We start from the raw sequence: 143,098 nt of genomic DNA, 5'->3' as shown, positions 1-143,098 counted from the left end.
ACCATCACGATTCGCAGGGAGGAGCGGCAGAAAGGCAGAATATCACCCTCCGCAGCCAGGGGTCGGCAGGCACAACAACAATAACAAAGGCATAACCATCATGATTTACAGGACGGGGCGGCAGGCACAACAACAACAGCAGTAACAACAAAGACGGAACGTCACCCTCTGCAGGCAGGGGTCGGCAGGCACAACAACAACAACAACAACAACCAAGGCAGAACCTTCATGATTCGCAGGAAGGGGCAGGAGGCACAACAGCAACAACAACCAAGGCAGAACCTTCATGATTCGCAGGAAGGGGCAGGAGGCACAACAACAACAACAACAACCAATGCCCAACCATAATGCTTCACAGGCAGCGGCGGCAGGCAGAACCACAACAGCAATCAAGGTGGAACATCACCCTGCACAGCCAGAGGCGGCAGGCACAACAACAACAAGAACGAAGGCAGAACCATCATGATTTGCAGGCAGGGGCGGCAGGCACAACAACAACAACATCAGCAACCAAGGCGGAACCATAATGTTTCACAGGCAGCGGTGGCAGGCAGAAAAACAATAACAACAAAGTCAGAACCAACACAATTCGCAGGCAGGGGCGGCAGGCACAACAACAACTACTACAATGGTGGAACATCACCCTACGCAGGCAGGGGTTGGTAGGCACAACAACAACAACAACAACAACCAAGTCAGAACAATCACAATTCGCAAGCAGGGATCGGCAGGCACAACAACAACAACAACAAAGGCGGAATATCACCCTGCGCAAGCAGGGGTTGGCAGTCACAACAACAACCACCAAGGCGGAACCACCACGATTCACAGGCAGGGGCCGGCAGGCACAACAACAACAACAACAACAACCATTGCAGAACCATCACGATTCGCAGGGAGGAGCGGCAGAAAGGCAGAATATCACCCTCCGCAGCCAGGGGTCGGCAGGCACAACAACAATAACAAAGGCATAACCATCATGATTTACAGGACGGGGCGGCAGGCACAACAACAACAGCAGTAACAACAAAGACGGAACGTCACCCTCTGCAGGCAGGGGTCGGCAGGCACAACAACAACAACAACAAGAACGAAGGCAGAACCATCATGATTCGCAGGAAGGGGCAGGAGGCACAACAGCAACAACAATGAAGGCAGAACCATCACGATTCGCAGGCAGGGGTCGGCAGGCAGAACAACAATAACAACCAAGGCAGAACCTTCACGATTCTCAGGCAGTGGCGGCAGGCACAACAACAACAACAACAACAATAACAACTGAGGCAGAACCATTTCGATTCGCAGGCAGGGATGGGAGGCACAACAACAACAAAGGCAGAACATCATCCTGCGTAGGCAGGGTTCAGCAGACACAACAACAGCAGCAACAACAACAACCAAGGCACAACATCCCGCTGCGCAGGCAGGGGCGGCAAGCAAAACAACAACTCTGGCAGGACAGGGTGCAGGCAGGAACTGGATACCAACAATGTTGCTCCCACAACTTGGGACTGGGGCTGGCTGGCTTTTATCTGCCCCGAGGCATAGGGTGGCCATGATCCTCAGGTGACTCGCCTCTCCTGGCCTGAAGGCCAGCACTCCTCCTGCGGGAACTTAGTTCCCTCCACCTCTCTGCCCTGAGCCTCTGCAGCCTCAGGAGAGGCTGGAGGGTTACCGGACCCAGAGGCAACTTCAGCTTCCCCTGACGGGGCTGAGAGTGGAGCACCTGCAGGCAATGGGTTCTCCATCACCTCAGGATCCAGAGCAGACTCAGCTGATGCCTGCACCTGAGGATCCAGCACAGGTGAGGACCCTTCAGGCTCATGGCCCAGCCCCGGCTCAGCTGGTTCTGGAGGCGGGGAATCCTGAGCAGGCTGGGATCCCTCAGGTTCAGCCTCCGAGTCCGAATCCCAGGCCATCACACGCACAAAAGAAGCACATTAAACTGGCTCCCAGGAAGAAGGCTACCAATGACAACTTGTCACGATGGCTATGTTCTGCTTCTGTATGTTTTGTTTCCCCACAAGATGGGAAAGTGCTCATGTGCTTGGTGGCTGCTGTGAGCACAAGAGACTATTTGTTAAGTTTTCTGTTTTACAATTAAAACACTTATTTTACATCCTTAAGATATCAATGACTTCCCTTCTTTTTCCGTGGTTCATTTTACATATAATAAATCCCTGCATCTTTTACAAAAACTATACCATTCAGTTGAAAAGAACCAAAAATGCCCACTGGCTGGTCTCCGTGATTAGGGGATTCCGTGAGCCCACTAGGTGAAAGAATTCCCTGCGGTCGGAGGGTTTTAAGAAAACAGGCAAGACCAAGGCAAATGAAGAAGTTGGACTTTTTGGAGCTGGCCGACCTGACTGGAAGAGTCCGCGACCAGAAGGAGGAGGAATATCAAGAAGATTGGAAGAAATTGAAAGAATATTTAGCCAAATATTGTAACATAAGATAATTAGAAATCACTTGGAAGTATCAAATAGGTTTAGGATTAGATTAAGAATGAATTGTAAAGAATTAAGGATAAGAATACCAATAAAAGGGAAGAGGATAGTAAATTGAAGGAGTTAATTTAATAAGAAATATGATTTTGGAGAACTGTTACAAGGTGATACAATGAAATTCAGTTAGGGGGGATTTGAGGAAGTCAGTTAACAATGAAAGTTAAATTAGGTTAGAAGTAATAGGTGTTTTTATTTGTTGTTGTTTTCCTCTTTAGCATTGTAATGTGTTTTCTTTTGTATGTTCTTTCTGTTATAAATTTGGAAAATTAATCATTTCTTTTGAAAGAAACACACAAAACTCCTATAGCAGGGTATGCACTCCTCTTGCAAAGAAACGAGTCGATCCCCTCCCAGAAGGTGCTGCCAACTTTTATTAGTTCCCCCATTTCCAGTTCCCCCTCCCACCTTTCATCATCACTACATCATTTCTACATCATCAGAAGGGGAGGTACATGGGCAGAGCCTGGGTGTCAGGTAGCTACCCTTCCCGCCTTTTACCCATCACCTGAAACCCGATAAAAACAAGACAATAAATCTATTTACACTTCCTGACCCAATTGGTCAAATTGCTCGCTATCTTCTTTGTTCTCCAGAGTCAGAATCCATTCTTGGGCTGTTCCAGCTCTTTGTGATCTTGATGGCTACCTGTCTGTCACTTGGGTTAGGTGTGATAAGAATTTTAAGGTCTTAGATATGTAATAAATGTTCATAAGTGTACCAAGCAAACACATACATAAATATATAAAGCACATGTCTGAAAGCCCCACAGAAAAAAAAGTCCTGAACAAATGGACCTCAATTATTTCACGGCAAGGTCGAAGTGGGAAACCTCCCCATTGTATTTTTTCTTCACAAATCCTGTGTTAAGGGCACATGTAAGATATGAATAGGGTGTGAGCCTGTGACCTGGCCCAGGAACTAAGTATTTATCATTACTGTTACGGTAAAATCTGGTTGCGAGTCCGCGGGTCCCTGCGGAGGAAAATGAGCTCAGCCGGAGACAGGAGCAAGCTGCAGAAGATCCAAGTTTATTGCGCAACAGGTTCAAGGTGAGATTGAACAGCGAGAAAGGGGTGACATAAACTTTTGAAACTTCCCTCAGAATAAAGTGCAAAACACATCCCAGTTACATCATTAATACATTAAGAAGAGGTTGGGTTACACAGATTACATCATGAATACATTAAGAAGAGGTTGGGTTACACAGGATTAACATATGGAGGAGGGAGGGGGGAATATGCAGAGCTGGAGATATGCGCAGATAAACACATCCTGATGAGAAGACAATGGTCCATGTACTGGCATTGCCTGGAGGAAAGGCTTGGCAGAGTGATTTGACAGGATTAGGGTCTTGACACCTTGCTTGAGGGATTATAGAGTACAGGGGAGCTGTGATGGAGTCCTAGAGAAATTGAGCAAATTGGCACGTTGATTTTCCATGAATTTTATAGATTTTAGTCCCTTTTGACATTGACAATTGGAAATAAATGGATATATTGTAGCGAAGAAGGTGGTGAAGAAGACATGCCCCCCCCCCTCCATATCAATTACAAAAGACTGGCCAGGCTTCCCAGGCAATCCAATCAAGTGATCATTAAACAGGTAACCAGTCAGACAAGATAAAACAAGTCACTCAGATTTCTGCTGTGGACCCACCTTTTCAGTGATGTAGGTATGATGTGTCTGGGGGTGGTCTTGGACTCCAAGGCGGGCACTTTAAAGTGTCTATATAAGGGCAGACACACTTTTCTTCTGGGTCCTCCTTCTTCTCCTGTGTGTGAAGGGGGCACCCTGTTGCAACAGATCAATACAGATCAGGCTTACTAGCTGCTTTGCTTCTCAATATTCTCTGGTTGGCCTCTGTTATTTTCTCCTACCAATAGGCAACCTACGTAAGGACTTTATATGGGCTCTTGGATACCCCATAAGGGAAAAAAGGGCAGATTTTTGTTTACAACATAGGTATCACCCCTGGGGTGAGGCCATTTTGCCTACGTGACTCTACGCCTTTTGGTAAATGGCTGTCTAGAGTCTCCTTTTCCTTGTGCCAAACAGGACTTATGCAGATGGAAAAAACAGCTGTTTTTAGTGAATTCCTGAGGCTCTGCACAGTGTATTTTATACAGTGATTTAGGCAGGATACAATCACTTCTAGGCTAGATACATAGTAACATTTTAACTGGCTGGGATGACATATCATTCCTAAAAGCTGTCAATGAAGACGATGCATTTCATTTGGCTGCAGTAACAGTGTTACATACTCTAGGTGGTGCTGTTTGATAGCATTCATTGGCTGGAGCTGGACAAGTCATTAAAATACAGGAGTAAGGTAAAGGTAAAGGGATCCCTGACCATTAGGTCCAGTCGTGGCCGACTCTGGGGTTGCGGCGCTCATCTCACTTTATTGGCTGAGGGAGCCGGCATACAGCTTCCGGGTCATGTGGCCAGCATGAGTAAGACGCTTCTGGCAAGCCAGAGCAACACACAGAAACACCGTTTACCTTCCCGCCAGAGTGGTACCTATTTATCTACTTGCACTTTGAGGTGCTTTCGAACTGCTAGGTTGGCAGGAGCAGGGACCGAGCAATGGGAGCTCACCCCGTTGTGGGGATTCGAACCGGCGACCTTCTGATCGTCAAGTCCTAGGCTCTGTGGTTTAACCCTTTCACTGTGTTTAGTGCAGTGTAATTCCATTATTTGGGATTTTTATTTATTTATTAGTAAATATTTTTCTTTTGCTTCACGGGGGAGGGGGGAAGTGATGACAATGTACAACACACACAAAAACGCATTAATTAATAGCAACATTTTTATTGTCATTCTGCAGCTGTGTCAGTGGCGTAGCGTGGGGGGCGGGGGGGGGCGGCCGCACCGGGCGCAACATCTGGGGGTTAGGGTTAGGGGGCGCAAATCCATGGGTTAGGGGGCGCAAATCCACGGGTTAGGGGGTGCAAATTACTTGCCTTGCCCCGGGTGCTGACAACCCACGCCACGCCACTGAGCTGTGTTACATAATCAAAGTCATTAAAAGCAAAGAAGTACATCTCCCAACTTTGGAGATATCTTCACCCTTGTAATAAGCACCATTCCCACATAATAATGGCAGGCATTTATATAAATGAGGGGCAGTTATTATGAAACTATTATTGTTAGTTATTAGCGCACACCCCGCTTTGGGATTTATTGGAATAAAAAGCAGCAGAGAAAGAGAATCAATCAATCAATCAATCAATCACTCAGGGTGAGGTGTGTGCCCTGGGGAGCTTTTAGAGGGCTGGACTTGGAGGGCCACATTCGATCCCCATTGGACCCCAAGTGGCGCCAATGGAAGAGATACCACGCCAACCCTGCAATGCAGACCAGCTGAACCAAACCGAGCCGCACCTCGGCTTCCAAAGAGACCCGGAAGCTGCAGCTGTTTGGCAACATCAACAGCTTACACCTCTATGGCGACGGATGGAGCGAGGCGTGGTTTCCTGACCAGGCAATTCCCCCCTCACAGACACTACAAATCCCGAAGGCCTTTGCGGTTCCCCACGACCTTTTCCGTGGGAGGGGGGAAAGGGGTGGGATCTAGCCGCGCCGCTTCCGGGCGTCGGTGTCGCTGTTGCCGGAAGCGAGGGTGCGTCGCCCCGTCCGGGCCTTTGCGTGCGGCCGAAGGACCCCCGGGCGCGTTGCTAAGGCGACCGAAGTGCCGTTGCTGGGATTTTCGGGGCCTGGCGGGAGAGATGAGCGACACGGGCCCCGCCGCCGCCGCCGCCGCCTCGGCCAGAGCGCTGGTGCCAGTCCCGGCCGAGGCGGGCGCCGTGGCTGTGGTGAAGGAGGCGGCCCAGGAGGCCCCCAAGAGCAGCAAGAGGGTCCTGGACGAGGAGAGCTACATCCAGGCGAGCGAGGGGAATGGGAGCGGGGGGTCTGGCGGGGTAGGGGTCCGGTGGGAGGGAGGGGGTCTGGTGGGGTGATCGGGGGTCCGGTGACAGCGGGGGGGGGTGCAGTGGGAGTGGGGAGGGGTGTCTGGCGGGGTGAGGGGTCCGGTGGGAGGGGGGGTTGGCGGTGGGGTGGGGGTTTGGTGGGAGGGAGGGGGTCTGGTGGGGTGGGGGGTCCAGTGGGAGTGGGGAGGGGTGTCTGGCGGAGTGAGGGGTCTGGTGGGAGGGGGGTTGGCGGTGGGTGTCTGGTGGGAGGGAGGGGGTCTGGTGGGGTGGGGGGTCCAGTGGGAGTGGGGAGGGGTGTCTGGCGGGGTGAGGGGTCTGGTGGGAGGGGGGTTGGCGGTGGGTGTCTGGTGGGAGGGAGGGGGTCTGGTGGGGTGGGGGGTCCAGTGGGAGGGGGGAGGGGTGTCTGGCGGGGTGAGGGGTCTGGTGGGAGGGGGGTTGGCGGTGGGTGTCTGGTGGGGTGATCGGGGGTCCGGTGACAGCGGGGGTCTGGCGGGGGGTGCAGTGGGAGTGGGGGGGTGTCTGGTGGGGTGGGGGATCCAGTGGGAGTGGGGAGGGGTGTCTGGCGGGGTGAGGGGTCCGGTGGGAGGGGGGGTCTGGCGGGGGGTGCAGTGGGAGTGGGGGGGTGTCTGGTGGGGTGGGGGATCCAGTGGGAGTGGGGAGGGGTGTCTGGCGGGGTGAGGGGTCCGGTGGGAGGGGGGGTTGTGGTGGGTGTCTGGTGGGAGGGAGGGGGTCTGGTGGGGTGGGGGGTCCAGTGGGAGTGGGGAGGGGTGTCTGGCGGGGTGAGGGGTCTGGTGGGAGGGGGGTTGTGGTGGGTGTCTGGTGGGAGGGAGGGGGTCTGGTGGGGTGGGGGGTCCAGTGGGAGTGGGGAGGGGTGTCTGGCGGGGTGAGGGGTCTGGTGGGAGGGGGGTTGGCGGTGGGTGTCTGGTGGGGTGATCGGGCGTCCGGTGACAGCGGGGGTCTGGCGGGGTGGAGGGTTCAGTGGGAGTGGAGGGGTCTGGCAGGGCATTTCCTTGTCTTGGGTGTTTGGAGAGACAGTGTGGTGCTGTGCGGGGTATTATTGTTTGTTTGCTTATAGTAGGGTGGACTATTGGGTTGTTGTTATATTTATTATGTATTTTGTGGTTTTATATCTTGATTTTATTCTGTGATCTTCCCTGAGACCCCTGGGTGTAGGGCAGTATATAAATTCAATAAATAACTATAATAATAATTATTAAACTTCTAATGTGTTTATTAGTATACAGTGGTACCTCGGGTTACATACGCTTCAGGTTACATACGCTTCAGGTTACAGACTCCGCTAACCCAGAAATAGTACCTCAGGTTAAGAACTTTGCTTCAGGATGAGAACAGAAATCGTGCTCCGGCGATGGCGGCAGCAGCAGGAGGCCCCATTAGCTAAAGTGGTGCTTCAGGTTAAGAACAGTTTTAGGTTAAGAACGGACCTCCGGAACGAATTAAGTACTTAACCCGAGGTACCACTGTATGCAGTTTTAACCATTGGAGAGATGCCCGGCACGTAACTGCAGGCCTTTTCTCTCTCTCTCTCTCTCTCTGTGTATGCATTATATTTTCCCCCCTTCAAGTCTACATCAAAGGGTTCTTGTTATTATGTTTACTGTATTTATATCCCACCCGTTAACTGAAGATCCCTGTGGGTTTTTTGTTTTTGCAACAACACAATGGCGTGGGAAAGCAGTTTGGACACGGGTGGGTTGGGCAGGTCCTTGGCAGTATGTATAATGTATTGAAAATCAATAAAATAAAATAAATGCATACACTAGAAGGGCGGTAAGGAAGACAGCATTGCAGAACAACTGACAGACATTGGATTTGGACATTCAGGTGTTGGCTTGCTTGAGAAGCAATATCCTGCACATATTTCTTTAGAAGAAAAATAAGTATATGTGGGTGATGCCAACAGGCAGATCTTATAAAGTCGTAAGTCTGCTCGTCATGATGGCTGTTTTCTATCTCCACTGGTGACAGTGGTTATATTAATTTAGGCCAGCTGAGTTTTGGATCAAAACCTTTGTTTCTTGGGGTGCAAAACAAGGCATTTATTTATTTTATTGAATTTATATGATGCCCTATACTTGCAGGTCTCGGGGTGGTTTCTCAGGTACATTGTAAGATGGAATACATTGCTAAGGTGTCACGGCACATGGGTCGAACTTTTGACAGGCCTGGGCCAGCAAGCCGCTTTACTTAAGCTAAATTTCTGAGGATCTTGCCGTGCAGACCACAAAATTATACTATGCGTTCCTTTCATTTTTTTATTTTCCTCCTACCCTGAAACATTGTTAATTTGGCATTTTGCAGAGCCTGGAGAAAATCATCCAAAGGGATTTTTTCCCTGACGTTGAGAAATTGCGTGCTCAGAAGGACTATCTAGATGCTGAAGAAAGTGGTGATTTGGAGAAAATGAGGCAGATAGCCATCAAATTTGGCTCTTCCTTGGGGAGAACTTCCAAAGACACCCCTGCACCATGTAAGAATTTATTTGGATCCTTGGATTATTGGTGTTGATGTTTATCATAGAGTTTTGAACATGTTCCTTTGTCATTTGGGGGTGTCTTTATGATTTGCAAAGAACACTCAGTAGAGCAATTTTAGATGCATCACCGAAACCTGCATATAATGCTGCTGACGGGGCCAGAATACTCTTTGGGGTTTTTTTGTTTTGTTTTGTTTTTTTTTTTGCTTTTCATTTCAGTCTTTTCTGTTTCTCAAAAGAGTTAGAGGCAGCATTTATGGAACCTTTGGCCCTACAAGTGTTGCTGATCTACAGCTCCCATCAGCAAGTATGTGGCCAGGGGTGATGGGATTTGTAGTTCAGCATCATCTGGTGGGCCAAAGGTTCCCTACATGTGATATGTGATACCCCCTTTTATCCTGTGAGGTACTTAGGTGGATGGGGGTTGTGTTAATCAAGTACACACACTGTACTTTGTGGCTCAGTGGATATTTGAACCGGAGTCTTGTCTATGCTGGCTCTTGGAACAATACATTCCTAAAGCATTGCTTTTTCAAAAACACTTTTGAACAGATGTTACTCCAGCCACGTTTGAAACACCCGAGGTTCATCCCGGTGACCCCTCCACATTGAATAAACCCAAACTCCCAGTGAAAACTACAGAGGAAGGTAAGAAATTCTCATTTTGCTTGTTTGCGTTGTTCTATATGTTGCTGTTTGGTTTCAGGGCTGAGAAGGATGTGAAACAATTCCTCCTGGTATCCCTAGTATTAAAAATGGGGGGGGGGGCAGGGCTGCAGTTTGGTGATATAAGAGCGCATGGTTTACACGCAAAAAGATCTCAGGTTCATTCCCTGTCAACTCTAGTTGTATTGTGTCGTAGCTTCTGGTATCCTCATTGGTGCCTTGTTTAAAGGCATTGGGAAATCCATCTGTCAGGGAACTGCCATCGGAGAGACAGGTGGTGGACAGGCTCCAGGAGAATAGGAGAGAATCTGCAGCAGAAGAGGGAACCAGCAGGGGGAGTGCAGGAGTCACAGCGGAGGGGAGGCTCTGGGATGCTTCCAGTGAGAGTAGTGGAGAGGTAACGGGACCCCCGTTGGGAACGCCCACCCTTCGCCGGAAACTGTCACGCAGAGAGTCTCGAAAGCGCATGTCCGTCAAACAGCTTTTATGTTGGCGTAAATTCCGTAGACGCCCACTGTCAGATTCTACCAGCGACTGACGGAGTCATGCTTTGGGGGCTCCGTTAGTGCATCGGTTTGGATGACCAGCCAAACCCCAGAGGGATCAAGCTTTTACGCACAAGCAGCTCATTATCCCATCACACCATCCTTTGAAGGAGTGAGGCAGGACTTCAAAGTCTTACCTGTGTTTGCTTCCTCCCCACTTTCCTAAAGGTGAAACGGAGGAAGAAGAGAGCAAAGATGCTCTGCCCAGCCTGGACAGCTTCTTGGCAAAACACACCAGCGAGGATAACGCTTCCTTTGAGCAGATCATGGACGTGGCAGAAGAGAAGGAGAGAGCCAGGCATTCATGGCTCTACGATGCAGAAGAGGAATTTGCCCAGGTGCGGGAAAGAGCTTTGTGTATCTCCATTATTTAAATAGTTCTATGTAGGAGACTGATGTTCCCTTGTAAGACAGTACCACTAACACAGCCCTCCCTTAAGACTTTTAGATTGCGTTCTCTTCTGAAATGATCACCTATGGTCCTGAAGCATACCATATTTTTTGTTCCATAGGGCGCACATAGTTTTGGGAGGAGGAAAACAAGATTTTTATTTTTTTTCTGAATCTCAGAAGCCAGAACAGCAAGAGGGATCTGGCTTCTGGGATACCGTGTGGCTGTTCTGGCTTCTGGGATAACTGCGCCAAGCCTCTTCAGGGCAGTGGGATGAAGGCTCCCCCTGCCCGAAGAGGCTGCGCAGGGCTAAGGCAGAAGCCAGGATAGGTGCGTCACTGAAGGGGAGAACTGCGCAGCACCCCTTCAGCAAAGCTGGAGAAGGAACAGAAGGAGACCCTTCTGTTCCTCTTCCGGCTTCGCATGACAGGCGCATCGCTGATAGCCACCTGAAGCTTTTGGAGCGCAGTGGAAACTCGCGCTGCCCGCCAAAGGCTTCGGGTTCCTTTCGCTGAAGCCAGGAGAGTCTTGCTCTCCTGGCTTCAGCAAAAGGAACCTGAAGCCTTCGGAGTGCAGCGCAAGTTCCTGCTGCGCTCCAAAGGCTTCAGGCAGCTATCCCTGAAGCCTGGAGAAGGAGAGGGGTCGGTGCGCACCGACCCCTCTCGCTCTCCAGTCTTCAGCGAAAGCAACGCGAAGCCTCCGGAGCGTGGAGGGAGCACTCCCTCTGCACTTTGGAGGCTTCGCGTTGCTATCGCTGAAGCCAAGAAGCCTGCATTCGCTCCATAGGACGCGCACACATTTCCCCTTCATTTTTGGAGGGGGAAAAGTGCGTCCTACAGAGCGAAAAATACGGTATGCAGCAAACTCACTCTAGCCAAACAATCTGGTCATGGTCAAGTGCTTGGGGCCTGTAGATGAACCAGTATGTGCCATACACACAGTCTTGACTTCTAGTGGGAAAAAATGGGGTTGAGCCCTGTTTCGACACAAAGCGTTACACAAAGTAATAAAGTAAGGCATGCATATCTTATAATTATTATAAGATAATAATTATATACTCCCCAAGTAAATTGCAGGCCCACTTAATTTGCACCTTTTCACTCTTATGTACTACCGTTTGTGCCCATCACTGAAGATCTTTGCCAAATCTGTTTCAGCGGCACCAGGAGCAGCTGGCACTTCCGTCAGCAGAAGAGCAGCAGGCCCTGGCGAATGGAAAAGCTGGGGTGGAGACATGGGAGTACAAGGCTAAGAATTCCCTCATGTATTACCCACCAGGTGAGCTCAGTGATGTCGCAAGAGTCTCCAGCAAATGGAGACAGCCAAATGGACCGATAGCTGTAAGTGTGTGTTTGTATGTGCACGCACACACACGCCGGACAGGATTCTCTGCATCTTCTTCCCTGTGTGTCTTCTCATCTTTCTGTACCTTTTCAGAATAAATAATTTTGTTGGGCCTAATTGGTCATTGCTGCCTTTGAGGTGCTCCTTCTGAGTTCTAATATTATGGGGTAGAGAGGGGGGGAATACTGATTCATTCCCTGCACCATTGAGAGATGAGCATGGAAGTGTAATTGTGAGAAAACTCATCCTCTATTCTTCTATTTGAGTTTTCATTCTTAGCTTATGGGAGTACATTTTTCTTTTAAAATTGCAAATGGCAAGACTTTTGTTTGCTGCTTTGATATCAGGCCTCCGGTCTGATGCTAATGTTCTGCCTTTTCCAGGTGTTCCCGAAGAGGAGAATGTGTTTAAAAAGCCACGGGAAGTTGTCCACAGGAACACCCGTTTCCTGAAGGATCCGTTCAGCCAAGCCTTGAGCAAATCCCAGCTCCAACAGGCAGCAGCCCTCAATGCTCAGGTTAGAGAGCTGATTTAACTTTCCCACATCCTTACAGATGGATACACTTAAAATTATATATTCCACCCACCCCCCATACATGCAGCTGAGGGAAAATTCTACCCTTACTAGCTTTAAGCAGAGCATCTTTAAAGTCCTTCAACTGATTAAATGCAATTTTAAATAGGAAAGAGAAGGCTGGTGAGTTCCAGTGGAGAGAGCCTCTTGCAGAAGACTTTGCATTACTGTATTTTAATATTTGGCTGGAAGCCTCCCAGAGTGGCTGGGGAAGCCCAGCCAGATGGGCGGGGTATAAATAATACATCATCATCATCATCATTATTATTATTATTTGCTCTCCTCTGTTTATATTGACCGTCAGTGGTTGTATTTGCATTTTGCACAAAACCGTGGTGAATGAACAGGAGGGAACCACAGCAAGCCGTGGATGCGAACATTTTTGCTCCTTGTTCAGCTGGGAGGATGACTTTGGAAGCTTTTACTCCTCCCCTATTAATCACAGCTTGCCATAACACCCAGACAGGGGATCATGATCAGTTGCAAAATAAGCCAGCTTCAGATGTGGGTGTTGAAGGTGACTTGATTACAACTATGTGTTGTATTTAGTGCATTTCTATACTGCTCAATTGTTGGCCTTTGTCAGCGATGTACATAAAAATTAACCATGCGGAGAGTAAATCAATAAAAATCGTAAAACCAGACAGAAACACAAACACTACCTTTTAATGCCTGCTTGAATAAGAAAGCCTTTGTCGTGCCTCTTAAGTTCAGCAAGGAGGGCACCTGTCTAATTCAGTTTGGAGGGAGTTGCAAGGCTTATGAGCCGAGCAGTTCAGCCACAGGGGACCTCCAGCTGAGACTCCCCCAAGGATTTTAGTGATTAGACAGGGATAAAAAGGATCAGTCTGTTCTTAACATATCCTGGACTAAGTTGCTAAAGGGCCTTGTAAATGAATACAAGCACCTCAAATCTGGCTCAGAAACATTAAACCACAATTCCTTGTCTGGATGACAGAAAAAGCTAGGTTTAAGTAAAACCTATGAGTAAAAGCCTTTGAAGTCCTTCTGCCAGCCATTGAGAGGGGATGTGTGTGATCCGAAGGATTGTTGTGGATCTTCCTTGCTTATGAGCATCGTGTTAAATCTTGGTTTAGCATCAGGTGCAAATATGACCAGTGAAGTATATGGCCAAACATTATAAAATAATCAAATGATGAAGAATCAGTTTAAGACAAAAAAGCAGATTTTTTTTGTTGAAGTTGGGGAGGGGGGAGCTTGATGCAAGATCTGCCTTAGAGGAGTTAAAGAGTCAGAGCCTATATACTATACTGTACTGTACTATACTAGTATACTAGTATATACTATACTATACTAGATGGTTCAGGATTAAGTGGTATAAATATTTGAAATAATTTTTAAAAATACATAAAATGTTAAGCAAGCTTTTTGAATCTATGTAAGCAATTGTTACCAAACTTTTCTTTTTTTTCCTTTGCGAAATCTAGTACAAGCAGGGTAAAGTAGGTCCTGATGGGAAGGAGCTCATTCCCCAGGAATCGCCAAAGGTCAATGGATATGGATTTGTGGCCACACCCTCCCCAGCTCCCGGTAAGAAGAGGCGGGCGGGGAATACCGAGAATTGTGTTGTAGAAAAATAAATTAGCTTGCACTTAGACAAGGCAAAACTGATATTTTATTAGCAAATGTGACTGAATGCTTAGCCCCCCCAGTCCACAAAACCTTGTTCATTGGGAAAGGGCAGTTTCAGCCACAGGAGATAATTCTGCAGGGTTATGGGGAAGAAAGCATAGCTTTCTAACAGGTTCAAGCAAGGGGATGGCTCATGGAGTAAACAATTACATTGTGATTCCTGGCATTGGCTAGTAATAGGGAGCACATAATGGAGAGAGTGTTTGTGGGCAGTCAGCTAAGGTATGGAGAGGAGAGGGTGCCTGTCCCTTTAACTCTTTATTAAAAGGTAAAGGTACCCCTGACCGTTAGGTCCAGTCGCGGACGACTCGGGGGTTGCGGCGCTCATCTCGCTCTATAGGCCAAGGGAGCCGGCGTTTGTCTGCAGACAGCTTCCAGGTCATGTGGCCAGCATGACTAAGCCGCTTCTGGCGAACCAGAGCAGTGCACAGAAATGCCGTTTACCTTCCCACCGCAGCAGTACCTATTTATCTACTTGCACTTTGACGTGCTTTCGAACTGCTAGGTGGGCAGGAGCAGGGACCGAGCAACGGGAGCTCACCCCGTCGCAGGGATTCAAACTGCCGACCTTCTGATCGGGAAGCCCTAGGCTCTGTGGTTTAGACTTTATTACTGACCTGCTTAGCTAGGGTCAGGCTGCATAGCAATTGGGCAACCACAATTCCCCCCCCCCCCAAAGGTAGTTCTTGTGGATTTAATTGAAGGCTACCACAACTGCAGTTCAAGCTATAACTGGCAATATTTAAGCAAAGAGCCTGTCATAAGTCCGTCTCATTAGACTTAACTTGTGAAACTCTATTCATAGGTGTGAACGACTCCCCTCTTATGACGTGGGGTGAGATTGAAAGCACCCCTTTGAGGTTAGAAGGCTCTGACACGCCGTATGTAGACAGGACCCCTGGACCAGCCTTCAAGGTATTTAAAGGGCGAGTTTCTCAGAACATTGTCTGCTGTGCAAACTGGGTGGAGCCTGGCTGCACAAATGAGGTTGTGGCTTCCAGCTGGGTTTGGGAAGTTGGCTGAAATAGCATGCAAGGTACAGCAATTGCCACTTGGGCATCAGAAACATCTGTTCTAGCCTCGGGCATATTAAAGCCCCGAGCTGACTTGCTCTGAGTGTGCACCAGTAGCCAGCGGGAACAAAGTGATAAAAGCAGCAGGGCATTTGTGGGTCTTCTCCTGCTGCCCGCTTCCTATGGTGAAGGTAAGGGAATCTTGATGCCTGGTGTTTCTTTTCCCTGGTTCAACCCCATCACCCACTGCACAGTCATCTGGGCCCAAAGGCTTTAGAGCTCGTCTGCTCCCTTTGCAGTACACCTGCATTTGCTGTGATAAATGGGCAAAAAGGTGAAGAAGAAATGCGTGTCTCCTAGCAGTCAAAATTGCATGCAGTGGGAGGGCATTGATGGACGGCAGTTATTATTAAAGCTATCCAGCACATCCATCCAGCACATCAAAGTTTAGAGATCAGTGTTTCATCTTTGCCCTTGATGTACCTTTTCTGTAAAAAAAAACCCACCAGTATACTTCTTGCAAAAGCAAAGCAACTTTAAGAAGGTGGCTCAGATAGAGGGTGTTTCAGTTTTACACTCTTGTGTATTTTTGCAGTTAAGTGAGAAGGGTGTGTGCACCTTTCTGTTTCCGCTTCAGGGCGACATATTAAGTTCTCTCACCACCACGTACTTGCCCAGTTGCCTGGGAGGTAGGTCAGGCTGAGAGATGGTGACCAACCTCAGATCACCCAGTGAGCTTTGTCTCATACCTGGAATTATAACCCGGGTCTCTCTGAACCAATCCATTACTCTAGCCCAGGGGTAGCTGACGTGATGCCCTCTGGATGGTGGACTCCAACTCCCATAAGCCCTAAACAACATCTCAGTAGTTGAGGATGATGGGAGGTAGTCAGGCAACATCTAGAGAGCCACAGGTTCCCCTACCCCAGTCTTAGGCTCTAAGATCTCTTACTGCCCTAGTTTGAGTAGCACTTTTGAAGAGTTTGGAGCACAAGGTGTAGAGCTTCTGTGTTTGCCCTGGAAATGTTCAATGCAGGGATGGAGGTGGAATCCAATAACATCCATAGGTTCCCCACCTCTGGCTACATTGCTTTCATAGCAAAAGCACAAGTGAGCAATGAACCTATGGCTGGAAAGTTGAGTTTCTCGTGTAGCAGCAGCTAGACTGGTGACTGGGAGCGGCCGCCGAGACCATATAACACCAGTCTTGAAAGACCTACATTGGCTCCAAGTGCGTTTCCGAGCACAATTCAAAGTGTTGGTGCTGACCTTTCAAGCCCTAAGCGGCCTCGATCCAGTATATCTGAAGGAGCGTCTCCTCCCCCATCGTTCTGCCCGAGCAGAGCATTCAACACTGAGGTCCAGCTCCGAGGGCCTTCTGGCAGTTCCCTCACTGCGAGAGGCCAAGTTACAGGGAACCAGGCAGAGGGCCTTCTCGGTAGTGGCACCCGCCCTGTGGAACGCCCTCCCATCAGATGTCAAAGCGATAAACAACTACCTGACATTCAGAAGACATCTGAAGGCAGCCCTGTTCAGGGAAGTTTTTAATATGTGACATTTTAGTGTACTTTTCATCTTTGTTGGAAGCCGCCCAGAGTGGCTGGGGAAACCCAGCCAGATGGGCGGGGTACAAATAATAAATTATTATTATTGTTATTATTAGCACCGGTAACCCCTGGTCTTTTCCCAGATCCTGGAGCCTGGTCGCAGAGAGAGGCTAGGGCTTAAGATGGCCAACGAGGCAGCTGCTAAGAACCGAGCAAAAAAGCAGGAAGCTTTAAGAAGAGTCACGGAGAACCTCGCCAGGTGAGACTTTGCTAAAATCAGGGGCCTCTTTTCCAAAAAGCTAACTGCAGCATTCAAGAGGAAAAACACATTGGGGGGGGGGGAACAGGAAGACTTGGCATTTTTAGAGTGCCAGAATAGCTAACCTGAATTTTGGATGTTGATATTTAGAAGCAAAGAAATTGGATGTCTTAGCTTAGTGGTAGATATTGAATGCTCTGCTTCATCTGTTCTTCAGGTACCTTTTTGGTAGCCTGGGCTATGTCTGGGAGGTAAACAATCCTCTTTTCTGGGTACTGTGTGAATTGTACTTCTGTGTGGGGAATAGGGGGTCTCCTAACGACTCTCAGCAGCCTCTGGAAGAAGCCATGACTGTTTAAAGCGGTGCCATGATACTTTTACATGGATATTGCAGATAGAGCCTTACCTAGTCACAACCAACCAATGCAAGTCGTCTCTTAACTAAAATTATTATTGGTTTTATTTTAAAAACCCATGTGTTTCTTTTTCTTCTTCTAGTCTTACTCCCAAAGGACTAAACCCAGCGATGTCACCAGCCATGCAACGCTTAGTAAACAGGACTGCCAGCAAATTCACAGACAAAGCCCTCCGAGCCAGCTACACCCCATCCCCTGCACACCTGAGCACACCTGGCTACAAGACCCCGGCAGGTGGGCCGCAGACACCCACTGTCACCCCAACTTCCAGGACAGCGTCTCAAACACCAGGGACTCAGGACCCCACCTCAATCACGGACAATCTGCTGCAGCTGCCTAAAAGACGCAAAGCCTCGGATTTTTTCTGAGGAACGGCATCTCTCTTTCTCCTCTGCAGGACCATGCATAGCAGAGTATGCGGATATAGCAGACAGAATAGACACAATAGCGACAAGAAGGGCTGCCCAGATTTTCAGGATTGTGTCTACCCTCCGAACCTGTGTTGCTGCTGCACTTTTGTCAGCTGCAAGGAGTAACACAGGTAGAAGAAGCCTTTTTTGGCCAGGCATCAGGTTTGATCTTTGTCGCCTTCTATGCTACATGAGCCCAGGAGCCAAGGAAAGAAAGACTGTAGTTGAAATGATGTATGTGACACAAAGGGGACCTTGTTGTTTGTGTTTGGGTGCCTCTGATTCTGTCTGTACAGGCGTATGTTTTTATTTATTGAACACAGAAAGCCTTGGGATAAAGATTCGGCACAAATCGAGGGTATGCCTGCAGCTCTCAACATCACTGTTGGAAAAATTCTGATGAATATATGAGAGCCACTTTCCAGCTTTACATTATTCATCCAGGGAATGACTTTCAGGCTACTTCTCAGTGACGTGTGGCAATTGGCAGATGTGGAGAATTGGTATTTCTGCTTGGGAGGGCCAGAGCTTTTGCTCTCAGATGCCTACAGGAAGCCTGGCTTTGGTTATGGGATGTGTAAGCATGATATCCCCCAAAGCTGGAAAAGGTTGGTTTTATTTTTAAAAATAGTAATTTATTTTTGTATATTTTGCTCTTCTACCAACAGTATCCAGAGCAGCATCCAACACACTTATATAGTATATAATCAATAAAAAGTACGTGTACAACTGAAGAACTGTGTGTAAAAGTAATAAGAACAGAAAGCCTAAATAAAAAACCAACAGCAGCAGAGGTAAAACATATTGCAAGTTAAAACTAGGAGCAGTATTAGGAAGTGTTAATATATTGAATCTTCAGGGAAATGTGCTTTCAGTTCCAGTGAAAGGCTCACAAAGTGGGAGCCTGATTAATTTTGGGACTGGCAAAGTATGCCAGAGTCTGGCTATTGCTGTAGCCTTCAAATGTCATTGGACTCCAGCCCCCAGCATCCTTGACCATTGGATATGCTGGCTGGGGCTGATGGGAGTTGGAGTCTTAACAACATCTGGAAGGCCCCAGGTTGGCCATCCCTCTACTACAGGGAAGGCTTTCCAGGCAATGAAGTTCTGATCTTAGAAAGCCATTTAGTTAGTCTCTCTTGGAACCAATAAGTCATTGTGTGTTAATGATTTCAGGTGTGCAGAAATGGGTGGCGCTTGGAATTCACTGCACCACTTGTCTATATCAGAAGAACATAAGAAGGGCTAGCTGGATCAGGCCAATGGTCTGTCTAGTCAGCATCCTGTTCTCACAGTGGCCACCCAGATGCCTTTGGGAAGCCTACAAACAGGACCCGAGCACAAGAGCTCTCACTTTTCTGGTTTTTAGCAGCTGGAATTCTAAAGCATTTCGGCTTCCAAATGTGGAGGAAGAGCATAGCCATCATGTCTATTAGCCCTTGACATCCCTCTCAATGAATTTGTCTACTATTCTACAGTCATTTGTCGATGGCCATCACTGCCTCTTGTGGGAGCGAGTTCCATAGTTTAACTATGCACTGCGTGAAAAACTTCCTTTTATATGTTGTGAATTTTCTAACTTGTTGAGTTTCTTTATCTTATGAGTTCTAGTGCTATGAGAGAGGGAGAAAAAAACTTCTTTATCCATTTTCTCCATGCCGTGCATCATTTTATAAACTTCGGTCATGTCACCTCTTAACTTGCCTTTTCCCGAAACTAAAAAGTCCTAAATGCTGCAACTTACCTAGAGGTTTAATGAAAGTTGCCATGACTCTATATCGCAAGGGTTACCAGCACAGCACAGCAACATTCAAGTCTCATTTTTCCCCTAGTTGTGTGAGCAGCTTTTTACTCTTGTAAAATAAAACCAGGCAGAGATTAGTTAGTGTATTGTACATTAAATCATGGGACACAGGTGGCGCTGTGGGTTAAACCACAGAGCCTAGGACTTGCCGATCAGAAGGTCGGTGATTCGAATCCCTGCAACAGGGTGAGCTCCGGTTGCTCGGTCCCTGCTCCTGCCCACCTAGCAGTTCGAAAGCATGTCAAAGTGCAAGTAGATAAATAGGTACCGCTCTGGTGGGAAGGTAAACGGCGTTTCCGTGCGCTGCTCTGGTTTGCCAGAAGCGGCTTAGTCATGGTGGCCACATGACCCGGAAGCTGTACGCCGGCTCCCTTGGCCAATAAAGCAAGATAAGCGCTGCAACCCCAGAGTCGGCCACGACTGGACCTAATGGTCAGGGGTACCTCTACCTTTACCTTACATTAAATCGTAATAGCAAGGTCAAGGTATCTCTGATCTGTCACTGACTTTGTTTTGTTAGACATCACCAGAAGAGGGGAGACTTGAGAATGTATAACATTTCCAGGATGTTTCTTAATACCATCTTAGCAAAAGACAATTATTGGGGGGCCACCAGGAGCCCATTTCCTTTAAACCAAGCAGCCTATAGCATGGATGGGGGAAGCAGTGGTCCTCTGTACATTCCTGTACTCCAGCTCCCATCATCCTTGATCATTGGACCTGCTGGTTGCAGTTGATGGGTGTTGGAGTCCGTTAGTATTTAGAGGACCGCAGCTTCCCCATCCTTTGCTGATAGGCTTATTCTCACTGGAGGAATGCCAATGAAAAATATTTGCAGGAAACATAAACAAATATGTGAGTCGGTTGGGACTTCTTGAGTCAAATGCACACTGTTCTTGCATTTTCGCTGTACAATTTTTTCACATGTATTTCTTCATGTAGACTGCAGTGGTGGGGGACGTAGGTCTCAGTAAGCAAGGCATTGCAAAATCAACTTCCTGAACTATTACTCGACGTCAGAATTAAACACCAAGTTGTGTCTGTGCTTGGAAAAACCCGGCAAAAACAATAAGCAAACTTCACAGTTTCACCATCCAGTTGCAGATATCACTATGGCTATATTCACACCTTAACATTTAAGCACTATACCACTTTAAATAGTCACAGTTTCCCCCCAAAGAATTATGGGACCTGTAGTTTGTTAAGGATGCTGAGAGTTGTTAGGAGACTACTGTGTTCACAATTCCCAGAGTTTACCTATGAAAATGGATTGACTATTGAACCACTCGATTGTAGGTCTGAGAGGGGAACCGGGTTGTATAGGGAGGTTTGTTCTGCTTGCAAAAAACACTGTGTATTATAGACAGGAGGAAAGCAAAGCTCTTATTTCCCCTACAAAACTATAGGCCCAAGTATACCTATGGCACGTCTACACCACAAACTTAAACCGTTCTAACAATCAATTAGTGAACTGACTTCCTCTCTTCGCTGCAGAGCTTTAGGGCAGAGATGCAGAACCTGTGGTCCTCTAGATCAGTGTTTCCCAACCTTGGGCCTCCAGCTGTTTTTGGACTACAACTCCCATCATCCCTAGCTAGCAAGACCAGTGGTCAGGGATAATGGGAATTGTAGTTCAAAAACAGCTGGAGGCCCAAGGCTGGGAAACACTGCTCTAGATCATGTTTTTGGGCTCCCATCCCCATCAGCTGCAGCCAGCATGGCCAATGATCAGGGATAATTGTCATGGCTGGGCAACATCTGGAGGACCCCAGATTGCCTACCTCTTTGGCACAGCATCCTTTGGGGAAAGTGGCACTTTAGTTAGCTTGGCTTGGCTTGGAGGAGAGCTGAATCTGCAACGCATTAAGCTCCAAACCTACATCTAAATAACCAAATGAAATTTGGGCAGCTTAGCAGGGAATGATTTGGTTCATAGGCAGTGGGCAATTACAGTAAAATATTTATCAAGGTATAAAATATTTAATAATATTGTGTCCTTTTATAGGTATCGATATATATATAAGTATAAAAGTGCTTATAAAGAAACCTCTTTACTTTCATTTAGTCTGCTTTTCTGATTGCTTCCTCCACTAATCTTTTATCTTCTCCTGACCCCAAAACCACCTTGTCCATTTGATTGGGCATTTGGGCTACCTATTCTCTGTTGCCTGAGTGAATGGGCATCTGTTGGTCCAGGTGTATCAGATTTCCGTGTTCTCAAACTGGGGCAGCACGACATCGTCTGCCAGGTTGTCTGGTTTCACGATTTCCCCCAGTTTCCCCACTCCTTCGGCTACCTCCAGCCGGGAATGTCCAGCCTGTTTGGACTCTGATTTGCCGCTGACTTGCACTTCACTTTTGTGATTTGGCTTGTGATCGCACTCAGTCCGGGAACTCTCCCCGTTTTTCATGACAGAAGTTGTCGAGATGCACTTGGGTTTGGGGGGCTGCATCCACACGTGGCTCAAAACGTCGTCGATGTGGAGCCGCCGGGCGACGTCCGGTTGGAGCATGCGGTAGATGAGGTCTTTGCATTCCATGGTCAGGTTTTTCGACTTGGGGAAGTGCACCCGGTGCTCCTTTTGCAGCCTCAGCATCTTGCGAATGTTGGAGTCGTCGTAAGGCATGGAGCCGCAGACCATGATGTACAGAATGACCCCTAGGCTCCACATATCGTAGATCTTGGGCTCGTAGGGGATGCCTTGCAGCACCTCTGGGGCGGCATAAGCAGCAGAACCACAGAAGGTCTTGCTGTGGATAATTTTGCCTTCTTCATCGCGGGTCAAGCGCTTGGAGAAGCCAAAGTCCGAAAGCTTGATGTGATAATCTTTGTCCAGAAGCAGGTTTTCACATTTCAAGTCCCGGTGGACAATGTCAGAATCATGGCAGTATTTTATAGCGGCGCATAGCTGGCGGAACATCTTCCTCGCAATGTCTTCGGGCATTGCCCCTTTGCTCTTGATGAACTCCAGCAAATCCCCCTGGACTCCCAACTCCATCACGATGTAGACTTTGCCATCTGACGTCTCGAAGATCTCATAGGTTTTTATGATGGATCGGTGGTTCACTTTGGCTAAGATGTCTATTTCCCTCGGAAGGAACCTCTCCAGAAAGTCCAGCGGAGCTTTCTTCCTGTCTATGATTTTTACTGCTACGTCAAATTTCAGCCGTTCCGAAAAGGCCGATTTCACCTTGGCGTAAGAGCCTTCTCCCAAATTTCCTCCCATGATGTAACCTCTTTTTTTAAGGACGGCAGCGTCGTCCATCGTGCTATAGGCAGACGCAAAGATAAGTTTGGTCACGTTGTTGGCGTACTCTTCCAGCCACTTACTAGGTATTCCATCGTTGGTCATTGGAGCGTTGCCTGGTTCTGGGAAGTTGGATGACATAGAATTTTGAGCATTGTTTATCGGGTGATGTCTCCATGTGATGTCACAACTAGCATTAAGCAACTAGCAGTCTGTGATATAATAGTCAATATCAACCTCAGAGACAAATGATCTTTGGTGAGGGAACATTATAGGTTCTTTAAAAACAAACAACCCATCTCTGTTCTTGTTTGGGTTGTTTTTTTTTAGCCTGATAGTGAAAGAAGGAAATTGTCTTGTAAGCAAAGAGTTTGAACATTTGCTGATTACCTACGGGACCACCTCTCCTGGTATGCCCCACAGAGAAACCTACGGTCTGCAAATAATAACATCCTCAAGGTCCCAGGCCTCAGAGAGGTTAGGCTGGCCTCAACTAGAGCCAGGGCCTTCTCGGCTGCGGCTCCAATCTGGTGGAACGCTCTGTCACAAGAGACTAGGGCCCTGCGGGACCTGACATCCTTCCGCAGGGCCTGCAAGACAGAGTTGTTCCACCAGGCCTTTGGTCAGGGCACAGCCTGACTCCCTCCTCTGGCAACCTGCTTAGAATCTTGCTTAATTAGTTGCCATTAATTAGATTTTAATTGATTTTTATAATGAAATATTTTTAGAATGTGTGAATATCTGATTGTTTGATTGTTGATTGTTGTTAGCCGCCCTGAGCCCGGCTTCGGCTGGGGAGGGCGGGATATAAATAAAATTTATTATTATTATTATTATTAGTACCCAGGCACTATTTCATTTCTACCATCACAACATTATCAAGCAACCCTCAAATCAATCTGCGTAGCGGAATTTCACTCCACTCCACAGTGTTCAAATGCTGAATTAGCTTATCATAAGTGTGTTTTAAATTGCGGGTGAAAGCTAGCAGCCACAAAAGGAATCCATGGAACACATACAGACTGGGTACAGAAAACTTGACTGGACTTTGAAGGGTCCTTTATTCATTTCCCTGTAGCAAATACAGTGGTTAAACGTGAAATTTCCAGACAATGGATGAGGTAAGATGTCCTTGCTAAGTCAGCTTCTGAACAGATTCCCACAATGCATTGGGGTTGCAGAGGAATCAGGTGACATCATTTTTAAAATTCCGCATCTTGTTAAATATGAAATGCAGAAGTCAAACGACGTGTTTTGAGGTGACAGAAACCAAGTTGCATGTTAAGATTAAAATTAAGCACCAGTGTTTTTCAGACTACCAGTCGTGTAAAAAGCATGAATCAACAGCATTTAAAGATCATTGCTAACTTTCAGGAAAGATCCCTGCAGGAAAAAAAAAAAAAAATCAGAAAACAGGCCCCAACAGACTTTGCATGGTCCTTCACCTTGGGGTTTCACGGGGTTCTTCATCTTTAGTGAATCACGAGGCTACATGGAGTTCCTTGTGGCACTTTCATAATGTTCTCAGCTCAAGCAAGTTAAACAGCCATTTCTGTGCCAAACCCACAGATTTGGCCTCTCTGGTTGTGGTCAGAAATTCTAAACTCCCACCCCAGTCCCAAAACCGTTCCTGTAGCTGTATGCAGGATTTTGAGGCACAATTCCAGGAGTACACCTGCCATCGTGCTGGCATTCTGGGTGTCCCCATCATATTTCTCCCTCCTGATCTAGTCCACTTCATCCCCTGTCCCAGATCAAAGTTTTACCCCCAGTCCCTGGTGTGTCTGGGGGGGAAACCTCTTTCTGAACTAGTTGGCTCAGGACCACCACCACCCCTTGTGTCCCATTGGTGTAATGATGGCTGCTCTCGCTGGTCTTCTGACTGGAAATGCTCCACAGTTGTGGTGGGAGTACAAAAATTGAGGTCCCAGAAGGGTTGGGGAAGAGGTAGGGGAGTGAACAACGGCTCTTATTTTCATTTGAGGAATGCTGGAGGCTATGGATGATGGCTCTGGACCAACTAGGATGAAAGCAGTTGGGTGAGCAAGCACCCTAACCCAACAGTTCGGCTGTGTGAATTTGCTGGTGTCAAGACTCAGATTGGCGATGAAAGGGCCGTCTCCTTCCAGAAGCATCTTCTCACTTGTCAATACCATGGTTGGAGGCCCTTCTTTGGTTGCCCCCTGCCAGTCCCTCAACTTTGGGAGTTAGGCAGGTGGAAATTGTGGGAAAGGCTGCTCTCCAATATTGCCAATGTGTCCCCAGAGCCTAGGTAGAATCTAGACCCATGTAAAAAAACACAAAAATGTTTTAAAAAACGTTTTGAAAAATATTTTGAATTTGCCATAAGCTCACCATCGCCATCTAGTGTCACGTTTGAATAATGTACTTAAAACACTCTTAAAACGTTATATTTGCAGCTGTATAGCTAAGTCCCTAGTCTGATAGGTTCCAGGCAGGGATCACTACCAGTTTTAAGTCCACATTGGCACATTTGGATTTTTGAAGGGGGAACTCTGGACACTGCTGTTAAGTTGTGGGTGAACATATCAGACGACACAGTGATTCTTCAGACAGCTCTTGTTTATTCACAGGCCAGAACAGAACTGAACTGAAGGGTTCAGCCAACCTGCTAATATAGAGCTCAACTACAAAGAAACAGTAACAACTTTCTGTAACTATCCAATCACTGAACATCACTTTCAATTCCTTATTGGCATATGTGGACCTGAGTGAAAACTATCTACAATATCCCCCTGCTGGCCCAGGGTGAAAACTTCAGTACATAACAACTGCTGTCTCCTCTCCTCTCTGCTGGATCAGCTCCCTCCTGCAGAGAAAGAGAGAGCATGTATACATGCACATGTACACACAAGTTTGACTTTTCTGAGTGAACTGGGTTAAAGCCAGATCCGGTAGTATTAACCTGAGCCTTAAAAAGCACATAGAGCTGAGACAGGAAATGGGGAAGAGGGATACTCTTTCAACTTCCTCCTTTGGCTCTCCCAAGGGAGAGAAAAGCAGCTGCACTCACCAGTTCTTGACCAAGGGAACCATGAACGGAGGGAGGCTTGGTGAGTGCCCACAGCCAATTTTTTGGCAACTTTTCCACCAAGCTGCGCTGTGGTCTAAACCACTGAGCCTAGGGCTTGCCGATCAGAAGGTCGGCGGTTCGAATCCCCGCGATGGAGTGAACTCCCGTTGTTCAGTCCCAGCTCCTGCCAACCTAGCAGTTCGAAAGCATGTCAAAGTGCAAGTAGATAAATAGGTACCGCTCTGGTGGGAAGGTAAACGGCGTTTCCGTGTGCTGCTCTGGTTCACCAGAGGCGGCTTAGTAATGCTAAGCGTATGTAACGTAAAGCGTATGTAACCTGAGGTACCACTGTATTATTATTATTATTATTAGCCAATGGGCTGCAATCAATCAGCTAATGAAATAACTGAGCTTGGTTCTTTGAAGGTATCCGAATGTTTTATTTTTAAGCTTGATTATCCTTACAACAGCTGGGAAAGGAAAGGGGAGGACAAAGTGTGTTGTGCTTTCAAAGGATTTTCAAATGGTTTTACAGTGGTGCCCCGCAAGACGAACACCTCGCAAGACGGAAAATCCGCTAGACGAAAGGGTTTTCCGTTTTGCGAGGCGCTTCGCAAAACGAATTTCCCTATGGGCTTGCTTCGCAAGACGAAAATGTCTTGCGAGTTCCTGTGGGTTTTTTCCCCCTTCCCCCTCTTTTTCTAAGCAGCTAAGCCGCTTATCAGCTGATCCGCTAAGCTGATAAGCTGCTAAAAGCCGCTAAAACGCTAATAGCGCTAATCCGCTAAGCTGTCAATGGGCTTGCTTCGCAAGACGAAAAAACCGCTATACGAAGAGACTCACGGAATGGATTAATTTCGTATTGCGAGGCACCACTGTATTTCTTCTTCTCCCCTGAATAATGAAAGAGACGTGTGTAGCCATTGTTATGTTATTCTGTCTGTTACCGCAGAAAAGAGGGGGGAGGCCTTTGATTTATGCTCAACAAGGAATTTAACAAGGCTTTATTATGCCCTCCCCCCTCGACTGAGGTTGAATGGATTTTATTTAAAATTATTTTTGGATCACGCCACGAGTGTGATGGAGCGATGCAGAGCGAGAAGAATGAACGGCTGCCGGATAGATCGGGCAAGAGGCCAAACTTGAGAAAATATTTTGTTTTTAACTGTGTGCCGAGAAAGAACTCCAGAGTGGAGTTTTAATGGCAGAGACTGGACATGTACTCTGTGAGTTATTTATGGCCACAGCCTTTACACTAGTTGGTGAGCAGTGGAAGGGATGGAATGGGACCTTGTAACATCCAGAAAAACACTGCAAAGAACTGGACAATGGAAGATAGTAATTAATTCTCCCAGGACAACAAGTCTCAAACAACTATGTTTATGAAGGATTACACACATGTAGTGGATTTTATACTTATAAGATGTAACAGAGGCGCTGTTTGTAAGGTGGAAAATTCGGTAAGCTGCAAATGACATAACAAAGACTGACGGATGACAACTAAACACTAAATAAGAAATGCAGCTATGGGAGGAAACGACTGATGTGTTTGCAACAGGAGCGGGAAACCTGATTTTAAGAAATTGTATTAAATTAAAGTAATTTGGTTGGATTTGTAATAGTTCGGAAAATTAATAAAAATAATTGAGTGTATGAGGACCGGGCATTCGCAGGGAAACCAAATGCTTGTTTACAAAGCTATTTTACTACCAGCCTTACTGTATGCTGGTGAAACATGGACCACTTATAATAAACACCATCTCCAACTCCTCGAAAGATACCATCAACGGTGTCTCCGAAAAAAATTGCACATCACTTGGGAAGACAGGCGAACTAATGCCAGTGTACTGGAAGAAGCAAAGATCACCAGTGTCAAAGCAATAATTCTTCAACATCAACTTCGTTGGACTGGTCATGTTGTTCGGATGCCTGAGTATCATCTTCCAAAGCAACTACTCTATTCCGAACTTAAAGGTGGAAAGCGTAATGCTGGTGGTCAACAAAAGTATTTTGGGCACTGTAGTTTTAACAGGAGGTTCTAGGCCAACTGCTTCCTGACTCATGAAGGGGAGTGCATCAAAATCCCCTGCTAAACTAGAGGGGGGAACCCCGTTATTTTAGCAGGGGGTGGAGCTGTGGGTTAAACCACAGAGCCTAGGACTTGCTGATCAGAAGGTCGGCGGTTCAAATCCCTGTGATGGGGTGAGCTCCCATTGCTCGGTCCCAGCTCCTGCCAACCTAGCAGTTCGAAAGCACGTCAAAGTGCAAGTAGATAAATAGGTACCACTCCAGCGGGAAGGTAAACGGCATTTCCGTGCGCTGCTCTGGTTCTCCAGAAGCGACTTAGTCATGCTGGCCACATGACCCGGAAGCTGTACGCCAGCTCTCTCTGCCAATAAAGTGAGATGAGCACCGCAACCCCAGAATCAGTCACGACTGGATCTAATGGTCGGGGTCCCTTTACCTTACCTACTATGCTGAATCAGGAATGGGGGTTAATATCTAAGCAGGATTTAACCCCTGCTCATCGACTGACAAGCGGGGGTTAAACCCTGCTCTGTTTGGCTGTGTGCCCCTGGTCCCTCCAGATAACAGGCATGTTCAACAGGATTTTATCTTGCCTTCCTGCCCATCAGATGATGTCACACGAGCCACATCCACTGAGAAGCAGGTGGGCATGGTTTGGGGAAAACTGGCCGGAAGCCAGTCGAAATCACCCCTGATTTAGCTGAAACTCCTGCACATGCTAAGTAAGGAATCCATTTAGAAACAAAACACAGGGAGAGAGTTTAAGATTATAGTTTTACTGGATCTGGATTTTCTATAACCTTAATTTCACTGGGACTGATTTCTTACGCGGAACTTCAGCACAGATACCTTATGTGTGTGTACCTTCCGTGGCAGAAGTTGCCATCACAGACGCAGACAGTTCAAAGGGTTTGCAGCTGGTCGTCATTGCAGAAAAAACTGACTGGTGTTACAGCAGGCGGGTCTCTTTGAAGCTATATTTTAGATCTCACGAGTAGCAGGTACCAACCTGGAAGGTGTATCGGGCCAAGACTCATCAGGACATGGCAAAAGTCACATCTACGCCACCCATTTTGAAAACACTCTTAGGCCACTTTTACCGTCATGGCTCCTCTCCACCCCAAAGGATCCTGGGAACTGTTGTTGGATAAGGGTGCTGACCTCACGGAGCTAACCCCCCTGGCATCCTTAGCAAATGACAGTTACCAGGATCCTCCATGACTGTTGAAGTGGTATAAGAGCGCTTTAAGCTGCATGGTGCGGTTGTTTACAGAGGATTTAAAAAGGGTCAGAAAAATCTATTTCCTCTCCATCCAACATTGTGCATCTTGCAAATGTCGAGAGGTGCAGATGTTGTTGGCTCCTGTGGCCAACAACAATCTGAAAGGACTTGATGTTGACCAAAAGAAAAGAAAAGAAAATGCCTCCACAATTGTTTTTATCTCTTTCCATAAAATGTTTTCAGGACGTAGTCTTTAAAGAGTTCTCTGGAACTGGCGGTGCTACAGAAAGCCACTGTCCTATTCGCCTCTGCTTGTCGCGGGGCCACTGGATTTTTCAAAGACAAGTCCTTTGCATCTTGTCAGAGAGGACATCCAAGTCTGCATGCCTTTCTTCCTGGAGAATTTGCTCGTTGTCCGAAGGCTCCGGCCCCGACGACTCCTTCCCAAACATGGCCCTTATCTGATTATGATGGTGGGAGCATTCCCCCGACTTCATGAGGGTGGTGTCCGAAGCGGATCTCTGGTCCTGCATCCACACATGCATTAAAACCTCGTCGATGCAGAGTCGGCGGGAGACATCGGGTTGGAGCATGCGGTAAATGAGATCTTTGCATTCGACCGACAGCACTTTGGACCGGGGGAAGTGTACCCGGTGCTCCTTCTGTAGCTTGAGCATTTTCTTAATGTTCGAGTCATCGTAAGGCATCGAGCCACACACCATGATGAACAGGACCACCCCCAAGCTCCATATGTCGTAAACCTTTGGCTGGTAAGGGATGCCTTGCAGTACTTCCGGGGCCGCGTAGGCCGCCGAACCACAGAAAGTCTTGCTGAGGACCACCCTGCCATCTTCGTCGCGGGCGACTCTCTTGGAAAAGCCAAAGTCTGTCAGTTTGATGTTGAATTCTTTGTCCAGAAGAAGGTTCTCGCATTTCAAGTCCCGGTGGACAATGTCCAGCTCGTGGCAGTACTTGATGGCGCTGGCGAGCTGGTAGAACATCTTGCGGGCAACGTCTTCAGGAATGGCTCCTCTCTTCTTGATGAACTCCAGCAAGTCTCCTTGGACGCCCAGTTCCGTCACGATGTAGACTTTGCCGTCGGAGGTCTCAAAGATCTCGTAGGTCTTGATGATAGCGGGGTGCTTTACCCTGGCCAGCATCTCTATCTCTCTGGGGAGGAACCTCTCCAAGAAGTCCCGAGGAGCCTTCCTCTTGTCGATGATCTTGACGGCCACGTTGCACTTCAGCCGATCCGAGTAGGCCGATTTCACCTTGGCGTAAGACCCTTCTCCGAGGTTGATCCCCATGATGTAGCCTCTCTTTTTAAGAACTTCAGCATCATCCATAGTCCTGGAGGCAGACCCTAAGCAATATGTTCAAGTTGGCTGAGCATCCCGGATCCTGCCCCCCTCCGATTCACGCACATTCCAGGATGGTCATCTGAAATGGCCTTGGGCTCCCCTTCCTGGGATGTTGCAGGAGAACACTCAACATTCTTTTGTGATGTCACAATGGCTTGTGTCAGAGCTAAGTCATTCGGGACGCCAAGGTTCAGGTAACATTCCCGCATACCATCTGAAAGTACGGGCTTATTGTCTATTTATTTATTTCCTTATTTGATGTCTTCATATCCCACCTTTCTCCCAGACTGAAATTCACAGCAGCTTGCGACTTTAAAAACATCAATATATAAAATCCTAAGCCATAAAAATAAACTCACCCACCCCAAATAGAATACATTTAGAACCGGCAATTAAAGTGCTGTTTGCCCAGACAGGGAATTCCACAATATGGGGGCAGCTACAGAAAAGACTCTTGTCTCTTGTCACGAGCAACTGTGCTTCTGAGGTGTTTACCTGAGCATCTCAACACCCAGGCAGGCTTATATAGGGAGATATGATATTTCAGGTAGCCTGGGAGCCTTTAAAAGGGTTGACCTTTTTGCAAAAAGACCAACCTATGTATTGTAGACAGGAGGGAGAGCAAAGCTCCATGCTACATTTTCCCTACAAAACTATAAATCTGGATGAGTCAAGTAAAATTAGGGCACATTCTTCTTCCAAAGGGAATGCTGGGAATTGTAACCCTGGGAGGGGAATGGTGTGTGTGTGTGTGTGTGTGTGTGTGTGTGTGTCTTAACAATTCTCAGCACCCTGAACAAAAGGCAGGGCCCAGAATTCTTTGCAGGAAACTGTGGATGTTTAAAGCGGTATGATACCACTTTAAATGTATAGTGCAGATGGGGCCTGGGACTAACACTGGATCTACTAAATATTTATTTGGGAGAGTGGTTGGTCTGTCTGTCTGTCCACCTGTTTATTGGTTGTCTATCTGCCTCTTGAGAAATCATCACTAAACTTGGCACAAGGGGTCCTGAGGTGGCAGTTAGCAGTGGCATTTGGATGCTGGGTGCCATCTTGAATCAAGATGGTGGACCAAAATATGACTGTAAAGTGACTTGGCCCCTTTTTGGCATAGATTTGGCTGCCTCTCGGGATATCATTACCAAACCTGGCATGCGGGTTCCCAAAGGGCAGGGGGAATGTGGTGTTTGCCTACACTTGGATTCCGGGTGCCATTTTGATTCAAGATGGTGGGCCAAAATGTGACTTTGCCCATTATTTCGTGTGATGGGTTCACACACACACAAATTACACTATCCATTTTTTATTTTTTTTTAAATTTGGTTTCTACAAATTCCTGGGCACTCCCAGCTAGTTCTTAAGTAGGACAGAGCTATGGGATGCGGGTGGCGCTGTGGGTTAAACCACAGAGCCTAGGACTTGCCGATCAGAAGGTTGGCGGTTCGGATCCCCGTGACGGGGCGAGCTCCCGTTGCTCGGTCCCTGCTCCTGCCAACCTAGCAGTTTGAAAGCATGTCAAAGTGTGAGTAGATAAATAGGTACCACTCTGGTGGGAAGGTAAACGGCGTTTCTGTGCGCTGCTCTGGTTTGCCAGAAGCGGCTTAGTCATGCTGGCCACATGACCCGGAAGCTCCCTCGGCCAGTAAAGCGAGATGAGCGCCGCAACCCCAGAGTCGGTCATGACTGGACCTAATGGTCAGAGGTCCCTTTACCTTTTTATGGTTCGCAAAGAACATGGGACTGATGTCAAGGCTGATAGCCCCACATCACGCACTTCCTCCTTGTCAACCCGGCCCACTCATGATACACAAAAACCTTTGAAGAAATGGAATGCAATAAAGGACACACACTTAGAAACAACAGCCCTCCCTTCCCCTGTCTTCAGGTACCCTTGAATCAAGGAGAACACGGTCAATGTTACGTGACTTGCCTACAGATGATGTGCTGCGTCTCTCCAATGGTGTCACTGCACCTTGGTAAAACATCAAAGCTTTGATAAACAAGGAAGTTTGGAGGCAATTCTTATTAATAAGAGCCACTATTCCATTCATCGCAGAAGGCTCTTGGGAGATGATTCCTTTGAAGAAAAAACCTCACCCACCCTGCTTGAAGAGGAGGACTGCTCTGCCTCTGAAGGATGGCGCCAGATCTTTCCCGCCAAAGGTGACATTTCTTCTCCATTAAGTTTTGGGAAGATCTTTCAGAAGAACCTTGAATCAAATTGAGAGCTGTACTGAAACCCACTCTCTTGTTTTATTTTTTTAGATTTTAAACATCTTTATTGAACCTTCAAAAAGGACATAATTATATGTGCACTAAACGTGGTGAGACATAAATAAAAGAGAAAGAAAAAGAGAAACAGAACCCGTGTAGAAGGGAAAATAAAGAGGGGAGGAGGGGACCCCAAAACTGTATCCTTTACAAGGTTGTTAGTGTACTTCACCAGATCTTAACCTATTACAGTATTTGTAAGAATGGATTCCAAATATCATTGAATTTGTCCAAGGTAAATCTGCTTTTATATGCAACTTGTTCATGTCTTGCGAGTTTGTATGTCTTCAATCCAGTCGTAGAAGGGAGCCACATTTTTATTTTTCCGATTCATCAGGATCAGGCTTTTTCCTGTGGTAAGGGCACAGAGAGTCCACTTGTACTGTCCTTTTGTAAGGTTCTATATGCTGGTATATAATTCACGAGGACATTTTGCTCTGTAAATGTAAGGTTGTTCTCTGTTTACACACACACACACACACACGACATAATAAATAACAAGCTGATGTTGAAGGAAGGGAGAGTTTAGCTCTGTCGCAATATAGATAGCAATATAGATTGCCTGAGCAGCTTTGGCTTTAGATTCCAATAAAGATTGCTTAAGCAGGTTTGGCTTGTGACACTGGTCAAGTAAAGAATAGGAGAAGCCACGTAGGCCCAAAAGACAGGGAAATGGGTGAGGAACTTGCTTAACGTGATTATCCTTCTAAGGTAAGATGCTAGGTTGGCAACTGGTGATTGGTGGAAGGAAGGTGTACCTATAGGTTGGCAATTGGTGACTGGTGGAGAAAGGTGTACCTACAGTATAAGAATGCCTGCCAAATGCCATGTATTTGCGGCCAGTCTTTGAGAAGTGATTCCACTGGTTGTCTCTGCGCAGATCTCAATAAACTATTTTCTCCGAAGAACTCTGGTCCCTGGTGAGTTGTCTCCTCTGAGGTCCTGGGGAAGCGGGCAAATGAGCCTTGGCTCAGGGTCCTTATAATATAATAAGGCTTCAGATTTGGGGGCTCGGCCGGGATCTGCCCCTCCCCCCAGGACCGGAGGCCAGGCTCAACCGTGGTGAACAGCTCGGTTCGGTGTCTGCGGTTCTGGCGCGCACCCTGCCATTTCGTAGGGGGAACCGGCCACATCGTTCCGGAGTGGAGACACCCGGTTGAGGGAGAAAATAGAACGGCCGTGACAGGAAAACCCGCTGCGGGACAAGGTAAGCCCAGTGGTTTATTAAGGGGCTTGAGGTCTGATCAACCTCACCTGGCCGTGGCAATAAGGTGCCGCTAGGAAAGGAGCTGGCCGTGGCAATAAGGTGCCGCCAGTAGACAAAGGCAGAACAGGAAAAAAGGGAAAGGGGTCGGGCTGTGTTGTATGTGGTGTGTGAAAGTCTCCTCTAGTGAAAGGAAGAATGTATGAGTGATCGGGGCTTAGCGTCCCCATGGTCAAGCGTATGTAGGTCTGTGCATTTTTTGGCAGCGCGAGCTCGACCAAATCACAGTCTGAAGTGTGTGGAACATGACTGATTGTCATTTTTGTACTAGGAGCGGAGGAGACTAAAGACATGGGGTCTGGAGGGAGTAAATGTACCCCTCTACAGTGTTTTCTCAGTAATTGAAAGGCTGCCATGAAGGAAAGATTAAGAACTTTGTGTGAGGTCGATTGGCCCACCCAAGGGCAAATTGGCCACCAGAGGGCACCTTCGATTTGGCCTTAATCAATCCCTTATGGCAGAACATCCTCAGAATCCACCCCAACCAAATCCCATATATTTCAACTTGGAAGAGAAATGTGGAGAAAAACCCCCCATGGTTACAAGGGTGTCAAGGGAGTATAAGCCAGGAAAAGGTTTGCGCCATTCAAACTATCCGGCCAAAACCCCCAGTCCTGGTTGATAATTCTGAAGATGATGGTCTTCTGAGGCCACCACCATACGCCCCTACAAGAACAGTTCCCAACCCAGAACCCAGAGAAGGGGACCCAGGTGATGTGCCCGCAGGAGGGGGAGGAGCAGTACCTAAGACGCCACATCTAAGGCCAGAGGATAAGAGGGATAAGGAGAGAGAAAAGGAAGAAGAGGAAGAAGAGGAAGAGTTTTTAGAAAAGTTAAGGAAAGTCAATGTCCAAGGAAGAAAGTGGACTCCTGTAGATGAGGATAGGGTACGTAGATATGTGGAACCATTCGCCACAGCAGTAGATGTAAGTCCACATTTGGTGGACATAGCAAGTTGCAAGTCAGAGAAATGGAAGACGAGGCAAAAGAAATGGTTGGACGCAGCTGCCCGCGCGGCCACTCATTATAAAAGGCAGAGACAGGAACCAGAACAATTGAAGTCAGGCGTGGCAATTATGCCACTGCGGAGGGTTTATGACCCACCCGGTCCACCAGGAGCAAATGGAGAGCCAGCACCCCGTACTTATACCATCCAGCACATACCATTCACCACTGCAGATGTGTGCAATTGGAAGAATCAGAACCCTAGTTTTGAGGAAGACCCTGCAAGAATAATCAAGTTATTTGAGGGCATTTTTAAAACCTACAAGCCTACTTATGATGATATACAGTACCTCTTGGACTCCCTTTTAACCACTGAGGAGGTCCGAAAGGTTCACACAGGAGCCAGAGAATATCTGAGAACCCAGGCAAATACTGAAGCACAGATAGAGGGTCTATACCCCCGCACCACCCCTAATTGGGACTACCAAACGGCGGGAGGCATCACCACTTTGGAAACTTACCAAAGGACTGTACTAGAAGGAATAAAAAGAGCAGCCAAGCGCCCCATTAAAATGCCCAAAATAGCAGAGGTTGTTCAGAAGCCCTACTGGAATTGCTGGACGCGTATGGAAACCCAAGCAGGTGGCAGTCATCCACTGCTATGGACACCGCACAGGGCCAAGTGAGGAAGCATGTGGAAACTGATTGGCTGATCGTATAGCGAAAGAAGCAGCCCAAAAGGGCAGCCTAAACCGGTCACAGTTAGTGGCCCCATTAATACCGGAAGCCATCCTTGAATCCTGTATAAAACCAAGATACACCCCAGCTGAGGAGGACACTATTAATGTAGAGGGGTTGGAGAAATCTGAGGAAGGATGGTACATTACGCCAGACAAGTGTGTGTGGATACCAGCAGCTCTTTCTTCCCATTTTGTCCACAAATACCACGCCACTACCCATGTGGGCCCTGATGCAATGGCCAAACAGCTTGAGAGATGCTTTTATATCACCAATTTATACCAATTAGCAAGTCAGGCTTGCAGAAGATGCACCTTATGTCAGAAGAACAACCCACGAACTGGTCAATTGGGCCCACCTGGAGTACAACACTCAGGAACCGCGCCTATGGAAGACCTCGTGGTAGATTTCACTGAACTCCCATGGTGTGGATTATACCATTATTTGTTGGTGGCAGTGTGCACCTACACTGGATGTGTAGAAGCCTGGCCCACCAAGACTGAGCGGTCAACTGAGGTTACCAGATGCCTGCTGCGAGAAATCATTTCGCAGTATGGTTTACCTCGCTCCGTAGGATCTGATAATGGGCCAGCCTTTGTACACAAAGTGTTACAGGAATTAGCAAAGATATTGCAGATAAATTGGAAGTTGCATACTGCTTATAGGCCCCAGAGCTCGGGTAAAGTAGAGCGCATGAACAGGACTTTGAAAAATCAGCTAGCTAAACTGACTCAGGAGACAGGCTCAAACTGGGTGGCGATGTTGCCCCTTGCCTTGTTGAGAGTTCGCAGCCTGCCCTCCAAGAGAACTCATTTGTCTCCCTTTGAGCTTATGTTCGGCAGGCCGGTGCCTTATGTGCGTATGATATCCCCTGTTCCTGCTCAGGATATGGAGATAAATAACTATGTACAGTCAGTCTCCCGAGTTCTCCTTTCTCTCAACAGGTGGACCCAAGCTCGCACCCCTTGTGTGCTAGTCGAGCCTCTACATCGATACGAGCCTGGTGACGAGGTGTGGATAAAGGATTGGTCCCAAGCTCCTTTACAACCAACTTGGAAGGGACCATACACCGTTCTGTTGTCTACACCAACTGCAGTTAAAGTAGCAGGCGTCACCCCATGGGTCCACCACACATGTGCCAAGCGAGCTACATCTGAATGGACAACTTCCCTTGATCCTGAGAATCCCCTGCGGTTGACCATCTCCAAGATGTCCAGCAGACGACCGCCCTGCTAATGTCACTCCGGAGGCTGACATTTCTACGCACGGCTGAAGAAGTAAATGGGAGGAGCGCCCGCCGGTAGCGTTCCCAACGTGCCAACCGTCCGGTCTTTGCCCCCTGATAATGTTTTAATCCCTGAAAAAACTTTGGTGTGTATTATTTGGTCCAAAGAAGAGCCCATAGGGATTCTCACACCTAGTATTTGCCATTTGCAAGCTGCACATTATTCCTGTGGGTGTGTGGTAGCCCCCCCCCCGGACACCATCTCCTTGGGGTCTGTATCTGGCCCCTACCCACCGAGGACATAATCACCCTCCTGGGGACTCAGGAGTTTATTTACACACGATAGGATTTGACACCTGGAGGTTCCCGCGTTTCCCTCATTATCCTCACCGCCCTGAGCACCCAGATAGGCCCAATCCCGCACCTGACCCCTATCATGACTAAAGAATGGTGGGAAGAACCATGGAACCATTGGGCTTGGTGGATAGGAGTAATATGTACGGTCCTAATATTATGGATGATCCTGTTCTTTTGCTGGCACGAGCGCCATAGAATTTGCGGGAAAAAGTGTCCCTCCTGACAGTTCTCCTTCTCTTCCTAGTTGGGGAACCCGCCTGCGCTCTGGCCCAGGGGGAAGTAGGGTCCTGGATCTCCCAGGTAAACATTACCCGCCTCATGGTCACGCGGGGCATCCACAACCCTTATAACCGCTGGCTGCAAACGGCAGAAATGGTAGCTAAGGCGGAGAATAGGACCCGTTGCCTTGTTTGTGCCTTGGGACCTCTGGATGCGGCTGGGGGCATGCCCCTGCTTCCGTTGCCTCTTAATCAGACCTGAATCCAGTATACTGGAATCATCCCTATCCCCTCCGGGTTTATCGGATTCCCGGATGGTTCTGTGTCAACCAGACCAAAGATGCCACCCTTGGACACAATATAACTTTTACTGGGCGCTCCTCATGCAACTGTACGTGTAACCCCACTGATACCTCTGAGTGTGGGGGAGCCTGCACCAATTTAAATCTTTTAGCTTTTAGTTCTATGGGTGACCATACGGCCACCCAGAACAAGGATCCTGTATATTGGATTTGTGGGACAAAGGCTTTCCACCACCTCCCCAACGGTTGGTGGGGCAATTGTTATCCAGCCTTCCTTTTACCCCCCCATGTGGCTGCTCCCTACCACCTCATTTCCCCATCGCAATCACAGATCTGTTGATATCACGAATATAGCCTCAGGGAGCAAGTAGATCTGGGGAAAGGACGAATGGCCACCTGAGCGAATAATTGCCCACTATGATCCGGCCTCCTGGAACCCTGATGAGTTAGTAGCAGGTGCCAGAGAGCCCATTTACAATCTAAACCGCATAATCCGACTCCAGGCAGTAGTAGAGATTGTGGCCAATGCAACGGCCACCGCCCTTCGCCTTGTTGCCACCCAGCTGGATGAGACCCGCACTGCTGTCCTCCAGCTGCGTTTGGGAATGGACTTTATTCTGGCCAAACAAGGAGGATTTTGTGCTGCCCTCAACCTGACTGGTGGAGCATGCTGCTTCAATATTTCAGATCATGGTGAAGCCATCCGTAATCTAGCTGCAAGTATTGAGAAGGTGGCACACGTCCCTGTACAAACGTGGGAAGGATGGAATATGTCTTGGCTGGATAAGTTTTTGCCAAATGGGTGGCTCAGAGGAATGTTTGTTATGCTCTTAGGACCAATTTTATTTTTATTGCTTCTTTGCTTCTGTATTCCCTGCTTGGTGCAATGCTTGCAAAATATGATGCACAAAACAATGTCGCGCATGATGGGTCCCCGAGTGATAGCTTTGATGTGTGAATACCAGCCTATTGCCTTGGACGAGCCAGAAGGCTGTCCAAAAGAAGAGGAGGGAATGAAGGAAGGGAGAGTTTAGCTCTGTCGCAATATAGATAGCAATATAGATTGCCTGAGCAGCTTTGGCTTTAGATTCCAATAAAGATTGCTTAAGCAGGTTTGGCTTGTGACACTGGTCAAGTAAAGAATAGGAGAAGCCACGTAGGCCCAAAAGACAGGGAAATGGGTGAGGAACTTGCTTAACGTGATTATCCTTCTAAGGTAAGATGCTAGGTTGGCGATTGGTGATTGGTGGAAGGAAGGTGTACCTATAGGTTGGCAACTGGTGATTGGTGGAAGGAAGGTGTACCTATAGGTTGGCAATTGGTGACTGGTGGAGAAAGGTGTACCTACAGTATAAGAATGCCTGCCAAATGCCATGTATTTGCGGCCAGTCTTTGAGAAGTGATTCCACTGGTTGTCTCTGCGCAGATCTCAATAAACTATTTTCTCCGAAGAACTCTGGTCCCTGGTGAGTTGTCTCCTCTGAGGTCCTGGGGAAGCGGGCAAATGAGCCTTGGCTCAGGGTCCTTATAATATAATAAGGCTTCAATGTGGGTGGCGCTGTGGGTTAAACCACAGAGCCTAGGGCTTGCCGATCAGAAGGTCGGCGGTTCGAATCCCCGTGACGGGGTGAGCTCCTGTTGCTCGGTCCCTGCTCCTGCCAACCTAGCAATTCGAAAGTACATCAAAGTGTGAGTAGATAAATAGGTACTGCTCCGGCGGGAAGGTAAAAGGCGTTTCCGTGCACTGCTCTGGTTCTCCAAAAGCGGCTTAGTCATGCTGTACGCTGGCTCCCTTAGCCAATAAAGTGAGATGAGTGCCGCAACCCCAGAGTCGGCCACGACTGGACCTAATGGTCAGGAGTCCCTTTACCTATATGCTGGGTATATAATTCAAGAGGACATTTTGCTCTGTAAATGTAAGGTTGTTCTCTGTTTACACACACACACACACTTGTGTCCCTTAAAGTTTTCCAGGCAAAATCTTTAGCCCAACTCCTGTATGGCTCTCAAATTAACCCTTCTGCCAACCTTAAGACCCTTGAAACAGTACAATCAAAATTCTTAAGATCATTATTTGCTACCCCAAAGTGTACACCTATTGCAGTCTTAAGGCAAGAGGCAGGACTGCCCAGAGTGGAATTAAAAGTCTGGGAGCAAGCAATATCCCTCTGGCTGAAAATCCATTACAATCCTAAGGGACTGTTACCTTACTTCCTGGCCGCAGTTCCCTATCCTCCTTGGCTTATGCAAATAACTAACAAGATCAAACAAATTGGCCTAAACCCTGAAAATCTTCTTATTGGAACTCTGAATAAGGCAAAAGTAATTATCACTCAGAGACTTTACGATGTCAAATTACAACAAGAAGACGCCCTACTCCCGGAGATGTATAGATGTTTAAAAGCTTGGCCTAATTTTTTACTTAACATCACTAACGAAGCTTATAGATGGGCTTTCTCCAGAGCCTGCTTTGAGACAATGCCCTCAGCAGTGCTGTATGGCAAATTTACGCGGGTACCAATGCATGAGCGTCTCTGCCCCTGTATGTCTAATAAGGTAGAATCTGTCACTCACATCCTTCTATTTTGCGAATTTTATAGTGAAGAACGAGTTCAACTTATTTTGCCGCTTTTATCAAAATTTATACCCCTTCAACATTATTTGGAATCCTTCCCCGAAATTCTACGAAAATACCTTCTGGAAGATTCCTCAAGCTCAATATCATATAAGGTGGCCAAATTTTGCACTTTAGCAATCAGGAAGCGTAAATCTCTTTTGTTGAATGGCACACTGCGAAGTTCCCTTGTGTAATTTTTTTTTTTTATGCTGTTGTTGAATTCCTTTTGTTTGATCTTGTGGTGTTCTGTGTCGCTGGCTTTTGCCGTAATAAAACTAACTTGACTTGACACACACACACACTGTAATAAAATGAGTCCTGGGCTGTCAAAAAAAGGAAGAAGTAGTGCGAGAGGAGGAGTGTGGAATAGTGGTTAGGGCATTAAGAGACACACTTCCCCTTTTCAAGCCCCCACCCAAAGCTATGTGTGGGACAAAGTGACTTTGGAACAGCCAATGCCTCAGAACCCAACGGCAGAAAAGGGAGTGAGGTAAACAAGCATGCTTTTTAGTTACCAGGTGTTTCTTCACACCCTAGCAAGGTGATTTCTGCATTTCAGGGCTTGGGCTTGGTGATCCTTGCCAGACGCCTTCCATCTCTACTTCTACAAAGGCCATATTTATTTATTCTTCCACTGTATCTTTGTCCCTCTGCTGTTTCATTTTGCTGTTTTATGTTCTTAAAAGGTAAAGGTAAAGCACCCCTGACAGTTAAGTCCAGTCGCGAACGACTCTGGGGTTGCGGCGCTCATCTCGCTTTACTGGCCGAGGGAGCCGGCGTACAGCTTCCGGGTCATGTGGCCAGCATGACTAAGCCACTTCTGGCGACACCAGAGCAGCGCGCGGAAACGCCGTGTTCTTAGGATACGTTTAATGATTTCATAACGTGTGATTCAGCCCTAAGCCTCTGTGCCTGGCCGCTTGGAACTCTCCCCAGGTGACACTCCTCTCTCCAGGCCGCAACCCCTCACCGCCACTGCTTAAAACACCCAGGTGAGTTTGCCCACCTGGAAAAGTGCCCTTGAACTCTGATCACAGTCCTTGGTCTGCTGGATGGAGGACAGAGAGGGGTTTGTGGAGAAACTTGCTTACAGTACGAATGGGGGGTGGGAGGGGATGCCTCTACTGCTTTTGCCTGAGACTCTGAAGAGCAGCTGCCAGCCAGAGCAGACAATATAGGGCTAGGTAGGCAAAGTACCTGACCTTTGATAAGGCAACTGTCTATGTGTGGTATGTAGCTTGGACTACTGCAATGCGCTCTACCTTTGAAGGTGACCCGGAAACTGCAAGTAATCCAGAATGCGGCAGCTAGACTGGTGACTGGGAGTGACCGCCGAGACCATATAACACAGGACCTACATTGGCTCCCAGTACGTTTCCAAGCACAATTCCAAGTGTTGGTGCTGACCTTTCAAGCCCTAAATGGCCCAGTATACCGGAAGGAGCGTCTCCACCCTCATTGTTCAGCCCGGACACTGAGGTCCAGCTCCGAGGGCCTTCTGGCAGTTCCCTCACTGTGAGAAGTGAGGTTAGAGGGGACCAGGCAGAGGGCCTTTTCAGTAGTGGCACCCGCCCTGTGGAACACCCTCCCGTCAGATGTCAAGGAAATAAACAACTACCTGAATTTTAGAAGACATCTGAAGGCAGCCCTGTATTGGGAAGTTTTTAATGTTTGATGTTTTGTTGTATTTTTAATATTCTGTTGGAAGCTACCCAGAGTGGCTGGGGAAACCCAGCCAGATATAAATAATAATAATAATAATAATAATAATAATAATAATAATAATAATTTATGTGTTATGTACCTGGAAACTGCTGTTCCCAATATACTTGTTCCTTGTCTCCTGGCTAAGCACGAGGTGGCTGTCTCTCAAGGTCTATAGTAGAGGTAGGGAAGCTTTCTCAACCCAAGGGCCATGTTCCCTTCTGCAAAACCTTCTGAGGGCCACAACATTCCAGTGGCGGGCAGGGCCAGAGGGACAAGTGGGTGGAGCAACAAATGCTACTGTCGTCTCACTGTTGCCCTTCTATTACAAGGCAAGGAGGAAGATAGGGACCAAACTAGACGGAGTTGGCTTTGATGCCCCCTACTGCTGACCTCCCTGCCTGCTGCCCCACATGTCCCAATGGGCACCAGCCACCACTAAATGGGTTTATTTCTTTAGCTAACATTTATATACTGCTTGATTGTAATTCGCTGGCCTTTGACACTTAAGATGCATATTTTCCATCCTATTTTTGTGATTGCATTTTTTTTTTTTTTGCAACAATAAGTTTTAAAGCTCTTTTTAAAGTTGCATTTTAAATTGTGGAATCCTGCCCCAGGCTCTTAGGATGAACGGCAGGTAATAAATTTTATTGTTACCCAAATCTGACTGCAATAAGATGAATTCGAACATTCAAATTAACAGAACAGGGCCAGCTAAAAATTATGGTAGTAGAAAGTTTAAAAAGGATGACCTTTGTGCATATAATAGCTCACAACCGTTCAGACCAGATGGTCTGAAAGGACTAGAATAGTTTAATCCACAGCCCATCTACCTGGCTGCAATTGGTGGAGGGAAGGGGGAAGTGGAAAGTCCCCTCTCCTTTTCCAGAGCAGCTTCCATTGGCTCTGCTGGAACCAGCTGCATCATATGAAAGCAGCAACTCTCCCTCCGTTAGCTTCGCTTGAACCCACTGCTATTAATTCTTACCCTCCATTCTACCCGATCAATAGCTTAACTTCATTTTGTAACTGTTATGTACTGAGTTGAATAGGATCCAATATGCAGCAGTCTGATTGGTCCTAGAACAATAGGATTCAGAATGCAGCAGTCAGATTGGTCCTAGAACAATGCAGCAGTATGATTGGTCCACAGGAGCCACCCAATCCAGCTCCAGATGGAAGTGAATCCACAATTGGCCTACAGGAGAATCCCGGAATTAGCCAATCACATGCAGTCCATTGTGTAAATAATGTACATAAAGCAGATACTTTGGGGGAACTTTCATTCCTCCTCCTCACCACTATGAGCTGAATAAAGAGCATGATATCCACTCTTGACTCCGAGTATATTTCAATAACGCTAATGAAAGAGTTGGTAGCTGAAAGTGCTCATTTTTCTTCTACCCTCCCCATTCCCCATTCCTTTGAAGCCTTATATCTTAGTACGCCAGCTGTTGTTTCCGGTGTGCTTTAGGAGGAAGCTGCTATAAGCAGAAATGTAAATAATGAAAACCTAAGTAGGAATGCACAAAGTAAACAAACAAACAACCATGTAAATAATACCCTGATCTCATAAGGAGAGCAGTGCAGTGGAGCTTACGGAAAAGGAATTCACATTTACTGTACTCTGCAAAAGCAAGATCGTTCATGTTTCCCCTTTAACCAGCTAGCTACTCTTACAAGATGCGGGCCTTCAGGCGCTTCCCTTGCACCCAGGGATGGTTCAAAACATCTTCGATCCGTAGTCGGTGGGAAACGTCGGGCTGCAGCATGCGGAAAATAAGGTCTTTGCATTCCATGCTCAGGGAATCTGGGAAGAGCACTCTGTGTTCCTTCTGCAGTCGCAACATCCTCTTGACGTTGGAGTCATCATAGGGCATGTACCCAGAGACCATGACATACAGGATGACGCCCAAGCTCCACATGTCATAAATTTTGGGGTGGTAAGGGATACCTTGGATGACCTCAGGAGCGGCATAAGCTGCCGAGCCACAGAAAGTCTGGCTGGGGATGATTTTCCCGCTCCCGTCCCGGAAGCACCGCTTGGAAAACCCGAAATCCGACAGCTTGACGTTCATCTCTTTGTCCAGGAGGACGTTGTCGCATTTCAGGTCCCTGTGGACCACGTCTAAATCGTGGCAATATTTGACGGCGCAGCACAGCTGGCGGAACATCCGGCAGGCAACTTCCTCTGGTAGACCATGATTGCTCTTGATGAACTCCAAGAGGTCTCCCTGCACACAGAGCTCCATCACAATGTAAACCTTGCCGGACGTCTCAAAGATCTCATAGATTTTGACGATGGAGCAGTGGTTCACCATCGACAAGATATCCAACTCCCGGGGGAGGAATTTTTCCAGGAACTCGTTTGGGACTTTCCTCCGGTCTGTGATTTTGACGGCCACGTTGAATTTCAGACGCTCTGAGTAGGCGGATTTCACTTTGGCAAAGGAACTCTCGCCCAGAGTATGCCCCAAAATATAACCTTTCTTCTTAAGCACAGCTGCATCATCCATGACGCAAAGGGTGGGAACACCCACCTCCCATCTGAGTGTAATTTAGTGGGGCATTCCTTCCGGCTGTGTGGTGGTCATCATTGGGGTGGGAGATTGGAGATACTGCCTGGTTTATCAAGCACTGTTTTGAATACCTGATGTCATCAGCTGAGGTCATAAGGAGCATGAACATGTGATTCAGGGGCTTAAATGAAAATTGTACACTATCGTTGCCCATTGACATCCCCAAACAATCGCAGCTAATTCCACGGGGCAGAATGTGCCTGCTAGATCAGACCAAAGACCCTTCTAGGACAGCATCCTATCTCCCATAGTGACCAACTGGATGCCTTTCGGAAGCCCAGAAACAGCTACCCATAACTCTGGATAATAAGCATGTAAGAATTCCAATGCTGACCTGTATTCGTCACAATCAGCATTGTATTCATTCTGCTGCAGTTTGATTTCCACCAAATACTATGTGTCTCATCTCACTAAAGGTAAAGGTAAAGGTACCCCTGCCCGTACGGGCCAGTCTTGACAGACTCTAGGGTTGTGCGCTCATCTCACTCTAGAGGCCGGGAGCCAGCGCTGTCTGCTGACACTTCCGGGTCACGTGGCCAGTGTGACGAAGCTGCTCTGGCAAACTGGCACCAGAGCAGCACACGGAAACGCCATTTACCTTCCCGCTATAAAGTGGTACCTATTTATCTACTTGCACTTAAGGATGCTTTCGAGCTGCTAGGTGGGCAGGAGCTGGGACCGAACGACGGGAGCTCACCGCGCCGTGGGGATTCGAACCGCCGACCATGCGATCGGCAAGTCCTAGGCGCTGAGGTTTTACCCACAGCGCCACCCGCGTCCCACCGTCTCATCTCACTACCTGCTATTTAATATAATGGATGCTATGAACATTGATTTTAATGTAAAGCCTTGGCTTTATATAGAACAATTCCACCCTTTTGAGGCTAGAGTGCAAACCAAACAACATTTTAGCACAGTGGTACCTTGGTTCTCAAACTTAATCCATTCTGGAAGTCCGTTCCAAAACCAAAGCATTCCAAAACCAAGGCACATAGAAACTAGTGCAAAATGGATTAATCCGTTCCAGACTTTTAAAAACAACCCCTAAAACAGCAATTTAGGATTAATTTCACTATCTAACGAGACTATTGATTCATAAAATGAAAGCAATAAACAATGTACTGCAGCCACACAATCAATCAATCAGTCAGTCAGTCAGTCAGTCAGTCAGAAGCTGAACTGGGTTCCACACAGTCACAAAAACAAAAAAGCCGCAAAAACGAAAACACAACTAGCAAAAACAGACAGACCTCAGGGTAACACACAAAACGGAAGTGTGGCACTCAAAACGGAGCATGTTCGGCTTCCAAAAAATGTTCACAAACCGGAACACTTGCTTCCAGGTTTTCAGTGTTGGGGTTTCAAGTTATTTGAGTACCAAGGCTTTTGAGAACCAAGGTACCACTGCATCCCTTTTTGGTGTCTCTTGTCCCCATATGTGGGGAGGGCTGGTCTTGCTATGGATAGAGAAGCAGAGCAAGTGGGTGTGAGAAATGAAATAACACAACAGGATGTTACCCCTCATCCCTGCACCTTTGCTGGGAATTCAAGCTATCTGTTTCCATTTTTCGTAGGTGAGAAATCCCTGCTTTTCCCAATTGAAGGGATGGTGTGGAGGAAATGGACTCAGAAGAATGTAAGAGCCTGTTGGGTCAGGCCAGTGGTCCATCTCATCCAGGATCCTGTTCTCACAGTGGCCAACCAGATGCCTGTGGGAAGCTCATAAGCAGGATTCAAACCCTTCTCCCCTCCTGTGGGATCTAGTAGCTGATATTCAGAAGCATTGCTGCCTCCAACTGTGGAGACAAGCATAGCCATAATGACCTATTGAAAGCCCTCTTCTCCATGAATCTGTTGAACCCTCTTCTAAAGCCGCCCACCTTGGAGGCCATCACTGCCTTGATTGGCTCTACACCGAGGAGGACCAGTATTTGGATCCAATCTGTTAAGTTGTGGGTGAACATATCAGACGACACAGCAATTCTTCAAACAGCTCTTGTTTATCCACAGGCCAGAACTGAACTGAACTGAAGGGTTCAGTCAGCCTGCTTATATAGAGCTCCAGTACAACGTTACTGTAACAACTTTCTAAAACTATCCAATCACTGAACGTCACCTTTGATCCCTTATTTGCATAACTATCTGCAGTATCCCCCTGCTGGCCCAGGGTGAGAACTTCAGTACATAACACAATCCAATACTTCAAGGACAATAATGATTGTTGTTACCAAACCAAACCTGTGTGACCCAACTGCAGAATACAGTGGTACCTTGCGTTAAGAACTTAATTCGTTCTGGAGGTCCGTTCTTAACCGGAAACTGTTCTTAACCTGAAGCACCACTTTAGCTAATGGGGCCTCCTGCTGCCGCTCTGCTGCTGCGCGATTTCTGTTCTCATCCTGAAGCAAAGTTCTTAACCTGAGGTACTATTTCTGAGTCTGTAACCTGAAGCATCTGAAACCTGAAGCGTCTGTAACCCGAGGTACCACTGTACTTGGCGTGACACTAAATCGTGATTTAGGAAATCAGGAAGTCCTCCGATGCCTTTGTAACTCTTGTGGATATGAATTCTCTTTGAAGGCCACGCATTGTGCTTCTCTGTGGAGAGCTTTCTTCTTCCTCTTCTACTTTTCTACAAAGGGGACGGATTTATGCTTTGTTTCCTTCTTACAATCGCCTTCTTTCCGAGGCTGCAGAAACCACGTTGGGGGGAGAAGCCACCTCCTCGACCTCTTTCCGTCTCACTGTGCAATGAGGGGCATATCATTAAGAGCAGATTGCTGTTAGGCCAGCTCCCCTCCAGTTCCTTATAACCAGGAATCATCAGTCAGAGGGAAAGGCCACAGGCCTAAGAACTTGCAAGCTTATTGCTCTGCAGTAGTACAGCAGGCAGCTGAAAAGGAAAACACGCACTAACCAGACTCTAGATGCACTGACGTGAAGATTTGGGGGGCAACAGATGTTGACATGCCATCTGTCCCTCTGTTGCAGGGGTGGGGAAACGGTGGCCCTCCAGATGCTGCCAGACCATAACTCCAGTCATCCCTGGCCATTCACAATACTGGCTAGGGATGAATAGAGTTGGAAGTTCAAGAACATCTGGAGGATCGGAGACCCAACACCTCTGATCTGTTGCATCTGTTACTGCAGATATGTTTCTTTACTGTAGAGTTAGTGCCTGTTTGTTAGCTTTCTACATAGCTGTCAACCGTCCCTTATTTGATGGGAAAGTCCCTTATCTCAGCGCTGTGTCCCGCTGCTGTCCCTTATTGATGACGTCCCTTAAATTTCCTGGGTTTCAAAGGAAGCAGCTCCTCTCCCTCCTTCCTTCCCTGCCGGCTAGGGAGGAGGGAGGCTCCAACTGTGTTGCTTGGCTGTGTTGCTCACCCAATAAGGAGTCTAAGAATGACTGAGGGGTGGAGCTTGCATGCGTTGTTGGCTGGGGACCTGCCTTTGCTCAGCGCTTCCCAGCGGAAAGGTGACGGTCGTTTCCCTTGCTGCATCCCCTTTGCCGGGTTGCTGTGCTGTGGGAACCACCACTTGAGGCTTCGTTTGGCTGCTGGCTGGGCTTTCTGCCTTTGGCTCAGAGGGGTTCAGAAGCTGAACATACCTGTGCTTGGAAAATACCGTATTTTTCGCTCTATAACACGCACCAGACCATAACACGCACGTAGTTTTTAGAGGAGGAAAACAAGAAAACAAATATTCTAAACGAAATAGTGGATATATGATTTTTGTGGTTCATGCTGTGGCCACAGACATGTGATCTGACAGTGAGTTTGGAGTAGCCCAATGCAAAAATCCTGAGGATCCATGTGGATCCATGCTTTGTAACCACGGAGGAGGGAAGGAAGGGGAACCATGGATCCTCTGCTCACGACTGCAGCAGATCCCCCTGCCACCCGCAGGCATTCGCTCCATAACACGCACAGACATTTCCCCTTACTTTCTAGGAGGAAAAAAGTGAGTGTTATGGTGCAAAAAATACGGTACCTTTTTTGGCTGCTGGTCCCTTATTTTCAAGGCTGCTGGTCCCTTATTTTCAAATCTGTAAGTTGACAGCTATGGCTCTCCATGATACATCATTTTCTCTACTTCATCCCCATTTTTGTCTTATTAATATTAATATTTATTGAATTTATATACCGCCTACACCCAGAGGTCTCAGGGCGGCTCGCAGAAAAGATCACAATATATAAAATCAAAATAAGAACAATAACCCAATAACACCCGCCCCCTAAAAAAGCCACATTTTATAGGGCGTAGGATGTCAAACAGATCAATCAAAGGCCTGGATAAAAAGGAACGTTTTTGCCTGGCGCCTAAAGGTGTATAATGAAGGCGCCAGGCGAACTTCCCTGGGGAGAGTACTCCACAGGTGGGGAGCCACTGCAGAGAAGGCCCTGTTCTCATGCTGCCACCCTCTGGACCTCTTGAGGAGAAGGGACACGCAGGGACACGAAGAAGGGCCTCAGAAGAAGATATCAGGGTATGGTTAGGTCCATATGGAAAGAGGCGGTCCTTGAGGTATTGCAGCATTTTTTGGAATGCCTTGGCAATGTTTTGTCACTGTGAGTCAGTAGAGTTGGCTGATCTCGGTCCCCAGGGTCTCTAGATCAGGGTTGGACCCAGTGCCCAGTGTGTGTGGTTTTTTTGTGGGTGGAGTGGGGGGAGGGGAGCCTCAAAGATCTGTTGCTATTTCATACCCACCAACATTTCTCAGATGAAAATAGGGACATCCATAATAATAATAATGGTAATATTTGCAACCCTCCCATCTGATGAGGTTGCCCCAGCCACTCTGGGTGCCTTCCAACATATATAAAAACATAATAAAACGTTAAACACTAAATAAACATTTCCTATACAGGACTGCCTTCAGATGTCTTCCAAATGTTATATAGTTACTTATCTCCTTGGCTCAGTGGCGTAGCGTGGGGGGGTGTAGGGGGGGCCAGCCGCACCGGGCGCAACATTTTGGGGGGGCGCGCGCTCACACTCGCAGCTCTCTGCCCCTACCTGGCTCACTCACTCTCTCTCACTGCAGTGCTGGCTGTGCGAATCTGATCCGAGCTGCTGGGTCACCGCCCACTGTGGAGGGGGAGGGTGCCAGGCGTGCGTTGCGGTGCGGAGCGGAGAGAGAGCAAGGGAGGGACTATCTGGGGGAGGGACAGTGCAGCGGCCGCCCAGCGCAGCGCTGAGCGCGGGAGAGAACCACACCCGACCAGCCCAGGCAGCAGCAAGAAGAAGCTGGCAGCGGCGGCAGGTTAGGGGTTAGGGGTGCAAATTACTTGCCTTGCCCCGGGTGCTGACAACCCACGCTACGCCGCTGCCTTGGCTCAGGAGTTACATAACACCATACCTTCCAGCATTTCTCCAATGAAAACAGGGACGTCCTAAGGAAAAGCGGGACATTCCGGAATCAAATCAGAAACCAGGACGGCTTCTGTAAATCTGGGACTGTCCCTGGATTTGGACACTTGGAGGATCTGCTATTTTTACAACGGGGTCAGGGTCCCTGTCGGCTGTGCCCTAGAGCTGTCCTATCAGCATGAAAGGGAAGCTTTTTAGCCACTGAGAAGAAGCTTCCTGGCCCTTTGTGCTGATTGGAGCCAAGCAAAGTGAAAGGAGTCAGCCACCAAGGATTGGCTCCTAGGACCACTCTGGAGAAGGTGCTAAGGAGTTCTGCATGCTTCAAGGTTGATACAGAAAACACAATTTCAAGAGAATGTCGTGCAAATTCTATTACACACGATGGAACCTTCAAGGAAAGCCACTCCGAAAGAAGATATTGGGGCATGCCAAAATCATTTGCCTACGTAATGGTAAAGGTAAAGGACCCTTGGATGGTTACATCCAGTCAAAGGCGACGATGGGGTTGCGACGCTCATCTTGCTTTTCAGGCCAAGGGAGCCGGCGTTTGTCCACAGACAGCTTTCCGGGTCATGTGACCAGGGGCGCCGACTTATAAAAAATATTGGGGGGGCCCATACCGGGGTCCTGCCCCGGGAAGTTTTCTAAATTTTAGATGAAAATTAGTGAGTTTTAAAGTTTTTTAAAAGTATTTTAGAGTCATGTGATCAACATTAGAACCCCGAAAACTCGACTCTCTATAACTCCACACTCCGGGAAACTCGACAAGCCTGAAACACTTTTTGGCTTTGAAAAAAGAAACAAAACATAAACACGCACGGTATTTTCGTAAAAAGCTAATTTAATTTACAGTAACAATTATGCTTATAGACTATTACAGAGCAGTGAATATATAGCTCTGAAAAGACTGAAATGATATTTAAATAAATCCTAAACTATCATTAAAAGAATAAAACATAAAATATTGCTGTCGCACAGTAATAGCACTTTGATTAATAAGTGAAATAGCTAATTTAAGCTTACTTTGAATAAGGCTGAGGGTTCATTAAATAAAAATAATATCTCAAAGTTAATGCTTTAATACAGTTAATAAAGTTAATACAGTATGCCTAATACTGTATGTAAATACTGTAATAATGTATGTAAATAACAGGCTTTAATTGGGTCTTACACCCTAAAAATATTTAAGTATTTGAAAATAACAAATACAGTACTATAGTAATATAGAAATACAGTACTAAACTAGTACTAATATTTCGAAACTGAAAATTTAACATTCTGTATGTATTTAATTCTCTATTTTATAAAGATTTTTAATATCTGACAGTGAGTTTGGAGTAGCCCAATGCAAAAATCCTGAGGATCCATGTGGATCCGACCACGTTTTTGCACCACTGTGACCCTAGGCAACAGTGGGTGCGTGATTTTTTTGGTGCAAGATGTAGCCATGGACATGCTATGTGATCTGATGGTGAATTTGGGGTGACCCAATGCAAAAATCCTGAGGATCCATGTGGATCCGTGCTTTGTAACCACGTTTTTGCACCATTGTGGCCCCAGGCCACAGTGGGTGCGTGATTTTTTTGGTGCAGGCTGTAGCCATGGACATGCTATGTTATCTGATGGTGAATTTGGGGTGACCCAGTGCAAAAATCCTGAGGATCCATGGGGATCCGTGCTTTGTCACCACGTTTTAAATGGGGAGGGAAGGAAAAACACAGAAGGGACAAGAAGCACAAGAGGGGTGTGCGGAGAAGCAGCTGGCTAAGAATGCAGGGGAGGAGTTTAACGGGGTGGGGGGGAGGAAAGGAAGGCAAAAGTCCCCCCCCCCAAGCCAGACCTCTCTCTCTCTCCCCCACCTGCATGTTTATCGGCTGCCTGCGAGTCCCTAGAGCACAGAGCACGGAGAGGAGGAGGAGGTGGGCTGGAGCCTGCACGCAGTGTGACTAGGAAAGAATTAGAAGGAAGGACTCGATCCTTTCCTTAACCCTCTGCTTGCCAGGAGGGCAGGGGATTCCCTGCTCTTTGTTGAGTTTGAGCAAACGCAGCAACAGAAGCGGGTGGGCAGTAAGACCCTGAGGCAGAATGCAGGAAAGCAGCAGCTTCCGCCTTCCCTCCACCCGACCGCCCGATCTTATTTTTGCCTGATTTTTGCCTACTTTTGCCCCTGCGCTCCGGCGAGTCAGCTCCAGGGACCACACATTCGCTCAATAACACGCACAGACATTTCCCCTTACTTTTTAGGAGAAAAAATCTGCGTGTTATAGAGCGAAATTTACGGTAACAATTTTCTTAAATTATTGGGGGGGCTGAGTCCCCCCAAACGAATTTTTGAGGGGGCTCAGGCCCCCTCAGGCCCCATGGAGTCGGCGCCTATGCATGTGACTAAACTGCTTCTGGCGCAACGGAACACCGTGGTAGAAACCAGAGCACACGGAAATGCTGTTTACCTTCCCACCACGGCAGTACCTATTTATCTACTTGCACTGGCGTGCTTTCAAACTGCTAGGTTGGCAGGAGCTGGGACAGAGCAATGGGAACTCACTCCGTTGCTGGGATTCAAACCGCCGACCTTCTGATCGGCAAGCCCAAGACTCTCAGTGGTGCAGACCATAGCGCCACCCACGTCCCAGATGATGCAGAAGGAAAAAAGGGGGAAAGGTAAAGAAACCTGAATGGTTAAGTCCAGTCAAAGGCGACTATGGGGTTGCGGTGCCCATCTTCCTTTCAGGCCAAGGGAGCCAATGTTTGTCCACAGACAGCTTTCCGGGTCATGTGGCCAGCATGACTAAACCACTTCTGGTGCAAAGGAACACCGTGACAGATACCAGGGCACACAGAAACGCCATTTACCTTCCCACCACAGTGGTACCTATTTATCTACTTGCATAGGCATGCTTTCGAACTGCTAGGTTGGCAGGAGCTGGGACAGAGCAACGTACTTGCAGACAGAAAATAGGAGAGCTAGCCGAAAGGCAACACATGGAAATGAGTGTTGATAATTGCAATGCTGTCCCAATCTATCTATGCGATGTGAGCAAACTGTTAAAACAAATTCTCACCTCTGAACATATCTCCCCACCTGGTCTCCTGTGCTTTACTGGCTTTTTGCCAATTACCAGGTGTTGCTCCCCTTCATCGCATTGTGGGAAGACCTGCAGAAACCACAGGATGAGCAGGTGTCTCAGCCACATCTCTGAGAAATGCAAACCACAAACAACCGCTTTGTTGGCCTTTGCCTCGGTGCTGGTAGTCAGCACTGGGGGCGTGGGCCTGACACCTGCGACTTAAGACGTTTGATTCAAAAGGCAGGCAATGCAAACTGGGAGAATGTCTGTGGATGCCTCTGTGGCGATCACACAGGGTCCCCGGACATTTCACCATCTATTGATCCCTGTGCCACCACTTTATTTCTCGCTGCCACTATCCAGGCCCTACCTGGTACAATACTCAGTCAGGTTTAAATTGGAACATACACTTTTATTTATTGCAGTTTAACAAGTGTGTGGTTTCATAAACGGTATCGGTCAATTACAATCTTAGGGTGCCTATCCAGACCTATAACTTCCGCTACCTGCTCTCACTCACTAAACCACCTCTCAGATATTTACTTGTCTTCCTAGCCTCTAACTGTTTCTGACTCAGCTTACTTCGCTACACTAACTCAGCCTACCCACAGACTCTATCCCTATTCACTCCCACTCCAACCAACCACCCAACTCCCAACGAACTCCCCTTTCGCCCCTCCCAAAGCTGGTTTTATAGTCCCTCTGACTCCACCCCACTGGGTTCTGATTGGGTAATGAAATATACTCAGAGTCGAGAGTGGATTTCATGCTCTTTATTCAGCTCATAGTGGTGAGGAGGAGGAATGAAAGTTCCCCCAAAGTATCTGCTTTATATACATTATTTACACAATGGGCTGCACGTGATTGGCTAATTCCGGAATTCTCCTGTAGGCCAATCAGGTTGTGGATTCACTTCCATCTGGAGCTGGATTGGGTGGCTCCTACAGACCAATCATACTGCTGCATTGTTCTAGGACCAATCAGACTGCTGCATTCTGAATCCTATTGTTCTAGGACCAATCAGACTGCTGCATTTTGGATCCTATTGTTCTAGGACCAATCAGACTGCTGCATTTTGGATCCTATTCAACTCAGTACATAACAGGTAACCTGTTTAACTTTTCACCTCCAGCACTCTCATATCTTAACGTCACAGCCTCTACACTCTCTCTCTCTGACTCTCTGACTCTCATAAGAACATAAGAGGAGCTCTGCTGGATCAGGCCTGTGGTTCATCCCGTCCAATATCCTTGTTCTCATGGGGGCCAACCAGATGCCTGTGGGAAGCCCCAACACAGTAACCAAGCACAAGAGCCCTCTCCCCTCCGACAGTTTTTGGGTCATATTGCTTCTGACAGTGAAACTGGAACATCCTGGCTAGGAACCGCTGGTACCCTTGTCCTCCATGGCGTTGTCTCTTTTAAAGCCATCCAAGTTGGTACCGTATTTCCCCGTGTATTAAATGTGGTTTTCTGACTCAAAAATCATGTCAAAAAACTGGGGTCGTCCTATACATGTGTGGAAGGTGACTGGATTAGGCACGGCAAAGGATTCTGGGGAACATCTCTTGGACCTCAAGCTGTTTCATTGGCAGCAGTGGAATTACCACAATTTGTAGTAACTGCTTGTAGCGGAAGGTCCCCCGGTTCAATCCCTGGCATTCACAGGTAGCATTGGGGGGGGGGGAGAGATAAATTTGGTAATATGGTTCCCTGAACAAGGACAAAATTTGGCAGCCCTCCCCTAAATATTTCTTATTTTCACAATAATTATTTTGGTACAGTTACAGATAGGTAGCCGTGTTGGTCTGCCATGGTCAAAACAAAATAAAAAAATTCCTTCCAGTAGCACCTTAAAGACCAACTGAGTTAGTTCTAGGTATGAGCTTTCGTGTGCATGCACACTTCTTCAGATACACTGAAACAGAAGTCACCGGACCTTTCTATATAGTGAGAAGGTGGGGAGGGGTATTACTCAGAAGGGTGGTGGGAATGGGTGATTGGCAGATAGCTGCGATGAGCCTGTTGACGACTCTTAACGACTGCAATAGGTCTAACAGGAAAAAGCAAGGGGTGAGAAGGTGAAAAATGGCTTTGTCATGTATAATGAGATAAGAATCCAATGTCTTTGTTCAAACCAGGTCTCTCTATAGTTTTAAGTTTGGTGATAAGTTGCAATTCAGCAGCTTCTCTTTCCAGTCATTTTGGTACAGCTGCTTTTTCATGGATCTTCTAGTAGGTACCTGTGTAAATATAGTGGTACCTCAGGTTACAGACACTTCAGGTTACAGACTCCGCTAACCCAGAAATAGTACCTCAGGTTAAGAACTTTACCTCAGGATGAGAACAGAAATCACGCGGCAGCAATGGGAGGCCCCATTAGCTAAAGTGGTGCTTCAGGTTAAGAACAGTTTCAGGTTAAGAATGGACCTCCAGAACAAATTAAGTTCTTAACCCGAGGTACCACTGTATAGGTTGTTGTTATTTTGCACTGCCCTAAATCTGGCGCTGCAGCTGGAGCTGAAATCCTAGAGACTGCTGGTTTGTGAAGACAATACTAGGCTAGATTTTTGAGTCTTTATGAGACAGCTTCCTATGTCTTGCCAGGCTGCCCCAGGGCATATATACAGTATATAGATGTCAGGGACTCAAGAGCGGGAGCACAGGGAAGGGAGGAGATGGAGAGCGAGGGGGAGCAATCCGAGGGCAGCGTAGGAGAAGATGACAGTAGCCCGAGAGATTCCATGAGCCTCTCCAGCGAATCGGAAGATTCACAGAAGGGGGCGCCGGTGGCCAGGGCAAGGGGGGCCCCAAGGGGGACACTCCAGAAACACAGCGAATCAGAAGATTCCCAGAGGGAGGCGCCGATGGCCAGGGCAAGGGGGGTCCCAGGGGGGACGCGCCAGAAGCAAGGGGCCAGCGGGGACTCCCAGAGCAGCGGCTGGAGATCAGGACCAGCTTCCCCACCAGAGCGCAGTGGGGGGGGGGAAGAATCCCAGGTATCAGGGACAGCGTCGCCTCCAGGAGGGAGAGAAGATGAGTTAGGGTTGACCACGCCTCCATCGGAGAGCGAGGGAACGGTCAAGAGGAAGGTTGCCGGCTGGGCGCGCGTGCCAAGTTCAAATGTACAGGCGAGCGGCACAGCAGGTAGCCCGGATAGGGAACCAGGTCCTAAAGCCCGCTGGAGGGAGGGGCAAGAATCAGGGGAGTCAGCGTCAGAAGAGTCCAGAAAGGGTGAAACCCCAGCGGGCAGGAGGGCCCAGAGGAGGAAGGAGCTAAGGAAGAGGTGGAGCAAGGCTAGAGTCTTAAACTGGTGTGGAAGGGGAGGAGATTCAGACAGAGCTTCGCCGGTCTAGGGTTTAAGACGTAGAGCTACGCGCTGCGGCTTTGAAATGGAAACTGAACTTCAATAAAGACTTTTGTACATAACGACAGCCTGGCGTTGGTCCTCTGTGAGCTGGGACCTAGGGGCAGCTCTGACAATAGGGTTTTATCCAATTACATTATACTCAGTAATTGTTCTATTTCCTATAATGGCAGTGGGTCTACTCTGAGTAGGGCTGTCATTGGATACAACCCATATATTTTAAGAGCTGGGAGCCGTTTTCACAGCATTAAGAATGGGAAACTGTACAAAGTTTGGCTCAATTTACGTATATCAATCATATGGAAATAAGCAAAGGAGAATTTTTCCCCCCGTGGGAAGAGCAAGGAATCCTTCTACGAGTTAAGAGGGGGGAAAAAGACTGGAAAATGCAATCGTGTTTTAGAAAGGCTCCGATGCCATGTTTAAATTGTAATTCGTTTTGTATCGTTTTTGCTTTGTTTTGCAGTAGGCTTGCTGTGCTGGGCAAAATATAAATTCAATACATAATAAGAAATAACAGTAAGATGGCTCGACTGGGAGATAAAACCCACTTCCCCAAAAGATCAGACTTTTTGCAATAAGGAAATGGGGAAATGCCCTGCAAAGTGTGGAGTAACGCTTTGACGCAACATTGTCTACCCCCCACCATCCAACAAATCAGGGTGAATGCCCAACAAATAAAACATGCCATCTGAAAGAGCCATGGGGCTCTGTGAAACCCTTGGATGTTGTGAGCGCATTGCAGCTCATACACAGATTAAAAGCACTTTCCTCTCCCAGAGTTTCCAGCAACTGGTATTAAAGAAACATTACAGCTTCCAGCCATGGAGCCAGAGCATAGCCATCGTGGCTTCTAGCTGCTGATAGCCTTTCCCTCCATGAATCTGTCTGACCCTCTTTTAAAGCCATCCGAATTGGTGGCAGATGCTAGATCATGTGGAATTGAGTTCCATAGCTTAACTATGTGCCCTCCTGGAAGGTTCCCTATAATAGAATGCGGCCCTCAGGCTGGAAAAGGTCCCCCACCCCTGCTCTAATCACTGTACCAGACCATCTTTCTTTATTTCATGCTGCTTGATTGTAAAAAGCCTCAAAGAGTTTACCAAAAGAATAAAACAATAAAACTGTAGCAGTAAAAACTATCAAAAACAACCAGTTAAAAGTATTTAAGAATGACTGAAATCAACAATAAACTAGAAAGGCACACATCAACATTCAAGATATATGGGTAGGCTTGTCTACACAAAAATGTTATTAAGCAGGTGTTATGTACTGAAGTTCTCACCCTGGGCCAGCAGGGGGATACTGTAGATAGTTTTCACTCAGGTCCACATATGCAAATAAGGGATTGAAAGTGACGTTCAGTGATTGGATAGTTACAGAAAATGGTTACTGTTGCGTTCTAGTGGAGCTCTATATAAGCAGGCTGGCTGAACCCTTCAGTTCAGTTCTGTTCTGGCCTGTGAATAAACAAGAGCTGTCTGAAGAATCGCTGTGTCGTCTGATATGTTCACTCACAACCTAACAGCAGGTGCTCTAGGAAGAGTGCAGTGAAAGGCACCTGCCTGATGTCAGTGAGGTGCAGTGCTTAGATTGTGAAGACTAAGGAACTAGGAGTCTAGAGTTCGAATCCCCACACAACCATGAAGCTCACTGGGTGACCTTGGACCGATCACTCTCTCAGCCTAACCCACCTCGCAGGGTAGTTGTGGGATTAAATGAGGAGGGATAATCATATACCCACCACTTTTTTTTTACTTTTTTAAAAACTTTATTTTTTCAGTTAAAATAAATAAATATAACATTATATAAGGCATCCACACAACATGAGCAGTCCAATGAAGTTGATGTTGAAGAATCATTGCTTCGACACTGGTGATCTTTGCTTCTTCCACTACACTGGCATTAGTTCACCTGTATTCACAAGTAATGTGTAAAAATTTTTGGAGACACCGTTGATGGAAACTTTCGAGGCGCTGGAGACTGCGTTTATAAGTGGTCGATGTTTCACAAGCATAAAGTAAGGTTGATAGTACAATATCTTTGTAAACGAGCATTTTGGTTTCCCTGCCAATGTTCCGGTCCTCAAACACTCTGCAGTTCAATTATTTTTATTAATTTTCCAAATTATTACAAATCCAACCAAATTGTTGTTGTTGTTTAGTCGTTTATTCATGTCCGACTCTTCGTCAGGCACTTCGTCAGAGCACACCAGGCACTCCTGTCTTCCACTGCCTCCCGCAGTTTGGTCAAACTCATGCTGGTAGCTTTGAGAACACTGCCCAACCATCTCGTCCTCTGTCGTCCCCTTGTGCCCTCCATCTTTCCCAACATCAGGGTCTTTTCCACGGAGTCTTCTCTTCTCATGAGGTGGCCAAGGTATTGGAGCCTCAGCTTCAGGATCTGTCCTTCCAGTGAGCACTCAGGGCTGATTTCCTTAAGAATGGATAGGTTTGATCTTCTTGCAGTCCATGGGACTCTCAAGAGTCTCCTCCAGCACCAGAATTCAAAAGCATCAATTCTTCCGCGATCCGCCTTCTTTATGGTCCAGCTCTCACTTCCATACATCACTACTGGGAAAACCATAGCTTTCACTATATGGACCTTTGTCGGCAAGGTGATGTCTCTGCTTTTAAAGATGCTGTCTAGGTTTGTCATTGCTTTTCTCCCAAGAAGCAGGCGTCTCTTAATTTCGCGGCTGCTGTCACCATCTGCAGTGATCCAACCAAATTACTTTAGTACAATTTCTGTCTTCCCAAGTGATGTGCAATTTTTTCCGGAGACAGCATTGTTGGAATCTTTCGAGGAGTTGGAGAGATGGCGTTTATAAGTGGTCCAAACAGCCGCACCCCAGCATACCTGGAAGGGATTAATCCCCATTGAACTTAACGGTGCATTCCATATGCTTTGCAAACTCAGGGAGGCACGCTCGCTCGATCGCGCATGCGTGTGGGCGGAGCCTCCTCGCCTCTCCCCCCGCCCCCGAGGCTCCTTCACAGCGAGAACTACGCGCCCCTCATTACCCCACGCGCCTATGCAGATCGCTCCGCCTCCGAGGCCCCGCCCCCGCCTCCCTATTGGCTGCGAGGCGCGCGGCGGCGAAGGAGGGAGAGGGGGCGGCGCCTCAGGAGGAGCAGGGGAGACGCGGCCGCCATCTTGTGCGTGCAGCGATTGCCAGTCAGCCGAGCCAGGCGGGCTGAACGGCCCCCGCGCCTTGGCGAGCTCTCCGGATTCCTCCCCGCCTCCCGCTTCGCTCCCGGGGCTGTGACGGAGAAGCGGAGGCCGCCTCCGCCTCCTTTTGTTTTTATTTTTCCTTTCCCCTCACCGCCCCCCTCCCGCGGGGGGGTTTACGTTGCTGCGCTGGGGGAGGATGAACGGAGGATAAATGGTGCCCAAGGCAGACAGCGGCACCTTCCTCCTCCTCTTCCTCCTGGTACTTAGCATCACCGAGCCGTTGCGGCCAGGTACGGGGGCCGGGAAGGGACATGCGGGGAAGCGGGGGGCTCGGGGAGGGGGCTTGGAGGGGGGAAGTGCGCGCGCACACGCAAGGGTTAAAGGGGTGGTGGGCCCCATTTGCAGGGGGGGGGCGGCTCTGGGATGAGCCCTTAGGGAGAGACTTCAGGCCCCCTTGCTCAGGAGTTTGGATGTTGCTACGGATCCCCCAGGTGGTTTCCTTACCAGCACCTATGCATTTTATAAATAAGGGGAGGGGTCCCACTTGTAGGTGGGGGCGGGATCTGGGATGGGACCTTAAAGGGAGATTTCAAGCTCCCTTGCTCAGGAGTTTGGATGTTGCTGACGATCTCCCAGGTGGCTTCCCTATCTGCACCATTGCAGTTTATAAATAAGGGGAGGGGTCCCACTTGTAGGTGGGAGGGGGATCTGGGATGGGACCTTAGGGAGAGACTTCAGGCCCGCTTGCGCAGGAGTTTGCATGTTGCTACGGATCCCCCAGGTGGTTTCCCTACCAGCACCTATGCATTTTATAAATAAGGGGAGGGGTCCCACTTGTAGGTGGGGGCGGGATCTGGGATGGGACCTTAAGGGGAGATTTCAAGCCCCCTTGCTCAGGAGTTTGGATGTTGCTAAGGATCTCCCAGGTGGTTTCCCTATCTGCACCATTGCATTTTATAAATCTACAAGAGAGGTGGGGATTTAGGATACTGGGATAAGGTGGGTGTCTTGAGGGTTTGGCTTTTTAAATGGGAGATGGAGGTGGGGAGAGAGCGCTGCCAAAGAGTGGGGGGATCTGGCCCCACCTCCAGTTGGGAGTTGGTGGCTCTGGCGTTCAACCTCGGGGCCTTCCACCTTCTTGCACTGGAGTTTGGGAGCTGAAAAAGGAGCACCTCTTCCCAGGTGGTTTCCCTATATAGCACCTGTGTGGTTTTATAAGTAAGGGGATGTTTAGGGTGTGGGTTGTCTTTGGGGATCCGTCTGTGCGATGGGAGACTGAGGTCTTGTGTTAGTGGAGAGGGGGATGGGATTCCCCCTCCCTCATTGGAGTGGTGACAGTAGGAAACCCCTGGTGGTTCTCCAAGAATGTATCTGGGGTTATAGAGTATTTCATAGGCCTTTGCAGTCAATAATTGAGATCGGAGAGGATAAGGGGCAGTAGGATCTGGAGATGTGTTACTACCTAGAATGAGGTGTGTGCACATTTGTATAGCCAAAGTCGGTTGTAAGATACGGAATTCAGATCTACTCAGGAATTGTGATGCACCGAGATCAGGAAAGGGGTCCAAAAATGTTAGAGGGAGCTTAGTATATGGCACCAAGAAATGATGGGGTTGGGAGAACTTGATGACTCCTGTGGTTTACACTGGCATTAAAATCAAAACAAAAAACAAGCAGGTTGGGAAGAGAGAAATGATGGCACAGGCTAAAGTAAAAAGAGGAAGAGGGAAATAGTCACCTGTATGGAAGGAAATGGACGGGTGAAATGATGTGAAAAAACCTCTGAGCCTATGCATTTGGAGCATATGTGGAAGATGGGAAAAGAAAAAATGGTTTCCCAGTGGAATGTTGTAGTGCTGAATGATAGGACAAAATAATCCTGTCCTAGTTGCAGTGTCATTTTCTTATTAAGCGCTGCTGAACAGAAGGTGATCTCCACTTTGGAAACTTCTGTTAGACCTGGCTGATAGGGGTGGCAGTATCTAGGACCCTTTTCAGTACTTCACCTGTTGTGGGGCTGAGGGAAAAGCAGGATGCTTTCCACAGATTTTCCCTTTCAGTACTTGTTCCCCCCAAGATTTGTCTGCAGTTTGCAACGCAAGCCGAAATCTAGAAGTGTAGTTCTGCAGTTAAGTCAGGAGGAGGATATCGAACTCTGGCCATATTTGGAATAGACCCATTGAAATTAGCAGGCTGAAGTTCATTAATTTCAATGGGTCTACTCTAAAGAAGAATGTTGGATAATCACCCTTGGGTAGGAAAAAGGCCTGCTTTGTCTACCTGTCACTGTATACAGAAGCTACTTGGCAAAGGAATAATGGTGAGCGCATTGAGAACAGAGGGCTTTGTCTTGTGGTGGAGTTTTAATTGACTGATGGGACCTTTTCCCGTTGTTCTGTTTCATTTTTCTGTAGTGCAATTTGGCATTCTACATAGCTCTCAGAAAATGCGGCTGTTAAGTCCCCCCATCCCCCCCCATCCAAAAAAATTGCACCTAGCTGTGGAGACACTTATAATGTATGGATGAAATTAATGGTGCGCCTTTGCTTCTTGCTAAGTTACATTTATTTGGAAGGAATCCTTATCAGGAAACAATCTGCAGAGGATATGATTTAGCATTTTCAAAGTAATATGACTAGAGTTACGTAAGTGGTCATTATATGTGTGTGGTCGGGAGGAACTCCAGATTATATGGTCTTTTCAGAACTTGAACTTTTTTTAAAGTTAATCTTCTTCATGAAATGGTTTTGCCATGTTATATAACCTCATTGCATGCAGAATTTAACTGGGTTTTTCTGCCTTTGCTGTTATAAATAAGAATATTGCTGAGAACCTGAATGATGATCTCATAGTGCCTAGTAGTGGCTTGTTTGCTTAACTGCTGATGCACTCTATCTAGCATGGAGCATAACATTTAAGATTTAATCACAACATTAAAAACCTTTAGAACATGCACCAGTCTTTAGGTGGTTTGCTTTGGAAGAGGCTTGTTGCCGTAATATTATCAAGTTCTTCATAGTGTGTTCTTTGCCCTCTTTTTGTTTTTAAATAAGTTTAAAATTTGGCTGTAAAATACACTGAGCTGACAAGTGGAGCTTTTGTTGCTTGGAGCAATAGTTTCTTAAAATTGTCTCCTACATCTTTTCCATCCTACAACTTGGGATTATATCTGAATGTGGAAAGTGGAACTTTGAACTAGCAAAACTGCACGTATAATAATAATAATAATAATAATAATTTATTATTTATACCCCGCCCATCTGGCTGAGTTTCCCCAGCCACTCTGGGCGGCTCCCAATCAGTATTAAAAACAATACAGCATTACATATTAAAAACATCCCTGAACAGGGCTGCCTTAAGATGTCTTCTGAACGTCAGGTAATTCTTTATCTCTTTGACATCTGATGGGAGGGCGTTCCACAGGGCGGGCGCCACTACCGAGAAGGCCCTCTGTCTGGTTCCCTGTAGCCTCACTTCTCGCAATGAGGGAACCGCCAGAAGGCCCTCGGCGCTGGATCTCAGTGTCCGGGCTGAACGATGGGGGTGGAGACGCTCCTTCAGGTATACAGGACCGAGGCCGTTTAGGGCTTTAAAGGTCAGCACCAACACTTTGAATTGTGCTCGGAAACGTACTGGGAGCCAATGCAGATCTCTCAGAACCGGTGTTATGTGGTCCCGGCGGCCACTCCCAGTCACCAGTCTAGCTGCCGCATTCTGGATTAATTGCAGTTTCCGGGTCACCTTCAAAGGTAGCCCCACGTAGAGCGCATTGCAGTAGTCCAAGCGTGAGATAACTAGAGCATGCACCACTCTGGCGAGACAGTCCGCGGGGAGGTAGGGTCTTAGCCTGCGTACCAGGTGGAGCTGGTAGACTCCATACCAGGTGGAGCTGGTAGCCGTACCAGGTGGAGCTGGTAGCCTGCGTACCAGGTGGAGCTGTATATGAGGGAGAACCATTCTTGCTGCTGAAGAGGCAAGCTGGTTTTTAAATAGGCAGTTGGTTTGCCTCTTCAGCAGTAGGAGAGGTGAGAATTAAAGCAACCTTTGCCTGCTCCCAGGGGTTTATCCATGTGCAGCATATATCTTTGTTAGATCATGGCCTGGGTCCTTAATTAGTATGTGTGGGTGATTTTAATGGTGATAAAATCGTTATTTAAATATAACTAGTGAAATGAAATGGAATATTTTGGTCTGAATTAATGAAGTCTGTTGCCTTTTAAGCATGGTAATACCTAAAGGAAGCAGCAGCAAAAGCAAAGACTTCTTTCATGCGTTTTCTTTGGTGCTTCCTAATAAACAGATTCTGTTATAAGTGGTTCTCTCTTCCCCGACCCCTCCTTTAAAGCACTTGTTATCAGCTTGGGTAGCTGTACAAATTGAGACCTTTTCCTCTGATCTGAGGATCTTGTGCTTTCAAGAGCATGTTCCTGCAAATTGTTCTTGGTGTTTTATTGTAGATACTACATCAGCTTTATTGTACAGCCATATCACAGAGACCTAGGGCTTTTAAATTTCTGAAGGAATTTCTTTTTACATTTCTTGGTCATTGGTATGTTAACTTGGTGGCTTCTTGTTTCCTATTGTCCTTCAGATGCTGTCCATTGCCTATGCTACATAGGGCTGCTAGACTCCAGTGATGAAATCTAGAGGACCATGCATTCCCTATCCCTAATTTAAAGCCTTTAGTTCCACAGCATGGCAAAAATAACTGCATCTGGCCACTGTATAAAATGGGTTGTGTTGCTCTGCTGTCACATTGTAATATTGCCACATCATGCTGTTCAAAAACAAATTGTCCAGCCTGTTCAAAACTTGATTGTTACCCAGTTGTTGATTTGCAGCTAACTTGTTTATGAATGATTTCAGTGTTCCATTTTGCAGAATCAAGAGCGTCGTCATGCCCTTTCAGGTATCACTGTAGTGTAATAATTGAGCTTTCCCTACTGGGTTACACTGTGGTCCATTTTTTTCACACGTTGGTGGCCCTTGCTTAAGTCAGACTCCAAGCAAATCACACCAGTGCAAGCCTCCCTTTTCATTGTGCTCCAAACCAAGGTTTGCAGTTATTCTAGTTTTTTTGTTTTGTTCTGTGCCACAAGGTGTGCTGGCCTCCCTTGTGTGTGCTTTGCAAGTTTTTGGTTTTCAGCATAGCTGATTCAACCACAATGAGTCAACCCATTAATTCGTCTAGCCCAGAACTCTTTACTAGCAGTGGTTCAACAAGGAATGGGGTGCAGAGGCCCCATTCTGTTACCTAACACCACCATCATCTCACGTTCCAGACCGGGTTTGAATTATTTGTTGAGGAAATTTTCTGATTACTGTTCTGGAAATGGTTTATCCATTAATTATGAAAAATATAAAATTTTAGTCTTCGAAAGAAGATTCTCCCAGTCTAAATGGGTGCTGGATGGCCATAACCTTGAACAGGTAAAATACTTCAGTTACCTAGGGCTCACATTCCATCATACAGGATCTTGGAAGCACCATTGGCAAACCTCCCTTCAAAAGGCGGAGATTACAAAGCTAGTCATACATAGATTCTTCTTCACAAAGGGCGGCAAATATGTTCCAGCAGCCTTAAGGGTTTTCAACGCAAAGCCCGTTTCCCAACTCCTGTATGCAGCAAATGTCTGACATAATGGGGACCTGCCAAAGCTAGATTGCTTTCAGGCAAAATTTATACGATCTCTGCTGCAGGTACCTAACTGCGTCCCCAACTCCGTACTTCTGTTGGAAGCTGGTGAATGCCCAATTTCAGCTAGAGCGTGGTGGGCTGCCCTAAAACATTGGCTCAGGATTTCAGTGTTTAATCTAGGGAAGGGTCTGTACCAACATTTGACTGATGAGGAATTTGTCAGCAAATGGCAGCAAACCATGGCTAAAAAAGCCACCTCAATTGGTCTGTCTCTCCCCCAACTGTATTACCTGGGTTATGAAGGCGCCCAAAAGGTTTTAAAGCAAAGATTATGGGACAATGCACACAGTGACTTGCGATCTCGATCACACGCAGTCTGTAGTCCGCTGCCAGCAGGAGTTCAATACGGGTATGTCTTTGAGTTAACATCTTACATCAAAAACCTGACAGTACCTAACTATCGAAGGCTTTTCACCGAAGCCAGACTAAATGTCTTCCCCTCTGCAGTGCTGGATGGTAGGTTGAGAGGAGTTCCCTACCAGGACAGACTTTGCTCGTGTGCTCACGACATCGATTCCATAAATCATATTTTGTTGCATTGTGCGAAGTATGAGCAGGCCAGGGCTGAACTGATATACTACCCTTGCTGGTGCCTTTCCCAGGAAAATCAGCGGCTCACTATGTCAGGTTCCTACTGGAAGACCGGACAAAAGCTAGAACGTTGGCAGTGGCAAAGTTTTTATCGGTGGTTGCAAGAACAAATGAGCCCTATATTCTAAACAAAATGCTTGATTAACCTGGAGGTAGGCTGTATGAACTGTGTATTGATTTGTAATGTTTTGTTGGGTCTCTGGACCGTAATAAAGATTGTTGTTGTTGTTGATATTTCAAAGGCAACAGAATTACTATTAACAAGGGAGTGAAGGGTAGGGTAATCATATTTAACATGCCGTCTTGAGCAGGTATGGCAGCACTTTGTGGGATCTCACCCTGAGCCCCAGAACAATGATGTTGTGGGTGTACATCAGCATGCTTCTCACGGGAATGCCATGGCAATGTTTAAATTTCCATAAGCATGGCCAAGGGCCAGTGGCAAAGCCTTGAATTTGCATGCAGAAGGTCCCAAGTTCAATCCACAGAGGCATCTCCAGATAGTGTTGGGAGAGAACCCTTCCTGAAGCCCCTGAAGTGCTGCTGCCAGTCAGTGTAGACAGTACTGAGCTTGACATACCTGTGGTTTGACTCAGTCTTAAGGCAGCTTCCTATGCTCCATATGGGCCTGAGCTTCAGTACCTTGAAATTAAGGTAAAGGGACCCCTGACCATTAGGTCCAGTCGTGACCGACTCTGGGGTTGCGGCGCTCATCTCGCTTTATTGGCCAAGGGAGCCAGTGTACAGCTTCCAGGTCATGTGGCCAGCATGACTAAGCCGCTTCTGGCGAACCAGAGCAACGCACAGCCGTTTACTTTCCCGCCGGAGCAGCACCTATTTATCTACTCACACTTTGACGTACTTTCGAATTGCTAGGTTGGCAGGAGCAGGGACCGAGCAACGGGAGCTCACCCCATCACGGGGTTTCGAACCGCTGACCTTCTGATTGGCAAGTCCTAGGCTCTGTGGTTTAACCCACAGCGCCACCCGCGTCCCACCTTGAAATTAAATTTTACTTTACTCCTCCTTTGCCTGAACGACACCCCCAAAACCTGCTATTTCACATCCACCCCCTTACTAGCAGCTCCTTTCAAGAGGACATTTTCTCCCCACATCTAAAAAAACAAATCTCTCCCTGCTTGCCTGCTTACATTGTCCCTTTTCATTCCATCCAGAATTCTATTCCTGAGCTGAGCCCTGATATGTATTTACAGCCCCAGGTACAGAATGTACCCTCTTCTTTCCCTCCATCAAAAAATGTCCATTCCAGGTCCTCCCCCCCCCCCCCACGCTTTTTATTTGCTAACCACAGATGCAGCCAAGTTCCTCTCAAAAACACAGGCTTTTGAGGAAGAGCAGGAGCTGCTTGGTAAGAGCATTGGTTTCCTGTTCTGTTGCTCAGTGGCTGGGAGAAGGAAGTCAGCAGCTACTCTTTGGCTGTGTTGCAGGTCATGGTATGTGAAGAACCTTGACTTAGCAAACCATACTGTGCATGGCCCACATGCCATTGTTTCTGCTTTGCTTCTCCCTTGGCTCAAGTGAGTAAAAAACAAACCAAGAAGATGATAGCTTAGCATTATGGCTTAAGCCCAGGATCGTGGCTTTTTTTTTACCTTGACAAACCAGGATTTGTAAGCCAACAACAAACATTGTTTAAAGCTGGCTAGCCATCCTGTTTTATGGACATAATATGAAGTTATCTCCTTCCTGGTTTCTTTACCAGCTCATCACAGGTAGGGGCTTCATGCAGGCAGTGTTCGAAACTCACATTGTTCTAGGCGCATTTTGCGGTGGAATTTCATTAGCGTGAGCAGTTACTGAGCTCTGGGCGCAGTAGTGCGCCTAGGTTTTCAGATTAGAACTGCAGAATGGAAGGAAAGGAGAACCTTTTTTCTCCCCCCCCCCACTTCCAGCTACTCTCTGAAGACTGGAGAAGGGACCCTCTTAAGAATATTATGGGGGTGGGCAGCAGAAGGACTAGACTATGTGAAAATATTTTAGCTGCAGTTCATTCATTTTCAACTCTGTATTCTTGTTATAAAAAAGCGTGCCTAGACATTCTGTTGTTGCTCCTATAACTTAGGTTTAAGGTGCCACTGAGCTGCTAGCTTTCATATCTCAGTTTCTAACACTGTGTGCATGGGGTATAGTTTAAGCCAAGATTCTTTACTTTGCATAACAGTCATACCTCTTGTTACGTATGCTTCAGGTTAAGTCTTTTCAGGTTGCGTCCCGTGGCAACCCGGAAGTACCGGAAAGGGTCACTTCTGGGTTTTGCTGCTCGTGCATGCGCAGATGCGCAAAATGATGTCACATGCATGCGCAGAAGCGGCAAATCGCGACCCGCGCGTGCGCAGAAGCAGGTTGCGTTCCTTTCAGGTTGCAAATGGGGCTCCGGAACGGATCCCATTCGCAACCAGAGGTACCACTGTACTTACAAATGTGGAATTTACCTGTGAGCCAAGGAAGGGAAGCAGATCTGCTGAGGTGTGGAGGTGAGAAGCAATAAGATATCACTAGAAGGGTGATTTTAAAATAGTGAACAGGCAGTGTTAGAAACAGATATGATAGCTAGGAGTTAGATGGCACCTTCAACCTAGGTTATGGGTGCAACAATGGAATATTTAGGCCTGGCTTTTTATAAGAATACAAAGCTGGAAATGAATGAACCTCAGCTAAAATATTATGTTCATTTTTCACATGGTCTAGCCCTTCCCCTGCCCACCCCCCTAATATTCTTAAGAGGGTCTCTTCTCCAGTCTTCAGAGAGTAGCTGGAAGTGGAGACGCAGAAGAAGGCCCTTTCCTTCCACTATGCAGTTTTAATCTGAAATCTTAGGCACAGTACTGCGCCCTGATCTCAGAAACTGCTCGTGCTAATGAAATTCCCTGTTGCAATATGCACCTGGAACAATGGGAGTTTCGAACACTTTGTCTCACACCGGGGCACTTTCTCTCACACTGCCCTCTTTTGTGCTCATACATTTGATGACAGTAGGGAGGTGAGAAATTGGGAAGTGATTGAGAGAGGGAGGCGCAGGTGAGAGCTGGGAGATAAGGCTACCACAATGTTTGCAAGTTAATTTGTGGTGAGCTTCTGGGAATAGCAACCCCATTCCCAATTTTGTGTGCTGCCATTTTCTTTATTGGAGATTATTCTCTTCCCCCGTTGAGTTTTGAGCTGTTTTATTGTGTTGGCTTATTTGTACCATTTTCGTATGGATTTATTTTCTGTACCTACTGACATTATGATTGTTTCTAATTTTTCCTAATATGCATTTTAATTGTTAGTTATTATGGTTCATTTGGTATGTTGTGAGCCACTTTGTGCACCATTGTGCAAAAGTGGCATACTAATAAACAGATGATGATGAGGATAATAGCAGAGGCGTGCCCCATCTCCCAACTTTCTCTGTTCTTCCTTCTTAGCTCATGCGCTGTGTGCAAGTTGAGACTTCACTGCCACAAACATAATTTTTAAAATACTGACCAGCTAGTTGAGCTTTGCTGAGCTGTTCCCAGCGACTTACTCTCCATTTCAGCGACCTACAGCTTGGAGCTTGCCAGCCCTAAGGGATAGATCAAGACCGTTTGTCTTGCTCCTAGTTCTTCCTTCAGGAAGTGCCTATGAGATAACATTTGGCCCCTTATCTCTCTCGCCCTGACCTAGCCACTGTGATCCATGCGACGGTCACCTCCAGACTGGATTATTGTAACTCGCTCTACGTGGGGCTGCCCTTAAGACTGACCCAGAAACTCCAGCGGGTGCAGAATGCCGCGGCGAGACTCCTTATGGGGTCTTCGCTGCGAGATCACATTCAACCGGTACTATACCAGCTGCACTGGCTCCCGGTGGAGTACAGGATCAGGTTTAAGGTGCTGGTTTTAACCTTTAAAGCCCTATACGGCCTAGGACCCTCGTACCTACGGGACCGCCTCTCCTGGTATGCCCCACAGAGAAACCTACGGTCTGCAAATAATAACATCCTCAAGGTCCCAGGCCTCAGAGAGGTTAGGCTGGCCTCAACTAGAGCCAGGGCCTTCTCGGCTGCGGCTCCAATCTGGTGGAACGCTCTGTCACAAGAGACTAGGGCCCTGCGGGACCTGACATCCTTCCGCAGGGCCTGCAAGACAGAGTTGTTCCACCAGGCCTTTGGTCAGGGCGCAGCCTGACTCCCTCCTCTGGCAACCTGCTTAGAATCTTGCTTAATTAGTTGCCATTAATTTGATTTTAATTGATTTTATAATGTAATATTTTTAGAATGTGTGAATATTTGATTGTTTGATTGTTGATTGTTGTTAGCCGCCCTGAGCCCGGCTTCGGCTGGGGAGGGCGGGATATAAATAAAATTTATTATTATTATTATTATTATTTAAAACTATATAATTAGAGAAACATCAGTACTTCCCGCACTTGGTGTAATGAGGCCGAAGATGCAGGAAAGTGCTACAAAGGTGCTTAGAAGTAAGCTGTATTCCAAAATATTTGGAAAACCAAGGGGCAATTACGGAAGGCCATGTAATTAGAACACTTCCTCCCCTTAAATTCAGATTTCTTTTGGGATTTTCTAGAGAGAATAATTTTCATACAGTGAAGATTTTTTTTTTAATTAAAGGACTATATTATTCAGGTTTCTGTCTTGCTTTATGTTCCCATTATGGCTACTATGTAGTGCGTAATACTGTTCTCAAATCTTTCTGGATGTAATAATCGCTATGCAGCATGAGGCTTAGGCCTGAACTTGTATCCTGTGACTCTGTTTCTGCCAGTCAAGTAATCCCTTTTAGCTTTTCAGTAAATCTGTGCTAGTCTCGTTCCCATATTACTATATGCTTATATTTACTCCCCCTGGGATTGGTGCCCTTCTTATTCTCCCCTGTCATGCAAAGGTACCAGACGTACAGAACAGACTCGCGTGTGTGGGTCTCCATTTGACTCGATGCCTATGAATGCGGGATCCTCACATTTAGCAGCTACCATTTAGTTGTAGGAGTTCCTTTTATACAAATGGAGCTGCATGCATATCGCTCATGCTTGGAATTGGCAGTGTTGACAGTGCTGCTTTGCTTGCTTTGGATATGCAGAGTTAATCCAGATTCCTTTTTCTCCTTATCCCTGTAGGAAGCTGCTTTTTATTGAGGCAAGCCATTGTCTAGCTCAGCATTGCCTACATGGACTGGCACTAGTGGTTCAGAATCTCCCTGCAATACCCCCCCCCCAAACTACTAATCACAATGGCTACCCTCTGTGCTTGAAATTTGCCATGCACATTTTGCACCTGGCTAACAGCCACTTGGGACGTGGGTGGCGCTGTGGGTTAAACCACAGAGCCTAGGGCTTGCCGATCAGAAGGTCGGCAGTTCGAATCCCCGTGACGGGGTGAGCTCCTGTTGCTCGGTCCCTGCTCCTGCCAACCTAGCAGTTTGAAAGCATGTCAAAGTGCAAGTAGATTAATAGGTACCACTCTGGTGGGAAGGTAAATGGCGTTTCCGTGTGCTGCTCTGGTTTGCCAGAAGTGGCTTAGTAATGCTGGTAATCACATTACCTGCGACTGGACCTAACGGTCAGGGGTCCCTTTACCTTTACGCATACCAGCCACTTGCGACCAAGTGAAGATGCCCAGGCACCAGGATGGTGCCTGATGTCTCTATCATCTGGAGGTGCATGCCTGGGGTTCCTTGGAACTTCTCCTTTTTCGCACATTTGCAACACATCCTGTGGAATTCTATCCATTATATCCACACAATCGGAGCGAATAACTGAAGAATTAGGTTGGAAAATACGACTTTTGAGCGGTCTGGCCCCCAAATGGCAACTAGACATTCTGTTCTGACTGTAACCCTGGTTTTAAAGAGCCATTTGGTTTTAAAGAGCCAGCTTGTATATCTTGTCAGCATCGCCCTTGAGCCAGTGTCACCAACTGGACTCATGCACTTCAACCCCGACTGGGCTAGGCGAGCTGGGTAGCACTTCCAGAGACCACCAGGTCAAAGTGCTGTGGACTCACAGCTTAGAGTTGTGAGCACCGGATTCACTTCCACAATACAGTCGTCGCACAGCAGAGTATAGCAGAGTCTGGCAGTGTATAAACAACTCGGAGAGCAGCTCTGTAGAATATCTTCTTTTATTCTATAGCTACAACTATAATACAAAACTATATACAGAGCTAAATAGGTCTAAGCATAAATGAATGCTGCACTGAGTGTCTGCAGCTGCTCTTAGCAGCAACCTTATCTCTACACATGATCTCTAACACTCAGTCTCTCTCTCTCTCCGACACACTGACTGACTGACTGACCTGGTGCTGGAGCTGAATAAGTAGAAAGCAGTACACTGCTCCTCCTCTCTGGAGAATCAGCAGACTCATCAGGAGATTCTTGGATATGGGAGGGGTGAAATCTCATATCTATGTTTCTAACACTGGTTGCCCTCTGCCTCCAGTAATGCTTCTGAATGCCAGTTGCTGGAAATGGCAGGGGGAGAGAGTGCTCTTGTGTTTGCAGGTTTCCCACAGCCATCTGGTTAGTCATTGTGAGAACAGGATGCTGGACTAGATGGGCCATTGGCCTGATCCGGCAGTCTCCTCTCAGGTTCTTGTGAGATGCCGGGGCGTGCACCTGTGACCTTATACACAAAAAACATGTGCTCCACCACTCAATCTACAGCCCTTCCCCTAAGTCAGGTGATGGATGCTATAAAAACCAATATTACCAGCTGTGTGTTTGTCTAGTGTTGGCATGTCTAAGCTTGCATGTACACCTTGCTCCTGCCGTGTGTGGATCGAGGCCAACCATTGTTCATCATGACATCATTTTATTACATAGTTTAAATATAAGCACTCAAACACCACTGCTTACGTGTGTGATAGCAGCAGAGAAACTGACCAATCCTGCCCTTGCCAAGCTGGTGTAGTGTTAGAAACTCAAATATATAAGCTAGGCCCCAAATGACTCTTGTGTATTTTGCAGCCTTTAAGTCTTGCTGTTCAGAATTTTTATCCGTGTCTGTTTGTCTCTGCCAACCAAAGATAACCCTGTGGTGGGGCGCATACTCTGTGTCTGCCAAAAGGTGCAGGGTCAATCCATCACTTCTTTCTGAAGCTTTGGGAAAGCTGTTGACAATGTGTGTGGAGGAGGCAGTATTGAGCAGGAGGTAGAACAGTGGTCTCTCTTTATTTAAGAGAGCTTTGCAATTTTCCTGTATCTGATCCAGTGATCTCTCTGGTCCATGAAAACATGCCACAGTGTATATTCTAGTCTTTAAAGGTGCCACAAGAATTTTATTGGTGTATTTTGAGGATGACCATTTCTTACGCTAATTGACATTGGACTTAGCTAGTTTCTATAGGAGAGAAGCCTACTGTTTCCTTGTTGAAGGTTCTAGTTGTAAGAGTAATATGGCTTGAGAACACTAAAAAGTTTGATTGAAAGCCTGAAATGATCACGGCAAGTCATATTTTATCATAGAATTTCAACATTGGAAGGAATCCTGAGGGTCCTCTAATCCTACCCCCTGCAATGCAGTTTGATTGTGTAGAACTTTGATTCAGATTATTGTAGCTCAGGGCAATTGTAATGCTTTAATATTTTTCAGAAACCTGTTATTGTTCAGTGAGGATTTAACATTTAAGGCTAGCTTTTTAGAATATTAATCTTATCAACAGTCAGCAAGACCAGCAGACTGTTATGTAGGGTCACTGGGCATTTTTAGCAGGCTCTTAACCAAAGTTTCTTAATAGCTTCTCCCCACAAGATGGAATAATCAAGGTTACCTGGAGGAAATTAAATATTGTTAAAATCTTGTGTCTCGGCTAATCAACATTAGCTATGAGGCTTACCACTGCTGGTATAATTAAAAATTGATTTGAATCTTGTTTTCTCATTAACCGGGATAGACTTTGATTCCCGTTTAATGGAGTTGTACAGTTTAAGATATGAAGGGGCACCACAAACACGGACTTGTTTTATTGCCCATCTCTTATGTGTGGTTGCAACCAATCTCCTGCAGGTTCTGGGGTGCCCAGAAGGATTGGGAGATGGCCAGGGCTGTCTGTCATTTGTGTCATAAATTTAGATGTTGAAGCATCAATATGATTTTCTACTGCTTCTTCTTATATCTTCTACATTTTTTAAAGCAGATGAGACCTGTGGGGTAGAATCTGCGGGGTGCCAGAGGTTAGGGGGCATTTGCTTCTGGAGAGCTGGCAGCAAATATGTGGATTCTTGGAGTGGTGGCCTTCTTCCCCATCCTTTTAAATTATCTAAACTTGTATTCTACTATCCAGTATTGTTGATTTTAAAAGAGCTATTTTAAACTGCTTATTTGAATTTGGCCTGTTTGAATAAAGTGCCTTTCCAAAACTGGCTGCTTTCACTTATTTGAAGAATGCTTATAGTCATAGAATTGTAGAGCTGGAAGTAGTTCAGTCCTCTGCAATGCAGGAATCTTTCGCCCAATGTGGGGCTCGACCCCACCACGAACCTGAGCCTCTCATGCTCTACCAACAGATTAACTGTTCTATGTAGGGAAAAGAAAGCCAATAGAAGCCAAATTGGGCTAGCTTTGCTTAGCTATGGAAGGGAATGCTCCCTTGGAGAATAACATCCTACTTTCCCATTTTGTGGGACTTTGAAAAATGCCAAATTTAGCTTTGAAGTGGTGGGATTCTAAACTGGAAGAAGAGGATCTTCTATCACCTGAAGACGTGACTTTATTCCCTGTGGGAATGTTCCCTCCAACTGCTAGGTAAAGCAATTCATTTTGGCTTCTGTTGACTTTTTGCCTAGCCTACCAACTGAAATTAAATCCCTCCTCTTCCTAATATAAAGGACTCCCTCAGATCTATTGATTCCTGTTTCCCACCTACCAAGGAGCCAGTCTGTTTTGCCTGGGGCTGGAGACAGTCTTGGGTAACAGCCAGGTCTTGGGTCCCCCCCCCCCCCCGAGATTAGGAATCAGCCATTGTTAAGCTCCTTGTTCCCAGCAGGCCTTTACTGCAAATTGATACTAGCATCTAAAAGAGCCTTTTTTTGAATGTCTGCTTCTTCCTCTCGTATTCCATCTTCTTCCCCCATTCTATCTTGGGCCTGTGGACCACATGACCATGACTTCAACATCAGCAAAAATCCCCCCCCCCCCGCATTGCTCTGTTTATCATCTAACCTGATATTGTTTCCTGAACAGTTTTATGGAAAAAAACAACCCCATTGTTTCAGAAAAATGGTCACCTAATGAATGGTTGCAATATCAGTCAAATTGGGCGGTTTCAAAATGGTAACTATCTTAATTCCTGGTGACTTCCCCTAAGAATCATATGCACTCATTATCTGACTCCATACAGACACTATTCTAAACTGGTTTGGAGGTTTAGGCTCTCATGCTCCTTCCTCCTGGTTCTGGTTAGCCGCAAACCATAGTTTGGTGATGCATCCAGATGTGTAAACCTTGACTTGCTCAAGCCATAGTTTGCCCAGAAACAAAGATCCCAAGTCGCTGTTTGCAGGGAAGTTGTAGTTTACTGCATTTGGGTGCATCGACAAAACATGGTGTACTGTACACTACCCAGAAACCGAAGCTTCTAATTTCACCTGCTTGTGCGCAGATGAAGGTGGACAACGATGAGGAACATGTGATATAAGATTTGCTGTTGTTCATTACTGATTATGAATGCAGCCCCGCCTCTTTCTAAAGTGGGGTAGATCAGTGTTTCCCAACCTTGGGCCTCCAGCTGTTTTTGGACTACAACTCCCATCATCCCTAGCTAGTAAGACCAGTGGTCAGGGATGATGGGAATTGTAGTTCAAAAACAGCTGGAGGCCCAAGGTTGGGAAACACTGGGGTAGATGGTATAGTTAATTAAAGTACACATAATAATTCAACATGCCAAATGAGATTTAGTGCACTGGAAAAGTTCCTGATTCAATTCTTTATTTTCTGGAGAAGCCACATAGCTGTCTACTAAAAGTAGCTCATCGAACAGGGACATGAAAAATTTTGTGTCAGCTAATTACAGAATCTTTTTAGGTTCCAGTAGCTGGTGCTGAATCCTGAATTGAAAGGAAAAGAACATTTAATACTATTTTTTTGGCAACTTTTTTTTGCTTGTGTTGCACTTTTTTTTGTACATTAGAATCTTATTAAACTTTATCCCATTGCCTGATATGATGCGACAGCATAGCAGAAGTACCCAACCAGTTTCTACACGTGGCAAAAGATGTGAATTTGTGGATCCAGAATAAAGCAAATTCAGGCTTCAAGGAAAATATTTCAGCTCTTTCTCTAAGTGACATGTTGCTTTCTTCATATTTATTTACCTACTTGATTTATATAGCAGAAGTACTCTAGGAAGGCAGGGTGGTGTAGTGGTTAGAGTGTCGGACTAGGACCTGGGAGATCAGCATTCAAATCTGCCCTTAGTCATGAAGCTCACTGTTTGATCTTGGGCCAGTTGCAGCCTTTTAACCTACCTCACAGGGTCATTGTAGGGATTAGCTGAACCATGTATTCCTTGGAACAAACGATGGGAAATAAATGCAAGAGATAAGCGCTTCTTCTAACCTGCTTAAGAACGCTGGAGGGGTCAGCCAGATGGAGATGTCTGTTGCCAGCCGGGCATCTCCACATAGCAGTGTTCAAAATTAGCCAGGTGCCAGACATGTTTTGAAACTGGCATGGGTCCAATGGCAACCATGTGGAGATTGCTGGGTGCTAGGTTGACGACTCGGGAAGGCGAAAGGTCACTTAGAGAAGGATCTGAAACATTTCCCTTGAAGCTTGAATTTGTTTTATTCTGGGTTGCATTATTTGATGTTTTAATGTAAACTGCTTTGAGACTTGTTCTTTAAAATATGGTTGCAATTGGACCCATGCCAGTCACAAAACGTGCTTGGGGAATTTCGAATATGGCTCTCCCCGTGTATTTGCATGGGGATAGTGTTCCTGTTGCATTCCAACTTGGATCAGGCCGTGGCCCAACAGCTGAAGACAAGTGAGCTAGACGAGCAAGTGGTCTCATTCAGTATAAACCCACTTCCTGAGAAACATCTAAGCAAATGCCAGTGAAGGATTGCAGTGAGCCTCATCCGCATTGTGAGAGGTTCTGTGCAAATGTAATTAAATGATTCGTCATAGATGTCAAAGAGCTGCTCTCTGTGAAGTGGTCCTGAGTGTATTGGCTGTTGTGTTCCAAGTGCGAAATGGGCCCTGGCTGAGCAGACTTGGATGGCTGCCTGGGCAGCTTTGTCCTGGCCACCCACACTGCGAATCTTGATTGGCCCAGGAGGCACGTCTTAATTTGGCATCATTTCCTCTCATTCTCTCAAGTAGTGATAGAAGAAGACACACACCATCCTTTTTGCGTATTTATAATGGAGCTGGTCTCGCTCCTAGTGCCAAACACATTTGGCTACAAAGTGATATTATCCGGTAGAGCAGAGGTGGGAAACTTTTTCCGCTTGGGATCTGCGTTCCCATTTGGGCAACCTTGGGGCCACATGCCAGTGCTGGGCATGGCTAGAGGGGGAAATGGGTGGAGCACAGAATGTACCATTGATCTCTGCACGGTAGATGGTATCTGCATAATCATGCACCACTCCATCCTCCATATAGGCAAGCAAGAGGCATGATCAACGAGGTATTCCAGCCTGGCAAAAACATTCAGTGGCAAAGCAGGGCAGCAAGGGATGTGGCCTGGGGAGTGTTTTGAGGGCCACATAGGTCTGGAGGGCCACATTTGGACCCTGGACCTGGGGTTCCCCACCCCTGAGCTGAAACCGAAGATGATGAATGCCGGACCTAAGCTTCCTCTGTGCTTGAACAGTAGCAGCATGCCTGGGTAGGGGAGCATGTGAATATTTTGCAGCTTTTTTATTATTGGAATCTGGGTTTCTCCAATCTTAGATAGCCTGCAAGAGCAAGAAAACTTGGCTGAGATCATGCATGTTATTTTTGTCGTCCCCCATTCCCCCCGCGCTGAGTCTGCAAGTGAAGCTGAAGTTCCTTGTTTTCTGCTGAGCATCAACAGTTTTTAAGGGTCAGCAACTCCATTTATTTAATTAATGAAAAAAGGCTATAAAATGTACACGGTTTGATTCACGTTACGGCAAATGTGCATAATCTAGCTGAGGTGCTCTCAACCTGGTATTCTCCTGGTGCTTTGGACTGTAATTTCCATCACCTGCCTGCCTGCCTAGCTGTGCTGACTGAGACTGTTGGGAACTGAAGTCCAAAACATCCAGAGGGCACCAAGTTGGGGATGGCTGAGCTAGTCTATTTTGAATAGTAGGAGACTTTCAGTGGTGGAATGTTATTTTGGCAACGTTTATATCAGTGCATGTAAATTTGTTCTTATCGCATCTGCAAAGGATGGTTCATTAGGCTCAGTGGTTGTGTCTACAAATGGTCCTATGCTAGTGTTTACTACTTTCATTGATAAAGCAATGTAGGAGAGCATTGTATGCACAACTGTTTTAAAATACCAATCTGAACATTTATTAAATAAGGTATAAACTTAAGTAGACCAGTAAGCCATTAAACATACCAAATATCCTAGGCTCATTCAAAGCAAAGAGGTGATCCAATGGGTTACATGCCTTCTATACTATTATGCTCTTTAATATCACACTCCAAATATATATATATATATATATATATATATATATATATGTATGTATGTATGTAAAGCTGTCATCATGCAGTCCCTGTTGGAGGATTTATAGCACTGTATCACAATACTGGATCTGCATGATGTTAGGATGAGGAAGGGGAGCAAAACAGAAGGCAGGTTGCACAGCGGTGTATAGGAGGAGGGATGGCAGAGGGTTGGTCATCTGAGCAATAAGAGGTACAGTGTCTGCTTAGCGTTAGTATATCTGTGTATGTGTTTCATTTTCTTATGAGCAACGCGTCTGCATTAGTGACAGGGCAGGATGGTCCATTCAGCTGATTTTGGACTTACAGTTCAGAAATGGGTGGAAGTTAATACTACAGAATATCTAATTTGTCTGGTGTGACCACTTCCATCCAATGTATTATGCTGGGGCAGGGCATATGTACCACTGGAGCCTCCATGAGTCTGAATTTGTACTGCACATATGTACGTATTCTGAACATCAGCACAATCATATTAGAATATGTTTAATAATAGGGCTGCTTCTCAGAGAAATCCCACTCTGTTTAATTTAGTTGATTGATCCATTTGACATAGGTGTAAAACCAATAGCCTTGAAGCCAAACTAATTCTGAGTCCTTCATAGGTAATGTTAGTAGTTTGTGCTCGTTTGACTTTGTCTTGTGCTAGCACTTTGCTTAGGACTTTTCCCTTGTTTACTTGCCATCATGAGGTAATAGTTCTTCTGCAATGCAAAGTAAGTAGTTCATTTACTGAACTGCACCAATATTTTGGAAGGAAGAGAAGTATTTGAGCCAGATTTCTGCATTGTGTAATCTGCAGCTCTGCTTAGGCATTTGGGTTTTCTTGCTTTCCTTCATATTTTGGAAGAACATGAGGTGCTTGGAAAATATACCCCTCTTTTCAGCATTTGAAAAAAGGTCTCTTTGTTTTTGAACACACCACATCTTCAGCAGAGGGGGAGGCCCGAGGAATTTAGAACCAGGGATTCGGTTCACCCACTTTAAAAAATGTCCTTGCCAATCCTGATGTTCAGCCAAAATGACACATTTCTTTAGCTTATTGTGTTGATCTTACTGGCACAGCTTTTCCTCTAAATGGCACTATTTTGGGGGATAGTATGGGGCTAGACCGGCAGGATATTTCTGATTCCTTCCTACTCAACCAGAGTGTTCAATATTGACCTCCTCCCCTCAATGGTTGGGCTGTTCCAGGGAGTGAATAAAATTCTTACGAGCGGAAAGGGCACCCGTGAAAAATGAGGGGTGAAAAAAAAGTTTGTGAGCTACAGTGAAAAATATATAATGAGGGGCCATGGGCCTCAGAAATAAAGGGCGTGTACAGAGTACACATCACTTGCCAATGAGAAACTCCCGTGTTTAATAAGATGCTTCCACAATACAAAAGTATTCCCTGTATCTTAATGATTCTTAGTAATGGTGATTGATGATATTTCTTGACTTTATTTTCCTTTTCTAAAAAATTGTGTTGGGGTCAATGATAACTTTCTAAGCTCATCAAGGGGTTGGTGAACTCAAAAGGTTTGGAAAACTGTGCTAAATATTGCAGATACAGAGATAATTGCGCTGAGGGGCGCTATTAGAAATGACCTTAGCCGACAATGTCTGGTCACCAATGTTGCCTCCACATAATTCGATCACCATTTGTGCCACATTGCAGTCATTCAGCAATGCCCCTGATCCTCATGAGAGGCCTATTATGGGTTGCCAGAAGAGGAAAAATTTGCTTATATCATCCCGCTTTCAGCTCATTTTTCTCTGACTCTAACCCTGTGGATGATTAGAAACATTTTTTTCCTAAGGTGGCAACATCACTGTTTATTTTAAAGCAACTAATATGGTGAAATTGTGTAAGGAAACTTGCAGAAGCAAAGCACGATCTTGCATAATTGTCCGATCCCAAAGTATTCCGACCAGTAACAAGAGGGTGCCGTACCTGCAACACTGTCTGTGTTGTTCCTTATTCTGTATGAACATAAAACATAACTTCCTCCATAAACATAAATTATGAGTGTTGGAGCCTAGCCAACCATTCTGTAGTTGACCTGTATTAGAACTCTTATTTATGCAATGTCTTGTACGGTGCACAGCTGCAGAGGTTGAATGCTGCTCTGAGGACACAATTTGGCAAGATCGACTGAGTACAACAGTCCCCTTCACCCAATCTGAGCATCATCTCCCCCCGCCTCCGTCATAGTACAACCGATCAAAGAGTCTTGCTATCCAGTGTCTGGGACTCCTACAAATGTTCTCTGTGTTCTCCTCTTAAATTTCTTTGAAGATACTACTTTATACTGTCAGAAGGATTACCAGCATAGCCTTAATTTTTCAAATAATATGTTTTGAGTTTCATCATGCACACTTAAGAGCAGATGAAAAGGGTGCAATAAGACATGGATTGTCTGCCTTTAATTTAAACTGCTTGAAGTGCAACCTGCCGGGATGTAGAGACTTGGATCTGTTTTTTCGGTGCCACTTGTTAGCATGTAAGCATATTTAAGGTGTGTGCATATTGTGGACTCCAAATGTTCCAAGTGTTTTTCAGCAAGCCTCGCAACAGCTATTTAAGATAGAACAATATTATCCCTGTGATGCAGATGTGAGGGCTAAAAAAAAGTAGCTTACATTTAGTGAGTTTATTGGTTGGGGGAAAGCTGCACTGGAGAGCAATGGCTATTGGCCATCTTGGAACATAAAAGGCAATATACTTCTGAATTCCAGTTGGGAAAAGCGGTTTCCTCCATATGTTGCTGAGGTTTTCCTGATGTTATCCTGGGAAGCAGGATGTTCTCGCCCACTGTGTTACACCACCACTTGACCTGGAACCAACCAGGTGTTTATTTGAGAACATGGCCCATCCAATATTCTTTTCAAATGCATGTTGGGCAAAAGGGTACATTCAGATATAGACCCAATGGTGCCCAACATGTAGCACTGTTCAGTGTTCAAAATTCACCAAGCACGTTTGGCTGCTGGCACAGGTCCAGTTGCGACCATGTGGAGATTGCTGGGCACCAGGTTGGCAACCACAGCTTAAAACCTCTGCCTTAGTCCATGATTAATACCATTTCCATTTCCACTGTGTGTGTTTCTCCTTCTTGCATTCTGGGACAAGTGAATTGTTGTAAGAGCAAGCTACGTCAAACAATGTAGTTGAGATCGCAGAATCATAGAATCGTGGAATTGTAGCATTGGACCCAGGGGTCATCTAGTCCAACCCCCCGGCGAACAGACATTCCGTGGTGGTGACCATAACTTAGGTTTAAGGTGGTATCTGGCGCCTAGCTTATATATCTGAGTTTCTAACACCGGCACTGATGTGGGACTTGAAATGTTGCTAAAACCTCAGCCCAGTTTGCACATCACTGTAAACCATGGTCAATGGCTTAGTGCGAACATGCTGCTCTCCCCCACTTTGCTGCTCCTCGCTAGCATGTGGGGGGAAACAAAGCACAATCCCTGATTGAGCATTTTGTCCGACTTGGGATCATGGGTTCTGTTGTTCCAAACAAACCATGATCTGTAGCCAAGGTTTGCTCTTGGCTTACTGATCATGGTTTGTCTGGGCAAAGCATAAACTGATGAGACATAACAATAAGCCAGGAATTGTGGATCTCTCCCCAGTTGCGGGAAGGAGCAAAGTGAGCGAAATTGGTCTGCTCGTGGTAAAGCTATTAAAGGTGGCTTACAGCGATGTGTGAATGAGGCTAGTAATGTACTAATGCAGGTAATTGTCAGAGTGCATTGCTGAGCTGTGCAGTGGTGGTTAGTTAAATACGGTGGTGCCTCGCAAGACAAAAAGAATCCGTTCCGCGATTCTCTTCGTCTAGCGGTTTTTTCGTCTTGCGAAGCAACCCCATAGAGAAATTCGTTTAGCGAAGCGCCTCCAAAACGGAAAACCCTTTTGTCTAGCGGGTTTTCCGTCTTGCGAGGCGTTCGTCTTGCGGGGCACCACTATATGCCCGCTCCCTCTTTCCAACATGACCTTTCCTTTGGAAGGTCTGCATTGTGCTCATGAAAGACATTTGACTCTGTGCTTTAGCAGGCCTATGTACCTTGTCGAAGTAGCTTAGCTTCATGCCTCCATCCATATTTCATTTTTTTTAAGGGGCAGTTGACCTCTCTGATATTGGTACATTTAAGTCTCCTATTCTTTTGTAAGTTTTCTTTTACATTTCAACCTGCAGGTGCAAGACTAGCTCTGGCAAGACTTCTTTCAGGTGAGTGTTCGATGTGGACGGATTGTTGACAGGGTCAGATAACCTAACCAAATGGTGTTTACAGCTTTTGAATTTAACAATTTTGTGCCATTCTTTTCTTTTTGATGCCCAGTGTGTTCTGCATATTCCATTCTAGCAGTAGGACACAGGATCCACTAACAAACTAGATTGGTACAATAGATTCAGGACAAAGTATTTTATGCAGTATGTAATTAGCTTATGGAACAGCAGAGTAGAATAGATAGCTCTAAAAGACAAACAGGCAGATACCTGGAAGGTGGGTCCGATTGCAGCTGTTGACCAGAATGCTAGTTGGTGGGGAGGCTGTTCCATTAAGGCCCTGCTGGTGGGCTTCTCAGATACATCTGATTGGCTACTGTGGCCAGCAGGATGGTAGACTAGGAGAAGCTTGGTCTGCATTTGCTTGCTTCCCTCTCTATTCCTCTCCTGCTGTTGTATTGTGTCTATTACAATGCAAGCCTGTGGGCAGGGACTGTTTTGTGTTGTACTTCCTGCCGCTGCTTAATTTTTTTTAGGTGCCTTTACAAATGATGATCAAGCAGGACTCTTCCGTTATTGATCCAAGGCAGGTGTGACCCTGTAGATGTTGCTGAATTACAGCTCCCATAAGCCTCAGCAAGCATAGCCAGTGGCCAGGGATGATGGGAGTTGTAGTTCAGCAGCATCTGCAGGCCCAAAGGTCTCCCCACAACTGCTTCAAAAGATTCTCCAAACTTCAGGAGTGACACTTGTGGTGCAGGGATGAATGGACTTTGTGAAAAGGGCTGCCCTGATCATTCTGCTGAGTGTATAGGTATTTGCACCCCAGCCATTTTATTTCCACGTGTCATATCTTTTTCTTAAAGGAAATCTTGAAAGCCTTGATGCATTTCATTAAATTTGGTGCAGAAAACTCTTTGAAGAGCTACTCATATGCCATTTCTGTTACTTTGTTTAGTTTTTTGTTTTTTAAGTTGGAAGAACTCGAATCTGCCTTAGACTCTTTAAGCAAGCCCTTGAATCTCACAATGCAGGCTTGGCATTTTGCTTGACACAGCTTGCTATACTGTCAAGATGTCTTTCATAAAAAACCCCAAACCTGCCAACATGTGAGGGCTGCTGAAAAGCCTCTGCTGTGAATCCATACGCCTTGGGCTCATCCCATCAGTTGCGAAATATGGCATGGTAGCCCTTGGAAATCCAGCCCAAAGATGTGAGAAGCTTTCATGGTTATGCTAACTCCCTCAGACTTGTCCAGTAGTTTTAACTTAATATGGTTGCTTAATAGTCATGCTATTAGGATTTGGAAGCTTTTCCTCTGCAGAAGGATTTGCTTGGAAAGTTTGAAGTGGTTCAGCTAATGCTTACACTTCAACTTGCCCTGTTTCCTTCATGCAAGTAAGCGCATGAGCACTATCAGTGTCACAAACTCAGATATATAAGCTAGGTGCCAAATGGCTCCTTAAATCAGGGTTACCGTTGCCAAAACCGAATGCCTGGTTGCCATTTTTGGACCAGACAGCTCAAAAGTCGTATTTTTCAGTGCGACTTTTTGGTTCCTGAAATTCATTCTGATTGTGCAGATAAAATATGACTGATACAGTGGTACCTCTGGTTACGAGTGCTTCAGGTTACAAGCTCCACTAACCCGGAAGTAGCTGCTCCTGGTTGCGAACTATGCCCCAGGATGTGAACGGAAGTCGCACGCCAGCGGCGTTGCAGCAGTGGGAGACCCCTTAGTGCAAGTGCCCCTCAGGATAAGAACGGGTTCAGCTTAAGAACGCACCTCCAGAATGAATTAAGTTCGTAACCAGAGGGTACCACTGTAGAATTCTACAACATGTGTTGCTAGTGTGTTAAAACAGTCAAGATCCAAGGATCCCCAGGCATGCACCTCCAGATGGAGACAGTGGCTGATAGCCAGGTGCAAAATGCGCTGCTTCAAAATCAATATGGTTTTAATGGGGCAGCCCAGACTTTGATCTAGTGTTGGCATGGGGGAGGGAACAGGTTTCTTGTGCCTTTAGTGGCTGCATGGCAGGCAGAAATGCAATAAGCTAAGCCTTTTATAGTATGAACATACAGTTATGGGAAAAGCTTCACTATGGCTGTATTGTCTAATTTTGTGTTATGCCATGCCTCCACTCCCCGTGGGAGGCAGCTCTGTTGTATTTTACTGTGCTCCCTCAGCAACCTGCAGTACTCCCTCAAAATTCGAAATGTGCCCACTGGTCCAAAAAAATTGACAACCCCTGGTCTACAGCCTGCTGCAGTTTCTCATACTGCAGCTACTAACTGTTAATGTCCTACTGTAGGGACAGTCACATTTTCTGGCATAAGAACATGCACTTGCCCAGCTTCAAAATTGGTAGAACTCATTCCAGAGTTTTATCAGTGTGAACATAAAGGAAGTGTGGTACACCACTGGCAGTAAACAGTAGGGGCAAGCGGACAGGGTCTTAGGAGTCCTTTCTGGTGTGATGATTGTAGTGATAAAAGCCTATCCTAGTTCTCATTTGTGAAACGCTGGAGGGCTTGCTTGAAGCATCCAGCTCTCTGCTTTCCTTTTAATCTCCCGTTGGTTCTGCAGTGGCTGCATTGCAGTGCATGTTTTGATCTCAAGCAGTAGAGGCACGAACAGACTGAAAGTGGTTACTCTGCAAAGCTGAAGAGAACAGTGGTCAAGGGGTTGGGATCTAGAGATGTCTCAAAGAATCATAGAATTGTAGAGCTGAAAAGGATCATCTAGTCCAGTCTCCTGCAATGTAGGAATCTCAACTAGATCATACATGACAGATGGCCATCTAACCTTTGCTTAAAAACCTCCAAGGAAGGAGAATCCACAACCTTTCAAGGATGTCTGTTCCACTGTTGAACATCTCTTACTGTCAGAAAGTTTTCCCTAATTTTTAATATGAATCTCCTTTCTTGTAACTTGAATCCGTTGGTTTGGGTCCTACCCTCAAGAGCTGGAGAAAACAAGCTTGCTCCATCTTCCATGTGACAGCCTTTTAGATATTTGAAGATGGCTATCATATCTCCTCTCAGTCTCTTCATTTCCAGGCTGAACATACCCAGCTACCTCTTCTGTTCCTCATAAGGGTTTACCTTATGGTTTCCAGACCCTCGATCATCTTGGTTTCCCTCCTTTGCATACGTTCCAGCTTGTCAGTATCCTTAAATTGTGCCACCCAGAACTAGACACAGTATTCTAGGTATGGTCTGACCAAGGCAGAATAGAGTGGGACTGTTACTTCCCTTGATCATGACACTATACTTCTGTTCATGCTGCATCACACTGTTGACTAATGTTAAACTTGTGGCCTGCTAAGATCCCTAGATCCTTTTCACATGGTGTCCCCCATCTTATATTTCTGCAGCTGGTTCTTCCTGCCTAAGTGTAGGACCTTACATTTGTCTCTGTTGTCAATGGTAACAGCTTTGGTCTGTTTTGTCTGGTTGCTCCTGGATTACAAGCTGTGCTTGGGAAGTTCTTTTTCACCATTTGAGTGGAATGGTGGTGACTGTTTTTCATGGTTGGGATTCCTCTGGTGTTTCTCAGATGTGAAGAGATGGACATGAATGTTGTTGTCTACTCTTGAGTTGTTGATCAGGACAGCTGAGAACATAAACATATTCCTTGCCCTGTGTGTAGTCCTTTTCATGGCATTCTCTAGGTCAATTCCCAGATGTACTTTTGCTTGTTTAATACAGGAATATGCCACTTTTTAATCCAAGGATCTCAGGGTGGTGTACATGATTCTTCCCTCCTTATTTTTTCATCGCAATGACCCTGTGAGTTGGTTAGGCTGCGAGATAGGAACTGGTCCGACATGACCCAGTGAACTTCATGGTTGAGTGGGAATTCAAACCCTAGTCTCCCAGGTCATTGCCCAACACTATTAACCATAACACTACAGCTCCCATTGTCCATGGCCATTGACTTAACCAGCTGGGGTTGATGGGAGTTGTAGTCCAGCATCTGGGGACCTGACGTTGATGAACACTACACTAGTTTAAATAATGTGGGTAATGACCTGGAAGTGCTTGCTTTTGGAACTGTATAAGAGGCTTGGCAAAGGTTGACTTCTGGTCATGTAGTTCTGTCACCTTAGGGTTGACCTTCAAATTCTTTTTTGGAAGATCAGTACTTCCAAGCCTTTGCCCTATGGTCTTTGTATACAGCCATGGCCTGTTGAATTCAGCAGGACTTTTGTGTGTGTATGCATATTTAACCACCCCCAACCTGGCCCCTTCCAGATGTTTTGGACTACAACCTGCACCAGTCCAAGCCAGCACGATGTGCTGCTGAAACTGATGGGAGGTTCAGCGCAAACATCTGGAGGGCACCAAGTTGGGAAGGGCTGAATATAGGACCTGGTCACATGTAGAACATATGTTGAACTACTAAATATTTCTTTGAGACAAACTGTCTTCACATTGTCCATGCTCATCATGTATAAACTTCATTGTGGTATAATGCTTAACAATTGGCTGTATTGCTAACAACGTTAGCCTCCTAACAATGTCCCATTGCATCAAAACGCTTGCATTGTCAGATACTTAGCAAAGGACTGTGGCTGTTCTTTCCTTTAAAAAGTAGTCTTATTTCAAACAAAAGTAATACTTAGCTGGCTTCTGGGCTAGAAACCCAAAACCAATAGCTGCTGAATGTAATGAGGTGTTTGTGGTAGGCCGGCAATTACATTGTGTAAATGTTTGTTCTTTGCTCTACATGCTAAAAGGGGAGAGATTGAATATGTGAATAAGATTATATGGCCAGTCCTGAGATGCAGTAGCTCTGAAAAAGAGAGCAGCTGCTTCATCCTAAAAATGTGAGCTGGCTTCTTGATCTGAAGCCCTGGGATGATTAACTGACACAGCATTTTGTGCATTTATTTGGTGTTGCAACAAGTCTTTGGGACGCATTCCACTTTATATTTTTCACTTGGGCGTGAATGCCAGAGTACGTACAGAATCCATGCATGTGCTTCCATGGAGGGCTTGCACATGCGTGCTTAAATTGCTTTCCTTGGAAAAGGGCATCAAACTGACAGCTGGAACTGGGCTCTGCTTCCTGAGTATTTCTCCAGGACAAACTGCACTTTAAAATAACATTTGTGTACCATTCTCAAATGTGCTGGTGCATCATAACTGTTTTGTATTTTGATTGTTAGTTCAAAATCTAGAATGTAAAATGTAGATGCCCCATTGAAGTTTTGCTAGAACTCCCATTATCTTCACCGGCTACCTGTTCCTTTCTGGGCCCAGTTCGAAGTGCTGTTTTTTACTTTTGAGGCTCTTCATTGATATGGGGCCACAGTATCTGAAGGACCGCCTCTTCCCATATGTACCTGCCTGTTCTATGAGCTAATCTACGGTGGCTCTGTGCTGAGTACCCTCACCAACCGAGTAGTGTTAGAAACTGAGATATGAAAGCTAGGACCTGAATGGCAGCTTAAACCTAGGTTATGGGTGCAGCAACGAATGTAGATATGGCAGGTTGCTATAAAGGGCCTTCTTAGTAGTGGCACCCTGTTTATGGAATGCTCTTCCCAGAGAGGTTCACCTGGTGCCTTTGCCAGTGACCTTTTGTTCGCAAACAAAGCCATTTTTATTCTCCCAGACCTTTAAAATCTCATAGTTTAGCCTCTGAATTTACTCTTGGAAATGACTGACCCCTTTTAGCTGGTTTAGTGCTGTGTTCCTTGTGTTTTAGGATTTTTATTTTAATCCCCCCTTGGTTCTTGAATTACTCCCAGAGCACACAGGGTGGTTAATATATGCAGTAAAATTATTTTGAGAATGGCACATAAGGAGGTTGCCTTAAAATGAATTACACAATGAGTTCATCTAATCCAGGCATCCCCAACCTGCGGCCCTCCAGATGTTTTGGCCTACAACTCCCATGATCCCTAGCTAACAGGACCAGTGGTCAGGGGTGATGGGAAATGTAGTCCAAAACATCTGGAGGGCCAAAGGTTGGGGGTGCCTGATCTAATCCATCTACTCTGATGGTGACTTTCCATTGTCTCAAGCAGAGGATCTCTCCTTGTACTCCTGCTTCCTGAGATCCTTCTAACTGGAGATGCTGGAGATTAAACTTGGGGCCTTCCTGTATTCAGAGCAGTGGTGTCCAAACTTCTTTCAAAGAGGGCCAGATTTGATGAAGTGAAGAGCTGTCACTCAACAGGGCCCCTGACCACTTCTGTGTATTTCTTTAAGATGAGAGATGACTTAAGTAACAATAGTTATTATGTACAAAGTGCCTACTAGTAGGTAGCCATTGTACAACAATTGTGCCAAAAAGGACAAGCCCTTTCATTTACATTTGTCAGACAAATGAAGGAGTGGCGGGGAGCAGGAGTTATAGGCTATGGAGAACAAAGACACTGGCCTCGTTCAGATGTGATGTTTAAACATGCATGCACCATTCTTGTTTGACACAAGACACTTATACTTTGAATTTCAAGTTTCTGTACTGTTAGCACCTTAAGTTACAAACATGGAGATGAGTGACCACCGATCCTATAAACCCAAGTAGTAAGATGCCCTAGTTTAGGTTTTCCCCCCATTAACCCACAAGATGGTGATGATGGGAGTTTGATCATGGATTGAGCGTTCTTGAGTTCTGGTGATAATCTATATAGCAGCCATCTTTCCTTCATCTTGTGAAGTGTGGTATTTATACAGAACCCAAACTCTGAGTTTGGCATTCCAGCTTTCCTTTGCTTCTGGTTGGGTATGACTTTTAGCTTTGCCCAATTGTGTTGTGTTTCTTTCGCTGTTGTTGCTGGCATTCGTCTGTCTTGAGAGACAGTGGAGTGCTCCTTGGGGGAACTGGAGAATCACAGCGCCTGCTGGGGCTGCAAAGACCTGTAGCTCATAACTGTTGCCTCCTGTATTGTTTTTGCTGAAGCGACCTCCCCGGGGGACAAGGCTGGGCAGTGTGTCTGGAGGTCTTGGGCTGCCCAGACAACAAGCTCCCCCTTGCTGGTGTGGTCCAAAGGAAAGCAGAGCAATACATTTGGCACCAGCTTGGCTGCAGGAGTTGCCGGAAGGAGGCGTACAAGATGCCATCCAGCCGTCTTAGACTATGATAATTATGATAATATGAAAACAAAACAAGCATGCACCCGCAAATGAGGCAAAGCTGTTCTGGCTGTGTTGTAACTTTGAATAGTTGTCTATAGCAGTCTGGCAGGTCTGAGTTCTTAGCTGTCTTTGTGACCTCAATGTTCATCCTGAGTAGGCGGTGTGTCAGGCAAGGAAGGCCTATTTTTATTCCCACCCTCTTGCTTGAGCTGCTTTCCTGCTCCTTAACAGAGAGCCTTTCATGCTATCATGAAACTATTTATTTCTCTTATTACCTATTTTATGTGTGGGTACCCTCTGTTCTGGTTGCCTCCTCAGTGAGTTTGACCTGTCTTTTTGCATGAGACCTTGAAGCAAAGCAACTTTTGTAAATCATTTTTTAACTTGGAAGGAAGCTACAGTTATGCAGCAGTAAAAATAACTAGTGTGTGTTAAAATGGGGTTTTTAAAAATTCTGCTTTGACTTGTAAATATAGGATTGCATGCATTAAAAGCAAGGACTCCTTAAGCTCGAACATTTCCAGCATGTCAGACTGATTCTGCCTTTGATTAATGCCAATTTAGGAAACACTTAGTTCACTTCGGAGGAGAATAACATTTAATGTTTTAAAGCATCAAAGTACTGGCAGATTCTTGCTGCAAGCCTTAACTGATTTGAACTGTAATGAGATGGACTTTTCCTGCTGTGCTGCAAAGGTGATCTTGTCAAGGTTAATAACTGTCTGCCAATTGAATGGTCACAAAAGTCTGTCTGCTACGGCATCCCTTTCTCTGCTGTCCTCACAGGTTCAGGTTCAGAGTGGACATCGAGAGCTTTTTGATAATTCAATAAGAGGACTCTAGGCTTGATTAACCTCTTGATATTTAAATATATTTTTGCAGCATTTTCAATTTCAGGAATTTATAGCTGCTTTATATTTTTATTGAGCCATTCTACCTGCTTTTGTCTCAGAACATTTGACAAGGAGAGAAGTCTAGCAATAGCTAATATATATGGGAAACTCTTGATACCAAGGGCAGGTTTATTTACCGTATTTTTCGCCCTATAGGACGCACTTTTTCCCCTCCAAAAATGAAGGGGAAATGTGTGTGCGTCCTATGGGGCGAATGTAGGCTTTCGCTGAAGCCTGGAGAGCGAGAGGCGTCGGTGCCCCCCGGGCGCGCCCGGCTTGCGGGCGGCAGCCGGCAGCGCGGAGCACGGGGCGCCCTCCAGAGGACGCCCCGTGCTTCGCGCAGGTGTCCGCAAGCCTTGCGTGCCCGGGGGGAACTCCCTTTGGAGGACGCCCAGTGCTTCGTGCAGGTGTCCGGAGCCTGCCGCCCGGCGGGCGGGGCACCCTGAACAGACATCCGCAGCGTGGGGAGCCCTGCAGGAGTTCCCTGCAGGGCTCCCCACGCTGCGGATAGCAGTCTGCCGCCCAGCGCGCGTGGCGCCCTGAAGCAGAGCGCCCCGCGCGCCGGACAGACATCCACAGCGTGGGGAGCCCTGCAGGAGCTCCCCACGCTGCGGATAGCAGCCTGCCGCCCGGCGCGCATGGCGCCCTGAAGCAGAGCGCCCCGCGCGCCGGACAGACATCGGCCAACCCCACAAGCTCGGGGGACAGCGGGGAGGTGCAGCGCCGCCATCCCACTGTTCCCCAACCTGGTGTTGGGGGGGAAATAAAGGGAAAAAAAATTCCTTTATTTCCCCCCCCCCCCAAAAAAAAGTAGGTGCGGTAACTTTTTCCAGGAATGACTCATTGGTTTTAAGGGTATTTGTAACTGAAATCTTTTACAAATGGTGCTGACTGCCACTTTCTTTCCAGAAATCTGGAGCTTCCCCCCACAAGCGTCACAGTATGATAGAAATTACTTTATTTGTTTGGCAATGCCAACATTTCCTTTCTCTCACTTGATTTATTCAGGGGTGGGGAACATGTGACCTGCACAGTGTTGCCAACAGCAACCTCAGCTTCCTGACCATAGGCTCTGATGAAGCTGATTGAAGCTGTAGTTCAAAACATCGGGTGGAACTCCTGCTTTGGAGAATTCCCTGCTCCAGAAGATTGCATTCCGGAATGGGGTTTGGCAGGTAGATCTGCCCTGGAAGGTGTGCAGAGACTTAGTGTTGAGTACGTGTGGGAGAGACAGCATTCAGCAGTGCACATGCTACCTTGTAGAGATCCAAATGCTCCCCAAGATTGTGCACTGAGCATGCACAGTTTTAAAAACCTGTTCAGTGGATCTGTTCCATGAGGCTGGTGTGCACAGCACAAACCCACTTGGTTGGATCAGTTCATAGGAAGCTGCCTTATGCAACTGAGTCCATCTAGCTCAGTATTGCCCACAGTGAGTCCTACCAGGAGATGCCAGGGACTGAACCCTGAGATCTTCTGCATGCAAAACAATTTCCCTGTCAGTGAGCTACAGCTTTCCTAGATGAACTGCTAGGCTTGCGTAACTTTTGATCCAGACTGATAAGCAGGATCAACCCTCTGATTGCTGCTAACATTTGACTTGTTAACACTCTGCACTGAACATAGGTATAAGCTAGCTCTATGCAGGCACTTGTCTTAGTGTGAAAAAGTGTGCACTTGATTTGCATAACTCAGCTATTATATACCCAGATATATAGTGGTACCTCGGGTTACATATGCTTCAGGTTACAGACTCCGCTAACCCAGAAATATTACCTCGGGTTAAGAACTTTGCTTCAGGATGGGAACAGAAATCGTGCTCCGGCGGCGCGGCCGCAGCAGGAGGCCGCATTAGCTAAAGTGGTGCTTCAGGTTAAGAAGAGTTTCAGGTTAAGAACGGACCTTCAGAACGAATTAAGTACTTAACCCGAGGTACCACTGTATAGACTGTACACTTGTTGAACTTTACATTTGAATAACAGTATGAGGGTACTGTTGAACTATTTGTATACATGGGTACATAAATTGTACATTCATAGAATTGTATAATTCGAAGGGACCCAAGGGTCATCTAATTCAACCCCCATTGGTTGAATTAATATATTAGCATCCCTATTTTGCCTTGCCGGGCTTTTTAAGGATGTCTTACCTGTGCTGCCATGTTTTTGTTGCCTTTGCTCTATGTATCTAGTTTAGACTAAACTTTTTGCCCCCTGTCACCTTGCCTGAAAAATCCACACTATAAAAGCTGGCAAGCTTTGTGATCACCCCACATGCCCTGCAAAGGGTGTGTCTTCTGATTAGAAGACACTTGCAAAATGGGTAATTTGAACAGACGCCTTCAGTCACACTGGTAAGGTAGCTTTTGTGGGCTGTAATTCCAGGAACACTTGCAGAAAATAAGTATGACCTTGTTGCAAATAAAGACTTCACTCAGGGCTCTGCAGATTTTGAGCAGCTACAGCTCAGCTATATTTTTTTTATAAAATATATTTTATTGAAGTGAGCTAAAACCCAGCTATAGTTGAGGAGGAGGTCCAGATTTATATGTACCACTAAGCTTATGGTTAACAGTAAGATTTATAAACAAGCTGTACACCTTGGTTAATGAGTGAACTTTTATCATAGTTTATAAATTGCTGGGTTTACACATAACACTAAGCCATTAAACCCTGGCTTAGTGTTACGTGCAAAACAGACCATGGTGCACATCAGCCCTAGGTCTCCAGAGCATGTATTTATTTCAGCGAAGTCATTCCTGCTTTTCAGCTATATTAAAAACAACCACCACCTGGTAAAACTTCCTTCTGGTCATTGTATATCAAGTCTTGACCACCATTTTCACCCTAGAAAACTCATAAACAATTGTAAGGGGTTAAACTTTTTGTACTTGTATAGTGGGGATATCAGCCTGAAGTTTCCTAGTAGATCTATTGTAGATCTAGTAGAGCAATTGTTTTCGTCTGAAACCTTCAGCTTCCTTTTCCTTGTGTTTTGCAGAACTGCGCTGCATCCCAGGGCAATTCGCTTGTCGCAGTGGCTCCATCCAGTGCATCCCATTGAACTGGCAGTGTGATGGATGGCCCACCTGTGAGGATGAGAGTGATGAAGTTGACTGCCCAAGTAAGTGCACCTAAAAAAGAAGAAAGAATGAATTGTACGCAGCGATGGTTGATGATCATTAGTACTGGTTGGGGGTGGGGGAGGCAGGGAGACCCAACAGTAAGGGGAGCCAGAGCCAGGGTCAGGTATAGTGGGGTATACATTGAATAAATACTAAATATGATGGGGATGACTAAGAAGCTTGGTGGCTGAGGACAGGCTCAGGTTGGTGGGGCAGTGCCCTAATTCACCGGCTTTCACTGATTGCTTGTATGTGGGGTGGCCCTTAAAGATGACTTGAGAACTTCAGTTGCTCCAAAATGCAGCAGCCAGATTACAGGCTGGGGTTTCGTTTAGATCTCATATAACCCCTGTTGTAAAACAGCTGCACTGGTTGCCAGTTCTTTTCTGGGCCAATTTAAGGTGCTTCCGTTAGTGTTTAAAGCCCAAAATCTCTCTGGCCCCAAATAGCTGAAAGACTTGCCTCCTTCGCTACAGATCCTCTCGGGTGCTGAGTTCAGCAGAAAGAGGCCCCCTTGGCAGTTCCTCTGTCCTCAGAAGTTCAGTGGGTGGTGGCCCAGGAGAGACCAGTTCTCTGTTGCAGCCTCTGAGCTGTGACTCCCCACAGAGGTGTGCCTGGCATCTTCACTATAGAGCTTTTGGTGAATGCTGAAGATGCACCTCTTTACCCTGGCTTCTGACACCCAGGGCGTATATTTTTAGGACCCACTTTGTGACTGTAAGCTGTTTTAATCTAGTACTGTGTTTTAATGTTGGAACCTTCCCCGGAACCTTAGGGTGAAGGGTAGGTAAGTAGTAATAATCACAACAACAACAACAACAACAATGTACCACACCATCAGGAAAGCTTTATGGCACTTACTACATATTTGCAAGCAAATTCTGGTTAGAAAATTTTGTCTGAGAATTCCTATTGCAACTTCATTTCTTCTCAGAGGCTGTAGTTTCCCCCTTTATTGCTATTTGTGGGCTGTATTTCAGGGTCTACCTGAACACATTGGTGTCCTTTTATGGGGGCTTTCTATCCATTTAGTCTGTACACTTCTGAAAAAGCTGGAGTCATAACTCATTTTTGAATGGCATGCTTCTCAGATTTCACACAGAAACACCTTTGGATGAGTCATGTTTAATATCAAGTGTAAAGTCTCTTAACATGTGTAGATGCATCATTATTTTTTGAAGCTGGCTTCTACTGAAGTTGGAAATTCAGAAGCCTTGGAAGAGAGAGAATATGCAGCGTGCAGTTCAGTGTACTCAAAGTGCCTGGCAAGATTACATAAGAGACATACTTTTTTATCATCTGCGGACAGTTGCCAGCTATTTTCCTGTCTTCACCATTTGTGTTCAGTACAGATGGAGAGCTCTGCTTGTCTTGACAGTCCTAATTCGTAACATAACAGCTGTTTCTAGGCATTTTGATTTAAAACAACTCTGCTATGTATATGCCTACATAAGCGAATCTGAGCACAGCAGGCCAGGAATAGGGAGATTCTGTTATGTGATGGTAGGAAGGCAGCTTGCATTGGGTAGAGAAGCTGAGAGTTTGGTACCTAGCTTATATATTAGAGTTTCTAACCCTAGATGTCAGGTATGCAATCTAAGGGGCTGTAAAGCCATAATGTCTGTACTTTAGGGATCAAAAATATCAAGACAGTTAGACCCATTCCATTTCCACAAATTGGGGGGGGGAGTTCTTAAATGTGTCTTGCTGGGAGTCATTACTCCAGGGGTCACCAAACTTTTTCAGCGGGGGGCCAGTCCACTGTCCCTCAGACCTTGTGGGGGGCCGGACTATATTTTGAAAAAAAATAATGAATGAATTCCTATGCCCCACAAATAACCCAGAGTTGCATTTTAAATAAAAGGACACATTCTACTCTTGTAAAAATACGCTGATTCCTGGACTGTCCGCAGGCTGGAGTGAGAAGGCGATTGGGCCGCATCCGGCCCCCGGGCCTTAGTTTGCCTACCCATGCATTACTTCCTCCATTCCATAACCCATATGGCATGTGAGCAGCAGACAGAACGGTTAAGGCGTTCTGAGTGCATACTCATTAATGCCAGCTTTATATCACTGTCAGGCCCCCGCCGGCAAAAAAAGAGACTCCTTTTGCTCACTGTACGAATTTTATTTTTAACATCCAAGTTCTGTTAAATCCAGCTTAACTTTAAGCCTCCGACACTCAAAACATTTTCTTTTTCTTAACATCAAACCCAAATAACTAGGAGCATCTGTGGCTCAGCAGTTTTGTATCTTTGATCTTTTGCTCAGAAAGGGGATGAAGTCACTGGCTGCCGCTAACTTGCCTGTGTGCTCGAAATTACTGGGAGGATTTGTATAGCATGTATTCACAGCTCCTTTTCTTTTGCTCTAAGTCTTAGTCACATGAAATAATGTCCCGCTGGGTCTTGTTTGAAAACTGGCAGATTTTACCAGTTCAAACAGCGATAGTATCAGTGTCCCAACACCTAGAGCACTGAGTATCATTGCTGTGGCTGTTTAAGTTTCTTATCCAACTTTATGAACACAGTAAATGGCAATTCTTTCTTCCTCCCTTGATTCATTTACTTGATGCCAAATCAAATGCTTTCCCACCAGACATTCAGTCTTGGTAGCTCTGAATACTTTGCAGAGGTTTAATGGCTGTTTGTTTGTTTTTTTAAAAGTAGCACCACGATGTAAATGTTATAGCACTAATACAGGGGTTGGCAAAGCAAGGGTCGCGGGCCGGATCAGGCCCAATTGCCTTCAGGATCCGGTCCGCGGACCGTCCATGGATCGGCGTGGGGATTCTGTTTGTTTGGGCTGCGCCATTTCCCCCCTGCGCCATATTCCCCCCTTCTCCCTCACACACATTGCGGCGCCGCCTCCTCCCTCCCTCCTCCTGGCTTCTCCCTGCCCTGCCTAGAGGAGGAAGAGGGCTGGGCTGAGCTGTCTGAGCGCCATTAAGCAGCCCCTCTCCGAAGCCAGCCCTTCTGTGCTGCTCATCTTCCCTCTGCTGCTACCACTGGTGCACCTGTGGGCCAGAGAGCTGATTGGACGAGCTCGCTCTGCCTACCCACAAGAAGAAGCAGCAGCAGCGGCAGCAGTAGCAGCCCCTGGGAAGGTAAGCGCAGCGGCTGGGGGTTGGGGAGGACAGCTACTTGCTCCCTTCGCCTCTTCCAGCTCTCTCTCCCGCCCCCCGGTGCCACTTCTCCAGCCCAGAACAAGGTCTGAGGGACAGTGGACCAGCCCGCGGCTAAAAAAAATAGTCAACCCCTGCACTAATACAAATAAAAACAATCCATTCTTGTGCAGTTACTGTGTACTAGTTTTCAGTAAATGTTTTAAGGCACTTTGGCTCTTTCCTAGTGAGAAAGTCCTGTCCCTCACTTTGTTTCAGAAGCAGGGACACGGAACTGGGTCTCCAGTGAAGCTCTTTAAGATGTTGTCTCTCCGTGGAAACTTAAGCAGAGATAGATGAGTTGTCTTTCACTTTCCTGGCAGTCTTAAGCTCCCCTCCATGACCCCTTCTTTTGCAATTTCACATTTTTCTGACAGCCCTATTATCTATTTCTTTTCTGCTGTAGGGGGCAAAGGGCAAGTAAGCTGGCCGTGCACCAAGTGAGTGAATGTGTTCTAGTGCTGACAAAACATTTGCAGATTTTGCGTCCATGCAAGAGGTCAAAGAGCTGTGGTTCCAGTTTTGCTGACTGTTCCATGAACTCTTCGAAGTGTGATCCCCTGGCCAAAGAACTTTCAGAGGAGAACAGCAGAGTTGTAATTCCACACAGTGAATGTAAACAGCTCTGCACAACCATGTTTTAACCACCCTGTTTCTTAATGCTTTCCATTTTGGGGGGACACACACTGAATAATTGTTAGGGATGGCTTAGTCAGTAGAGCATGGGATTGGAGCCTGACATTCCACAAAAGATTTCTGTTATCGCAGAGGGTTTGACTAGAGGACCCTCGTTGTCGCTTCCAACTCTACAGTTGATTCTTTGAACTGTTAATCCTGGGAGACTTTTTGTGCTCAAAGAAACAGGGATTGCATCCTACTAAATTTGAGTACAGCCACTGAAGTGGACTTAGGTTGGTCATCTCTGCTACTTTCAGTGGGTCTGTTTTGAGTATGGTAAAGGTAAAGGACCTCTAGATGGCTAGGTCCAGTCAAATTGGACTTTGTGGTGCTCATCTTGCTTTCAGGCCGTGGGAGCCAGCGTTTGTCCACAGACAGCTTTTCCGGGTCATGTGGCCAGCATGACTAAACTGCTTCTGGCACAACGGGACACTGTGATGGAAGCCAGAGCTCATGGAAACACTCCTTACCTTCCCACCACAGCAGTGCCTATTTGCTTGCACCGGTATGCTTTCGAACTGCTAGTTTGGTAGGAGTTGGGACAGAGCAACAAGAGCTCACCTCGTTGTGTGGATTCGAACTGCCAACCTTGCCACTGGCAAGCCCAAGTCTCGGTGGTTTGGACCACAGCGCCACCTGTGTCCCTGCACCTGTGTCCGTCAGTATCATTAACTGGGTCCAACCCTACGTCATTTTCATTCATCATGCGTGTGTCTGTGCTAATTTGCTTGCAAGTGGGTGTGGCTACCCCTTTCAGGTTGGCAGAGTCTGGTAGCAAATGGCAGCAAGGGGTAAATCAGATCAGATCTTTATTGTTATGGTCCATGACCCGCATTAATGAAGGTTTGAAAGGTCATCAGTGTCTCTGCCCCATGAACCACTTGAGAGAGCATGTTGCAGTGGAGATTACTGGGTACCAAGTTGGCAACCACGGCTCAAATACCTCTGCCTTAATTAATGCTATTTCCATTTCCACTATGCATGTTTCTCTTTGCACACTGGGAGAAGTGAATGGTTGTAAGAGCAAGCTATGGTCGAGCAGTGTAGTTGAGATAATAGAATTGTAGGGATGCAAAGAGTCATCTTGTCCAGCCCTTTGGCAAATAGACATTATGCTGTGGCGACCGTAATCAAGATTTAAGGTGCCACTCGGGGCTTAGCTTCTATAACTGCATCAACTGACAATTCTCTGGTCATGTAATGACCATCAGTGTATTTTAGGGAGGTCTTAAAACTGACTCGATTTGTACCAGCAATCTGCTAGGTATCTAGATCCCAATTTATTAGAGCTTTAATGACGACAACAAAACCTCGAATTTTGCCTGGTAACTAATAGAGAACCAGCACAAATCTTTCAACACCAGTGTAACGTGTAAACCTGGGTGTCCCACAAAGCTGCGTTTTGCACTAGCTGCAGCTTCTGAACCAGGCACAAGGATATCCTCATGCGTAGTAAGTCCATTGGAGTAGCCTAAATTATGACGTAGCCAATGGCAAAGTTGTTGGGAGGACAACAGAGCACTACGGGTTCCCCAAACCTGCTCTTACACTCTTTTCTGCTTTCTTTTGGGAAATGTTGGACTGTTCTCTGTAGCCTAAGAACCTTCTATTTGCCTGTGCCCACTTGGAGCTGTCTTTGCCTGTTTGAATGTTGGGAAGGATTTATGACGATATTTTCCTTTCAGCAGCTGAATGAAGAAAATAAAAGCTAATGGTTCTCACACAGTGTCACTAAGAATGGGCTGTGTCTCACTTTTAGATTTTACTGGGGACCAGCGCACTTACCACGGGAAGGATAATGCGGATTCCAGGCACAATCGCGGAAGAGGAGGGGACACGACCCGCTTCCACACCGTCAATGTGGCACAGCCAGTGCGGTTCAGCAGTAAGTTGCAGACTTGGAAGCAGGGTTGAAATTCCCCCTAAGTTGCCGGCTGCAGGTCCAGGCACATGCTTCTTAAAAGTGCTTCCATGTGTACGCAAAGTATCTTATATTAAAGCTCCCTAACGTCCCTTGGCAATTTAGTCTGAGCTGTTTTTGTGATAAGATTCTCTGAACATTTAGAATAAAGTATAACATAGGAATGGGGAACTTCGGGCCAGGCAGCTCTTTCTGGCTTTTGGGATTCTCCCCAGGCCGCAACACCTCTGTACCCTTTGGCGATCACTTGTAGCCGAGTAAGATTGTCTTCCATGAGCATGGTCTTAACAGTGAGTCTGTAAGCGACTGTGGAGGCCAATTCTGGATTCACACGTCCTTCCACAGCGGGGACATAGGTTTCCGGGTGGGAGTTAATCATAGTGAGAGTTTTCCACGCATTCCTTCGTCTTAGTACATTTCTCCCTTTCGTCCTGAGTTCGAGCGTCTTCAAAATCCATGACACCTTTGGTAAAAGTTGTTCTCCAATTGGAGCGCTCGCAGGCTAGTGTTTTCCAGTTGTCGGTGTTTGTTCTACATTTTTTTAGATTTGCCTTGAGAGAGGCTTTGAACCTCTTTTGTTGACCACCAACATTACGCTTACCATTTTTAAGTTGGGAGTAGAGTAGTTGCTCTGGAAGACGATAATCAGGCATATTCCCTGGCTGGATTGTATTCTTGAACTGTCACAATGTCTCTTGCTTGCCTGCATGGGGAGATGTGGGTGTTTCTTTTTCGAAGCCTCTAATTTTTTGTGTGGCTGGATTCCAGTGTTCTGTACAAGGGCAGGAGACACATAAGTTGCATGAGAAAAATTGTGTATGGAGAGATTGTTAACCACCTGAGCCCCTGCCTGAAGTCTGCCCTGCCTAGACGCGTAGGCTTTCCACCCAGTGAGGACTGGGCTGATGCTAATGTTTTCAGAAGTGATGAATCAGGTTGAGATCCTAACTGGGGGGGATTGTTTCCCTTCTCTCCTTTATGTTTCCTAGGGAAATGCCCGTCAGAATGGCATCACTACGAGGGCACGGCTAGCTGCTACAGAGTGTACTTAAGTGGTGAGAACTACTGGGACGCCGTCCAGACCTGTCAGAGGGTGAATGGATCCCTGGCCACTTTTACAACTGACCAGGAGCTCAAGTTTATCTTGCAGCAGGAATGGGACTCGCAAGATAAAGCCTTTGGGAGGAAAGACCAGAGTAGGTCAGTGAGCATGCACGGAAGAACTGAATTCCCACTGGCAACACATGGGCAATTATGGGTGGATATGTTAAGGATAAATATGGGACAAGTTACATTACGGTATGTGAAGATCCAAACTAGAATGGAATCCATGTCTTAATGCAGGTATCGAGAAATCTAAATGCTCATTGACGGGGGTGGGGGATTGGATGGGTGTACCATTTAAATTAAATGCATTCTTTAAAACAAACAAACTTGTGTGTGTGTGTGTGTGTGTGTGTGTTTGCAATATATATTTGATCTTCCTATATACATAAAAATGTAAGGCTGTCATCATGCAGTCTCTATTGCAGGATTTGTAGCACCAAATCACAATCCTGGATTTTTGTGAAGGAGGAGGGTTGGGAAGGTGGAAAATGAGCTGAGTAGTTTCATGGAAGGGAAAGCTCTAGGGAGTTAATGTGGGGGCAGGAATGGCAGGGGGCTGGACAAACTACAATCACCAGGTTTCTTGGGGGGAAGCCATGACTGTTATAAGTGATGTGATAACTGCTTTAAATGCATAACACTAATGGGGCCTTAGTCACTCTTCCCAGTCCATGTCATGGATATTATCTGAAGAGATTGCATTGCAAAATACTGGATTTGAAGGTTTAACTGAGATTCACAGCAACGTTAGCATGGTGTTCCTTAGCCTTTGCAAGGATTGTTATGTTAGTGACAGTCAGCTTTCAGCTTGTCTAAATAGAAGAAGAAGAAGAGGAGTAGGAGGAGTAGTAGTTTGGATTTGATATCCCGCTTTTTCACTACCCAAAGGAGTCTCAAAGCGGCTAACATTCTCCTTTCCCTTCCTCCCCCATAACAAACACTCTGTGAGGTGAGTGGGACTGAGAGACTTCAGAGAAGTGTGACTGGCCCAAGGTAATCCAGCAGCTACATGTGAAGGAGCAGAGACACGAACCAGTTCACCAGATTACGAGTCTATCACTCTTAACCACTACACCACACTGGCTCTTGAAAACCTCAGAAAACCTCAGGAAAGAGAAGAGCTTATTAGCCATGCTTAGGAGCTTTTCAACTTACCTTTTAGAATTTTGCTTTTTTGCATAATTTGTTTTTTCCTCCCTTGAGTTTACAAAGGTTACGCATTTCTGATTGTAGGTTCTGGGTCGGATACCAGTATGTCATCACAAACCGAAATCATTCTCTGGAAGGTCACTGGGAGGTTGCTTACAAAGGTAAGGCCCAAGAAATGAGAGATGAGCTCTTGTGTCACTTGGCTAAGAATTGATGCCATCTAAAGCATGTATTTGTGTTGCTGTTGTTGCTGCTGTTAATGTTATTAATGACGGCTTGTTAGTTGCTCGTTGCCCAAAGGTTTCCAAAGGATTTAGGACACATTTAATATAAATAATCACACTATCCAAAACAACAATCCCCATAATAGCCATAGGAAGTTTGGGCAGCACACTAGTAGCAAAACAACACTCTCTCCCTCTAACAAAAGGCCCATGGAAACAGCCAAGTCTTTACATGGACTTGTAAAGTTATTAGGTGCCAGGTGGATTTTTGCTGCTAAGCACATCTTATAGAAGTTTTCACAGTTCTTGAGTACCTTTCTGCACCACCCAGTCCTCCTAATACAACTTTGTATTTTAGTGTGGTTGGTGGTCTAAGCATCAACACAGTGATAAAGAAATCTGATCAAGTGTTTAATGTTTTTTGGGGGGCAGTCCTGCTTTCCTCCCAAAGCTAGCAATAATACTGCCATCTGGCGGCAGAACTGCTGAAAGCAGTTGGCTTTTGATTTGTTGTTTAAATGCTAATTTATAAAAGGAGGAAAAAGCAGAAGGGATAGCTCAACAGTTGACAATTATATGGCATGTTTGAATGAGGAAATTATTTTGCGTGAAAGAAAATTCTCACCTGTCCTAACACACGACAAATCAAAGCTTCTACTGGTCAGAAGTTTTGGTGTTTAGGAATCCGAACCGATGGATTCAAACTACAGGAAAGGAGATTCTCACTAAACATTAGGAATACTTTTCTGATGGGAAGAGCTGTTTGACAGTGGAATGGACTTCCTTAGGAGGTGATGGACTCTACTTCATTGGAGGTTTTTAACAGACAACCATCTGTCAGGGATTCTTTAGCTGTGGTTCCTGCATTTTTTTTGGGGGGGGGTGGACTAGATGACCCTTGGGACCCTTCCAGCTACAATTCTATTATTCTGTATATCCTTCTTTAAAGGTTCCCATTCCTGTACTCCAGCTTTGTAAACGAAGTCTTGGAGGTTGCACAGTATTCAGCCAACATTTTATTTATACAAGAGTTTCTGCATTCCCATTTAAGTGTTACTCGGGGTGCCTTCTGACAGTTTTGAAAACACAATATCATCCTAAAACAATGCTTGATACAAATACAGCAGAGATGGATACAGGAAATAAAATGCCATGTTTTTTTAGAAAACCATTAACTGCCCTGCAAGGCAGAAGTCCGCTAAAATGAAACTGACTCCACTAACCAGTGGAATATCACAAGGGTGCATATACAGTGGTACCTCGGTTTACAAACATAATCGGTTCCGGAAGTCCGTTCTTAAACTGAAACTGTTCTTAAACCGCAGCGTGCTTTCCCTAATGAGGTCTCCCGTTGCCGGTGCCCTTCTACCGTTCGGATTCCGTTCTTAGACCGAGGTAAAGTTTGCAAACCGGGACACTATTTCCGGTTTTGTGGAGTTTGTAAACTGAATCGTTCATAAACAGGGCTGTTCTTAAACCGAGGTACCACTGTTTATGTCCCTCTTTGTGTGCTAATCCACTGGATTTATACCTTCCTTAACCTGCTTTGGCCTTCTTTGGAAAGAAATGCAATTTTTTAAAAAACGTGTATGCTGTTTGAATTTAAAGAGCAAGGACTCGTATGCAGGAGCCTGGTTTTGTACACTTCTGAGAATAAAGTCAATGTTTGCAACACCTTTTTAACATTAGGCCCATGAATTTCTCTGAAATAGAGATATAGCTACAATAGCCTGAAATCAGCCTTCTGATAACATAGCAAGCTACCCAAGCATACAGAGTAAAGCACTGGTACATCGCATGAATGACTTTCTTCTTTAAAATGTTCTAAGAGGCAGCAAAGCCGAATTTGTCCACAGGCTCTGCAGCAACAACTTTCTTCTAGTTATGATGCATTTTGTCATTTCAGGTTCATCGGAAGTATTTTTGCCCCCTAACCCTACCTTCAGTACGTCCGTGTCGGAAAACGAAAACATCCTTTGCGCCCAGTTCCAATGTTCCCACTTCCCAACCCTGCGGCACCGCGGTTTTCACAGCTGGTATGCTGAAAACTGCTATGAGAAGTCTTCATTCCTCTGCAAAAGAAGTGAGTCATCCGTTCTGGGTTACACACAAGCTCTTATAAGCACACAGGAACAGTTATATACTCAAAAGAGCCGCAGGGATGCTCACTTGCACTGCAGCAGGGGACAGAGTGGCCGAGGCCACCGAGTGAACTGTATTGTGGTACGGACCAGGAAAAGGTCGCTCTGCTCTTTGGACCACAGCTGTATTTCTTACCACTGTTCTGCAATGGCATTTGGCACGGTAGGACCTGTTGTGGTAGCTGCAATGGCAGGGGCAAGAACTGCATTTTCCCCACTTTACAAAAGGCTGCGGCTGAAGTGCTTGGAAAAGCAATTGGTATCAGGGTGGATTTGATTTAAATCAAATTGATTTAAATCACTAGGCAGTAAGACTTGATTATTTTACAGAGGGACTCATTCTTGCTGGTATAATCTTAATATTTACAACCAGATGAAGGTTTCACTTTTGGAATAATGAATTTTCAGAGTAGTTTTTACAGTTATATAAAAAAGCACTTATTTGTTTATACTATTCGAAATACAGAGACAGATAATTATGAAATTATTGTGAGGTTTAATAAGTTAACGGTTTATATTTAGACAACCTTTCTGCTATACTTTATTGGAAAGAGAAAAACAAACATTTCCATAATAACAATGTGAACAATTTATTTAACTAAAACACAATAACATTATAGCACACGTATCCATGTTTGTTAACTGATGTGGTTAAACAGGTTTTTTTAAAAAAACAGACTGAGCTTTAGCACACATGAAAAACTTGAAACAAATCCTTATTTCCTGATGAATAGCCTATAGTGTAACTTAAATAGAAAACATATCTTTAGAAAGATTTTTCCTCCAAAAGCATTTTATATTAAAAATTCAATTTAAATAATAAAAATCAGATTTAAATAAAAAAAAAATTTTTGTGTGTTTTTTTAAAACACCATTGATTTTTATCTACCCTGATTGGTATGAAAAGCCTCACACCTGTTTCTTTGCCTTTAAAGATTTTTTCAGGGCAGGCAACCTTTTTCAGCCCAGTATTTCTTCCTGGGCAGCCTTCCAGTGGGGTTGGTGGAGGGGACGTGCCAGTTGTGGGCAGGGCCCAAGGCAAAAACTAGCCGAAGAAGGCATGCACACGTAATCCTTTATACAGTAGGCTAGCTTCTGCGCAGACCCACACTGCTCTGTCCTCTGTTCAGGAAAGCGAGGTGCATCTTATTGTCCATCAGCGAGGGAAGGTGGGAGCTAACATGTGTACGCGCTTCTCCTGTTTCAGGCCAAACCTGTGTAGATATAAAAGACAACATTGTCGATGAAGGCTACTATTTCACCCCGAAAGGAGATGACCCCTGTCTGAGTTGCACGTGCCACAATGGCGAGCCAGAGATGTGCGTGGCGGCCCTATGTGAGCGGCCTCAGGGCTGCCAGCAGTATCGGAAGGACCCCAAGGAGTGCTGCAAGTTTACCTGTTTAGATCCTGGTAAGAGCTGCTTCTTTTTTTTAAGTTTATTTATTTGGTTTTTCAGATTGAAGTTTTACAATCATATATCCAACATACACCTTAAAAACAAGAATCCAAGACCTGGGAAAGTAATAATGTCCCCACCAAAACAGACTGGCTAGCTAAAATGATTGAATACTTATTGCTAAATTAACAGGGAGAGTTAGAGGAAATACTTTCAGAAAGTTAATAAGGAATGGACTGTCTTTAAGGAATTTCTCAAAAAATTATGTGGAGAAGGTAGAGCTCCTGCTATGTTCACTTTGTTCTAGCTCTCATGGATCAATATTTTATCTGTGGAAAATGTGCTAGTAAAACTCCCACCTAATTAACATGGTTCTTGCTAAACAAGAACAGTTGCTCCTGCTGTTAGAATTGCCATTATTTTCTGTGTATAAGACGCTCCCATGTATAAGATGACCCCTATTTTTTGAGCCCAAAATTAAGAAATAAATAATTGCAACATTCTGTGTATAAGTCGACCTCCAATTTTAAACTTAAAAAAATGGGGGGGGGGATATAGTCTTATTCACTGGAAAATACCGTATATCCCAGTTCCCTTCTGGTAAAATTAGGAACACCAGGGAACTTTCAGAGTCCCAAAGGTCTTGGGACATAACCGTACCTCAGTTTGGTGTGGCAATTGTTTCTAAGGCAAATTTTAAAAAATGAACACCGTGATGGAAAGATTGCAAATAGTGCTGTGCAAGCACTGGAAGACACTGCTGTGGAATTGCCTAGTATAAGACAGGCAACATTGCAAAATAGAATGGTCTGGATGTTTTGCTTGCCGGTCAGGGAGAAGCATGTGCTCTGATGACACTGATAAAATAATTTATCAGGCAGAGATAAAATAATAATAATAATAATAATAATAATAATAATAATAATAATAATAATAATAATAATATTAATAATAAGGCCAAGCTGCATGGGAGGGATCAGTGGAACCTCTGGTCATGGCTGGAAGATTGGGGATCAAATATACTTTATATTATTGTGGCTGCCACCATATGTATCATTGGCTCTGGGTGCCAATGAAAGCTGTGCAAAAATGTTATAACATGTGGACCCTCGGACTGTGTCAGTGAAGCAAAACACCTGCTACGTAAGCTGAATCTAAATGGTTGACCAGCTATTTCAGTAATGTGTTGAAATACTGCTTTGAGCTTTTTGTAATATTCCACTATCTTTGAAGGAAGTTAGCCTCTGTACTTTGTACGATGATTCCTTTATAAATACATGCTTTGTACCATGTTCTGAGGACTCTCTGGCACCCGTGTCAGAGGCCTCTCCCAGATACCTGGAACAAAGAGAAGCATCAGGCATAAAACAAACGTCCTGTGGTTTGATTTCTGCAACAAAGATAAGTTGCTACCTCTACAGACAGAGACAGTTCGAATGCCAGCTTTTGGAAACAGCAAGAGTGGAGAGGGCTGCTGCCCTCGCATCCTCCCTATATGCTCCCATTTGGGGCTTCCAGCAGGCTCTACTTATGTTCCTACCTGGAATCCTTTTTTTCTGAATGGATAAGCGTTGGGGCAGAAAAAGACCCTTAATGTGTTAGTAGCCATACATGCTTCTTCCATCTCTCCTGCAAATTTCAGATTGCCTCTGTTCAAATGCAACAAGTGAGCTCTTCAAGCCTTGATTTAACCTTGCCGCTTCATGCCTCCTCCCCTTCTCCCTTTCCTTGCACACTGTAACTTGAATCTTCTGCGGTTTATCAAACCGCAGTTTCCCCTTGCATCAAGTCTGAAAAGCTGTGGTCTGACTTGAAGCCAGGACCAGAAATACAATCATTAGCTGTCCCCTTGCATAAGGGGCATTCAGCACTGCCTTGCATGCGAGTATTTGTGAATTAGGGTACCTGCCCAACATTGGTATCGGAAAGTGAGCAGGGAGGAAAGGCCAATTCTGCAACAAGATGTTGCAGTGTAGTCTCACCAATTGGGAAGGAGTGCTCCAGTTTGAGGTACCTGCCTGCCAGCCGTGCAGTCCTTCAGGATATCATCAGCCGTAAGAAGCTCGTGTTTCCCAATCCACTTTTCTTTCCCCTTTCGTCTTCCAAATGATACTCAGCATTCTGCGGCTAGTGAACATGTGTGCTTCAGTGGTCTCCAGACATGCTGATCCCTCCCTCTTATTTCTTGGTCGCTCTGTTCTGGCTGCAGTCCTGTTGCCACTCACCTCTTGCGAGTTGCTACAAGAGTGGGAGTGATGGGGATACTTGACTTCTTCTTAAAATCGCATCCAACCGATGATCATTATAACAGCATAACGAATCCCATGTGGATCAGCCAGGATTCCCTGTCACTGAGATATTTTGTTCCATTGACCCTGGTTCTGGTGGATGAAAACTCCTGCTGCCTCAGGATCTTGGCCTGCCCACAAACATTGTGATTCCCTCCCCTCCCTGGCAGATCAGCCTTGTAGCTTTAAGACCAAGTTGGGGAACCTTCAGCCTGCAGGCCTCACTAGGTCCTCCAAGCCTCCCCTCTTTGGCCTACCAGGCCATTTTGGCCAAGTCATGCCCACCTGCACTGCACTGCTGGGTGTGGGCAGGTAGAAAGGTGATTGGGCCAAAAGGGCATTTGCAGGCCCTGCCAGTCAGCGGATTGGCTGCACCTGCAAAAGTTGCCGTACAGCATTTTGCAAGTCCTGGCAATCAGCTGATCAGCAGAGCTTGCACAATGTTATTCTTTCGGCTGCACATTTTGATTTCAGACACTGCGGTCACCTGACATGATTGTGACCTGACTGGCAGGCAGTCAAACTTGCTTACCTGACAAACTTGGCCCAGTGAGGGATATGAAAAGCTAAGTATCTGAAGAAGATACTGGGTATCTGAAGAAGTGTGCATGCACACGAAAGCTCATACCTAGAACTAACTTAGTTGGTCTTTAAGGTGCTACTGGAAGGAATTTTTTGTTATGAAAAGCTAAGATCTCACTCACCAGTCGGATCTAGTTTCCTACTCTTTGTTTAAGAGCTGCTGCATTATAACCAAGGACTTGGACCAGTCTGAGTCAACCTTGTTTCTTTTAAGGAAACGGAAGGATATTTGCATCACTGGAAGATCTCAAATCACTGGAAGGTCGCAAATGTTCTAAGGAGCCTGCTGAATTGGGTTAAGCCAGGGAGGTGTGGTGGGAACATATTTACCTTGGGCATCCAGGTGTGGGTACCTCTCATGCATTGCAAAAACCACCACTACCACCACCCACTGTGATGCCATCCTTACTTGAAATGCCCGCCAGTCCCGCAAGTAGCCAGCAGATGGTGCTGCTGCTGTTTGGTCTTGTTTCCTTGAAATTGACGGAAACACTTGGTTGGTTGAAATTGCCTTGCCTATTTCCCCCCTCCCTCAGCCAAAGAGGGAATAGTTTTTGACCAAACTGGAGAGATGCCCCTCTCCCAAACCCGGGTGGCATGAACCTATGTGGACTTCTGCAGTTTGGGATTGCCTGGGAAATGAATTGGCTCTTGGCTGTTGTGAAATGTATTTGGATTCTTGGAACACCCGTGGCAGGGTGTTCTCGACTATTTCTAAACTTCCTGTCCTTATGCTTAACGCTTGTGGCAGGTTAATTTTCAGCCAAGGTGGCCAGAAATGTGAGCAGTATTATGCATTGTTGCATTATTGTGTCTGTGAGGGGACCAGATGCCCAGTTCTTTCAGTGCTTAGTTCAGGTGTGCGGGAGCCTTTGGCTGTTGCGAATGCTGTCAAACTGCAGCTGTCATCAGCCCCAGCAAGCATGGCCAATGGCCAGGGGTGCTGGAGGTTGTAGTTCAACAGCATCTGGAGGGCCAAAGGTTCCCCCACACCTGCCTGAGTTGAAACTTCCTTTGTGCCTCTAAAGTTTGTGAAAAGTCCCAGATGCTGTCTGTCTGATAACCGGGCAGTAGGGATGACTTAGACCAGTGAAACTAGACCTGAAACTGTTGTTTGCTGTTTATACTCCTTTTTCAGCCAGCCACACTCTTTCCCAGAGTGCTTCATTTCATTCCCTCTTCCTCCTGGTTTCCTGTTAACAATTGGTCAATATTCTATTCTCACTGAGGATGCTGAAGCCCCCCCCCCCCCCAGTGCTTTTGCAAATGTGGTTCTCTGGCCATAGGCCCATATTTGGTTCCCTGGAGACTGCTGATGCACCTCACCCCTGTTGTTTCTTCAAGTGCGGATTAAAAATATTTAATTGAATAAAGTATATTGAGGCAACTTACAGTATGAAAAATATAGTAAAGCTAGTTTGCAAACATCTATAAAACATAATTAAAAGCATATATAAAACATCAGGTGCTGCTTGTTTCAAAAGAGAAATTCACATAGTGAAGGCCCGTCTAAAACAGCTGCCCATGTGTGGAGCTGTTTGGGCTTTATAAGGATCTAAACTCAGAAAATGGGTTTCCTTTAAGTAAATTGGTTGGATTTGGAAACAAAAACATTTATATTAAGCTTTTCAATTATTTTTCCATCACCCCTTGTTATGAGGCATGACATGCTCTTCCTGTTTCTTGGTTAGCTTCAGAAGAGAGGCTCTTGAATCAGGTTACAGTATGTTTCATGACAAGAAGCAGTAATGCTAGAATAACAGGCCATATGTCAATCCAATTTATAGGCACCTGGTGGTTTCACAATTGTTCCCCCTTGTCTTGTTGCAAACTTAGGATCTTAACACTTCTTGCATTTTTGCTTTCCAAATGCTTTGTATCTAAGTGGATTTGCTTGTATTGGAAAACAGATTAGTGACTAGCTAATTTTGTTTTGCAGTGGGAGCAATATGAAAAGGAAAGTAGTTTTTAGCTGACAGTGCATTTCTCAGAACAGAGGGCTTCTCAGCTGATGCAGTTATTGGGAAGTGTTTTCTCATGTGGATTATTAATTTTGAGGAATCACAGTCGTTTAAGCTACACATCTATTCTTGGCTTACTTATTGCTTAGCATTTATGTCCCACCAACTGTGATGTATACGTGGTCCTCACGCTCCTCATTTAATCCCCGTACAGCAACCCTGTGAGGTAGGTTAAGCTGAGAGGCAGTGATGGGGCCGAGGTCACCCAGTGAGTTTCATGGCTGAGTGGGGATTTGAACTCTGGTCTCCCAGGTCCTAGTCCAACACTCTTTAACCACTACACCCCACTGGCTCTCAAGTCAAGAGGTTTGATTCCCCCAGAACATAACTTCCATTAGGAAAACTAGCATGCATCTCAGCACTCCTGTCCAGCTTTCTAATGCACGGAGAGGACTCAGTTCTGCATCTGCACCCTAAATTTGAGAGGTGCTTTAAAAGCATAGTGGGGGCACTGAAAGATATTTTTGGAAGAGGATTAATGCCATTTTGAGGAGTCTCCATTAGAAGCAGCCTGCAGGTCCAGGCTACCGAGAATTGTGTGAAGAACTTGTTTGACTCAGCCGACCAGATCTTCATGTTCCCCCAGCCCACCAGGCCAACTTTTACAGGTCCCACCCCACCCAGCTGTCAATCACCCGTCATTGTGTCATCAGGCGATTGACAGGTGGGGTTGTCCTGTCAACGTTGCCTGTTGGGATAGAGGATGTTCAGCAGAAAGTTGTGCGGGGAGCCCAGTTCTGTTTTCTGCGTCCCCCTCTCTTGCCTGCCCCACATCAGATGGCACTTACGACCTCAGGTGGGTGAGGTTTCAGAAAAACAGCCGCATGGACTGATTGTCGAGGCCCGGCAGGCCAAGTTTGGCTCGGAGGCTGAAGCTGCACCGCCAGACACCTAGACACGTTCTTGCTCTATCTCCCCTTCCTCTTCCACAGTTTACCAGGAAGTTCTTTTTTGGTTGGCCCCTCCTGCTGAATGGCCGGAAAAGAACTTGATTGGAAATGAACAGCACACCACTGATTTTTTGCTGTAATGTAACGTAATGGGACTCGGGTGGCGCTGTGGGTTAAACCACAGAGCCTAGGACTTGCTGATCAGAAGGTCAGCGGTTCGAATCCCTGCGACGGGGTGAGCTCCCGTTGCTCGGTCCCTGCTCCTGCCAACCTAGCAGTTCGAAAGCACGTCAAAGGGCAAGTAGATGAATAGGTACCGCTCCAGCGGGAAGGTAAACGGCGTTTCCGTGCGCTGCTCTGGTTCTCCAGAAGTGGCTTAGTCATGCTGGCCACATGACCCGGAAGCTGTACGCCGGCTCCCTTGGCCAGTAAAGCGAGATGAGCACCGCAACCCCAGAGTCAGCCACAACTGGACCTAATGGTCAGGGGTCCCTTTACCTTTTTAATGAGATCTCTACTTTTGATTCCTCCATGCAGACGGCAACAGCTTGTTCGACTCCATGGCGAGCGGCATGCGCCTCATCGTGAGCTGCATCTCCTCCTTCCTGATCTTGTCCCTGCTCCTCTTCATGGTCCATCGGCTACGGCAGCGGCGCAGGGAGCGCATCGAGTCTCTGATTGGAGCAAACCGTAAGTCCCTCGGCTCTGCTTGATCTGGAAGCCCCCAAGTTGCGGAACTCTCCTTTGCAGCAAGGGTGCTCCTGGCACCTTCATTAAGTCATTGCCGTCATATGCTGAATATGCTCCTTTTTAACCCTGGCCAGTTAGGGTTAGGGTGTCATGGCAGTGTTAGTAAGTAGTCCAGCAATATCAGAGGTTCCCACTATTGCCATAAGAAATCTCAAGATAAAACAAGCAAGTTAGAGAAGGCACGCTAGACGCAGCCTACTCTTGTGACCATATGTTCACTCATTCTTGGACTTTATGGTGAAGGGTGGGTAAGAAATTGAATTAATAATAATAATAAATCACTTATGTGCAGCTTTCAGCTGCTGTTTTTTTGAAAACATGTCTCTCTTTGACCCAGTGCAGGTGTGGAAGCCTTCTGGCCCTCTAGATATTGCTGAACTTGCAGCCTTACTCAGAGTTAGGCCCATCAAACTTAATGGACATGGCTTAGATCAATTAGATTCAAAGGATCTACTATGCTGAGTCAGGGCTAGCAATGTATATGGCCCAGAGTCTCTTAATGGCTCATGTCAGTTCATCATTGGTAACTCCCTGCGATGCTTTGTTCATCCTTAACAGGACCAAGCTTCTTGCTTTAATTAGTTTTTATTAACAATTTCCTTGTGTTCAAAACAAGCAAAGGAAAGTACATATAATAGTGTCTCCACTTTCAGTTCACAGAGCTTTTGGGTTTCAAGTTAGGCTTACCCTTTGCAAAATGCATGACCTACTTGGCGAGAGGTAGTGGCGGAATAATAATGCATTTTGGGGTTGTTGTTTTTTTGTGTGTGTTTTTCTCCTAACTCCCCTCTCCCCCAATAGTGCACCACTTCAACTTGGGTCGCAGGATGCCCGGTTTCGATTACGGCCCCGATGGCTTTGGGACTGGACTCACGCCGCTCCACCTTTCCGATGACGGGGAAGGTGGGGCGTTTCATTTCCATGACCCTCCTCCTCCCTACACGGCGTACAAATACCCAGATATCCAGCATCCCGATGACCCACCTCCGCCGTACGAAGCTTCCATTAACCCAGACAGCATTCTTTGTTCTCCCCCAGGTACATCATTGGGATGTTGTTTTGAGTATTGTTGGCCTGCAGGATGTTATACCAGTAGAGCACATTGTGCACTCAGAAGGTGCCAGGTTCAATTCATGGCATCTCCAGGTTAGGGCTGGAAGAGAGCATTTCCTGAAATCCCAGAGGACCACTGTTGGTCAGCTTAGTCCAGGGACATGGCACTCTCCAAATGATTTGGACCGCAGTTCCCATCAGCTTCAGGTAGCATGGCCAGTGGAATTCTGCTCTAAAGAATTGGTGGTGGCCATGTCCAAGTAGCTGATGATGACTCTGTTGCTGCTGCTGCTGCTAATAATAATAATAGTAGTAGTAGTAGTACAGCGGTACCTCGGGTTACCTATGCTTCAGGTTACATATGCTTCAGGTTACAGACTCCGCTAACCCAGAAATAGTACCTCGGGTTAAGAACTTTGCTTCAGGATGAGAACAGAAATCGTGCTCCGGTGATGCGGCAGCAGCAGGAGGCCTCATTAGCTAAAGTGGTGCTTCAGGTCAAGAACAGTTTCAGGTTAAGAACAGACCTCCGGAACAAATTAAGTTCTTAATCCGAGGTACCACTGTAGCAGTAGTAGTAATATTTGTATCACTCCCATCTCCCAGCCACTCTGGGCGGTTTTTAGCATATACAGATGTATATATATATAAAACACAAAACTTTAAAAACTTCCCTAAACAGGGCTGCCTTCAGATGTCTTCTAAAAGTCAGATCTTTGTTTATTTCCTTGACATCTGACGGGAGGGTGTTCCACAGGGCGGGCGCCACTACCGAGAAAGCCCTCTGCCTGGTTCCCTGTACCCTCACTTCTCACAGGGAGGGAACTGCCAGAAAGCCCTTGGAGCTGGACCTCAGTGTCCGGGCTGAGTGTTGGGGGTGGAGATTCAGGTATACTGGGCTGAGCCTGTTTGGGGCTTCAAAGGTCAGCTCTGACACTTCAAATTGTGCTCGGAAACGTACTCAAGAGTGCTGCCTCTGACTTGTTGATTCCTCCTTGCCTTTTCCATTTTCCAGGTGGAATCCATTCCCAGACAGGCCAGAGCAACCAGCTGTCCCTCGGAAACGGCGACGCATCTCCGCCGCTGACAGAGGAATCTCTTCCTCCTTCGGTCGGTCCCTCTCCAGCAGAGCTGGAAGACTCTGTTGACAGCAGCACCCTCCTCGTACCTCCCGACACGCCCTTAAGTGAAAGCCCACCGGCAGAGACACTTTCAGGCAGCCTCCACAGTCACTGTTCTCTGAATACCATTGTATAAAGGAAAAATTGGGGGGGCGGGAGGGGATTGAAAAAAAAAGAAATCTACTGCCGGTCAGAAATAAATTTTTGAGCAACTGTTTGCACACCAGATGTACAGACGGACACTAATGGACCGAACTTCAGAAATAAGCTCCGCTCCGTGTTTCTCTTTCTTTTTCTCTTATTTAGGACACTACTTTTATGTTCTAGGAAATCATGCGTCTTGGCTGTTGCTGTCATTTTCTAGCCTGGTTGGGTTGCCCTCTTTAAATTTTATTTTATTTTTGTTTTTTTAAAAAAAGGATTATGGAAGCTGCACCTTTCTCACTAATGATGGGAAGAATGCAGAGGATGTTCTTTTTTATTTTTCTTGAACAACAGCATCCCGACTCTTTGTTCGCAAGGGGGAAGAAAAAAGCACGGATAGCTTTTTGTCGCCTGGCCTCTTTCCACCTCCCTCGTGAATCACGGGAAAGGAAACCACGAGCTGTACATTCTTGAATTTTGTGGGGACAGGGCTACAGGAGCTTGGAAACTCAGAAGCGGTTACAGAGAGCCTGCCTGCTGGAGAATCTCTTTTGTCGCCCTGAAACGCTCCCCGGCCGCAACTCAGACCTTTCCTCCTTGAGCACAGGAGATTGGATTTTGGTGCTGCTTGTTGGGTGTCCCTTTGAACAGAAGGCAGAACCACAACCCCACCACCCTCCTGGCAGATAGAAACATGAGCCAAAGAAAAGAGAGGCAGGTAGACGTGGACATGCAGCTTTTGATTGTCATGTTCCTTTCAACACTGCCTTGGAGGAGGGACTGCGAGGTTTTAAAAAGGGTTTGCTGGATATTTGGCTGTTTCCTCAACGTGGCGCAGTGAGATCCAAATGTTTTTTGGGGAGAGGGCAAGGGGGACGGTTTGCAAAAACCTGCTTCCTTCTCTGAAACTGCAAGTCCTGTACAGCGGCTCTTTTAAACTCTGTGACCTGCAATGCAATGGCTTCTAACAGACATTGGGCATTTTTGAGGTTCTGGGTTTGGGGGATGAAATGGTTTCGGTAACTCCATAAAGCTTCAATGAATTGGTCCAGTGTCATCAGGTTCCGTGCCCCCCCCCACTATTTAATTCTAGGTTTTCATTAGAATTACTTAGATCGATGTTAATTTTACACCACTGGGGGGGGGGGTTGATAGTTGAAGCCTTAAAGTATCATTAAAAAAATTAGGCAACCCTAGAGAACGATAGCAGGCTTTTTGGGTGAGGGTGGAGTTTAGCACAGCAGTGAATATTGCGGCCAACCAATAGCCACTGTTGTCGTAAGCGGGATTGGGATTGAAAGAGTCACTAGGCAGGTGGCTGGCTTTCTTCTTTCCTTTTTTCCCTCCCCACCTTCCCCCTTGGTCCCCGGCGCTTGACAAAAGCCGTCGCCAGCAGTGAACATTGCTGGAATTCATGACGAACCCGAGTCGGAAGATGCGTTTTGTACAGTTTAGGTCATGATGCTCAGGGTGTTACTCTCCCCTGAGAAGTTTTGTCTCCAGTTTGAAAGGCAAGGTGCGTTTCGTTCCAGAGAGCTTGTAAATAGCAAGGAGGTTTCTGAATTGAGCCGAGAGGACGCCTCTCGTCGCTAGCTAGTTTCCTTTTTGAGAGGCTGGCCAGGCGAGGAGGTGGTAATCTCCATCTTTCACTGATGTGTTCCTCTTACCTTATGAAAGGCAGGAAGCCTAGAGGGACAGGAAAGGAACATGGAGTGCGTGTGTGTGTGTGTGTGTGTGTGTGTGAGAGAGAGAGAGAGAGAGAGAGAGAGAAAGGGAGGGAGGGAACTACTTTCCCACCAGGCTAGTTCAGGCCCCAGCTTGTCAGGGTGTCTTTCCATTCCCCCTGCATTGCATTGGGTGTATTTCCATATGCAATATTTTGCAGGGCTCTTTTCTATTTTTCTACACTAGGATTTGTGATAGTAACCACCACGTGGGCTGTGTTTAAAGGAGGAGGATAGGCTTCATTACGCAGAAGGTCCCAATCCCCGACATCTCTGGGTAGGGCTGGGGAAAAGGAGCCCTCTCTGAATCCCTGGAGAGCTGCTTGCCCGTCGGGAGCCAATGGTACCCACTCGGAAAGTCATTTGCCCGAGTCTGTATAGGGCAGCTGCGAAGAGCCCCTGAAAGCAATCAGCACAAGCCGATGGAAGACAATTTGCAGCGCGGCAATCACGGTCCTGTCCAAGCATGTTAGATAATCATTGATAAGAGGATCCCCTTTCCTCGAGGAGCGTCACAGACACAGCCCTTCTGGCGGCATAGGATAGGCTCATACAGTTACCCTCCTTCAGAGCACAGCAGTGCTTTGTGGAGTTGCCCCGGGGGGGGGGGGGTGAAACTGCAAGGAAATCCGTCTTGTAATAGGATTTTGTGTAACAAGCATTGGTAGGTTGGCAGAACGGGTCCCCCCCTCCTCCCTGTGGTGGCCGAGCCAGACCCAATGGCTACTGCAAGGCATGGCTTCAAAGGTGATGTCCTCCAAATGGTTGCAGAAGTTGCAGCCGAGGAAAATCTGGTTCCTCGATTTCTTGCACACCTACACCCCGGATGTAGTGCAGGACAAGAGGGAGTCGTCCTTTATTGAGAGGACTTGCAGCTTCCTCTACCTCTCAGCGGCGAGTCCAGGTGTAGCTGGACTGCTGTGGCCACAGGTACGTGTTCTGAGTTGGATGGTGCTGAGCGTTTCTGAAGTATGAGAAATAAAAGCGGGTTTTGTGCGTTTTTAGCACACTCATAAGTTTTATACATTGTATGTACTGGCTTCTTGAGTTTTGTACGTGTGTGAGAGTGAGTGTTCAGGGTGCTGAGTATACCTGCCTGTTCTGCCGCTTGCAGTCTTAAGCAAAGCAGAGCAGCATGGGATAAGAACCGGTTCTCCCCAGGCTGCAGAGCTGGCCCTTGGATTCATTCTGCAGCAGGTGGGTCGGCCTAAGAGCGAAGTAAGATGCCCAGTCCCTGAAGTCCTTCAATAGCGGAGCTCAGCTGGGTTAACCCAAACGTTTGAATTGATTGCCACATGCAACCAGTCCTCAGTGTGTTATTGCTCGGAACTGCCCATGCTTTGCAGCGGGTCAGTGGAAGGTAATACTGTACAGTCATACCTCGGGTTAAATATGCTTCAGGTTGAGCGTTTTCAGGTTATGCTCCACAGCGACCTGGAAGTAACGGAATGCGTTACTTCCGGGTTTCGCCGCTCGTGCATGCGCAGACGCTCAAAATGACATACGCAGAAGCGGCGAAACGCGACCCACGCACACATAGTCGCATGTTACATTCTACTCAGGATGCGAACGGGGCTCCGGAACGGATCCTGTTCGCATCCAGAGGTACCACTGTACACAAAGCTATTAAGAGTGTCCCTTTGAAGGCTTCTGTCCCTTTCCCGAGTGCCGGTGTTTATTTGTTTTATTAGCCAGTGGAGATCTTTTAATTTTCTTCCTGTGTTGCTTCTCGGGGCGTTGCCAGAAAGACTAGCCTGGAGAGCAGAAGACTGAGAGGGTGAGATGAGAGCCACCTTCAAATATCTGAAGGGCTGGCACATGGAAGATGGAGCAGGCTTGTTTTTCTGCTGCTCCAGAGAGAAAGAATCGAACTGATGGATTCAAATGGCAGGAAAGGATATTCCGGCGGAACGTTAGGAGGAACTTTCTGAGGATGAGATCTGACAGTGGAACAGACTGCCTTGGGAGATGAAGCAGAGGTTGGATGGCTGTCTGTCAGGGATTCTTTAGCTGTGATTCCTGCATTGCAGGGGGTTGGACTAGATGACCCTTGGGGTCCCTTCCAACTGCAGTTCTATAAGGCCTAATGCAGGTGCCATAGTAAACTGCAGAACCAATCTGCAATGCTCATCAGTAGTTCTTGTGTTGGGGTACATGCCCCCCCCCCAGTACTGCAGGCTTCTGCATCTTGCAAATAGCCCAGTTGTTTTTCTTTTCTCTTCTCTGCCTATTTTTAATACTGTTTTGCCCCATTTTTTTAAAAAAAAGCTGATGTCAGCAGTAAAGGTTCTGCATATCTTTCCACAAATCTCTGCTTGAGGCTATTGATCTTTAACTCGGATATCAGAGCATAAATGTCTTTAGCGGTTAATCTTGTAGCCACAGGTTCCATGTTGACCAATTGCTTGGGAGTGGTGCAGGATGAAGAGCAGAAACAAACACACCAACAACAAACCTTTTAAAAGCCAAACTCTTAATTTGAGACAAATAGGCCCCTGCTATGAATTTCAGTTTATTAAAACGAAGTCTATTTTGGTTTTTTTTTTTTGCTATTGAAATGACACATCCCTCTGCTTACAAGCTGCCCTTTGCAAACCCTCTTTTCCTTTCTCTTGGCGGGAGGGTGGGGCGGGTGGCTTGTTCACGAAGGTATGTTTTTTGTGTGTGTTTGTGGTCCCCCCCCCCAAATTCAACGTACACAAAACAATAGTCTTACTTTGGTCTGGAGGGAAGAAACTTCTCATCGGTTCTGGGGACCCAAACGTCGTTCTTCAAACGTTGCATGTTTGGACATAGGCTTGGTTGGCTTCCAGTTCATGTCTCCTCCCACCCCCAGATGTGGGTCTTGTGTTTGAAAGGGACGATTGTGTTGGGTTTCTGTACATGCCGCCGGGAAGGCAGCCTCCCGGAAACCTTTGCCGCACAGTGTCAATTTCAACAGGGCGGCATGCGGTTGTGGAGATGGGGAAGAGAGGCAGGAAAGAGCACTTAATAGACTGTGCATCCTTGGCCAAATTAAACCCCAGCTAACATGAAAAAACGAAGGCAAGCCAGCAGCAGATGTGTTCAGAGGTGGATTCCTTAGCCCAGTTTTAAGGGGATTTATCCTGGTAGGCACAAGGAGCCAGTTCGCACTGGCTGAATTTCAGCCCCTCTCATCTTTTTATTATGGGGAAGCAGCAAGGGGGAGGTCTCTAACTCTGGGTAGACCCAAGGTTTGCTTGTGAAAGATCCTAGACTCATCCCCTGACATCTCCAGGTTGCAGCCAGTGTAGACCGCAGGTGGGAATCCTGTGGTCTCAACAGGAGTTGGGCTCCATGAACTTCTGGAGATTCCTCAGGTCCTCTTCTCCCTCTCCACCTCCCCCAGTGTAGCCAATTTGTGAGCCAGACGGACCAATGATTTGACGCAGCGCAAGGCAGCTTTCTGTGTTCGAATCTCTTAATTGCCACGCTTCTTTTTCTGATGGCTGGATGCTAGACTTGCTGTTTGCTTGGGACATGCGTACAAGGCGACAAATGAGACACTTGCTTATTAGCTTCTCGGAAAATCACTTTTAGCCAAGGCTGTGTGTCTGCAGGACTCCCCCCCCACCCCGTGTTGTTGATTTGTGATTGGATGTAACTGTGGCTGTGTGTGCGTGCGTGTGCGTGTTAAAAAAAAAAGATTTTGATATTCCATGAAAATACTATGTAGAAAAGAAATTTGATACTGTAATAGTTCGGTCCCTGTGACATTTTTTTTAAAGTTTTAATGTTTTGATTTATTATTATTATTTTATTTTTTAGGAGAAAAAGAGGGTGGGATGGGATGACACTAATCTTTTATTTTTCTCAAGATGCTGTGAGAGACATTTCATCCAAATGCCAAATAAATCGTGTTCTGTAAAGAGGGCCCTGTCTCTGTGTTTGTGTGTGCCCCTCTCTCTCCTCTAAAGGGAGGCTGTGGACTTCCCTAACTTTTTGGAGTTCCCATTGTGGTTGTGGGATATTTTTAAAGATCATATTTGCCAGGGGTTCCTGCTCCTGCTTGCTTTAACCCCACCCCATCCCTGCCTGGTTCCTTGAAGGCCCCCCATCCTCACTGCTCCTCTGTGTCTGTCCGTCACTGCTTTTCTTTAAAACCAGCGTTATAAAACCTGGCTTCTCTCCCTGTCTCTGACTGAATGCAAATCCAGGATTCTAGTGAGGCGCTGCAAACCTTGCTGTGGGTGCTGTTGAGTAACAGTGACCTATCTATTTCTCTATCTTGCATGTCATCCATCATGAAATTCACAATGGCAAACCCTGCATTCCCATCAGGCCACTGACCTCTCCCAAGCCTGCTAAAGCAGCAGTGAGATTATTACACCAAGTAATAATATGAGGCTTGCTTATAATATTCACTTAAACAATCTTTAGATTTCAGTGACTTCCCTCCCCCTCTTTCCATGGTTCATTTTGCTCAACATAAAACCCTGCATATCTTATATAAACCAAACCATTCAGTATGCCATCATTACATCCACCAAAACTTAATTACGCTGTTGAATTTATCTTAATGCTGCCCACGTTTTCAAATAAACACAATTTTCCTCCATACATTCAATAAACATCTTCCATCCTTCTTTAAACGTACGTTCTTCTTGTTCTCTTATTTTGTATGTTAAGTCTGCAAGCTGCGCATATTCCATCGGTTTAAATTGCAAGTCTTCTTTAGTCTGGACTCCGCTCTTTTTCCATTTTGGGGCTAATAAAACATGGACCGCAGTACTGGCATACATAGATAACCTTTTCCAACACCTGGGAATTCCCATCTGAATTATCCCCAATGAAAAGGACTCTGGTTTTTTTTTTTGGGGGGGGGACACTGATCCTCAACCTATGCTGCCTTATTGGAGGAGAAATCCACTCCCAAGATAGGGAGGAGGTGGGGTTGCAGGCTTCACGCCCCTCCCCACACTCGCGGGGGCTGGCTCCAGCCCCACGCGATAGCAGGGAATCCTCGGCCGCGTCATACCCCGTGCCAGCCAATCGGCTGGTGCGGGGGGCGTGGCCTCGCCTACTTAGGTCTGGCGTGACCGATGACCTCTCTCTTTCCCGCGGTGTCCTGTTGTGACAGAAGCGGTTTAGTCCTGCTGGCCACATGACCCAGAAAGCTGTCTGTGGACAAATGCCTGAAAGCAAGATGAGTGCCGCAACCCCATAGTCACCTTTCACTGGACTTAACTGTCCAGCGGTCCTTTACCTTTACCTTTGCGCCCGATCCAACTGAGCTCTTAGCATTTGCATCACCAGAGACAAAAGTGTATATGGACCAGACAGGAGCAGCAGCAAGATTAATAGGGTGTGAAGATTTGCCCATGATTAACTGCGCTGTGGGTTAAACCACAGAGCCTAGGACTTGCCGATCAGAAGGTCGGCGGTACGAATCCCGTGACGGGGTGAGCTCCTGTTGCTCGGTCCCAGCTCCTGCCAACCTAGCAGCTCAAAAGCACGTCAAAGTGCAAGTAGATAAATAGGTACCGCTCCGGCAGGAAGGTAAATGGCATTTCCGTGTGCTGCTCTGGTTCGCCAGAAGCGGTTAAGTCATGCTGTACGCTGGCGCCGCAACCCCAGATTTGGCCACAACTGGACCTAAAGGTCAGGGGTCCCTTTACCTTTACCTAACTGATTAAAGGGGGTTAGAAAAACGTGAACTATTCATTCTTACTCTTAGGACGCGTTTGAAAAAGCAGAAGGCACCTTGACTAGCTAGTCTGTGGAGCTTAGCACAGCTAAAAGATCCCAGGTTCAATCCTTGGTATCTAAAAGGGTAACAGGTGATTGGAAATGGGAATCTTCCTGAGACCGGGAGATCATCTGCTGTCCTGAGTAGTCCATAGATGGGTCTTCCTATAAATGGGGCTGAAACCCATTCTTGGATTCGCTGCATCCCAACTACCAAAAAACCTGTGCTGTATAACCAGCGATGTCTGGAGGGAAGCAGGATTGTTAACAGCTGGATATTTCCATGTTTCTGCTGTGTTTCATAAAGATTCGATTGTATGGTTCAATTTTGCTACCATGGAGAGTTCCTGCAGTACCTTTTCCTCTCCTGCAGAGGGCAGTAGCTGCAAGCAAAGTTGTTCCTATCCCCAACTAAGAGCATAAAGCTCTTCAGGCACAATGTCTTAAACCACTAGGATGATACTGGTTTTCAGATTGCAGAAAAGCCATGCAATTAAATTGAACAATGTTTAAAGCCCTTGTGAACTTGTTAGTTAGCTGCAGAATAATTTGCATTCTGAGTTTTTATCGTTGCACATAAGCGCCTGCCTTGCTTTTCTCTAAAGGACAATTTTTATTTTATTTTGAAGGAAGATTTAAAAAAGACTCTGCCTTTCAGATGAAGCCTTCAATGTGGCCACCTTAACGAAAGACGTGGACTCTAGCAATTGACATAAAAATTGATGAACATTTTATTTTATTTTTTGCACCGCCAGCTAAAAACAGAAGTAAAAGCCGCAATGAAATAAGAGATGGTTGCAATAACATTATCCATTAAAAGCCTGGCAAAGATATCTTAGATAAAACTGGAGATATTTAGTGGATAAGTAATATCACATAACCCTGAAATTGTATTCTGGTTATGTGGGGGCAGGGAGCAATTTTGACTGAAAACAGAGGGTTGTATTTCTTTTTAAACCTATTCAGAGTAGACCCATTGAGATGACGTGGAGCCATTCATTTTGGTGGGTTGACTCTTTAGTATAAGTTGGCTAAATAGAGTTGGTTACATGTAGAACTGGCATTGTTACAGGTGCCACAAAATACCTGTTCTGCATCTGTAAAAGTGGCTGGGGAAACCCAGCCAGATGGGCGGGGTATAAATTTATTTTTATTTTTATTAATATAATAAAAATATTTTAGTGGTGTGGCACTTTTACTCTTTGGAACTCCCTGCTTCTTGATACAGGTTTCTTTGCTATATATTTTCCAGCTGCTGATGCTGATTTTTTTTGGGGGGGGGGAATATACCGTATTTTTTGCTCTATAAGACTCACTTTTTCCCTTCTAAAAATTAAGGGGAAATGTGTGTGCGTCTTATGGAGCGAATGCAGGCTACGCAGCTATCACAGAAGCCAGAACAGCAAGAGGGATTGCTGCTTTCACTGTGCAGCCATCCCTCTTGCTGTTCCGGCTTCTGAGATTCAGAATAATTTTTTTCTTGTTTTCCTCCTAGGTCTTGTGGTCTGGTGCGTCTTATAGAGCGAAAAATACGGTACCTAAGTAGAATGTTGATATGTTTGAATCGGTTTTTAGTTTATCAATTTAAAAATATATTTTGGATATTTTTGAGTACCCGTTTTTAGCAGCCTTTTACTGATAATTCAACACACACACACAAAACATGTTGGCTGTAGTACAATTAAGCGGTACAATTAACGAAATATACATTAGTACGAAATATACAAATAGCACAATTAACGAAATATACATTTCATTAAATAAATAAATACAACATCTCTTAGCGGCTACCAGGCTCCAGGTTTTGTGCTGCAGCGAAGTGGACAGTCCAAAACCCTCACAGGTTTCACTGGCTTAATAAGAAATAACTTGTGCATGTAAATCAACCTTTGCCAACCTAAAAACATAAGGAGAGCCCGGCTGGATCAGGCCAATGGCCCATCTGGTCCAGTATCCTGTTCTTACTATGGTCCACCACCAGATAGATGCCTCTGGGAAGCCAGCAAACGGGACCAGAGTTCAAAACATGTTTTGAACTGCAGGCTTTCTCATGCAGAACTCTGCCATGATCTGTGGACTCCATACCAAATGTTCTGCACACAGACCAGGCTGGTCTTCTCCACGCCATCACAAACATTTGTTTTTATTTTGGATGTTTGTGGAGGCATAAATCTCCCGATCTGCTTCAGGTTGTAGAGCCAATGCAATCTTTGTCCCGTCTGTTCTGGATTTCAGGATTTCTATAGTTCATCTGACTGGCAAAAGCTGGGGCTTACAGTGCTTTGTTCACACGCGATTCAGAGAAGGCACATTTGCACGAAACGGAAAAGGGGCAAGATGGAAGTATTTGTAAATAAAAATGCAATCAGTTGACCTGGATATTCAGAGCAGAAAGGAAACAGGCTCTGGTCCCCATTCATTAGCTGCTGCAGCAAAAGATGCTGAGAGATTTACCACTTGCCTTCCAAGAAGAACATCGCAGCAGGAGGAAGATTAGCTTGGCCACAGTCACCAGCCAGAGAAAGAACAGCAGCAAGGAGCTTCCTTCCTCACCTTTCTTGCAAGAGAGAAAGCTCAGCTCCAATTGCTCTGGGATTGCAGAGTTGATGTGGTGTTGCACACTCTGGCCCTATCCGGTTTCAGAGGCTAAGGCGGCTGCTCTCCTTGCCCCTTTGTTTTTTTTTTTTTTAAATAATTTTTATTAATTTTCATAAAACAAAAAAACACAAAATTAAACAAACAAACAAACAATACATGACTTCCCCATGCCTCCCCTTCACTGCACCCCTGTGTCCAAAATTTTTAGCAATCCTTCATTCCTTTTCAAAATTTAATTTCCTTCATGATTTTCTAAACTTAAATATTTCCAACTATAATTCTCTATTTCTTAACCCTTAACATTTTATCAGTCCAAAATTTTGCAACAGTTCTTAAGATATGATTTAAATTTTTTCCAGTCCTCTTCCACCGTCTCCTTCCTCTGATCACGGATTCTGCCGGTCATCTCTGCCAGTCCCATAAATTCAGTCACCTTCGTCTGCCATTCTTCCAGAGTAGGTAATTCTTGCATCTTCCAATACTTTGCCAGGAGAATTCTTGCTGCTGTGGTTGCGTACATAAAAAAGGTCTTATCTTTCTTTGGTACCAATTGGCCGACCATGCCCAAGAGAAAAGCCTCCGGTTTCTTTACAAATGTCCACTTAAGGACTTTCTTAATTTCATTATAGATCATTTCCCAGTAGGCTTTAACCTTTGGGCAGGTCCACCAAAGATGATAGAAAGTTCCTTCGCATTCGTTACATTTCCAGCATTTATTATTGGGCAAATGATATATCTTTGCAAGCTTGACTGGAGTCATGTACCACCTATAGATCATTTTCATTATGTTTTCTTTCAGGGCACTACATGCCGTAAATTTAAGGCCTGTGGTCCATAACTGTTCCCAGTCAGCAAACATAATATCATGACCTAAGTCTTGTGCCCATTTGATCATAGCTGATTTAACTGTTTCATCCTGTGTATTCCATTTCAGCAACAAGTTATACATTTTAGACAAATTCTTAGTATTGGTCTCTAACAGTTCTGTTTCCAATTTTGACCTCTCTTTCTGAAATCCTAATTTCTTGTCCTGCTTAAAAGTCTCATTTATCTGATAATAATGTAACCAGTCTCGAACTTTGGATTTTAGTTTCTCAAAGCTCTCTCCTTGCCCCTTTGGAAGAACATGGCAAGGAGAAGACCGGCTGGGCCCCATTCCCTCGGCCACAAAAGGAGCAGCAGCAGGGAGCTTGCTTTGACTTCTTGGGTGTTTGTGCGTCAGGGAACACTTGGCACTATTCTGACTTCAGTTTCTGCAGAGCAGAAAGGAATCACTCTCTGGCCTCTTGCATCAGTCTCTGCACTTAGGCTACCTGGGTCTTGTGGGTTTGGGGTTTTCATGTAAGCCTGCTGCACCAGGCCAATGGCTCACCTAGTCCAGTATCCTGCTCTCCCAGTGGCCGACCAAATGCCTGTGGGAAACCAGCAAGCAGGATTTGAGCACTAGACTGCACCCCTTTTCCTTAATTTCCATTAGTTGGTACCCAGAAGCATTGCTGCTTCTGACCATGGAGGCGAAGCATAGCCATCATGACTAGTAGCCAGTGATAGCTTTATCCTCCATGACTTTGCCTCATCCTCTCTTAAAGCCATCCAAATGGGTGGGCATCACTGCCTCCTGTGGCAGTGAGTTCCATAGGTGAACTATGCATATAAAGCAGTAGAGTATTTGGAAAGATTTAACAGTGCCTCCCGATCCGTCTTGATCTGGAGGCACTGTTAAATCTTTCCAAATACACAAAAGCAGCCTGCTCGTCTTATTTTTTTCCCTTTTAAAAGAACTGAACAATCAAAGCCAACTGCAATCGAGATGATGAGCGGCCCTGTAAACAAATCCAAAATCCCAGGACAAAACAATTCCTTCAGCAGGATCCTTTCTGCTGCTGCTCTGAGCTGCTCTGGCTGATATCATCACGCTGTCTTGCAGGAATCCAGAGATGTCATTGTGGCCAGCTGGCAGAGCAAAGCGCTCCTATGAATCGCTGGGTTCGAAGGCAGCCACCAGCTCCATCCTGTCTCTGCATTAACACAGAGGCTTGTGTGTGTGTGTGTGTGTGTGTGTGTGTGTGTGTGTGTGTGATGCTCACCATTTGCATTCTGACACAGATGAATATGGTTCTTTGGGGAGTTTGCCAAAATGCCTCTGCGTAGGTTCCGTCTGGGGAAACAAAAACCTCTTCCAGGGGTTTTTGTACATCCCCAAAGAGCATCACATTATTAGAACACTAGGGAGCAATTGCTGGATCAGATCCATAGCCCATTGGAACATCTGGATTAGGCCAATGGCCCCTCTGGTCCAGCATTCTGAATCAGAAGAATAACATTTCAACGTTGGTTTTATAGGCTGCTGTTCTGAGTTTTGATTTTGTGATGCCTGCAACCCGCCCAGTGGCAGATCTACGTTTTTTGTGGCCCTGAAGCTTGAGCTGTTGTGGGGTTCCCTTTGCAACCAGGTCTGGGTTATCTTCTTGTTATCTTCTTCAATTTACAACAACCGTCACAATATATGAGCCGCTGACTCTCAAACTCTGAGAATGTTGAAATACGTACAGCAAAAAAAATGATCAATTTGAGTTGTGGGACTCAAATTGGGTCTAGCAGACCCAATTTTTTAAAGCAACGTGGACTGAAATTGCTTCTGGGGGCCCTTCAGGGTTAGGGGCCCTGGAGCTTAAGCTTTATTAGTTTCATTGTAGATCTGCTCCCCCCCCAACCCCCCCTACTGTTGGCACTTTGCTTTGAAAGGTTTCCAAATATGAAATGCTCTAATTTTGTTCCGCCTGCTCCTTCTGTTGCTGTTTTCTGCTGCCTCCCAGCTGCTTAAAGGTAAATGGATCCCTGACCATTAGGTCCAGTCGTGGCCAACTCTGGGGTTGCGGCGCTCATCTCGCTTTATTGGCCGAGGGAGCCGGCGTACAGCTTCCGGGTCCTGTGACTAGCATGACTAAGCCGCTTCTGGCGAACCAGAGCAGCGCACGGAAACGCCATAAACCTTCCCGCTGGGGTGGTACCTATTTATCTACTTGCACTTTGACGTGCTTTCGAACTGCTAGGTTGGCAGGAGCGGGGACCGAGCAACGGGAGCTCACCCCATCACGGGGATTCGAACCACGGACCTTCTGATCAGCTAGTCCTAGGATCTGTGGTTTAACCCACAGTGCCACCCGCGTCCCGGCTGCTTAGAGTAATGCAATTGTTGCTTCCACATCCCAGAATAGGCACATCTCACATGCTGTCAGTGCTTTGGGGAGATGACCGAGGGAGACACATGTGGCTCTGCTCTCCCCATACACTTCTGAGCCACAGCCTCCCTCCTGAAGGGAAAAACCGAAGTCTGAAACCATAGACTGCTGCTGCCTGTCAGTGTAGGGCATCTTGAGCTTGATGGAGCAATGTTTTCATAAGTTTCGTCCAGATGGACCAGTGGTCTGAACTTCTGGAAAGCAACCTGTGCTTCATCTCCTTTCTCTCAGAGCTCAGCTTCAATTGTGCCTCCCTTGGAGTTGGCTAAGCATCACCAATAATCCCCTTTCTGTACAGCTCAGATGGCTTGGATGGGTCTGCCGTCACATGTTTAAGCAGACTGGCTAATTCTGTGCTTAAGAAAGGCTCAGAGATATTCCCACAATGCACCTGGCTTGCATATGCAGGGATTTCCATCTCATACCAATACTTCTTGGCCTGTGTTCAGGTAGTTTTTCTTTCTTTTTCTTTTTATAAAATGCCTTAGAAATATTATTTTACTTCTGACAGGTGGGTCCTGCTCAAGGCTTACATGAAACTGAAGAACTCGTCTTCCCTTGTTCACATCCACCTCCCTCCCTCTTTCTTTTTCCTTCCCTCCATTCTGTTTGAATTTGTAAGCTCCTCAGGGCAGAGGCCGCCATCATCTTGATTTGTTGAAAAGTGCTACGCACATTGGGTGAGGAAGTTAAATAACAGCAGCAATACCAAAGCAGCTCCTAAAGGCTGCTTTTCCATCATCTGCTGCCTTCAACGCTCGTCTGTCTCTTTTGTCAGAAAAAAATAGTAGGGGGAGCTTCTGGCACCTGCTGTTACTCCAACTGTTCTGCTGTGGGTTTGGCGGGGGATTTCCCCCCAACCTGTGTTCTCCACCAGGGCCAGGCAACACCTCTCAGACAAAGTTGGCTGTGTGCCCACAAGCACAGAACTGAAACGCATTTTCACAAGAAGGTCCGTGTGTTTGCTTGTGTGTGTAAGGCTAGGGATTTGATGCAAGTGAGCACATTTCTTTACAGCCACCACCACCAGGCATCACATAAATTCTGATGTTTTTGCATTGCTGCCATAACAGATACAGCAAGGTCTTTCTTTATATATTCATAAAGGTAAAGGGACCCCTGACCATTAGGTCCAGTCGTGGCCGACTCTGGGGTTGCGGCACTCATCTCGCTTTATTGGCCGAGGGAGCCGGCGTACAGCTTCCGGGTCATGTGGCCAGCATGACTAAGCCGCTTCTGGCGAACCAGAGCAGCACACGGAAACACTGTGTACCTTCCCGCCGGAGCGGTACCTATTTATCTACTTGCACTTTGACGTGCTTTCAAACTGCTATGTTGGCAGGAGCAGGGAGCTCACCCCGTAGTGGGGATTTGAACCACCGACCTTCTGATCGGCAAGTCCCAGGCTCTGTGGTTTGACCCACAGTGCCACCCACATCCCACTATATATTCATAGCTACAGTGGTACCTCGAGTTACATACGCTTCAGGTTACATACTCTTCAGGTTACAGACTCTGCTATCCCAGAAATATTACCTCGGGTTAAGAACTTTGCTTCAGGATGAGAACAAAAATTGTGCTCCGGCGGCATGGCGGCAGCAGGAGGCCCCATTAGTTAAAGTGGTGCTTCAGGTTAAGAACAGTTTCAGGTTAAGAACAGACCTCTGGAACGAATTAAGTTCTTAACCCGAGGTACCACTGTATGTGTATTTACTAACTTGTGACTAGCAATGGGCGAATGGACCCAGCCTCAATTTAGGCAGAGTAGGGATGGACAAAGTTGTCCCTTTTTTCCTTTCCAGTTCTCATTTTCTAGTCTTCAGATCTCCATATTTGTGTATCAGCCTGCAATTTATTTATCTGAAGGCCCCGTGGAAATTCGCCAGCATATTTTTGTTGTTGTTGCAAATTTCCAATAATCCAGGTTTGCGCCGAGTTCTCATTTCTGCATCACTTTGTGATTTTTTTAAAAAAATCAGAAAGTCTTCATGAAAATTTGTTAGCCTTTCAGTACAAATTTCTCCAAATATTTTTGAATTGCAATCCGCCCCCCCCCCCAATATTGCAAGGAAATGCACTTTATACATGTTCGCTAAGATGTGCATGTTTATGAACATTCCCACAAAGCCACTTCCGACATCAGAAGGAGGTGGTGTTGCGGGCTTCACGCCCCCAACACGCGTGTGCGGAGGCTGGCTTCCAGCCCCCGCGCAATCAGGGGAATCCTTGGGCCGTCATCCCCTCACGGCTGGCTCGGGTTGTGTGGCTTGCCTCATTTAAGGCAAGTGCGACCCCAGGATCTCCCTCTTTGGCCAGCGCAGCTGCAGTAAACAAAGCCAGGAAGATCCTGGAATGCACAGTGGCTCGTATAGTGGCAGCACTGGGGGGTCGGGTCATTGACCACCCCAACATCCAGTTCAGCAAGGAGGCCCTCTGCCGCGAGGATGGCCTGCATCTTTCCAATGAGGGAAATGATGTTTGGTTGAATGATATATTTGCTGGGATTAGGGATTGGTTGCAGGTTTGAGGGTACTGGCGGCGAGCTTCGCTCGAGTGGCGGCTAGGCATTGGTAGGGGTATTGTTATTTAGATGTGTTGGGGGGGAGGAGCGTCATCACCTCCCCCAAATAAAGAAAGGTAGTCGGGTAAAGGATTCTGGGGGGCGTGGCCCCATCCGAAGCCTATGGAGGTCAGGGCCTAAGGCACACCCTGAGTGATGACCCTGTGGGAATCCCTAGTTGATGTGCATCAGCAGGACTCCCCCTACTGGTGGTTAACCCTTCCCGGTCTTCAAGCAAACAGGCTGAAGCCGGATAGTCAGATAGGACCAGTGCCTAAGCCAATATCGCTCATCACCTGTAACCAATAAAGTTGTGGCCAATTTTAGCCCATTAGCCTTAATCAGTGGTGTCATGTGTCTTTATTTCTACTGGGAGAGGTGGGAACTCGCCACGCAATGCACTAATTTTTGGACACATTATACATACATGCATGCATTGCCAAATTTGGAGATGGGTGCATTTCAAAAACCATCTCCATTTGGGTTGGTGTGTTTCTTTGGAAATTGCAAAGTAGGTAGAAAAGAGTTCACTCTCCACCTGACCCCCAATTGCAGCGTTTAGTGCTGAGTGCCATTCTCTTTTGGGTACACACGTCATCCCCACAGATAGGTAAGAGGGAAATGTATGCAGACTCAGGGAGACCCTGAGATTTGCAGAAGCCCCGGAAGTCTCCAGGAGATTAAAAAAATCTCACGAATGGGGAAGGAAACCTGACCCCACACCACCCAATGTGTGCTGCAGAATGCTGTTATTTTTATTTATTCGATTTATATACTGCCCTTCACCGCAAGATCTTGGGGCAGTTCACAGGATGGAAATACCAGGTAAAACCACAAGGAAGCAGTTAAAAGAACCCCTCTCCCACAATCACATTTAGAATGCTGTAGAATGACGTGGGTCATGGGACGCGGGTGGCGCTGTGGGTTAAACCACTGAGCCTAGGATTTGCCAATCAGAAGGTCAGCGGTTCGAATCCCCGTGATGGGGTGAGCTCCCATTGCTTGGTCCCTGCTCCTGCCAACCTAGCAGTTCAAAAGCACATCAAAATGCAAGTAGATAAATAGGTACCGCTCCGGCGGGAAGGTAAACGGCATTTCCGTGTGCTGCTCTGGTTTGCCAGAAGCGGCTTAGTCATGCTGGCCACATGACCCGGAAGCTGTACACCAGCTCCCTCGGCCAGTAAAGCGAGATGAGCGCTGCAACCCCAGAGTCGGCCACGACTGGACCTAATGGTCAGGGGTCCCTTTCCCTTTACTTTTAGAATGACTCTGGAAAAGGTGAGTGTAAAGGCAGATCTAGGAAAGTGTGATCTAGGTTTGGTTGTGCCAGGTATGGAGCTGTCAGTAGCTTAGCATTTGGGGGGCTGCTGCTGCAGGGGGAGTTTCCCCTGGTGCAAAATTGTTTGGAGGCTTGAAACACCCGGTGCTACCTTGATACAGCTGTGTGCTTCCGTTGCTGGGCTCTTGAAAATGGCTTCTCCATGCAAACCAGGAAACTACCTCTCCAGAAAGGGAATGGCTCTTCTTTTCCTATCTCTGTGGACGTCATGAGGCGGTTGAATGCGCATGCGTACTCCGTCCGTTTCCCTTGCTTCCATCCGCCCCGGGCACTGGCAACCCTCGCTATGCTACTGGGTGCTATAGCAGGCGTCGCAACACTGCCGTACAATGGAAGGCGAGATGCAGGGCTGAGGGGACACCGTATTTTGGCTTTGTGCAGGGCGCCACTGAAATTTGAGGCGCCAAGGTCTGCTACTGGTGGGTTTTGAGGACACGGGAAGTGGCCTTGCACTGAGTCAGACCATTGGTTCATATAGCGTAGTATTGTCTCCACTGAAGAGCAGCAACTCTCAGGAATTTCATACAGGGGACATTTCCCAGCCCTGCTTTGAGATCATACCTGGGATGTTCTGCATGCAAAACAACTGATCTACCATTGAGGTACAGGCACATATAAGCAAGAGCAAAAAAGGGGAGTTGAGATCATGCAGGTAACTCTTTTTATTGCAGGCAGGGGTATGCTCCAGGCATAAGAGGGCAGGAAGGTGAAACACATAAATTCTGGGCACGATTATTGTGTCCTCCGGGCCAGACGTTCCCCCCCGTCTTGTACCTGAGTCACTCTTCAAGGAGATGCACGAACCTCGCTGCCAATGCTGCATTTAATATCGGCTCAGGCTGCGTCAGCCAGGAGCCTCTTTCAAGGCAATCACATTAGGGATGGGAAACTTTGTGCCAAACCAGTGAATGTCCTCATTTGCAAAGATCCAGCCCTGCAGAGCCCAGGCAGACTCCCCGAATTTCTGTGATGCACAAGAGAGCTAGAAGCAACCCACAAGAGAGCTAGAAGCAACTTGACTTGCCAAGTTGCCAAAATATTCTCTCTCTCTCTCCCCCCCCCCTTTTCAGGGTTGTCTTAAAAAGGAGAGATGCTCTGATTTCCCAGCCAGTTTAACTGTGAGCAGGGAAGGAGATGTCAGCGTGGACCCCTTGAATTTGGCTTGGGTCTGGAGCGCACCACGACTTCAAGTCTCATTTTGACCACTGCAGATTTCGAAAGGTAGCCAAGGTGGGGGGGAAGGAAAGGGCAGCTGCCCTCCCAGATCAAGTAAAACAGGCATAGGTAAACTCTGGCCCTCCAGATGTTTTGGGACTACAATTCCCATCATCCCTGACCACTGGTCCTGTTAGCTAGGGATGATGGGAATTGTAGTCCCAAAGATCTGGAGGGCCAGAGTTTGCCTATGCCTGAAGTAAAACAATAGAAATACTAAACTAACTGACCAATCATGTTGGTTCTGCCCCCCCCCCAACAAAAATCCTGGCTTACACCCATGATCACTGCTATTCGTCCGTCTCCAAAGGTGCAATCCACATCCTGTGAATGACAAACCTCTCATTGATTTTCTCTTAAAAAACAAAACAAAACAAAATGCTATATAAAGCCAAGAACAACAGAAAAAAGAGAGAAGGAGGCCCTTAACCAACAGACATAAAATTCACATCTCTGATTGATCGATCAGTTATATTCCTGGCTTTCAGAATGTGTGTGCCTAATGTGTGTGTGACTAAACCGAGAATTGGATTTATCTAAGTTGTGATTCAAAATTTGGGCCACCAGAAGCAAAAAGAGGGGAGAAAAACAACGGTCAATTTCAGGGGAGCAAACTTTCTTTTGTGGCTGTGGGATATCTTCTAACCATTGATCCTGTTTTGATATCTGTTGGGAAAGATGTACTGCTTATATGAAGGTGTATGTTTGAATCAAGACTCATATTCTTGTTGTTAATCTGAGCTGAAATTTCTTTTGGTTATACAGTGGTACCTCGCAAGACGAATGCCTCGTAAGACGAAAAACTCGCAAGATGAAAGAGTTTTTCGTTTTTTGAGTTGCTTCGTAAGACGAATTTCCCTATGGGCTTGCTTCGCAAGACGAAAACGTCTTGCAAGTTTGTTTCCTTTGTCTTGCAAGTTTGTTTCCTTTTTCTTAAAACCGTGCATTCAGGGGGTGCAGTTGTGACTTGACTTCGAGAAGCAACTCATAGCACGCGGTGTGGTAGCCTTTTTTGAGGTTTTTGAAGACTTTGGTGATTTTTGAAGCTTTTCCAAAATCCGTGCTTCGCAAGACGAAAAAATTGCAAAACGAAAAAACTCGCAGAACGAATTAATTTCGTCTTGCGAGGTACCACTGTATTTGCATATATATGTTTGTGTGTATATGTGCATATTTGTGTGTGTGTGTGTGTGTGTGTGTGTGTGTGTGTGTGTGTGTGTATAAAATGGGGAGGGGAATAATGGCAATTCTTTCTCGATTCTGTCAAAAGATATCAACATGATGCTGCTCAAATGATAGATACATGGCAGGACCAGCCTCGAATGTGGCAACCTGGAAGCAACGTTGCTTAAGAGGTTAAAGAAGGGAGAAATGGATTTCTTGGTTTAAAAAGAATTTTGAAACTGAAGGGCAAGCCCCGAAAGGAAATTTCAGGGACCTCCTAAGTAGAAAACTCAAGAACGCCCCACTTAAAAGGAAGTTGGACCATTGATCCATTCAGCTCAGTGACGTCTCCATGACTGGCAGCATCTCTCCAGGGCTTCAAATTCTACCTGGGGATAGAATCATTGAACTGTAGAGTTGGAAGGGACCTGAAGGGTCATCTAGTCCAACCCCCTGCAATGCAGGAATCTTAACTAAAGCATCCATGACAAATGACCATCCAACCTCTGCTTAAAAACCACAAAAGGAAGGAGAGTCCGCCAAGGGAGACTGTTCCACTGTCGAACAGCTCTTACTGCCAGAGAGGTTTTTTCATATGTTTAGTCGGAATCTCCTTTCTTGCAACTTGAAGCCACTGGTTCGAGTCCTGCCCTTCAGAGCAGGAGAAAACAATTCCCTACCAGAGAAGAATGGCAAATCAAGTTGTTGGATTATGCCGAAATGGCTTAAAATGACCGGAAGAATCAGAAATAAGGAAGACCAAAATTTTAATAAGGAATGGGGAAATTTTTATAACTTATCCATTGTAACCATTGTAAACAGTTAACATTGTTAGTAGGCTTGGAATGTCACTTGTAGTTTAATGGTGTATTTTGGACACAATGGAGAGGTAAAAGATTTGGATTATTATAAAAGATGCAGGAGGAAATGATTAAGAAAAGGGCTCACAAAGGGGAGGAGGGAAGTCCAAGAGATTTCTCGGAATCTTGCTTTTTACATTGTACGTTGGATGTTGTTGTTGTTTAGTCGTTTAGTCGTGTCCGACTCTTCGTGACCCCATGGACCAGAGCACGCCAGGCACTCCTGTCTTCCACTGCCTCCCGCAGTTTGGTCAAACTCATGCTGGTAGCTTCAAGAACACTGTCCAGCCATCTCGTCCTCTGTCGTCCCCTTCTCCTTGTGCCCTCCATCTTTCCCAACATCAGGGTCTTTTCCAGGGAGTCTTCTCTTCTCATGAGGTGGCCAAAGTATTGGAGCCTCAGCTTCAGGATCTGTCCTTCCAGTGAGCACTCAGGGCTGATTTCCTTCAGAATGGATAGGTTTGATCTTCTTGCAGTCCACGGGACTCTCAAGAGTCTCCTCCAGCCCCAGAATTCAAACGCATCAATTCTTCAGCGATCAGCCTTCTTTATGGTCCAGCTCTCACTTCCACACATCACTACTGGGAAAACCATAGCTTTAACTATACGGACCTTTGTTGGCAAGGTGATGTCTCTGCTTTTTAAGATGCTGAATGTATGTTGGATATGTGACTGTAAAATTTCAATCTGAAAAACCAAATAAATAAAATTTTAAAAAGAAAAGAAAACAAGCTCGTTCCCTCTTCCATGTGACAGTCCAGAAGATAGCTATCATGTCTCCTCAGTCTCAGTTTTTGGGGATTGAATTTGGGATCTTCTGCATGGAATAATAATAATAATAATAATAATAATAATAATAATAATAATAGGACCCTGTCCATTTGACTGCATTTTCCCAGCCACTCTAGATGCCAAAGCAGACTCTGTGCACCTCACCTATGGCCCCAGATAAGACGATTGATCCCACCACGGTGAAACTTCATTGGGACTAAAAGTTTGTGAGGCAGAACATCAAACTGAGCATTGGGCTAGTTGGCTGTGATTGCGACCAGCTGTTCAGCCAGGTAGCTGAGGGTTAATTGCCTTGGAAAGAAGGCTTTTGTCTTAAGCTTGGGGCAGCTGCAAAAATCGCCTGCCCCCACCGCTATCCAACACAATCAGCCATTGAGCGCAGAAGAACAGGGAATCCAGAACAGGGCTGTGGAGCTGGGAGGAGTCCTGAGTACTCAAAACTGGGCTGTTCTCTTCCACCTCTGCAATCCTGCCAACTGCCACAAAGACCAGCTATGCTAGCAAATGTCCCTGGTAAGGGGAATTTGGCTGTGCTTGCATTTTCATGTGGTTCTACCTTCCTGGAACCGAATGCAAACAAAAGGGGGCAGGTATCCTTCTAACGTGGATTTCTGGGACGCGGGTGGCACTGTGGGTTAAACCACAGAGCCTAGGACTTGCTGATCAGAAGGTCGGCGGTTCGAATCCCCGCGACGGGGTGAGCTCCCATTGCTTGGTTCCTGCTCCTGTCAATCTAGCCGTTCGAAAGCACGTCAAAGTGCAAGTAGATAAATAGGTACTGCTCCGGCAGGAAGGTAAACGGCATTTCCGTGCACTGCTCTGGTTCGCCAAAAGCGGCTTAGTTATGCTGGCCACATGACCCAGAAGCTGTACACCGGCTCCCTCAGCCAATAAAGCGAGATGAGCGCCGCAACCCCAGAGTCAGCCATGACTGGACCTAATGGTCAGGGGTCCTATCCTTCTAACCATGTACGTCTCTGAATTTTGCGGTGCGGTTCTGTAACCAAAAAGGGGCGCACAAACATATGTACTTTACGGGAAATCGTGCATAAAAATGCGTATGATTTTAGTAAATGTAGCATGTGAAAGAGCATTGCATTACAGATAATAGCTTGCAAAGGTGTGTCTGTTAGGTGCATGGATGGTGGGGAAATTTGATCAAGGTCTCATGTGAAGCTGAACCTATCGAATCTGCACTTTCTGAAAAGAATATGAGAATATGGATCAGAGCTATCCCTCAAAATTTGAACTCATCGGAATTTAGCTATGGAGTTATCCAACCAAACAATGTTCACCAAAATGCATATATTAGGGGAAAGCTTGCCTAAAAATGAGTATATTGGTGAAGATAACACAGGCACAAACATATTCTGTTAGGGGAAGTTGCTTTAAAAATGTGTATGGTAGTCAAAACTGCATATGAAAACGCGTGTGTCAGAAGAAATTCACACTAAAAGGCCGATGAATTTTCAGGAGGATGTTTTAACATCCACCCCCCCCCCCAACTTGCTTCAAAATGGGGAGAACTGAATTTACGACTGGGAAAATGAGAAATGGAGAGAACCGAAACTGACAGAGCCCTCCATCGTTAGTGAGAAATGAAGGGAACTGGGGGATGAGGATATATCCCGCAGAGCTGAAAAAGGTTCCTTGCTCATGTCTTAGAATTTGGGCATGTTTATCTGGTAGCTACTATGTTCCCTGCTTTAGTAAGGTTAAAGCTTACTGGGAAATGATATACAATGCACTGAAAAGGATGTTCAAAATAACTTTTGTAAAAACAAGCAAACCCAGAAGCTTTTCTTTTGGGAATTATGGAGACAGAACTACCTAAATTGTATAGAAATTTATTTACGCTACTTGCCCAGAAGTGGAAAGAAGCAGAAGTCCCAGTAAAGGAAGAACTGATAGAAGAAGTGATGGGATATGTAGAAATGGCAAAACTTAAGAACAAAGAAAAAACTTAAGGACAAAGGAAAAAATAAGGACTCAAGATAACAAACTTTTTTAAATAAAAGAATGGAAATGGTTTATTGAATATTTACAGATAAATTGCAAACAGATAAAAACATGAGGAGGATTACTGTAATAACCTGCAGTTTCCTAAGAGTATATATTTAAAGTAGATAATGAAATGAGCAAATTAAATGAATTTGGATATGCAGAAGATTAAAGAAATAAGTAAATTTAAGGAACTGCAGAAGGGGGGGGGGAAGGAAGTCAAACTTTGAAATGTTGAATTGATTGTAAACAAATGGAATGTATAAACTTGAAAATAAAAACTTAAAAGAAGAAGAAGAAGAGTGGTACAGGTCCCACAAGGTAGATTCAATGTGGGACTCTGAGGCTCCTGAAAGGTTGTGGTTCGGGTTTCAGCCCTCTGCCATTTATGATCTAAAGGATGGAGCATCGATCTCCTGTCATTTCATGGCTCAATGAATTGCGCCCAAGTGCTGAGCAAGCTAATTTGGTAGGTGGATGCAGAACTCAGCGTTTTGAGATTTCCAGCTTCCTTAAAATAGTAATAATTGCAAGCTTCCTGTGCTTCTAGTATGTGGCAAAGTCTCAGAATCCAGAACTGGGGCTGATCAGGATACCAAGGGTTCTTCGTTGCCCCAACCACTTGTTTACTGGCAGAAGGAAAATTAACATTTTAGCTGGTATTTGAAGGATTGGTATTAATAATTGTATTAATAAATTGGTATAGTCGTAATGAGGCTATTATTGGGTTGTAATTGAAAACTAATAAAAATCATTATTAATTGTGCAAAATGAGCAAATATTTGCAGATTGTCTTTGAGTTTTCAAAGAGAATACTGATGTAGAATCTGATTTTTCTTGGTTTTTTTATTTTGCTTTTAGCTCGCAGCCCTCCTATTACATTGTAAATCATGTTGCATGTATTGATCGATGACAATAACGGCTGCATGCACCCGATTAATGTTGCTTACCATTTCTCAAAAATGACACTTAGGGCATGTGACTTCTCTTAAAACATAACAATGCAGAGAATGAGCTCTCGCCAATATGGTGTTGTTCAACTGTACATTAAAGGTAAAGGTAAAGGGACCCCTGACTATCAGGTCCAGTCGTGACTGACTCTGGGGTTGCAGCGCTCCTCTCGCTTTATTGGCCGAGGGAGCCGGCGTACAGCTTCCGGGTCATGTGGCCAGCATCACTGAGCCACTTCTGGCGAACCAGAGCAGCGCACAGAAACGCCGTTTACCTTCCTGCCAGAGCGGTACCTATTTATCTACTTGCACTTTGACGTGCTTTCGAACTGCTAGGTTGGCAGGAGCAGGGACCGAGCAACAGGAGCTCATCCCGTCATGGGGATTCGAACCGCCGATCTTCTGATCGGCAAGTCCTAGGCTCTGTGGTTTAACCCACAGCGCCACCCGTGTCCCAACTGTACATTAGGCTATGTGTATATTCCACATCCTACAAGTTACAATCATAGCCGGAGAATCTGATTCCCCTGCATCTTTAAAATATCAAGCAGCTAGACCTCACGGTGGAGCAGAGACCATGCTTTAAATGCCTTCACTATCCTTCCTGATCTGGATTCCCTTCTGCTTCCTCTTCTTTGTCCAAAATTCCAAGTACTTTGAATTAACGACTTGTTTTAAAAGCCAGTGCGCTAGGCAGAACAAAGCAATAGTAAATTAGAGCCTCTGTGGTTTATTTAACAAAATGCATATACCAGTTGATTGTAGGAAAACCTCCAAGCAGTTTACAAGAAATGCTAAAACCATCAATAAAACCAGTTAACAACAGTCAAAAACAGATACAGTGGTACCTTGGGTTAAGTACTGTATTTTTCGCTCTATAAGATGCACCAGACCACAAGACGCACCTAGTTTTTGGAGGAGGAAAACAAGAAAACAAGAAAAAAAATATCAGAAGCCAGAATGGCAAGAGGGATCGCTGCACAGTGAAAGTGTTCTAGCTTCTGGGATAGCTGCTCATCCTGCATTCACTCCATAAGACGCACACACATTTCCCCTTACTTTTTAGGAGGGAAAAAGTGAGTCTTATAGAGCAAAAAATACGGTACTTAATTCATTCCGGATGTCCGTTTTTAACCTGAAACTGTTCTTAACCTGAAGCACCACTTTAGCTAATGGGGCCTCCTGCTGCTGCCGGGCCACTGGAGCACGATTTCTGTTCTTATCCTGAAGCAAAGCTCTTAACCTGAAGCACTATTTCTGGGTTAGCGGAGTCTGTAACCTGAAGTGTATGTAACCTGAGGTACCACTGTAATTAAAATTAACAGTAAAAAGAAAAAGATTTAAACACCTCAACATTTACATGTCTGGATAGGTTTCTTCAAGCTTTCAAAATAAGGACAAATGAAGAGCCCTGTTGGCTCTGGCAGATGGCCCATCTAGTCTACCATCTTGTTCATGGGTAGGCAACCTAAGGCCCGGGGGCCGGATGCGCCCCAACCACCTTCTAAATCCAGCCCGCGGATGGTCCGGGAATCAGTGTGTTTTTACATGAATAGAATGTGTCCTTTTATTTAAAATGCATCTCTGGATTATTTGTGGGGCATAGGAATTCGTTCATTCCCTCCCCCTCCAATATAGTTCGGCCTCCAACATGGTCTGAGGGATGGTGGACTGGCCCATGGCTCAAAAAGGTTGCTGACCCCTGATCTTGTTACTGCAGCAGCCAGCCAGATGCCTTTGGGATGCTTGCAGGAATAGCTCTGATGACAGCTGGGCCACCAAGTTGGGGAAGGCTACCATACATTCCCCTACTTTTATGGTGCTGGAGGAGACTCTTGAGAGTCCCATGGACTGCAAGAAGATCAAACCTATCCATTCTGAAGGAAATCAGCCCTGAGTGCTCACCGGAAGGACAGTGCCTGAAACTGAGGCTCCAATACTTTGGCCACCTCATGAGAAGAGAAGACTCCCTGGAAAAGACCCTGATGTTGGGAAAGGATGAGGACACAAGTAGAAGGGGACGACAGAGGACAAGATGGTTGGACAGTGTTCTCGAAGCTACCAGCATGAGTTTGACCAAACTGCGGGAGGCAGTGGAAGACAGGAGTGCCTGGCGTGCTCTGGTCCAGGGGGTCACAAAGAGTCGGACACGACTAAATGACTAAACAACAACAACATCCAACGTACAATGTAAAAAGCAAGATTCCGAGAAATCTCTTGGACTTCCCTCCTCCCCTTTGTGGGCCCTTTTCTTAATCATTTCCTCCTGCATCTTTTATGATAATCCAAATCTTTTACCTCTCCATTGTGTCCAAAATTCACCATTAAACTGCAAGCGTTTTTCCAATCCTACTAACAATTTAAACTGTTTACAATGGTTTTTATGGTAAGTTATAAATTTCCCCCATTCCTTATTAAAATTTTGGTCTTCCTGATTTCTGATTCTTCCGGTCATTTTTTGCCATCTTGGCATAATCCATCAACTTGATCTGCCATTCTTCTCTGGTAGGGACTTTATCTTCTTTCCATCTTTGGGCCAATAACATCTGTGCAGTGGTCACATACATAAATAGTCTTTTCTGCTCCCTTGGGATTTCGGCACACAGAATTCCTAAAAGGAAGGCTTCAATAAGGCATGGCTTATACAAAATGAGAGGGACGCGGGTGGCGCTGTGGGTAAAACCTCAGCACCTAGGACTTGCCGATCATATGGTCGGCGGTTCGAATCCCCACGGCGGGGTGAGCTCCCATCTTTCGGTCCCTGCTCCTGCCCACCTAGCAGTTCGAAAGCACACTTAAGTGCAAGTAGATAAATAGGTACCGCTTTATAGCGGGAAGGTAAACGGCGTTTCTGTGTGCTGCGCTGGTGCTGGCTCACCAGAGCAGCTTCGTCACGCTGGCCACGTGACCCGGAAGTGTCTTCGGACAGCGCTGGCCCCCGGCCTCTTAAGCGAGATGGGCGTACAACCCCAGAGTCGGTCACGACTAGCCCGTACGGGCAGGGGTACCTTTACCTTTTATACAGAATGACTAAAACAGTAGTGCCAATAAAGAAATAAGTAAGTAAGAATATACTATTGAATAGAAGGCAAACACGTGTTTGCTTATCTGCAGTAAGGAGCAAGGGGCACGCTCTGTAGCATAGATGCAAACTGTATACCTGAATGAGCGTCTCCACCCCCATCGTTCTGCCCGGACACTGTGGTCCTGCTCTTTCTGGCGGTTCCCTCACTACGAGGCTACAGGGAACAAGGCCTTCTCGGTGGTGGCGCCCACCCTGTGGAACACCCTCCCATCAGATGTCAAGGAAATTAACAACTACAGTGGTACCTCGGGTTAAGTACTTAATTCGTTCTGCAGGTCCGTTCTTAACCTGAAATTGTTATTAACCCGAAGCACCACTTTGGCTAATGGGGCCTCCGGCTGCTGCCGTGCCGCCGGAGCACAATTTCTGTTCTCATCCTGAAGCAAAGTTCTTAACCTGAGGTAATATTTCTGGGTTAGTGGAGTCTGTAACCTGAAGCGTATGTAACCTGAAGCGTACGTAACCCAAAGTACCCCTGTATCTGATTTTTAGAAGACACCTGAAGGCAGCCTTGTTTAGGGAAGCTTTTACTATATGATGAATTATTGTATTTTAATGTTTTGTTGGAAGCCACCCAGAGTGGCTGGGGAAACCCAGCCAGATGGGTGGGGTATAAATAATAATAATAATAATAATAATAATAATAATAATAATAATAACTATTACTATTACTATTACTATTACTATTACTATTACTATTACTATTACTATTACTATTACTATTACTATTATCATCATCATCATCCTAAGGTCCCCTTGAGACATTCTCCTTATTGTGCAATTATGCTCATGAAGGTACTGGGGCCATTATACATGATGATATGGCTTTCATCATTTGTTAACCAGTGTTTTTTTTTGGGGGGGGGATGGACACACTGTTTTGTGTCTAGTGCATGCATGTCTTGTAACATCCTGCTGAAATCCTGTAACTTTTTATACCCCCTTTTTTTTTTGCCTCGTCCCCCCCCCCCCCCCAGCAAGAGTGCTCTTCTAGACAGTAATGACACAGCAACATTGGGGGAGCATTGTAGAACGAAGAATAAAGCAAAAATGATCACTGAGTTGGTCATGCACTGGCATCAATGAGATATAGCAGAATACAACCCCCCCCCCCAAAAAAAACTCACCACTCTGGACTGGTCGCAAGTTTTGCAATCAGTTTGCTTAATGCAACAGAAGGATAGCTAAGACATCCTCTTTTTTTAAAAAAGACACCCAGCAATTTTTTAAAATAAAAAATTCCCTAAGTCCAAACCAGGACTGTGATTAACCAGATCCCAGGAACTTAAATAGGGACTGCTTA

At 46.1% G+C, this 143,098-nt stretch overlaps 4 protein-coding genes across 6 annotated transcripts; 2 read left to right on the top strand and 2 right to left on the bottom strand.

Annotated features, from left to right (window-relative positions):
• Nucleotides 1–5,941: 5,941 nt before the first annotated feature.
• Nucleotides 5,942–19,406, top strand: ESS2 (ess-2 splicing factor homolog). Its single transcript, XM_081842783.1, has 10 exons — nucleotides 5,942–6,394; nucleotides 8,762–8,930; nucleotides 9,489–9,584; nucleotides 10,316–10,485; nucleotides 11,696–11,816; nucleotides 12,266–12,399; nucleotides 13,905–14,007; nucleotides 14,915–15,024; nucleotides 16,813–16,928; nucleotides 17,427–19,406. The coding sequence occupies exons 1-10, from the start codon at nucleotides 5,957–5,959 to the stop codon at nucleotides 17,710–17,712; spliced, it is 1,743 nt and encodes a 580-aa protein (XP_081698909.1). The 5' UTR covers nucleotides 5,942–5,956; the 3' UTR covers nucleotides 17,713–19,406.
• A 2,110-nt stretch (nucleotides 19,407–21,516) lies between these two features.
• On the bottom strand, nucleotides 21,517–30,598 carry LOC309329769 (uncharacterized protein). The gene is made up of 2 exons (XM_081840780.1): nucleotides 29,429–30,598; nucleotides 21,517–23,010 (listed from the first exon to the last, which is right to left on the bottom strand). The coding sequence occupies exons 1-2, from the start codon at nucleotides 30,434–30,436 to the stop codon at nucleotides 21,760–21,762; spliced, it is 2,259 nt and encodes a 752-aa protein (XP_081696906.1). The 5' UTR covers nucleotides 30,437–30,598; the 3' UTR covers nucleotides 21,517–21,759.
• Nucleotides 30,599–43,694: 13,096 nt separating this feature from the next.
• LOC309330589 (testis-specific serine/threonine-protein kinase 1-like) lies at nucleotides 43,695–44,735 on the bottom strand. Its single transcript, XM_081842314.1, has one exon. The coding sequence runs from the start codon at nucleotides 44,612–44,614 to the stop codon at nucleotides 43,775–43,777; it is 840 nt and encodes a 279-aa protein (XP_081698440.1). The 5' UTR covers nucleotides 44,615–44,735; the 3' UTR covers nucleotides 43,695–43,774.
• Nucleotides 44,736–59,610: 14,875 nt separating this feature from the next.
• On the top strand, nucleotides 59,611–120,174 carry DGCR2 (DiGeorge syndrome critical region gene 2). Of its 3 annotated transcripts, XM_081842798.1 has the most exons (11): nucleotides 59,611–59,948; nucleotides 82,783–82,815; nucleotides 93,804–93,926; nucleotides 99,528–99,653; nucleotides 100,679–100,889; nucleotides 102,030–102,106; nucleotides 104,076–104,252; nucleotides 105,518–105,721; nucleotides 112,026–112,178; nucleotides 113,040–113,276; nucleotides 114,307–120,174. In XM_081842798.1, the coding sequence occupies exons 1-11, from the start codon at nucleotides 59,870–59,872 to the stop codon at nucleotides 114,546–114,548; spliced, it is 1,662 nt and encodes a 553-aa protein (XP_081698924.1). In that variant the 5' UTR covers nucleotides 59,611–59,869; the 3' UTR covers nucleotides 114,549–120,174. The 3 variants fall into 3 exon arrangements, with proteins under 3 accessions (XP_081698924.1, XP_081698926.1, XP_081698925.1); XM_081842799.1 differs by lacking the exon at nucleotides 82,783–82,815 and having other exon boundaries at nucleotides 59,612–59,948; XM_081842800.1 differs by lacking the exons at nucleotides 82,783–82,815; nucleotides 93,804–93,926.
• Nucleotides 120,175–143,098: the final 22,924 nt, after the last annotated feature.

This window comes from Podarcis erhardii (genome assembly GCF_964252035.2).
Source record: "Podarcis erhardii genome assembly, chromosome: 15".
NCBI classification, from domain to species: Eukaryota; Metazoa; Chordata; class Lepidosauria; order Squamata; family Lacertidae; genus Podarcis; species Podarcis erhardii.
Note: the sequence above shows the minus strand (reverse complement) of the source record. Positions and strands in the feature narration are given on the sequence as shown.

Excerpts from the sequence above, each read along its gene's own strand:
- ESS2 (XM_081842783.1), top strand. The coding sequence starts at position 5,957 with ATGGCGACGGATGGAGCGAGGCGTGGTTTCCTGACCAGGCAATTCCCC. Across the intron at positions 11,817-12,265 it reads CCTCATGTATTACCCACCAG|GTGTTCCCGAAGAGGAGAAT; the intron begins GTGAGCTCAGTG and ends TGCCTTTTCCAG. Across the intron at positions 14,008-14,914 it reads CACACCCTCCCCAGCTCCCG|GTGTGAACGACTCCCCTCTT; the intron begins GTAAGAAGAGGC and ends CTCTATTCATAG.
- LOC309329769 (XM_081840780.1), bottom strand. The coding sequence starts at position 30,436 with ATGGATGATGCTGAAGTTCTTAAAAAGAGAGGCTACATCATGGGGATC. Across the intron at positions 23,011-29,428 it reads AGATGCAAAGGACTTGTCTT|TTGCTTAATGCTAGTTGTGA; the intron begins TGAAAAATCCAG and ends ACAGACTGCTAG.
- LOC309330589 (XM_081842314.1), bottom strand. The coding sequence starts at position 44,614 with ATGGATGATGCAGCTGTGCTTAAGAAGAAAGGTTATATTTTGGGGCAT.
- DGCR2 (XM_081842798.1), top strand. The coding sequence starts at position 59,870 with ATGGTGCCCAAGGCAGACAGCGGCACCTTCCTCCTCCTCTTCCTCCTG. Across the intron at positions 93,927-99,527 it reads TGATGAAGTTGACTGCCCAA|ATTTTACTGGGGACCAGCGC; the intron begins GTAAGTGCACCT and ends TCTCACTTTTAG. Across the intron at positions 102,107-104,075 it reads CTGGGAGGTTGCTTACAAAG|GTTCATCGGAAGTATTTTTG; the intron begins GTAAGGCCCAAG and ends TTGTCATTTCAG.